Source organism: Globicephala melas, chromosome 18 (assembly GCF_963455315.2).
Source record: "Globicephala melas chromosome 18, mGloMel1.2, whole genome shotgun sequence".
Taxonomy (NCBI): Eukaryota; Metazoa; Chordata; class Mammalia; order Artiodactyla; family Delphinidae; genus Globicephala; species Globicephala melas.
In genome coordinates, this window is record NC_083331.1 from 7,970,127 (window position 1) to 8,092,022 (window position 121,896).

Consider the following 121,896-nt stretch of genomic DNA (forward strand, 5'->3'; position numbering starts at 1 on the left):
TACTGATACTTACTAAGCGCTAGTGAAACATCCAGATTCCCTGGAAATTCAGGTAATTTTCATCGTTCAAAGTTTCAGAAACACTCTTTCAGCCAACCAGCTATCAGGAAAACAAGAAGCTTCAGTGCAAGGGGAATAGGATTAGAGGTCATGAGAGACTCAGTGCATATCCTGAACCATTTCATCTGGGTCTCAATGAAAGGTGAAAACATCAGTCACCTGGCAAGACAGTCTTCTCCTGTTATTGCAATAGCCCCCACCTTTGTTGATTTTTAAACAGAACACTGGGTGATTTCATTTCCCTTTTCATCTGTATATGTTGGTGTTCTAGAGACATGACCTAAAGTCATACAGAGCTATTACGCTTCTAGCACTTCTAGTGCTTCTAGCGCTGTACTATGTACCCCTTAGAGGCTGTATTAATGTCCAAGGGCTGCCAGAACAAAGTGCCATAAACTGGGTGGCCTATGAAAACAGCTTCCGGCGTTGCCAGCAATCCTCAGCCTTCTTGGCCTGTGGATGCAGCACTCCAGTCTCGGCCTCTGTCTTCCCCCGGCCTTCTCCCCTGTGTGTCCCAGTATCCCTCTTCTTCTAAGGACACCTCATCTTAACTTGATTACATCTGCAAAGGCTCTATTTCCAATTAAGGTCACATTCACAGATTCTGGGTGGACATGAATTTGGGAGGTGGGAGACACTATGCAACCCAGCACAGGAGTTAAGAAATACTGATTGAGAAAAGGAAGAAAATGTCAAAGTCTTATGCCGTGGTCTGTGCTGAGAAGGAAATGCAAGAATCTCTATGTGGAATGATCCCTTCCTCTGTCTGAGTTACAAGCTGACATTATTTCACTCCAATCAGAGAATATAAGCATCTCTCCCCATGAAATTCTTTTTGTGTTTTTCCTTCACAGTGTTATCACATTTTCTAATCAACTATTTCTCTGACCAAGGTAACTAGATGCACACTTGCAGTTTTAACAATTTTCCCTACTCCACCCTTCATATTTCTGCATCCTCTTGGAAGTGATGCATTTTTCCAGATAGACAGGCTTTCAAGAAATCCAGTAAGACTTCTCAATTGCCAAGGATTCGTACTGAGTACTATTTCTGGGGAACCCCTAACCAGGTCTATTGCTATAAGAATTCAACTTACAGGATGAGCTCCCTTCCATAACTTCCTCCATCAGAGACATGACTTACATGAAATCTGTTTCAAATGAGCTCTTAGGCACTGTCACAGGGAGGAAAAGACACAAAATTGTCTGAAGGGGGGCGTGTGTGTGTGTGTTTATATGTATATAAAACTAGTGTGAGGCCAGGTCATGTCCGCTCCTGAGATTTGGGCATCCTGAGATTTGTCTAGGCTTACCTGGCAGGACAGGTGAGGAGGCCCCGGCAAATGCCTTTGTCAGAGTGACTGAGGATCCTCCTGAGAAAGGAAGCCAAGCCCAGACAGACTGGCTTTAGTTTTGGAGACAAAGGTGATTCAGAGTGCAAGATCTACCCACTGCCACTGGGCTGGGCTCTTCTCTGAATCATGTGATGGAGGTGGAGGGTGGTAAGAGAATAGATATAAAAACATAAATGTTTCCCTAAAGCCCCTGCGTCATCCTTAAACAAGTGCTAACTAATGGGTGCAATTCAAAATACAGGCCGCAAACTAGCGCCAGCCTGTGAACTGTTACAAGTCTGTGATAAAGTGAACACACAAACCGAGAGTGTTTAGGTGCTTTGATTCCAAGTTGACAGTGCTTCAACATCAAAGCACAAGATCCATGGATCTGTCTCACTCAACAGGGGGAAGGCTACAAGCATTAATATCATTCACCACTCATATTATTAGAAGCACTGATATAAACCACAGGGCATAATTGGAGGCAGGTGGACCCAGCGTTCACTTTGTGGTCTAGAGCTCTTTCTAGCCTTCTCTTCTCTTACCTGCATGTTCCAGCTTTGTGTCCTTCTGCTTACCTCCTTAAGAGTCACAAAATGATTTCTGCAGCTTGAGACATCACATCCTTACACCAAAATCCCCATGAAGGAAGGAAGGGACACACAAAGGCTTCTACTTCCTAAGGCCCTCTCTTCTTATTTAGGAAGAAAATCCTCCCTGGAAGCCCCCTGAAAAACTTTTCCCTGCGTTGCTCAGCTAAAGAGGAGACTGGGGTACCAGGTTTCTAGTAAAGAGTAATGGGAATATCATGACTGTCTTAGGCTGATTATAATATAGCCCCCGAAGCTGACACAGGGTCTGCCCTCCCAAGAGATCAGAGGATTTCCTCTTGCTACCCAAACTAATTACGGTTCTGTTAGAGAGAAGGAGGAAATGATAGACAGTAAACAATTCTGGGGACCCTCTGTTAAGATATGGGCTCCATGCGGGTAAACACGGCTAATCCTCAATGGTCAGCATATTCCTGGTATATACTGAGCTCTCATGACAACCAAATGCAATGACGAAACTAATGTATTCAGCCCACCATCTAAATGCTCAGTCTTTACGACATCAAGCGTCCAGGTATTTAGGAGCATTCCCCACCCCATCGCCCTCTTTCTCCCACCTCCTTGTCCCAGGTCTTAGCTAATGGAGGCATCACATTCCGTTTCAGTCAAGGTTTTGGATGGAACGATGTAGACTCTGACTCATGGCTCAGAAAGTGCTTCCACTTCACCTCATTAAAAAAAAATAGAGACACAGGTGTAGAGAACAAATGTATGGACACCAAGGTGGGAAAGGGGGTGGGGGCAGGTGGTGGTGGGATGAACTGGGAGATTGGATTGACATATATGCACTAATATGTATAAAATAGATAATAAGAACCTACTGTGTTAAAAAAACAAAAACAGTTCTCCCCAAATTCTAAAACCCTAAAAACGACTTTGTTTCATTAACACTCACTAAAAATCATAGACCTCAAAATTTGCAGTTTCAGCTTTGACATGTAAAGAGTCTGCAAGGTGTCACCCCTGTCCTTATAACAAGAAAAGGCTGGACAGACTGAAAAACTAAAGTCTCTTCTTGGACCACAGGGCAAACGGCCACCCTGAAATCTGGAGAGCCAGAGAAATCCAGACAGTCACAGCCAAGAACTGCTTACCTGGAGCAGAAGCTTCTGGAGTCACACTGGTGGGAACATGTAAATGAAAATTTGGATGAACTGCTGGAGGCTGAGTGTGCACCAGCTTGAGAGTGAGAACTTCCTTGGGACTGTGATGGGGGAGGGGCAGCGGCACACATTCCATTGGCTTTATCTCCATGAATCCCAATCCCACCAGCTTCACAGGATGATGAACAGCTGATATAGATACCCTCCCAGCTCTGGCATGGGAGATGAGGAGGAATGCTTGTGAAATTGGCCCAGACCTTTTCTATAACTATAGTCTTCTCTCCAGGGGGAAAGACTTTACCAGAGACTTGTCCTACAACTGTGTGTGGGGGGAGGTCATTCCTCTGATTCCTGCCCCCATTTAGCCTTCTTGTCTTACCTAAGGAGCATGGGGAGGGCAACTATACAAGAAACACTCGTGGTCATAGGCTACAGACACAGGTCCAATGAAACAGACTTGGAAGATTCTAGAATGCGCCTTCTCCCAAGTAGACCACCACATCAACAGAGCCCCAGCATAATAAGAGTGAGTTATAGCTGAAAGGGCTGCGGGAACATGGACTCCCTCCGGGTAGAACTTAGAGAATCCCAAAGTCAAGAAGGGACACGTAATCAAGGACAATAAAAGAATTTGAAGCACCTGGCACCTACAGCAAACATCAATCACTGCCCAGACCCCAGCCAGATGAGCATAAAACCTCACACTCAAGGCCTCCTGACCTCAGTTTCTATTACCCAACACACTGTGCCCAGATTTCAACAAAAAAATTACTCCAAAAGGCAAGAAAAAAACAGTCTGAAGAGCCAAAGCAAATAACAGAACCAACCTCAGAAATGACAGATATTTGAATTGTCCAGTCATTAAAAATAAGTCTAATATTTTAAGGTCTATAATGGAAAAGGTAAACAACATGCAAGAAGAGATGCGTCTCAGACAGAAACTCTAAGAAAGAACCAAAAGAAAATCCCAGAATCGAAAACACTGGAATATAAATGAAGATTACCTTGGACGAGCTCAACCGTAGACTGGTCACAGCTGAGTCAGTGAGCTTGAATACAGGTCAAAAGTTCCCAAACTGGAAATCAAAATAAAATATTAACAAAAATAACAATGAACAGAACAAGTACAAAAGGCACAACTATGCATAATGGAAATACCAGGTGAATAATAAAGAGAAACAAGAGCAAAAATAAATTTTAATTTAAAAAAACCTATTTATTTTAAAAAATAAAATTTAAAAATAAATTTTAAGAATTAAAAGTTCAAAATGTATGACAGCCACTAAACCCCAGATCCAGGAAGCTCAGAGGAACCACAAAACAAGCAAATAAACAAACTCACAGCCCCAAAAAACCCCAAACCCAGAAAAAGCCCATACCTAGATATACCATATTCAAACTGTAGAAAGCCACAGGCAAACAGAAAACCTTGAAAGAGTCCAGGAGGTGGCGGGAGGTGGGCGGCCTTACCTGCAGAGAACCGATGGTAACAACTCTCCGACATCCAGCCCACTTCTCCCAGAAAGCAGCAAAAGCATTTATTTATTCCTTTTCCCCGGGGTTGCAAGCAGGCCCCGGATGGGCCTTGGCCTGGGCGCGCGGAGCGGGGTTCCCCAGGAGGGCAAACAGGGCACGGCTGGAGCTTTGGGGGGTGCTATGTGGCCTCAGGTGCGTGGGGAGTCGCCGGGAGAGGATGAGCTGGGGTTCTGCAAGCACCGCTGGCAGGTCACGGAACCGTGAACTCAGGCCTGAGGCCCTGCCGCTGCACCCTCTCTTCCCAGAGGAAGCCTGATCTCGCGGGATCTCGCGGGATCTCGCGGATCTCAGGGTTCTACGATGCTCAGGTGGGGAGTCCTGGGATGAGAGACACCTGGGTGCTCTGGGTGCTGGAGGGCGCTGGTCCCGGACTTCATTCTCAAGGATTTCGCCCCACGCCACCCATCAAGCAGACCCCAGTCCTCGCCAACGCCTCATCCACCCCTCCCCACGGCCCTCACCTCAGGGTGAACACCTCTGGCCCAAAGCCTGTGCAGGGGCAGGACTGCCGTGGAACAGAGAGGCGAACTGGGCATGTGCAGGCAGCAAATCCAGAAGCCTTCCACAGGACCGTTTGGTGGGAAAACTAGTCCAACCCGTCAAGGTCCAAGGATGCAGCAACCCTAACGTGTGGACAGTGAGACCAGTTGTCCCTCCAGCACCTGCGAGGTGGCGTCGGTTCGTCCTGGGAGGCCTGTATCCAGTGAATTATCCTTGAGAAGTGAAAGGGAAATGAAGACTTTCTCACCTGGTAAGGAATTCATTACCAGTAGAGCTTCCCTGAGAGGAATGTAACAGAATTGAAGGAAGAAATATAGATAGCTCTCTAGTAATACTTGGAGACTTTAATACCCAATCTAAATAATGGATAGGACAACCAGACAGAAGGTGAGGAAGGAAATAGAGGGCTTGGACAACACAATAAACCAACCAAAACTAACACACATATACAGAACACTAATCAAAAACAGTACAATAACCATTCTTTTCAAGAGAAATGAAACTGGAACATTCACAAGTGTGTGGAATTAAACAACACACTCTTAACCAATGGATTAAAGAAGAAATCACAAGGGAAAGTAGAAAATACTTAGAGATAAATGAAAATGAGAACACAAGATACCAAAAGTTATAGGATGCAGCAAAAGCAATGCTAAAGGGAAAATCTGTAGTTATATGTGTTACAGTTAAAAGGTTAAACAACAGGGTCTTAAAAACCTACATAATGTATGATTCTAATTAGATGACATTCTGGAAATGGCAAAACTATAGAGATGGTAATCAGGTCAGTGGTTGCCAGGAAATTGGAGGAGGGGTGGAAAGTTGACTAGGTGAAGCATAGGAAATTTCACAGGGAGTGAAACTATTCTGTATGATACTTTAACGGTGAATATAAGACATTAAGCATTTGTCAAAACCCAGAGAACTTTATAGCACAAAGAGTAAACCTTAATGTATACAACTTTTTAAAAAGTCATTTGAGAGATAAGGGATCCCAGGATGGAATGCAGAATGTGACCAAAGAATCTAAATACATTATGAATGTATGAAACGATTTCACTGAAGAAAGTGAAAGAATAAGATGCTGACCTAAATAACTTTGGAAAGGAATGGTTCTTAAGACTAAAGGCAAAAGGAATTATACATAAGCACTGTACTCTAGCTGATAAAGTTTTCCCCGTGGGGACATGGGTTAACCGTTCTAAAACCAGTATACTGGAATTGAACAATTAAGTAAACGGATGCGGAATAGTGAGAGCCAGGTTTCTCACTTTTGGAGTGGGAAGTGGCAGGTGAACAAGAGCAGGAGGCTACAAGGACTGTGGTAATGGACTAGAGATGGAGACATCAGTATGAACTCATGTTTAACTTAATTCAGATACAGCTGATTATGTATAGAATAATTATAGATGTGTGTACATACACAGGTTGGTATGTACATATGGATCTCCATGCCCTGTCAGCTGAGAGGGCCTAGAAGTAATGGCAAACACTCCAGTGGCAACAAACGTACCTACCACCCAGATCTTGGTTTCGAATACAATTATCCAATAAAAGGAACCAGAGCTCCTTGTAGAAATGATTGATTCTGGGACTGGGCCAGAAGACATGCAAAATGAGCCTAGAGCATATTGTAGTTAATGCCAAAAATTAAGAAAGTTTCAAAATTTTTTAAAAAATGCAATGATAGGAGTATATTAAAAGGACATAGAATCCAACCAAAAGAGCTTCCAATAACCAAAGCTGGAACAGTTTGAGCAACAAGATAAATATAGTAGTGTAAAATAAATATACATGACTCTACAATAATAAAATTGCTTAAGTGAATAAATAAGGGAGAATAGACAAATCTCCCAAGCAGAAGAATTCTAAATAATTCATGTGCATATTCTGCCCTCAGGAAGATCGAACATAACTCACTACCCTTAAGCGTCAGCTTCACATAGTGACTTTTTTCCAAAGAGTACAGTATGGAAAGGAAAAAATAATAATTAATTATAGTGGAGAAACCTGACAGACGCTACCTCAGTCAGGTGATCAAGGTCAACATCAAGAATAGGTTATACTGATGGTATGTACCCTTGACACAACTTGATGAGGTGGCACTTTACTTCTCTGGTTTTCCTCCCAAAACTCATTTTCAGTCACGAGAAGAACATCAGAAGAATCCCAACTGAGGGACCATCTACAAAATACATGACTGGTAATTCTTAAAACTGTCAAGGTCAGCCAGAACAAGAAAGGACGAGAAACTGTCACAAGCCAGAGGAGACATGATAGATAATCTAATGTGAAATCCTGAATGGGCTCCTACAACAGAAAATGACATGAGGGAGAAACTGAGTAGATCTGAATAAACTATGGACTTTAGCTGTAATAATGTTTTAATATCGGTTCATTAGTTGTGACAGATGTACCCCACTAATGTAAGATGTTAGTAATAAGGGAAACTGGGTGTGAGGTGTATGGGAACTCTCTGTATTATGTTTGCAATCATTCTGTAAATCTAAAACTGGCTTCATTAAAAAAATTCTTCCTGGGCTTCCCTGGTGGCGCAGTGGTTGAAAGTCCGCCTGCCGATGCAGGGGACACGGGTTAGTGCCCCGGTCCGGGAAGATCCCACGTGCCGCGGAGCAGCTAGGCCCGTGAGCCATGGCCGCTGAGCCTGCGCGTCCGGAGCCTGTGCTCCGCAATGGGAGAGGCCACAACAGCGTACCGCAAAAAAAAAAAAAAAAAAAAAAATTCTTCCTCATATCTGAATGAGTTGCAAAATAATGGATAACCAAAGATCACTTTAGTAATAAAGGTTACTTATATATGTAACACACATTAAGCATTTTAGTACAGGTTTCACATGTGCTTTAAATAACATTTTATTTCATTAAAAAAAAGACCTGTATCAGATAACATTTAATTATATATCCATTGACTCACATTGAGGAAAATAAGTGATTGCATGAAACCAGAACTGTTGAAGAAAATTTAGAGCAACATAGAGATGACCACAAGGTCAGCAGTTGCACGTGCCCGTCAGGAATGCCAGCAGACAGCCTGCCCGGTCTTCCAGTGACGTGGTTCTTCAGGGCTGTGCCATCCTGTAGCTGTGCCCCACATATCCCAAAAGGAAACTTCCCCGTGGGGACCACCGTTAGAATATTCCATAGCATGCCTGTCCTCCCCTCACAGAGTGTTTCTGGAGGCTTGAATATTGACTGAATTTAACTTTGTGATTCTTTAACTCTTAACTCCTTATGAAACGTCTAGATTCTCTTAATGAACGATAAACAGCTTGGGTATTGGATGTTAGATATTTTTCTCCTTTTCCTTTTTAAAAAAATTTAGTCGGGAATTCCCTGGCAGTCCAGTGGTTAGGACTCCGTGCTTCCACTGCACGGGGCATAGGTTCAATCCCTGGTCGGGGAAATATTAGATCGTACCTGCCACAAGGCACGGCCAAAAAAACAAAACAAAACAAAACAAAAAATAACAAATTTAGTCAATAAAGAACTATCTCTGATCTCTTACTTCCTAATAGCAAAATTACAATTCAACCAGCTTTCAAATACAAAGGTATTGCTATATATTTCTGCATTTCTTCCCTCTGCCTCCCATTTTCAGATATTTGGGACAAAAAGGATGCCTACTTAGAGGATGACAATAGAATGGATTCACTTGAAAAGCACACATGTTAAATGATATATAAATTCTCATTCCAATATTTGAACAACCTTCAACACATCCAATTTAAGCAAGTTTAGGCAACAAAAGTGGTTTTTTTCACACCTATAGCCCTATCTACACAGCATCAAGCGATGGGGGCTTCTGGATTGTGTAAATCACTCAGAGATAACAGTCACTAGTTCTCAACGTAGAGATCACCATAAATGTAGTTTCATGCCATGGTTACATCTTCTTCTAAAATGACACCAACAAGTGGTCTATTTTGTTTATTCGATTATTGAAACTTCCCAGGTCTCCACTTTATATTCCCTGGCAGTGCCTGAGGTTGCAATATTTTTAATCCTTCCCAGATCAAAACCATACACCTAGTTAGCCCTTTCAGAGATAATTTAACAAACCTATCTATGATCTTCAAACAAACATATCTATGACATTTTCATTTTAATGGCATTTTCATTTTGATGACAGCTCTTGGAAATTTTATTCCAGAGGTTATCTTCCCTTTTCTCAGATTTCATTGCCTTTAACTGAAGAAAGATGAAAATGTGAATTCTTGTGATTACAAAGCCAAGGACAAATGGTCTGGATCAACACTATCCAGTATAAATGTAACAGAAGCTGTTATGAAGTTTCAAATTTTCTAGAAGTCACATCAAAAAACATAAGAGGTAAAATTAATAACATACTTTAACCCAACACATCAAAATATGATGTCAACATATAATAAATACTTTAAAATTCTCATCAAGATATTTTAATTCGGGGCTTCCCTGGTGGCGCAGTGGTTGAGAGTCCGCCTGCCGATGCAGGGGACACGGGTTCGTGCCCCGGTCCGGGAAGATCCCACGTGCCGCGGAGCGGCTGGGCCCGTGAGCCATGGCCGCTGAGCCTGCGCGTCCGGAGCCTGTGCTCCGCAACGGGAGAGGCCACAGCAGTGAGAGGCCTGCGTACCGCAAAAAAAAAAAAAAAAAAAAAAAGATATTTAAATTCTTTTTCATACTGTCTGAAATCTTACGTGTTTTACATCTTTATTTGGACTAGCCACATTTCAAGGGCTTAATAACAATGTGTACCTAGTGGCTCCCATCTTGGATTGGGCACTTATAGACACAGTGGTAATTAAGAGGAGGGGGCTGAGCTTGGATGGTTTAAGAGTTGAAGCCAACATGACATAATGGGGAAAATGTGGGGTTTAGTTACCAGCATTCAGATTCCACCTTCCACAATTAATTAAGAACCTTCAGAAAAATTTCCTTGAATGTTTGCACGTTTGTCAAGTAGACAGCGTGTTACTTCATCGGGTTATAGATAAGATTAAATGAGAAAATGTGCATAAATCTTTGGTTACACTGTAGATATTCATTAAATCTTATCTTGAATCCTTAAGAGGGAATATATCCTGTGAATTTATTAATTCTGCAGCATATATTTATTAAGCAACTACTCAACTGTTACACATCAGTGAACAAAACAATTATACCTAGAAAGTAGAGGAAGACAGACAATAAAGAAATAAAATATGTTGTAGTATGTTGGAAGGTAATAAGTGCTAAAGGAAAAACAAAACAAAGTAAGGGGAATCAGGTATGAAGAAAATGTGGCATCGTTTTAAATAAAGTGGTCAGGCTTATTGAGGGGGAGACATTTGGGCAAAGACTAAAAGGAAGTGAAGGAGTTGACTATGTAGATTTCTGAAGGACAAGCATGCCAGGAGGGGGTCGGCTGGAGCAAAGGCCCTGTTTCCTGGCGTGTTTGAGGAACAACAGGGAGAGCAAAGGGTGGAGTGCAGGGAGTGAGGGGGAAAGAGGTAGGAAAGAAAGTCAGAAAGGTCCTGATCATCTGGGGCTTGGGAGCCATTGTAAGAATTCAGGCTTTCACTCCAAGTGAGGTGGGAGCTACTGTAAGTTGTTAAGTGGGGACTGACATGCTCTGACTTGTAATTGAGATGCATCGCTCTTACAGCTGGGTTGAGAACGGGCTGTGGGTGGTGAGGGCAGGGGGCAAGCAGTGCTGGGAGTAAGGGAAGAAGCATAGAGACTGGGGAGGAGCTATGGCAGTCATCGAGGAGAAACTATGGTGGCTTGGACCAGAATGGCAGCAGAGTAGTAATGGAAGGGCTGAGAAGTGGTGAGTCTCTAGATCTATACTGAAGGTACAACCAACAGTATTTCTCAGTCGTTGCGTTGTGGAGTATGGGAGAGAAAGAAGCATTAAGAACAACACCAGCATTTTTAAATGATACAAGTGAACTTATTTACAAAACAGAAACAGACACACAGACATAGAAAACAAACTTATGGTTACCAAAGGGGAAAGGGTGGGGAGAGAGAAATTAGGAGTTTGGGGATTAACAGATATATACTACTATAAATAAAATAGGTAAATAACGAGAACCTACTATATAGCACAGGGAACTATATTCAATATCTTGTAATAAACTGTAATGGAAAAGAACCTGAAAAAGTATATATATATATACATATATATATAACTGATCACTTGCTGTACACCTGAAACATTGTAAATCAACTATATTTCAATAAAATAAATAAATAAATTTTTAAGAAATAGAATGACACCAGCATTTTAGAATAAGAGACTATATATTTGTCACTAACAAGTGAGAAGACTGAAGGAAGAGCACTTTTGTGGGGGAAGAGCAAGAATTCAATTTAGGATGTACTAGGTCTGAGATGTGCTTGTATTTCCCAGAACAACAGCCACAGGTGAGAGTTTAGAAGAGTCCCTCTCTGGGGAAACCAATAAGCCACGGAGAGGAAGACACCTAGGGGTCCAAGAGTGGGAAATCTCTCATCAAAATATCCCATCAGATCACTTTGCTGAGAAGCTCATCAGTAGATAGGCGTTCGTCAATTCTGAAGCTCATTTTTCCATTTTAAGAACTTTAACACTTTTTAAGATGCATTTTAGAATAGTAAACGTTGTACAATCATCCTTGGCCACGGGACAGTCATGAGGTAGACAGTGTGAAGCTAGTTTTTATTCCTGATAACGAGACTAACTCAACACCGGCAACCCTTCATTGAATATTGATGTAACTAAAAAATATGACCTAAAGATATATGTGGGACCTGAATCCTCTGTTCTGTTAAAGTTGGAAGTCAATACATAATGTTCTACACCAAAAGAATAAAAATAAAAAAGCAATAGAAGCTATTTTTCATTATAAACCGTGTGGCATCACATTCTTGTACAGCATTGCTAAAAATAAAAAATAAATGATAACAAATAGGACAGGATATAATGATGCAACATTTTTATGCTTTGAGTCCTTTCAGAGATCTGTCCTTCCGAAAGCCACCTTCCACACCATTACTACAAGAATATTCTAAAACTTGCTTACATTTTGACTATTTCCAGAGATCCGTTTGGAAAATTCTGTCACGAAGTTTTCACATCTTTATACAAACCAGAAAAGCAGTGTTCAAAGCTGTCATGGGGGTGGAGCCTTGAAGGAAAAGAGAAATTCCAGGAATCCTGGAGACCCAACAGGAAGTGAATCAATCTGCCGCTAGATTCCCTCGGGTGGGGGGGCGGTCAGCTCGGACAGATGCTGCTGTAATCGTCACTGACTTGAAGAAAGGTACTCTTGAGTCTAGCAGCTGAGGATTCCTTGCCAACTCCACAGCCCACTGACAGCTGCTGATAGACCCACATGTGGCCCACGTGGAATCCTCTGGGGCTGGTGGAGTGAAGCATCAATCTTAAGTAACTGGAACTGTGTTCGTTGTTCACAGCTCAGCTGGAGCTGGGTCCTGGACAGGGATTCACACTTTTTGTTGTTCTACTGATCTATAAATCAGAAACCTATGATTGATCAATATGGCAAACCAAGCAATACAATCTTTTCTAAAGGAGAAATTGGAGGGAAAAAATAGCCTAGGAATGCCAAGTTGATCTGATGCTAAATAAAGGGAAGGATGTACATTTACAGTGAAAGTAAAATTTGAGTTTCAATGATGAAAATAAGAAATTCAATCTGCTGAAGTTGTTGAGGCAAACTAAAAACAAAAAAAACAAAGGAAACAAACAAAAACCAACAGCAAAAAAAGAGAAACGTATGTTTGTTTCATCAAGTATCCAGAAAGATTAGATAATCTGAAAAACAACCTTAAATAGATGTAATCAGTTGTACATCCCTCAAGGTGGAATGCACAGAAATGTTTGTTTCCAGCTACACGATGTCTTTTCCATAAGAAGAACAATGCAACCACAAATCTTTAGAGTATGCATAAATGAATAAATAAAGTAGGTAAACACAGAACTATTCAAGAGAGCAGAACAAGAAGTTAGAAAAATGAGAAAAAGAGGAAAACCATTAAGTACATAGGGCATGGATATAATAATGGGAGAAAACACAAATCCCCTGCTATCAGAAAACTATATTTCAGAGGATCAGGAAAAAACAAACCCCAGTGCAGCAAACCCAAAGCCCAAAGCCCAAGGACAGTGTTAACAGCATAAACAATTCCTTTTTGGTGGCGGGGGGGGGGGGGGGGGTGGGGGGGGTGGGGGGGGGTGGGGGGTGGGGGGGGTGGGGGTGGAATGAGGATTATCACTGCTGGTATCACTCTGGTCAAGAAAACCTCCTAAACGAACATCTTTTTTTTTTTTTTTAACGTCTTTATTGGAGTATAATTGCTTTACAATGGTGTGTTAGTTTCTGCTTTATAACAAAGTGAATCAGTTATACATATACATATGTTCCCATATCTCTTCCCTCTTGTGTCTCCCTCCCTCCCACCCTCCCTATCCCACCCCTTAGGTGGTCACAAAGCACCGAGCTGATCTCCCTGTCCTATGCGGCTGCTTCCCACAGAACCAATTAATTTGGAGGTAGCTGTATTCTAAGAGTATGACAAAGAAATTCATCCATTAAATAGCAAACTCTTCTAGTGACTTTTCTTTTTTGAACCCAGCTATCCCACCTAGTGGGAAATGACTGCACTGGGGGAAACGGTCGACAAGCAAGTGGCTTTTCTAAAACCTGGCAGGGGGGATATAAAGCTGCATTCCTTTTCCAGCCTGAGAAAATACCTGAATGCAATGACTATGTTCCACAGTGTCACCTAGTGGTCTTGAGGGACAGGATCCAGAACTGAGGCAAATACTGGTACTGTACGGTTGGTTTCAGAAGCCTGTCATTTCAGACAGCAGCCTTCTCCTTTGATTGGGGGAGGGAGGGGAGCAGAATTAATAGCTGACCTCAGGGCTCTGTGGTGAGGCGAAAACTCTCAAGGCTTACCTACACTGTGTTTCACAGCACTGACCTCAATTGCTTTTACAAGCCTAAAGCCACAGCTTTGAAATTGGGTTTCCACTTACCTGATGTGAAACATCTCCAATGGGTGTTTTTGACATTTCTATCTGAGAACCAGATAGCGAAAATATCAGATAAATAGACGCATGATTTTATGCAAGTGTCATTTCTGAGTTGTGTGGAAATGAGTTGTACACAAATAGCGTCATCTCAGGTTCCAGTCTCACTGTGTCTCCAGGCTGGTTTGTCATTTCATTACAAGATAGTGGGCCTCTCTGACACGGAAATGTTTAGTTCAGGACAGTCTCCTTTGTTTCCAGAATCATCGCAACTGACTTGCCTGCCTGCAGCCTGGGCCCCACAGCATTGATCACCCACAGCGCTTCCAGTCCACTTTCTAAAACATAAACGTGATTGTGTCGCTCCTGGCCTTAGATCCTTTATGCTTTCTCTTTGCCCTCCGCAGAAAGTTCAGATTCCTTCAGGGACATGCAAGGCCCCAGACCTCACCCTGTTTACCTCCCAGGTAGAACCAGCCACTTCCATTCACACTCCACGCCTGGCCAGACTGAGCCCTCCCAGCGCACACCTGGGACCTGGCCTCTGGTGCCCCACTGCTACAACACTCTTCCCCATCCTCCTTTACCTGTGTTATTCCTGCTCATCCTTTGTCCTTCTCCAACCTCAAGCCTGGGTTATTGGCCTCTCCACAGTCCCCTAGAGAATTCCACACGTGCTACATCCATAATGTGATACATAATACTCTGTATGATAAGTACTCCTCCATCAAACTACTGACTCCTGCAGTGCCTTACAGCTCCATAGCTCTAGCGCCTGGAACAGTGAAAGGGACATAGTCACTCTTGATAAATACTGGAATAAAAGAAGGCACAAATGATTGAGTCAATACCCTGCTCCTCTGTCCCCTAGCATATCCAGCCAATCAACTTAGTTCCAAATATAAATGTGACCTGATGCCTAGTGGGACTGGCCTGTGACTATTAAACCACAGAGTCATAGACAAGAAAGTGTGACACATCCTAAAGAGAGCCCACAACAAGAAAAGCCAGATGTCCATCCCCCACCCCAGGCCCTACTACAACTAACCACCACCTACATTCAGCATCCCCCAAGTCTCCTCTGAGAAGAGGTCCTGGGAGAGGGAGGAAAGTGGCCATCATTAGCCTTATGGGGATGGTGGTATTCCTGTGGGGTTTATCCCTCTGCCTCCAATATCAAGGGAAGGAGGAGAGTCCTAGGCACCCACGTGCATCCATGAGGAGTGCCAGCAAGAAAGGACGCCCAGTTCTTGTTCCCCAACTCGGTGCTGGCTGAGCATGGTGAGAGAGCTCCTGGGAAAGTCTGGGGTGTCCTCAGGAATAAGGATGTAAAAATATGGAAACTGGGGTTTGCTTCTCAGGTGGATATTCCAAAGGCAGGAGGCTTGACGGTGGGGCCCACATCAAGGAAACGGTTTAGTAAGGAAAAAGGGGCCTCATTATAGTAGCCTAGTGTGCCTGGAAAGAAAAGGACAGGCGTGGACACCGTCACGCTAATTCCTCATGTCCTTTGGTCCCATGAAGGAGCTTGGAGTAGAGGACCAGACACAGGAGGTATGGAGTGGCCAAGATGGACACCAGGCCAGGAGGGAGTCCCCCGCTGGGCAGTGTAAGTAAATGTCCTGCCTGAAGGGATCCTCAGCAACAGAGAGAGCCAGAGAGACACTCAACACCACGTATCCATCTACAGCGACCACTGTGTCAGCAGAGGACACCCAGGAGCAGGTGTAACCTGAATAAGGCCAGCAACACTCCCTGCCACCAGCATCAGCCAGTGGATATAAGACATTCCTTATCTTCTCTGTGATTCCTTTCTTCCTCCTTCCAAGTTAGGAGGGACTGGTCCTAACTGAGAGAAGCGTTATTGCAGAGGCAGACCATGCACCCCACCACCTCCTTCAATTCCAAGCAGATGGGTTTACAGGTCAAGCCTGTGCTGGGATGTAGGAGCCAGAATAGGCTAGGTGCAGAATAGGCTGCAGCATCTCAGAAAAGTCCCATGTCTCAAAGGCTCAACATAGCAGGTTACTTCTCACTCATGCTGTTTCCGAAGCACATTGGCAGGGGGCTGTACTCACAGTGGTCACTCACAGACCTGGGCTGAAGGAGCCTTCGCCTGGACACGTACTTCCCTCACCAGCATAGGAAGGAAGGGGATGCAGCAAACCATGCACTAGCTCTTAAAACTTCTGCCCAGATGTGATCCATGTCATTTCTGCTCGTATTTCATTGGCCAAACCCAAGTCACATGGCCACCCTAAGTTCAAAGGCTGTGGAGTTCTTTCCTGCCATGTCCTCAGAAGGAGGACGAGAAGATTCTTAAACAGTTCTAATGATGACCACATTGGGGGGTAGGGGAGAAGAGCTTCAGAATGCAATCCAAATCTCGTTTAAGCTTGAGATGTTGAACCAGAGTGGATTATAATATCTGAAAGTGAACAGAAAGATCTAGAATCTGTGGAAGGGACATTAAGGGACCACGAAGCATGATGCCAAAGAACACAGTTGGTGGTAATGCTTAGAGAAGAGAAAACTGCTCATGTGTAGACTTACTCAGTAGATGTTTCTTTCAATTCTTCACACAGAGTCCCGTCCTCTACAGCTATGGGAACCAAACTCCAAGGAGGCACTGAATAAATCCTCACTCCTCAGCACATTGTTTGACAGCCTCTTTCCCCTGTCTAATGTCTATTCCAACTCATATCTACCCATGCTTGTTTGAGCTAAGGAATATGTGCCCGTGTGTGGGGGGAGGGTATGCAATTCTGAAATTTCTTGAGAAGCAAAGTATTTTCCAGTAAAAATGTTACATTGGCATGCAGAGGAATTACTTAGAAATTAACCCTAACATCCTGGATCCGTGCATGAAAATTCTCAAATATCTAAGGGAATTATTTCACTTTAGAAAATTCCTATTTGAATTATTTTCACTATATTATAAACACAAAATTCATTCTGATTCCTTTACGTTTACCTAAGTTGAGTAGAACCCTAATTCAAATATGAACTCCTTCTAAATTGCCTTTATGAAGAAACTGGTGGCTTAGATTTTTCACTTTGCCAAGTGGAAAATACCATCAGATGCTTAGAAAGGCTCCCAACAACTTGACAGACAGTGATTATTTCCATTTGTTGAAATGTTTCCAATTTGTTGAAACTGGTTTTTCTTGATTTATTCCCTATCAAATAGTGGTACGAAAAGAATTTTTAGTGTCAAGGATGATCTAAGGAAATTAACAATTTAATATATTTGGTGTTGAATAAATGAGAAATTTTTATATTCTTTTCACTTGTATCAAAGTAAAGGAGGAAAGCCATGTAATAAAATGTGATATAAAGTTTTATTTCAGATCTTATAGAAAAATTTTGGAGGCAATAAATTTTTACATTATGTGTCAAGTATTTTTGTTGAACTAGTAACAACTCTATTAGCAGATGAAAATTTTCTCTCATTGGATGTATCAAGCCTGCCAATCTCCTCCCCAAAGAAATTTATACAGAGTAGTTTTTATACTTATATGAAATAGAGACTTAGTGGGCTTTGTAAATATCTTGAGTGGCCTCTGTAAATATCTTCATAGAAGATAAACTCTGGTTCATACAGAAATGGTCCTTTTGCCATTAATGTTGGAATTTCCTTTCTTGTCCCATTCTAAAGCTATTTTATGATATCTGAAAAGGCCTCTCATACGTTGTACAACTCTCAAGATAACTAACTTCAGAAAGATCTAGAGGGTGGAGTGAAAGTATCCTTTCCATTATATCTGCTGAAATGTTGAGCACTAATTACTCACATATATTTGATTTATGAAAGTATATTCCTCATGCTCAAATTTTTGTTGGAACCAAACTGAAGTATGGAATTGGAAGTCTTGTATTCTAGCTCTCTCTTGCTCACTAGCTGTGTGATTATGAATAGAATCTCTTTTTCTGGGCCTCAGGTTCACATTTGTGAAATTAGTTGAACTAGATGATTTCCAAGATCTCTTAATTTTCATAGAGGCTGAAAGTGATTAAATGTATTAGCATGTAAAAATTGTACTTCACATCAATAGAATATTTTCTTCTCTTGAACTGCCAAACGATTTTACACTTCAATGATGCAGAATTTGCATGGAGTGCTCTCTGCAATGTTTTTGAGCCTGTGCAAACTCATAAAAATACCTTCATTGAATCTGTTGGTAAGAAGTATTAATCATATTTTTCTTTGAGATTAGAACCTGAGGAAGTGTCTGTTAGATTAGCACTTGATTATAGTTTCAGTTATACATCCTCTAGCCAACATTTCCCAAAATGTATTTCCAAATTGCCTTTATGAAGAAGTTGATGGCTTAGAAATTATCTCACTTTTCACAGTGAAAACCACCAGCTGATACTTAGAAAGGCTTCAGATGCCAAGCTTGATTGCCAGTGGTAACTTCCATTTGTTGAAATTGGTTTCTTTTACTCTACTTCTAGCTCTACAGTGAGTTAACAGATATTCTGCTTTTTAAAAAGGAGTCTTGTTGGCAACTAATTTGGAGAAACGATGGGCTGACAGAGTTAAACCAGTCTCCTTACCATGTTCAGACTATTAAACTTGCTAATATGATTTTCATTCTCCTTTACAGGAGTGGAGTGCGCTGTAAAGGGAGGGGCCTGCTGCCAGACCAGTAGGTAACCCCCTGCACACCCCACTCCACCCCCCAACACAGCTCTCACGGTGAGTAAGAAGACAATGTGAGTTTTGGCCGGAGCAAGTCTTTCTGCACCAGGTATATAGATACTTAGCCAAAGCAGTTTTGTTATGAGAAGTAGGGCAGATCTTGAACCAGTCCAAACATGTTCGATTCATAGTTCAATTTAAGCCATTTACAGTTCTATCTAAAGAAGGACTCTTTACAAAGCAGAGCTAAGTAAAAATGGAAAGGACTCTTTCTGGAGGCAGTGGGTTTCGGTCCTGGGACATGTCCACGCAGAGGCAATCTGGAATTACAGGAAACAGGTACTCTGAGCATTTCCTGTGGGAAAGGTAGGATGTGATGTTTAGTTCAGGAACTGATATTTGCTTCAGCTACCTTGTGAAGGGCAGGAGCTTACTCAGTGACAGGCTTCATGGCAGGGCCCTGCCATCCAGTCATTTTGCTGGGGGTGTGGGTTGATACCCATGTGGTAGGGGACAGAGCTTATCTGTATGGCCTCTGGTCTAGGCTAAATAAAGGCCAGGGAAAGGAGTAGCATTCTTCCCTGAGGTCTAGTCCTAATTCAGCAGTGCCCACCTCTAGCACCATGGACACCTTGCCCAGCCTGGCCCCATGTACTGTCCACAGGACAAAGTTTAATAAACAGGCAGCAGTATTTAGGGGCTAAGAGCATGGCCTCTGAAGTCAGACTCCCTGGGTTGGACCCTTGAACAGGTGTGTACTTTCTGTATCTTAGTTTCCCCATCATAAAATGGACATGACCTTAAGAGCTGACCCAGAGTGTCGTTTTGAGAGACAAATGAGTTAGTCCATGTAAAACAATTCACAAATGTCATCATAATATGTAATACTTAGCATTACTACAGAAGATTTAATTTTTGAAGTAGTATTTCCAAACCTATTATCTCACTTGAATCTCATATAACAACCCTTTAAATTAGGTAGGGCAGATGTGGAGTATTATGCTTTTTTTCCCCCAAGATATGGATATCGAGATACAAAGCAACTGAGTGACTTAGGTCATTAAGAGCTTTAGAATCAGGGAGAACTCCTTTTGAATCTGAGTCTACCAAATCACTAGCTCTGTGACCTTTAGCAAGTAACTTAACCTGTCTGTGCCTTTATTTCCTCATCTCTGAAATGGGCATAATAATAATATTTACCTCACAATGTTGTGGTGAGAAACCAAAGCGTTAGTACATGTAAAAGCACTTATAACAATGCCTGGCAAGTAAGAACTAGTCATTTTAATTGTTGCGTTTACTATTTCTCCCCTCTGATTAGTTATATTATTTTCCTACTGCCCCAATTCTTGGTAGAGTACTTGATACATAAAAGGTGATCAATATTTTTTTTGAATGAAAATGCTATAGGATGTCAGAAGAGATCATGAGACCTAGGGAATTCTAGAAGGTTTTATGAAGGAGATGGGGCTTGGGTTGGTTTCATTTGTGACAGAAAACACTTCAGTATTTTTGAAGGTGACAGAAGAGAGATTATATATTATACATATACTCCTGGATTACATATTTTACATTTTCTCTTGGATTTAATGAATTCTACATTATTTAATTTCCTCCATTTCTAGTTAATTAATGGCAAAACCTGTACAAACTGCATTATAAAACCTAGCTTTATCTTACACATACCTTTTGTGTGTTTGTTGTAATTTCCAGTTAACATAATCAGAAATCAAACTGAATTTATCATCATTATAAGATATGAAAAAAAATCATACCAAACAGCCTTAAGGATATTGTTCAGCTGCATTACAAAAAATGACCCACGATAATTTCACAGAGAACTTTCATTTTATCTAAATTTTACTTTTGTTAGATGAGTCCAATTATAGCTCTGTTTCTCTTAGTAGCTTGGGATTTTTTTTTTTTTTTTAATAGTCTCCAGGCAAAACCTCTATATTTAATCTGCCTGGAGTGAAACTCCTTCTTGCAATGTCAGAAACAGTTGAGTTATTAGTATGCTTTTCACCTACCATTTGCTACCAGCCCTAGAGCATCTTGATTTCTTTGTTCAGATGTCTGCCACTGCCCGTGGGGGTACATTAAGCGTATTGTAATGTGATTAACACTGAGCGTTCTTCAGAAAGCAGAGGTTTTCTTCCTCTTTTTAACTCTGTATTTGTAGCCCTTCCCACACTGTGCCACAATATCCAAACAAAAATGAAACAGCACAGGCAACCAGCTGCACATCTGACCGCTCTGATGTTGGTGTCCAGATCATGTGATCATTTGTAACTCTGCAGATGACCAACGCCTCATCACCTGAAATCCACGCCATCACGCTTGACCTCTTGCTGCTCCTCTTGTTGCTGTCTGTAAACCCCTCCCCACTCCCTCTCATCCTTTGATGATTTCACCAACTGTGCTCTTTCTCGCTCCTGTCATCAATCTTAACAACTTCAACATCCACATAGACAACTGATTCAGTATCCTGGTCTCTCAAATCCTTGGGCTGTTTGCTTCCAGCGATGTGTTCATTCTTCCCACCTCAGCAGCTCTTCTGGAATCTTTAAAAAGCCCTCTGCCTGATAACCACATCTTTTCCTTCCAGGTTTCCTACCCTGAGTGTCCACTCCAGAAATTCTCAGACCTACCAGAGCATCGACCTGATCCTTTCCTACTACCACGCCCTTGGGCTTGTGCCCCTTCTTACTCAGCATAGCTTCCATAGATCATTATTAGAAACATAATCCTCTCACGCCTCCCTCCCTAACTTCACTGGCCTTGCAAAGCTGAAACCCTACTTAAGCCCCACTATGCATCTGCTTCCCACCTGCACCCAAGCAGCTCAACAATGCTACGTCAAATATACAATCAAGCAGCGTTGTTTCTCTTTGAGTATATAGTGGCAACTCAGATGAGCACGCTTTCTATTATGTGTGCTTGTTCACTCTCCAAAAAGATAATTTCCTGTCTTCTCCTTTCTGCTCAGCTCTACTCATCACACACACACACACACACACACACACACACACACCTGTTCTCTCCTCTCTGCAATCTTTGCTTTCACCAGTGAGCCTGCTTCGTGTGCTACTAAAAGAAATACACAATCAGATACGCACAGTATTGATTGACTTTACCTGGACAAACCTAAATTAAGCTTTGCTCTTAGGTACAATGACAAATCAAGATAGAGAACATGTTTAATAAAAGTATAATTACATTGTTTTGTTTATCTGACTTTGTGAATTGACAACATTATATCTTCAGTAAAAGCGGGATATCTGACAGTCTTTTAAACCTTCATTAAAGAATATTTTTTAAATATTGCTACAAGATAGTATAATTAGCTGTGTTCCTATCTGGTTGAATAAAAAGAAATCCAGCATTATCTGAAGGATCAGTGGCAACTAAAGATGATCTGTAGGGCCATAAAGCTATGTTCTTGGATCGATCTCTTTGATATCTTATGGGTAAAGGTACACAGATACTAAAAAGTTGGAGAAAAAACTAATATGCTGGATGAAAAAAAATGTTGAAAAGATTTGATGTGCTAAAAAAATAGGCTGAAACAAATAAGATAAAATTTAATAAGGATAAATATAAAATCCTTCATTTACCTTTAAAAACAAATTTGTGATATAGTGCAGGACGGACAACACTGAATTAACAGAAATAAATGCACAGAGTAGTCTTTCATTAACAAAGAAATAGGTTCATCGCCAAAAAAAAATTTATGTTCATCACAAAGAAAGCAATAGACCAACCGTCCTATGCACAGGCCAGACCTCAGCTGAAAGAGGAGATTTAATTCTGGGGACTTTATTTCGAAAGAGTTGTAACATCTACAGCACATCAAATGAAGGGGAGACAGGGCAGTGAAGAATGGAGACCTTGTATGAAACACCACTCCGAGAGGCTATGGGTGGATCCTGCAGTGACTGAAGGACAAATCCAAGGCTGTCTGGCATAACTGAGTCAGGCGCCCTTCATAAGAAAAGTTCGGGGCTTCCCTGGTGGCGCAGTGGTTGAGAATCTGCCTGCCAATGCAGGGGACACGGGTTCGAGCCCTGGTCTGGGAAGATCCCACATGCCGCGGAGCAACTAGGCCCGCGAGCCACAACTACCGATCCTGCGCGTCTGGAGCCTGTGCTCCACAACAAGAAAGGCCGCGACAGTGAGAGGCCCGCGCACCGCAATGAAGAGTGGCCCTCGCTTGCCACAACTAGAGAAAGCCCTCGCACAGAAACGAAGACCCAACACAGCAAAAATAAATTAATTAATTAATAAACTCCTACCCCCAACATCTTCTTTAAAAAAAAAAAAAAGAAAAGTTCATATTCCAGCTCTGCCAGTGATGCACCTTGTGAACTTGGGGAAGTTAGTCCCATCTCCAAGCTTCAGTAGCTTCATTTACAAAAAAATTATGAGATAATCTTATTAACAACTGTGTCATGAGAAATGGTATGTAAACTGAAGGAGATAATCCATTAGAAGCACTCTGCCCATTCCTAGAACATAATAAATGTTAAATAAAATTTGTTCTTGGGCAAGGGCAGAGCTGGTAGGAAAAGAACACATTGTCACCCAGGAGCCCAAAGTTGGTATTTTCAAAGTTCAGTACTTTTTTATGTTCAGAAAATATTGCTCTATTTTATCAGTTAATTTGGGAGGATTTTTTTTGTTACTGCTGTTTTTCCAACCCAGATGATTTTAGTCCTGGTTAGGGGGAAAGTCGAAAAGAACGATATGTTTTTTCCACATGTGAGCCTGAGGGCAGAGGGACAGAAGTGTCTGAACGCATCAGGTGTCATGGTGATGAGAACCACGAAGGGGTGACATACACAGGGGCACATTGTCAGAAACTACTTGGTTTCTGTCCCCCAGAGTCTCTTTTTGAAACCTTTGCTTCTGTCTTGAGGATATGTTTTGTCTTTACGAGGGGGGCGTTTCCTTACCTGCTGCATCAAGAGGACTGGATCCTGAGCTTAGGGACAGAAAGTGACATCCTGTGGGAGAAAGTCAAAATGGCCATTTGACTAGAGCTCCCGCCACTGTGCAGCGCAGCCCAGGCCGAGCTGGGAGCCTTCCTATCACCGTTCAGGAATTAGGCTTCGGGGCCTTACCTCTGCAACAAATACAGCGCTTTTGTCATCGACCCTTTCCAGTTGGGTCCTAACAAGGGTCCTCCTGCCCTGTGTCGCCGGCACCAATGAAACGAGTTCAGAATTTGGTTCAGAAGCAGAGGAAACCTTTCCTCTTTGATCAGAGAACGGAGAGACGAGCGCTGCCACGCTATAGCAGACGTTTTCCGGACAAACAGCGGGTGGGGCTGCTTTATACGGAAATCGGAAATCGACTGCAGGGAGAAGAGGAGGAGGAGTCTTTGTGAGTGGGCGCAGGCGCAGCTGTGCTGCTCTCGCTCCAGCTCCAGTGCCCGGCACCGCCTCTCTGCACGCCCCGCTGCCGCCATCTTGGATTGAGTGTCGTGTGCGGACGCTGGGCTGGGGTGTTAGCACAGCCGTTTGTTACCGGGAGCTCTGGTGTAGAGTGCCAGCTGTGACGCCTCGGAATGCAGCACCCTGTGAGCCAGTGAAACTAGACTAAGCACAAAGGAAAAGAAAAGGTTAGACTTTATTTTGTTACCCAGATTCTATTTTTATTTCCCGGGAATTGTGAATGGGCTTTGCCGGTGACGCTTTGACCTGCATCCCTCTCGTCGGTGTTAATCATGCTCTTCCTAGACTTGGCCCATCAGAGAAAGAGAAGTGCTAGTCGCTCCTCCTTCAGGAAGAGCACAGCTGCAAAGCTTGCCGGAAGCCTGTTTCTTGGTCCCCGGACCTCCTCTGATGGGCCCTGCAAGGCTGCTAAGCGTGTTTCCACTCTCCCCTGTATCTTCAGCTTCCCAGTCTGTCTTTTGAAAAAGTGCTTTTCTTGCCTTCTTCCCGCTCTGGCTTACATCACTCACTTTATTCTGTCCTTTAGAATCAAACTTCTTGAAAAAGCGGTCCTCAGGGCCCGGTAGATGCAATAGCATTGGCTTGCTCTGCTCTTCAGGCAGGTGGTGGTGTTCATTTCATCACTATGTTCCATGACTTACATGCATGTTACATAATGTTGTTTTTTTTTTTTTTCTGCGGTACGCGGGCCTCTCACTGCTGTGGCCTCTCCCGTTGCGGAGCACAGGCTCCGGACACGCAGGCTCAGCGGCCATGGCTCACGGGCCCAGCCGCTCCGCGGCATGTGGGATTTTCCGAGACCGGGGCTCGAACCCGTGTTCCCTGCATCGGCAGGCGGACTCTCAACCACTGCGCCACCAGGGAAGCCCCATAATGTGCTTTGAACATATCAAATAAGGCAAAAGAAAAAAAGAGCAGCCCCATGAGTTCCTGTTGCCTCATTGCCTGGTCCTTCCTGACCCCCCTGGAACCTGGAGCCCTCCCCCAGCACTCCACTGAAACTGCTCTGCTAATGTGACCCATGGCCTTATGTGTCTGTGCCCATTTCACAGGAATTCTCTGAGGTGTTTGATGGAATTAGGACTCCATGTCTCTTGGCACCCTTTCTTGTTTTCTGGACAACCCCTCTCCTTCCTAGTTGGCCTCTTAATCTTTTCCCCCAGAGTCTCTTTTTTTCTACTTAACCACCTGTAGTTGACCTTACTAGCACCCACTGCAGAGTGTGATCTGTAAATTCTGCTCTTCAGCACATTGCTTGTTGAAGAGGCAAAATGTTGGGGAAAGGTGAGCTGGGCTTGGGAAGGGGACTGGCTGGAGCGGGGCTGGGAATTCTTCTGGAGGCTGTGGCTCCCTCTGTGAGGGCAGGAAGGTGGAAGCAGGGAGTGGATGTACAGTTGACCTTTAAAGAGTGCGGGGGTTAGGGGCACTGACCCCTCTGGACAATGGAAAACTCAAGTATAACTTTACAGTCATCCCTCTGTATCCACAGTTCTGCATCCATGGCTTCCACCAGCCCTGATCATGTAGCACTGTAGTATTGGGCTGGCCAAAAAGTTAATGTGGGTTTTTCCATAAGATGTTATGGAAAAACCTGAACAAACTTTTTGGCCAACCCAGTACATATTTGTTGGGGGGAAAAAAAACCTGTCTAAACTGACTATACTGCTGAACTGAATGAATAAGCATTTTCAGAACTCTAATGGAAAACTGATGAATTCATAAAAGTGGTAACAAAAGATCAAGATAAAAAATATTAATTACATGGGACTGAATGAACTGATGAGGAAGATTATAATTTTTGTGACTTTCTGTTTGAATAAAAAAAAATCCCACAAGGACTCAGAGGCAAAAAATATACAAATCAATTTTCACTACAAAGTAAAGGAGCTGTTACAGTGGAGGATTACTGGACTGAATGTCAATATTATGACATAGTATGAGTGTGTTTCATGTTTGGTAATTGCAGTCATTGTTGCTTTTGTTGCGGTCATCCATTTACAGTGCTTGGTGTCAGTCTATTTATTTCTTGTAAAAATAAAATACAGTGTGTGTGTGTGAAAAACAAAACAAAACAAAACAACCTGTCTTTATGGGCCCTTGCAGTTCAAATCCATGTTGTTCAAGGGTCAACTGTATACAAAATTCACAGTCTATGTGGCAACATTCCCAGCAGAAGGACGTTTTACTCAACTGTGTGAGCGTCAACCTCCATTTGACTGTAGGTCTGAGGCAAGTGGGTGATTTAGACCTGGTTTAGTCTTAAAAGTGTTTTCATGAGGCCTTTTGTTTTTGTTTTTTGTGGTACGCAGGCCTCTCACTGTTGTGGCCTCTCCCGTTGCGGAGCACAGGCTCTGGACGCACAGGCTCAGCGGCCATGGCTCACGGGCCCAGCCACTCCGTGGCATGTGGGATCTTCCCGGACCGGGGCACGAACCCGTGTCCCCCGCATCGGCAGGCGGACTCTGAACCACTGCGCCACCAGGGAAGCCCTCATGAGGCTTTTTGATAACTGGATAAAATCTGAGACTTCCAGATCTCAGAAGGTGTAGTCAGAAAGGCAGAGAAGGGGAAGAAGCTTTACAAATATAAACATGTGAACCTGGCTTGAGGGAGGCCTCGGCCACAATAGAGTTCTTATCCCCAAAAGGAGGCCAGAGTCAGCCCTCTCTGCTCCATGACAAAATGCTCAGGTCTTAGCTTATTAAAAAGTCAACTGGGTGCCTGTATGGGGGACCCTCACTATTCTCTCCAGGCAACCGACACAATGTAGAATGGAAGCAGAAGATTGCCTTTCTCTTTCCTCCTGTTACCACCTTAAGCTCAGAGCAAGCAATCAGTTTTCAGTTTTTCTCTCCTGTCGGGTACTACCCAACCCCTCAGATCTCCAGATTGAAATCAGTGGGAGATCATCCAGGCCCCAGGTCAGTCAGCAAGGAGAGAAGCAGGGGGGAGAGAACACTTGGGAAAATGCTTCCTTTAACTTAAAATGTTGATCTAGTCTCTAGCTTTCCTACCAGAGGTCTCTACTCCTGTCTTGTGAGGTCTGAAAAGGACTGAAGACTGAGGGGCAGAGTAGGAGGATAAAGGAATCTAAGTTTGCATGTTTCTAGAAATCCATCCTGAAGGTCAATCAGTGGCCTATCTCCAGGGCCTGCTTCGCTCTCCTCTTTTCACCAAGTCGTCCTACCCCCTCCACAGGCTGCCCCAGGCTGTGCTGTGCTGCTCTGCCCAAGTCCATGGGACTCAGGCACACAGCTGAGACCCAAACTAACACTTGATGGTACTTCACAGAAGACTTGGGGGAATAACACAACTTCAGATGGAAACAAGGTGAATGTCTTAGCCTGCTCAGCTGCTCTAACAGAACACCACAGACTGAGTGGCTTAGAATTTCTCACAGTTCTGGAGGCTGGCAAGTCCAAAATCAGGGTCTCTGGTGAGAGCCCACTGCCTGGTTTGCAGATGGCCATTAGAGGCGCACAAACATACATTCTGTAGCTAGGAGCCTTTTCTCAGAGTCTGCATGCCCCAAACCCTCCAAATAGGCCCTCGTGGTTCCACCTTTTCTCTGACCCTGGTATGATGCTAAATCTTGCTCCTCACATGGGCAGTGGGCCTCTCCTTGACAAATGTCCCTCCTGCATAGTGTCTAGTTGCCAATATGAAGAAAATGACAAACTCTCCCAATAGATGTAACAGTTGGATAAATGGAGAGATCCACTGAGTTCTCAGGTGGGAATACTGAATCTTTTAAAGATAACGGCCCTATTATCTTAGAGGATTAATATGATTACAATTTAAAAGTCCCAAAAGAGTTCTGGAAATTTGCAAACTGATTGAAAATTACTGAAAAAATAATCAGGCAAAAATTGCTTTAAAAACATGAAGTGAACTACTGGGTTTCAAAGTCCATCTTAAAGAAAGCTAATGACAGTGATGATGATGATAAACTATCATTTCTTGAGCACTTGTGAGGTGCTGGGCATTATGCTAACCACTTTCTGCACATTATCTTTTCTAATCTTCACAATAATGCTGTGAAACAGGCGCTATTATTATCCATATTTTACAGAAGAAGTGATGGAATTAAAGTGGTTGTTCAAGATCACTAACTTCTTCAAGATCAAACAGCTAATCAGCTGTGAAGCCAGGGTCTGCCTAATTCCTGGGCATGTCTCTTCACCCCTCTACACTGACATGGAACCCACATGCTACTGATGAAAGAATAGGCAGATGGAGCAATAGAATAGAACAGAATGCCCAGGGTAATTTTCTTAGTTAAAAGTGATGAAATAAGACACCAGGAAAACGTCTGTGAAAGTAACCATGCAGAAATTTAAGCCTATATTGTTACAAACACATAACACCCAATACACATACAAATGAAAGCTAAAACAACCAAAATGACAGCAAATATAACAGAGTTGGAATGGGGTTAAGGTCAGAATTGCAGTCTGCAGCTGGGAGAGGAGAACAAGTGCAAGCAGAAGCGAGTTGAGGATGAAAGAAAACCTGGAAACACTTGGAGTAAATCTCTAGCTCAGTATCAGCTGCCCTTTGGCTTATTTGGCTGAAAGCATCAAGGATAAAGCAGACAATGTGTGAGAAGCCAAATTAAAACAATAAGCTACTCACTCTTAGCCACCAAATGATCTCCCCTCCTAGGGATCCACAGCCCCAACCCGGGGCAAATGAGTGACCCAGATGGCAGACTGCCATCTTCATGCTGGGGCACAATTGTTACTGGATCAGGGGTGGGTGAGAGCCACCCCCCCACAACCAGCTGCCCACTGAACATGCTGTGGAAGCGCCAGCAGGAGTGACCAGGTGCCCAACCCTGACCTTCCTTATGTTCGAGTCCAGGAAATGCCCCCACCGGGTTGACGCCCAGGTGGAGGGTAGCAGTGGTTGCAGGGACAGAGAGGGCCCGGGGCTTCATGGGGTGGAGAGCATATAGCAGAGAACCCATCGTGGGGAGGCGGGGGTCCACGGGAGCCAAGCTCCAAGCCCTCAGCATGTGCTCCATCGTCCCGATGGACGTCACTTATAAAACACAAATTCAAAGATGAAATTATTAAGAATTTGGAGGCTGCAATCACAGAGCATTAAACCCCAAGCACAGGGTTCTTCTGAGCATGGGCCCCTGTGGGACTGCGCTGGTCTCAGGCCTTGGGAAGAGCTGGGTAGTTGAGAGAGACCTTACAACCCCTAAAATAGCTATAGAAATATTTTAGGAAAACGTTCACAGACCCCCTGGTCTAGAGGATTCTAATAGGTTATTGGATTTGGGGGGGATCTGAGCTTTTCATTGGCTTGACAATTTTGCAACTCTATAGAGATAGAAGTTAATTCTTAGAGGGCCAACAGTCATGCTAACCACGCCTTTCACGAGGTGAAGATGTGATTGGCTGCTCTGTGCAAGAGGCTAGTTTTGCGTCTAATCACAAGTGCACCTCTGCGTTCCTGATTGTTTATGTCTGTGTCTACTCTTTGGATTTGTCCTTGCCCCTCCCACCTTTTTTACAACTTACTGGAAAATGAACTAAATGAAACCTTTGACACATGTTCGTTCTATATTTGTAGGGCCAACATGATTCACTTTTCTGAAAAAAGTTATCCTTTAACAGAATATTGTTATTTATCCTTTAACAAAGTATTGTTATTCTTCCTTTGACAGAATATTGTTATTTATCTGTTGATTTTCCTTTGTTCAACTTGAGAAAATGTGTGTTCAGTATCAGGAGTTGAAGCAGCTTTTTTTCTTTTGCTTTGTTTTGTGTTTAAGATTGTGTGTTAAACCTTTCAGCGGTTGCCAAATAGTGAAAGAGGAAAATTTACATTTTCTAAAGTTTTATTTTACCACAGTGTGGTCCCCATGGGCTGTGAGGTGTGAGGGTAGAATGATCAGAAGCCTGACCTGTCAGCTGAGTGATTGTTCTGGGCAGCGAGGTAGGTGCACAGGCACGGCTTGGGGGTGGAGACTTCCTGCTCTGCGGGGTCTTCCTCCAGGAGGACAGGTCTGACTTGCCCTAATCTCCTGCTGGCGGTGGGGTGAGGCGTAGGGGGTGAGGAGTGGGGGAGAGAAGAGGCTGCCGTGGGCGGAACCATCCCTGCTGCTGTTCCCTGTGTGGGTAATGCAGCGCGACCACTGTCGTCATGAGCCCACTGCCGACCTGTGTCAGTGAAGACTGGGGCAAAAGTGGGGGAAACTGGTGCCGTTAAGCACCAGTTGATTAAGCACCTGGTGCCGTTAAGCACCAGGACTGATTGATGGCCGGCCTTCTCTTCCGGTGTCTGAGGTTTCCCAGGGCTCGTTGGGGTCCCTTTGGGGGGTCCTGTGCACTCATTTCCTAGGTGAGGTCTCTCCTTTGCTCATGTGGAAATGCGAGCAGTCTTCTCTGGTTCCTGCTATATAGTCTAAAAATGATTCGTTATTTTCCCCTTGTTTATAGTAATGTCCCTAATTTTTCAGAGCTGATACGGGATTTCCTCTTAAAAATTTCCTCTTAATTCTTTGCCAATTTCAGTGGAATTAAGGAGAAAAACAAGGCAAATCAGTGGACTCAAACAGTTATCAATCTACATTTCTACTTTTTAGCTTCTGTAAATAGCGACGATGTCATCTTCATATTTGGATGATTTTCTCAGGATCTAGTCTCACAGTGAGATTACTGATCTATGCATATTGACATATTTATGTCTCTTGATATATAATTACTAAATTGCTTTTCTAAAAGGTCAGCTCCTTTTCCAGTGACTTCAGCGATATATGAAGGTACGAAACGGCAAGACTGTAGCTCATTGTGAATGTTTTCCTCCCTGTTTTGATAGCTAAAATAGTGTCTGGCGCTTATTTTAATTTGTCCACCTTTTATTCTTTTGAGGAAGAATCTGTTACCTTCACATAAGCTGCAGGGATGTTAGCAAGCTCTCCTGCTTGCTGGTTTCACCTTGTTCCATTATATATATATTTTTTAATTATTATTTTTTGATTTATTTTTGGCTGCGTTGGGTCGTCTTTGCTGCGTGCGGGCTTTCTCTAGTTGCAGCGAGCAGGGGCTACTCTTCGTTGCGGTGTGTGGGCTTCTCATTGCGGTGGCTTCTCTTGTTGTGGAGCACAGGCTCCAGGCACACGGGCTTCAGTAGTTGCAGCATGTGGGCTCAGTAGTTGTGGCTTTTGGGCTCTAGAGCGCAGGCTCAGTAGTTGTGATGCATGGGCTTAGTTGCTCTGTGGCATGTGGGATCTTCCCCGACCAGGGCTGGAACCCGTGTCCCCTGCATTGGCAGACAGATTCTTAACCACTGTCCCACCAGGGAAGTCCCTCCGTTATATTTAAATTAAAATATTCAGTAGCTTCAGTTCCCTTGGATGATGAAAACCTAGTGCCCACTGTGACAGATCTGGAGACTTGATATTTTTCGTCTAGTCAATTCTTATTACAATTTTTTGAATCAATGGAATTCCCAGTCTCTCCCATTTCTTACCTCATGTGACTCTCATCACTCTGTCCCCTTTTCTTCATTCCCCTCGAACACTCTTCATACGAGGGGCAGCAAAAGGAGGGATGGAACTCGCAAGTAAACAAAACCTCTTAGGACGGCAAACAACCTAAAAGTTAAACATGAGACATTTCTATCATAAAAGGGCACAGCTGGGATCTCCCTGAGGGTCCAGTTGTTAAGACTCCACGCTTCCACTGCATGGGGTACAGGTTTGAGCCCTGGTTGTGGAACTAAGATCCCACATGCCACGTGGGCAAAAAAAAATTTTTTTAATTAAAAAAACACTTATCTCATTTACTTTAATTTACTTATAAAAAATAAAATAAATAAAAGGGCCCAGCCATTCCTGCTCCTCGGAAATTCTCATTGATCCCTTTCCTTCTTCGATCCTGGTTCCCTGCATCTGGCTGGCCTGCCTCTTCCTGGCCGCACCTTGTCAAGCTCCCCTCTCTCCCCTGAGTCCTGCGCTCCTTGCCCTGTGCTTCTCAGAGGCCTGTAGTCCCCCTCTCATTTCCACCTGGCCATGTCCTAGGGCTATCGTTTCACAATCTGAAATGGCCCATTTAGTGTTTTGCTAAACAAACGCAGTTTTCTCCCTGAGTAATTATGCCAATCACTTTTAACCATTATTTTTTCCTCCCTTTTTCTCCAGCCATATTTCCTCTTTTGTCTGTTTTCTGCTCAGGCTCTTTGCTCATTTATCTACTGATGTCTTAATGTTTCTCTTATTGGTTAATGCCCTCTTTTTGTTCACTTAAAGATTCCTGAATTAAGAAAAAAATCATAATTAACAGATGTTCTCTTTACAATAAACAGAAGGTCCTATTTCTTAGTTTCTGAAGAAAATTACTTTCTCCTGGAAGAATCAATAAATCTTTCAAAAGATTCCATATATGGCTTCAAGCTAAAAAGCAGAAACTCAGATCCCATTTTATATATATATATATAATCAGAAGAAATTTCCCATAATTGTTTTTATTTATCTCTGGTTTATCTTGGTAATCAGTATCACATTGTTACCCATAAAAAATACAATAGTCAATATCTGAACTTTACTAGACAAAACAAACATCTTTGCTTTGAATATTAGACATGTGTTCTTTTATTTTGAATCTTATACTTAATAGTTTGAAAATCATCTAGTTCTAGAAAGTTACTCTATCAAACTCAAATCTTTGGCCGTGTCTTTGCAGAAGTTACCTTATCTTGCTGTTTATTATATCTCAGATGAAAAGCGGTAGATTTTTAGAAAATGCAATTCATAGTTGTGCACGTTATATTTTCTTTTAAAATCTGAGCAGCTACATGGCCAGTGCAAATTAATAAAAATGCCCAGACCTTTACCAGCGTTTCTCAAGTCTTCCGCAGTATACATGCAGTGACCCTTTGAGGAAAGGGGAAGTGCTCTTTACAAAAAAAAAAAAGAGTCAAGAATGATGTACAAAGGCAGACTATAAAGAATCAATGGAGAATCAAAATAGATAGAATATAAATGAAATAAATATAAATATTCAAATGTATTTTATAAATTTAAAAATCACATCAAAATAAAGGGGTTTGCCAAGGCTTCTCTGGTAGCGCAGTGGTTAAGAATCTGCCTGCCAATGCAGGGGACACTGGTTTGAGCCCTGGTCCGGGAAGATCCCACATGCCACAGAGCAACTAAGCCTGTGCGCCACAACTACTGAGCCTGGGCTCTAGAGCCCGCGAGCCACAACTACTGAGCCCACGTGCCACAACTACTGAAGCCCACATGCCTGGAGCCTGTGCTCTGCAACAAGAGAAGCCACCACGATGAGAAGCCCGTGCACCGCAACGAAGAGTAGCCCCCACTCACCACAACTAGAGAAAGCCCGCGCGCAGCAACAAAGATACAACACAGCCAAAAATAAAAACAAATAAATTAATTAATTAAAAAAATAAATTAAATAAAGGGGTTGCCATGTCAAGAGCTTGAAGGTGAAAGTAATTCTCTGCCACCAAATCTGTGTGACTAGCTTTGGGCTTCTGTCAAAGGGTTGATGTGCATCTCCTGAGCAATTAGCAGGCTGCAGAAAAACAATGAGACTTCACGTGCCTTAGATCGCAGGTGGAGCCTTAACCCCATCTCCGAATGGTGGTTAATGAATTCCAGCCTTTTCTGGAGAGGTCCCTCACATCATCCTAGGCACAAGGTTCACCACCTGACTTTGTTCTTTATGAGCTGCTATCCAGCAGAGAGCCTGCCAAAATACAGCAAACCTCTTATCGACACTTCAGCTCCTTGCATCTGCCCATACATAAGGGAATTATTCATAGAAACTGAACAGACCTGCAAAATATCTCCAGTAACTTTCAAGTGCTGGGAAGGAAACTATAGGTCTTAAGAACACAGACAGTATTTTCAGGTTTTCTTTAACTTTGGAGGCCAGGTCATTGAAAGTGAAGAGAAGATTGATAGGATAGAAGTGAAAACTTGCTTTCATGGATGCTGTCAGGGAATGGGATTTGCAGAACACGCTTTCTACCACTGAGCTACACCCCTGTTGTGTAGGAGTTTGCCTTTCTAGATTATGGCCCAAAGTTCCCAAACAATGGGTCTTTAATAAGGGACAGTATGATTATCCTGAAGTCCAGGAAAAAAACCATTTTTTCCCTTTCATTCCAATTTACAAAGGCTAATTATCTGAATAAGAATTCTCTTTCATCAATTTGGGTGTAAATTTTTAAAAATGCTCGGTAACCCTTGATATCTGAGGCCATACTAGCTTGTGGGAAGATAAATAGAAGTGTGATTAGTATTCTTGTCGTCAATGAATATATTCTTTGGTTCTGAGCCTAAAACAAAGGACGTTGAGAGCCCAGCACCCGCTGCATCATCTCCCACATCCTAGCCTTTGCCAGGTAGATGGGTGGCTTTTCCTCTCTTGTTGTGTATGTGATGTTGGTGGGGGGTGTCAGGTGTGGAGGTGTGCTGTGCAGAGAGAACAGAATAGGTTTGTCTCCTGCTGTCTGGAGCATCTAGCGCAGTTCCTGGAGCATACTTCCTACGGGTATGGTGAGGATGCGTGGAGTAATAGGAAGAATTGTAGCATTGTACAAAAAACCCTGTTTCAGGAGTCAGATGATATGGTTTCAAATTCTTTCACTTCCTGACAGCATAACTCGGCAAATCACTTAACCTCTCTAAATCTCCAATTCTTCAGCTGAAAAATAAGGATAATAATAGTCTCTTGTTTTGAAATGTTGACTCCTTACCAAAAATAGGATAAGTCCAAATTCCTTATCAGTACATATAAGCTTCATATTTTAGCTTTGAACTAACCATTGCTGTCTCTTATCTCTTCCTAATGCACCTTATTCTCCAATCCGACCAAGCATCTGACCTTTTCCTAGTAGGACAGTAGGACACAGAAGGATCCCTTAATAATTGGTGTCTCTTAGACAAGGTAACTATTTTTCTGCCTTGTAAACTCCTTCTCACTCTGTTTCTTTCAGAAATCTCCTGCCCTTTCTGATTTCTCTAATTCGTGGGAAGGAGTTAGATCCTCTCCTCTGAGTGCACAATGAACTCTGAGTTTTGTGCTCTCTACCAAATATCTGTTTTACACTCTTTATGCTATAACTTCTGAGCATCTTGAGAGCAAAATACGTTTAATTTATCTTTGTCTACCATCTCTAGCACAGTAATGGTACACAACGGACTATCAATTAGTGTTGAATGAATTAAGTTCTTCCTTATGTGTTTTTTAACATGGTTTTTTAAAAACTAAACTTAATTTGACAAATAGTCTTATATAAGAGTTCACCCAGTAGCTCAATTTGATCAATGAGTGAGATAAATGAATCTTCTTACTATTGAACATATTCACTGATGTTCAATTGTGTACCTCGAGGCTGGTTGATTCTAACTTAGCTCATAGAAGAAGAAAAACAAATAGCCAGTAAACATATGAAGAAAAAGGTTCAACTGAACTAATAAACAAAGAAGTTAAAGTATAACAGCAAGATATGAAAAACAAAACAAAAACAAACCCAATGGAAAAAGCAAAAAAAAAAAAAATTAAAGGTACACAATTCTGGTTAGGGTGCTGTGAAACAAACTCTAATACATTGCAGGTGGGAGTAGTGATCTAATACTTTCGTAAAGCAACTTGATAATATGTATAAAGAGTCTTAAAAATCTTCATGTCTGTTTTGAGTAGTCAACTTCTAACAATTTCTCCCAAGGAAATAAACAGAAATGCAGACAAAGCTGTGTGCACATAGATCCTCTGCACACCATAGTTTATGATAAAAATTGGAAACAATCCAACTGGGAAGAGTTAAACAAATTAGTATATCCATGCAAGAAATATTATGTAGTCACTGAAAATAGTGAGTATCAAGAGTCAGTAATAGTGTTGAGAAACATTGAGGTTTGAAAGCGCATCATCAACTTCAGCACAAAGATGATGGTACATAAGCAGTCCATAATGGCAACGGCACTTTCATTGGGTACCTTTTATTTATTTATTTTACTACATTTTTCCTGTCTATTTTCAGTTTTCTGTAATGAACATATATTTTATAAAAAATTAAAGCATTAATTCAAAATTAACACACTGAACTTATCAGAGAGCTACAATCGTGGCCTCAAGTGATTTCTTCCATAAATGGATCCTCTAGCCATCTTTCCTTTAAGAGCACTCCTCAGGCAAGGGCTCACTATTTAAGCTGAACTTTGAAGAATCAGAAGGGGTTTGTCAGGCAAGAAAGGGGAATAAATGGCCTTGGCACAGGACATGGGATATCTTGACAATCAGTCTTTAGTAATTGCAGAGTGGGATATGAGAGATGGGTCTGAAACAGACCACAGGTTCATGGAATGTAGGGCGCTGGGGTCTGTGCTATGGAGTTTGGACTTAAACCTGCTGCTTGTGAGGAGCCTGTGGCTGAGCAGTTCTGCTCCTAGGTATTGATATATACCCAACTAAGTACACACATACGCTCACCAGAAGACACATACACAGATGTTCATGGAACCACTGTTTGCAGTGGCCACAGACTGGAGCAGTACAGAAGTTCATCTGTGAAGGGTAGTGGATGGATCTACATACAGTCTTTGGTGGAAAACAGTGAGAATGGATGGAGGTTTAGTTGCAAAATTTAGTTGAGTTTTGCAGCTGTGGTGCTGAGTGAGGAAGGCTACTCACACAGCGGAATGTGTGCGTGATTCCACTTGTGTGGCGTAAAAGAACAGGCCAAAAACCATATGCTTTTGAAAGTCACGGTGGTGGTTGCCCAGTGGCAGTGGGCATCGATAGGAGGGAGACGTAGGAGGGGCGGTCTTTGGTGCAATGCAGTTTCATAATCTGTGTCTGCAGATCACATGAGTACATTCACTATGTGAAGATATATTCAGCTGTACGGTTAAGATTTGCACACTTTTTTGCATGTTATACTTCAAAACTATTTACAAAAATAAAATATGTTAAAATAAAACCAACTCTGGAAAAACTTTTCTTTCCTGCTTCTCCACTGCAACATACATAGTTGGAAGTCCCAGCTTCCTGACTACAAAGGTCTGGAGGAGTTGAACAGCTGTCTTCTGCCTTCCTAGCTCCCAATCCATCAAAGATCCCCAGCCACTCAGGGCTCCAAATTATTGTACCTGGCTTTTACTTAATCAATAGAGTAGCAAGGGGAGAAAAGCTGTAAAGGTTACCTTAGACCTGAGATAATGGCTGGTCTAATCCAGGAAAATCTGCAGCTGCTTCTCTGTTTTTAAAATTCCTCCTTTGTAAACAGATTCCATTCTGCCCCTAAGGAGTGATAACGTGATGAATCATACCCCTGAGGCAATCCAAATTACAGTGCCTGGCTTTCCTCATCAGGCTGGACTTCTATATTGCCAAGTAATCCAGATGTTTTTCCCTATTTTGGTTTAAAAGTTGTTACTATTTGCTAAATACTTACTCATAAAGGATTTCATTTCAAGCAAAAATTATGGACCAGCCCCTGCAAGGTGGTTGGAGAATCTCTTACCCAGAAAGAAGCTACATTAAAGTCATAAAATCCCTTTGGGGCAGCAAAATCATCTCAGCTCTGTTTTCTGGACTTAGTTCTACTTTCCAGAGTCCTTTCTTCAAATCTTTTCTTTAGATAAGGTGACCTTAGCAGACCCTGATGGTTCTTCCTCCAGGTAATATGTTCTCAACACAGAGGAGCCTTGTGGTTTATTGAGAGCACATGTTCCCTACTGTCATCACTCGGTGTGTTTGGCCGTTCCATGCACCAAAGCCACGAGCAATGACAAAGCTGCTAAGCTAGAGAAATTGCTCCCAAATATCAGCATGCCAGCTCTTCTCTCTTAGCACTCACTATACAGAGGTTTTCATTCACTCCTGAGTTCACTCACTCAGTCCCTCCACATATAATTTATTGAGCATCAGCTATAGCCAAGCATGTTGGAGGTACTTGGGATAGATAATGAAGAAAACAGTCCCAGACTTTGGCCTTGAGGAACTTACATTCTAAAGACAGGAGACTGACAACAAATATATAAATATATAAAATGATTGTGGGTGGAGAGAGGGCTAAGAGGGAAAGCAGAGTGACGGGAGGTAGCGGGATGGCGTTGGATATTTTGGATAACCTAGTCAGCAGGGCCTCTCTGAGCCTGGACCTGAGTGAAGTGAGAGCTTTAACTCCACCAGGATCTGGGGAAAGTGCATTCTGTGAAGAGGAACAGCCTGTGGAAAAGTCTGAGGGAAAAGCGAGTTTGCTGGGTTCAGATTTGCGGATCAGTGTCCAGCAGGTTGGCCACCTCGATCGGTTCCAAGGTTTACTCTCTGAACTAATATCTACTTAAATGCCCTTCAGCTTCTTCTTGGCAGTTTGCTCCCCAAAATGGATTTTTCTTCTGACCATTTCCAGAAGCGTGTCGTCTGGGAAGTACTGTCGGGAATGTCCGCCAAGATCCCATCATCGGTGCCTTCTGGGCCTTCCTTTGATGGCAGGCTAGAACACTTAGCACGGGGGCTGTATAAATCCATCCTTTGAAGAGCCACCAATGATAACAAGCTCCTTCTAGATTGTAGCATTGGGTGCCTAATGGCCATGCTGCAAGAGCCGGGAATGTGTTCAAGGATTCAACACAGTTCCAGGACTGACTTTGGATGCTGGCTCTACCTACCTCAAGCAACTTGACCTCTCTGTGCTTCAGTTTCTTTATCTATAAAATGGGGGCACTTTAAGTAATATAAATGTTTAATATCATGCCTGGTACATAACAAGGGCTTCATAAATATTAGTTTTTGTTGGAACCATCATTCCCCTGTCCTAACCATCTTCCACACTGCTGACAGACATATCTTTCTTATTTAATAACTTTATTTTATTTTACTTTATTTTTTCTTCTTCTTTCTTTCTTTCTTTTTTTCCTCCCTTTTATTCTGAGCCATGTGGATGACAGGCTCTTGGTGCTCCAGCCAGGCATCAGGGCTGTGCCTCTGAGGTGGCAGAGCCAAGTTCAGGACACTGGTCCACAAGAGACCTCCCAGCTACACGTAATATCAAATGGCGAAAATCTCCCAGAGATCTCCATCTCAACGCTAAGACCCAGCTTCTCTCAACGACCGGCAAGCTACAGGGCTGGACAGCCTATGCCAAACAACTAGCGAGACAGGAACACAACCCCATCGATTAGCAGAGAGGCTGCCTAAAACAATAATAAGGCCACAGACACCCCAAAACACACCACCAGATGTGGACCTGCACACCAGAAAGACAGATCCAGCCTCATCCACCAGAACACAGGCACTAGTCCCCTCCACCAGGAAGCCTACACACCCACTGAACCAACCTTAGCCACTGGGGACAGACACCAGAAACATGGGAACTACGAACCTGCAGCCTGCGAAAAGGAGACTCCAAACAATAAGTTAAGCAAAATGAGAAGACAGAGAAACACACAGCAGGTGAAGGAGCAAGGCAAAAACCCACCAGACCTAACAAATGAAGAGGAAATAGGCAGTCTACCTGAAAAAGAATTCAGAATAATGATAGTAAAGATGATCCAAAATCTTGGAAATAGAATGGAGAAAATACAAGAAACGTTTAACAAGGACTTAGAAGAACTAAAGAGCAAACAAACAGTGAGGAACAGCACAATAAATGAAATTAAAAATTCTCTGGAAGGGATCAATAGAATAACTGAGGCAGAAGAATGGATAAGTGACCTGGAAGATAAAATAGTGGAAATAACTACTGCAGAGCAGAATAAAGAAAAAAGAATGAAAAGAACTGAGGACAGTCTCAGAGACCTCTGGGACAACATTAAACGCACCAACATTCGAATTATAGGGGTCCCAGAAGAAGAGAAAAAGAAAGGGACTGAGAAAATATTTGAAGAGATTATAGTTGAAAACTTCCCTAATATGGGAAAGGAAATAGTTAATCAAGTCCAGGAAGCACAGAGAGTCCCATACAGGAAAAATCCAAGGAGAAACACGCCAAGACACATATTAATCAAACTATCAAAAATTAAATACAAAGAAAAAATATTAAAAGCAGCAAGGGAAAAACAACAAATAACACACAAGGGAATCCCCATAAGGTTAACAGCTGATCTTTCAGCAGAAACTCTGCAAGCCAGAAGGGACTGGCAGGACATATTTAAAGTGATGAAGGAGAAAAACCTACAACCAACATTACTCTACCCAGCAAGGATCTCATTCAGATTTGATGGAGAAATTAAAACCTTTACAGACAAGCAAAAGCTGAGAGTGTTCAGCACCACCAAACCAACTTTACAACAAATGCTAAAGGAACTTCTCTAGGCCAGAAACACAAGAGAAGGAAAAGACCTACAATACCAAACCCCAAACAATTAAGAAAATGGTAATAGGAACATACATATCGATAATTAACTTAAATGTAAATGGATTAAATGCTCCCACCAAAAGACATAGACTGGCTGAATGGATACAAAAACAAGACCCGTATATATGCTGTCTACAAGAGACCCACTTCAGACCTAGGGACACATACAGACTGAAAGTGAGGGGATGGAAAAAGATATTCCATGCAAATGGACATCAAAAGAAACGTGGAGGAGCAATTCTCATATCATATAAAATAGACTTTAAAACAAAGACAATTACAAGAGACAAAGAAGGACACTACGTAATGATCAAGGGATCAATCCAAGAAGAAGATATAACAATTGTAAATATTTATGCACCCAACATAGGAGCACCTCAATACATAAGGCAAATACTAACAGCCATAAAAGGGGAAATCAACAGTAACACAATCATAGTAGGGGACTTTAACACAGTACTTTCACCAATGGACAGATCATCCAAAATGAAAATAAATAAGGAAACACAAGCTTTAAATGACACATTAAACAAGGTGGACTTAATTGATATTTATAGGACATTCCATCCAAAAACAACAGAATACATATTCTTCTCAAGTGCTCATGGAACATTCTCCAGGATAGATCATATCTTGGGTCACAAATCAAGCCTTGGTAAATTTAAGAAAATTGAAATCATACCAAGTATCTTTTCCAACCACAACGCTATGAGACTAGATATCAATTACAGGAAAAAAATCTGTAAAATATACAAACACATGGAGGCTAAACAATACACTACTTAATAACCAAGGGATCACTGAAGAAATGAAAGAGGAAATGAAAAAATACCTAGAAACAAATGACAATGGAAACACGATGATCCGAAACCTATGGGATGCAGCAAAAGCAGTTCTAAGAGGGAAGTTTACAGCAATACAATCCTACCTCAAGAAACAAGAAACATCTCAAACAACCTAACCTTACACCAAAAGGAATTAGGGAAAGAACAAAAAAACCCAAAGTTAGCAGAAGGAAAGAAATCATAAAGATCAGATCAGAAATAAATGAAAAGGAAATGAAGGAAACAGTAGCAAAGATCAATAAAACTAAAAGCTGGTTCTTTGAGAAGCTAAACAAAATTGATAAACCATTAGCCAGACTCATTAAGAAAAAAGGGGAGAAGACTCAACAGAATTAGAAATGAAAAAGGAGATGTAACAACTGACACTGCAGAAATACAAAGGATCATGAGAGATTACTGCAAGCAACTCTATGCCAATAAAATGGGCAACCTGGAAGAAATGGACAAATTCTTAGAAATGCACAGCCTTCTGAGACTGAACCAGGAAGAAATAGAAAATATGAACAGACCAATCACAAGCACTGAAATTGAAACTGTGATTAAAAATCTTCCAACAAACAAAAGCCCAGGACCAGATGGCTTCACAGGCGAATTCTATCAAACATTTAGAGAAGAGCTGACACCTATCCTTCTCAAACTCTTCCAAACTATAGCAGAGGGAGGAACACTCCCAAATTCATTCTACGAGGCCACCATCACCCTGATACCAAAATCAGACAAAGATGTTACAAAGAAAGAAAACTGCAGACCAATATCCCTGAGGATCACAGATGCAAAAAATCTTCAACAAAATACTAGCAAACAGAATCCAACAGCACATTAAAAGGATCATACACCATGATCAAGTGGCTTTTATCCCAGGAATGCAAGGATTCTTCAATATATGCAAATCAATCAATGTGATACACCATATTAACAAATTAAAGGAAAAAAACCATATGATCATCTCAATAGATGCAGAGAAAGTTTTCGACAAAATTCAACACCCATTTATGATAAAAACCCTCCAGAAAGTAGGCATAGAGGGAACTTTCCTCAAAATAATAAAGGCCATATATGACAAACCCACAGCCAACATCGTCCCCAATGGTGAAAAACTTAAACCATTTCCACTAAGATCAGGAACAAGACAAGGTTGCCCACTCTCACCACTGTTATTCAACATAATTTTGGAAGTTTTAGCCACAGCAATCAGAGAAGAAAAAGAAATAAAAGGAATCCAAATTGGAAAAGAAGAAGTAAAGCTGACACTGTTTGCAGGTGACATGATACTATATAGAGAGAATCCTAAAGATGCTACCAGAAAACTACTAGAGCTAATCAATGAATTTGGTAAAGTAGCAGGATACAAAATTAATGCACAGAAATCTCTAGCATTCCTATACACTAATGATGAAAAATCTGAAAGTGAAATTAAGGAAACACTCCCATTTAGCATTGCAACAAAAAGAATTAAATATCTAGGAATAAACCTACCTAAGGAGACTGAAGACCTGTATGCAGAAAATTATAAGACACTGATGAAAGCAATTAAAGATGATACAAATAGATGGAGAGATATACCATGTTCTTGGATTGGAAGAGTCAACATTTGCATATTTGCAAATCCTATATCTGATAAGGGGCTAATATCCAAAATATATAAAGAACTCCTTCAACTCAATAGGAAAAAAAATTCGATTAGAAAATGGGCAGAGGGTCTGTATAGACATTTTTCCAAAGAGGACATTCAAATGACCAACATGTATGTAAAAAGATGCTCAACATCACTAATCTTCAAGGAAATGCAAATCAAAAACCACAATGAAATATCGTCTCACACCTATTAAAATGACTACTATAAAAAAGACAAGAAATGACAAGTGTTAGGGAGAATGTGAAGAAAAAGGAACTCTTGTGCACTGTTGGTGGGAATGTAAATTGGTGCAACCACTGTGGAAAACAGCATGGAGTTTCCTCAAAAAATTAAAAATAGAACTACCATGTAATCTAGCAATTCACATCGGGGCATTTATTCAAAGAAAACAATAATTCAAAAAGTTATATGCACCCCCATGTCCATTGCAGTTTTACTTACAATAGCCAAGACATGGAAAGAACCTAAGTGACCACCAGTGGATGAATGAATAAAGAAAATGTGGTATATATGTATATATAAAATGGAATATATTCATCCAAAAAAAAGAATGAAATCTTGCCAAGTTTTACAACATGTTTGGACCTTGAAGGTATGCTAAATGAAGTAAGTCAGACAGAGGCAAATACCATATAATCTCACTAATATGTGAAGTTTAAAACAAAAACAAAGAAACCAAGCTCATAGATACAGAAAACAGATTGGTAGTTGCCAGAGACAGGGAGGGAGTAAGGGTTGAAATGGGTAAAGGTGTCAAAAGGTACAAATCTCCAATTATAAAATAAATAAGTCATGGACATGTACACCATGATGACTATGGTTAATAATACTGTGTTGTATATTTGCAAGCTGCTGAGACAGTAAACCTTTAAAGTTTTTATCACAGGAAAACCAAATTTTGTAACTATACATGGTGAGGGATAAGTAGACTTATTGTGGTGATCGTTTCACAATATATACAAATATCAAATTGTTATGTTGTACACCTGAAAGTAATACAATGTTATACGTCAATTATACCTCAATTTTAAAATATGTGTGAAAAAGAAAGATACTCTCAATGGAGACCAATTACCTGTGAGAATATTTGGGCTAAAATATTACTGTTTTAATTTTTCAATATTAAGAATAAGCTAGAATCAAATATATCCTTAATTTAGCAAAATTTTCTCTGAGCTTGACACTTAGCATGTTTCCTGGGTCCTTGCCATCCCCATTCCTACCCCCAGGTGGTTTGTAAACAAGTCAGCCAATTTTGAAGCCTGAAACCAAGCTTGCGATCTTGCTTCTAAATGAGCTGTTTGATTTCTGAGAAAGGGGCACAAAGGTGTCTATGAAAAGCACACAGTTTTCCTCAGTTCTCACGTTCATAATACGCCAGGGGTGGGGCTTTGTTCCCACACCCACTGATTCTCCCACACCAGCTGGGTGTCCTACAATTCCATTCATTTCTAACACTAAACAGAGTTATCACAGAGTTATCAGTGCCCCCTCCTGATATCACAGAGTTATCACAGAGTTATCAGTTTAGTGTTATATCTAACACTAAGCAGAGTTATCACCGCCCCCTCCTTCAGATGCCCATCACGAGGGTTGAGTCATCAGGTTGCCCACCATTTATGTCCTTCTTGGCTAAAATTAGAGGTTCCCATGACCCTCTCCTTGGGTTCAGTAATATGCGTAAGCAGCTCACAGAACTCAGGGAAACAGTTTACTTACTACTGCTGATTTATTACAAAGGATATTTCAGTGGATACAGATGAACAACAGGAGAGAAGTGTTACATCGGGCGAGGTCTGGAAGGGTCCTGAGCACAGGAGCTTCTGTCCCTGTAGAGTTGGAGTGCGTCTTCCCCCAGCTTGTAGATGTGTTCACCAACCTAGAAGTTTCTCTGAACCCTGCACTCTTAGGGATTCTTTTATGAAGGTTTGATCATTTATTTACTCAGTTGCCAGCCGCTCTCGCTTCTCCCGAGAATGGGAGGTGGGCCTGAAAGTTCCAAGCTTCTGATCATGGCTTGGTCTTTCTGGTGACCAGCCCCAATCCAGGAATCCATCAAAAGTCACCTCATTAGAACAAAAGACATTCCTATCACGAGGAGATTACAAGGGATTTAGGAGCTTTGTGTCAGGAACCAGCATCGAGGAACAAACGTTATCAGGAACCAGGGGCAGAAGCCAATAGATATTTATTTCCTATTATTTCACAAAAGGTTTGTCCCGATCTCAATTTCAGCAGTGCCTGTCTTACCCATTCATCCTCTTTTTCAAAGATCTCCTTTTTTGTTTTCACAATTATTTTACAACTAGTCACAAGGGAAAGTGAAGACTTTGGGGAAGAACAATAATTAATTACAAGTAACTCCATAATACATTTAAGGTTCCCTGCCCTTGTGTGTCCCTTCCCCAGAAGGGGGAAGGTCTTAAGGAAGACCTGTTGGATGGTCTTAAGGAAGATCTGTAGGACTTCTCCCCTCAGGGAGCCTGCCAGCAACCCCATTTCCTGCTATAGAATGAGAAGGGGGATAATCATATCTGTTCTGCTTCACACTGAAGGATGATGGGGGGATCAACTGACAATAGGTATTTAAAAGTGCTTTGGTAACTATAAAAATCTCTATTCAGATAGAATGGATTGGTATTTGGTTTCCAAAATAGGCTTCACTACTAGGAGGGAGAATGTGTTGATATTCCCTGTCAACATCCTGGCAATCATTTTCCTCATGAAAAATGGCTAAGTTGGCGTTCTGCTTCAACTTGAACTGCTATGGGTTTGGACAGCATCGCCCTATTTCCCAGAGTTTTATTGCTCTAGGTTAACTCAGCCACAAAAGAAGCTTGAGATTTCAATTCTGTCAAGCTGACAGAGCAAACGGAAGTCATGCGTCTTTTCTCACCACCATTGGGAAATAATCCTAAACGAGAATCTTTAAAGTGGGGCAAGTGCATTAGACAAGGAGCTGAGATACATGGGCAGTGCTGAAGTGACCTTGAGGAAGCCATTTGAAGTCTGTCAGCCTGAATTTGTCACCTGATAAAAAAATGGGGTGAAAAATATTAATCCTGCCTATTTCAGAGTTGTTACGAAGATTCAACGAGGTCTGTAAAGACTCTTTGCAAAGTATAAAGTGGCCTATGGAAGGGAAATATTATCAGTTATTGTATTTATTGTTATATAACTGAATTACTAATTAGAAAAGGGATCACGTTAAAACCGAATTGAAAAGTCAGGCGTTTCTCATAAAAGCCAGTATTTGAGGAGGTCATAAAATAACAAGGCTAATAAACCATGGTTGAAATGTATTATCTCATTTACTGCTCATAAGAACAAAGCTCCCAAGAGTAGGGGAAAGTCTCCCACTTTGATTCTTCAAACTTGAGATCAGACATACCTTTTATATTACAGTGAGCAGATAATTACGGAGGAATTACTATAACCGACTCACTTTAATGCACCATGGACATCAAGATCTCTGCCACTGAAGAGCTTAGAACTTAGAAGACGAATGAGAACATCTACCCAAAAGAGCAAATAATGTCACCACACTATATAGGCAGCAATAAATTATATATTGTGAACAAAAACTGCCTCAGAAATTGAGAAGAGGGAGAAATCTCTGTGAGCTGGGAAATTTGGAAGAGTTTTGATGAGAAGGCAGTGGGACTTTTATCAGGTCTTGAAGGACACATTATATGTATTTGGACAAACATAGACTCCTAGGCAACCACTGCAGGCAGGGAGAACAGTATGTGAGCAGAGGTTGTAGGTGAAAAATCATGGATGCATTTGAAAAGCATTAAGGTAGACTGAGTGGCTGGAGTCAAGGAAGCATGAAGTGGCCAAAGGAAAACAGGGTTGCAGGTTTCCCAGCTTTGCTTTGTCTCCATCAGTAATTCAACTCCAGGGATCCTCCATTCCCAACATCAGCCCCAGCCCCGTCATCACTCCTACCCCATTTGCAGTGACCTCCCAAGGGAGTCCCAGTCCACTGTGTGGCACACATATACCATCTCAAGTTAGGAAATGAACTATAGGGAAGACACCTCAAAGGAGGAATATTCTAAGATAATACTTGTGTCAAAGCATTTTTTCTAATTGTAATTAAGTATCTTTTCGTTAGGACATACCTGTTCTTGATTTATGTAACGTGGTTAAGCTTAAAAACAATGATCCTGAGTGTTTAAAGTAAACCTTTTAGAGCCTAGTAACTTGGGAAAAGAAGCAAAGCAAGTTTTGCTTACTTCAATGCTGCTCTCTTAAAATCATTTTTGGTGCTTTTCTAATAATGATGTTTAGTTAGTTCATCAAGTAGTTAAGAGCAATAAAATAATTTTTTTCTCTCAACTTATAATGTCAAAGAGAGAAATCAACCAAGATTTAAAAATAATCTCTTTTTCTTTTCTGAGAACTATAAAACAGTTAATTTATCACTTTACTCATGGAGTACATAAATCCTAAAATTCTTTTCAGCAAATAAATTCTTTTATGGAACTAAAACCATTGGAATCTAAATGTATTTGAGCTCCATGTTGTATTAATTTAAATGAAGGAAACAGTGAAAAAGAAAATGAAAAAGAAGGCGATGAGAGGTGGTGAGAAACAGAGATTAAAGAGAAAGATTGATGAAGGAAATATTCCCCCCTTTACACAATCAGCAAACGTTTACTGAGAGTCTACTCTGCACCTGGACCAACGCTAAAAAGGAAGAGGGGGAGGAAGAAGGAAGGAATAATAAACAACAGCAGCAAAGGAGAAGCCCTGTGGTTTCTGGACCAGAGGGAGTCCAGGGTGAACTGCTGTTCTCTAAAGCTGTGCTGTCTAAGGTGCTGTTACCTGGAAGCTGAACCTTCTGTCCTTCAACATTTTGTTGAGTTAAAATCTGCAGTTCATTGGTCTCCCAAAGCATCATTAAACCTTCACAGACTCTTCTCAAATTTGAATAATCCCAGCAATAAAATTGCCCTGAGGGCTGCAGAAGCCGCTGTGAGGCCCACACTCACACGGGGGATACTTGTCAAGATTCAGACGAACTAGAGTTGAAGCCAGATTTGGCCCATGGGCTGGAGATTTGCCAAATCCAAAGTAATCCAACATGTTTCTCCAACAAATATTATACAATATGTGATCATGTTCTGAGTTCAGAGTTTCATGATCCTAATCAAAAGTTACGTATTTATGGAATGCCAACCTGTTTATATTCCTAAGACACGTTAACTGAAAAGTGTTCAATTATTCAATATAATTGAATATATAATTATTCAAATACATAATTGGTGCCTGTTATAAAATCCAACAGATTCAATTTGCTAAACTTAGTACTTAGACAGTTTTTAAGCTACAGAACTACTTCAACATATGCTAAAGACAGACTCCGCCGACTTATCAGAGTCTCAGTGCTTATTTCAGCAAATGAGGTTTTCTGGTTTATTCAATGGCCAGACTTTCTGGATTGTTAACACTATTTTGCTCTTCCAGTTTTTTCAGACTCAGACTCGGAGGATTCTCTCTCCCCTCCCCCTCCCTTTCACTCTCCTCCTCTCTCTCTCTCTCTCTCTCTCTCTCTCTCTCTCATACATACACACATACTACATACACATATCCTCCTCTATTTCTGTAGTGTTCTGTTAGCAGTGGCTCCTGAAAGGGACAGAAAACATGTCTGAGAATGCAAACCAAGGAAAGATGAAATATATTCTGCTTTAAAATATTGGAGAAAGAGTTTTACAAAGCTGCAACTTTCTAATTTAGCAAAAGTGTAAACTTCATATTATTTACCATTTAGAGCTTTAAGCAAAACAAGAAAAAGAATTGTGTAGATTTAAAATATATATATTATTAGAGTTTATTTGCATTTATTTATTTATTTTACTGGAACTGCAAAATCTTTCTTTATATAAATTAAAGGATATGCTGTATCATGAAACATGGTTTTCCTGATATTTTAGGGCCAAATGTTTTCTAGAGAAATGTATTTTTGGTTTTATAATGAAAATCAATGGGTCTTATTGACTCAATGGAAAGACATGTATTTTACAGATACTATTGTTGGGAATGCAGCTATTTCAAGATTCTGTTATACATTAAGAATCTGAAGTTTTGGCAAGATTTTTTTTTTTTTGACAAGACAGTTCCCATGGAAATTCTATAATGTGGGATCTCTGTAATAAAATAGAACCCAGCTAGTGGCCCCTGATTTGCCTCCTACCAACCTGTCTTTAAAATAGTCATGAAAACAAGAACAAGGTATAAAACTGATGCACCAGTAGAAGCTAGAAACATGGGTCACCATTTATGGGAAGAATTCACCTGTCCAAAGTGCAGACGGGGCCCTCGGGTAGAAGAGCGGGAGTGAGCGAGAACAATATGGCACGCCACATGTCTCTCTGTGAGGTCCCCACTTCACGGCTAATGGGGACTTTACTGGGCAAGCATGGACCATCAGCCGTTTAGATCACAGAGTCTCTTCTTCAGGTAAATGAGCTCTTTAACAAATATAGTAAACCCTTCCCTCCTTAGAAAAGCTCTTTCTATTTAATTTAGGGACTATAATTTCCAATGACACGATAAAGCCTTGGGTAGAAGTGGCAGGAGTTGTTCAAGCAATATAATTCAACATTATACATATGTATATGACAAGGACTGTGATAAGAACTCAGGATAAAATGATGATGAAGTAATAGTCTTTGCTATTGAATATAGTGGTAAAGTGAACAGACATGAATTACTATATAAAAAGCCTCCTAACACTGTGGTAATCTAAATGGGAGGGAAGTCCAGAAGGGAGGAGATATCTGTATGTGTATGGCTGATTCATTTTGTTGTGCAGTGGAGGCTAACACAACATTGTAAAGCAACCATACTCCAATAAAAATTAATTTTTTTTTTAAAAAAAAAGCGTCCTAAAAGAGGTTTCCTAAGACCTGCAAGCTAAGGAAGGGTGCTTTAGAGATTTCAAGTTGACCATTGCAACATCCCTCTCTCCTTCCTTCCTAGTAACTTAGCCCTGCTTTTTCGTTTGCACGTTTCCACCTGGAATGAAAGACTACATCTCCTATTCTCGGTGTGGCATGAACCCTTGTTGACATAGCGAATCTACCAAGCCAGCCTGGACAACCAACTTTCCAGAATTATTTTATGTGAGAGATGGTTAAATTTTTCTTTTACACCATTATGTAGGGGTCTAACAGGTGAACCCCTAAATATGATACAAGGGCTAGTCAGAGGCGGAGAAAAGGAAGAAAGTGCTACTTGGAAGAAAAAAGCAAACGATGGAAGACCTCTGAGAGCAGAGCACTCTGCTATTGTAGTTTTTCGTACCCTACTTCTAGTAAAGGAAGACCTAAAATCACAGAGCAGCTGCTTCTCATTCTAATAGAGCCACAGTAGATAAATGAAACCCTGGCCCAATACATTTAACAGAAAGACCAGCACATCACCCAGCATTCTAGTAGGCAATGAGCTAACACAACAGTGAGGGTTCCCATGAGAAAGCACCAGTAGTAAGCATATATATATATATTTTTTCTTTTATTACCTTTGCATTTTGATTCATAGTTAGAAAGTCTTTCCTTATACCTTAAAGAAGAATTCATGTTGTCTTCTAGTGCTTGTGTGCTTTCATCTTTAACCTTTTGAGCTCTAATCCATTTGGAGTTAATTCTGATGTTGAATATGAGATACAGATCTAATTTTATCTTTTTTCCAAATTGCTCTCCTATTTTCTGGTCTCTCCCTCTTAACCCTGTTCCATCGTTCACACCACTGCTTGACCTGTCTCCCCAAAACATAACTTCCCACACACGCTTCTCCTGCTCAGTGGCCACAAACAGCTTCTTGTCACCTGCTGCATCAAGCCCAAAGCCTTCATGCCAAAAAAATTAAAGCCCTCTATAATATTTACCATCCAGCATATTCAGTGCATCTCCATAATCCTAGACTGTAACAATTTTCTGGTCTTTTAAACTTAAATGTAAGAGTTAAAATTTATATAAATACATACACAAAATTGGTATATAGGCTATATTTTTTAAAATTTTTATTGTATATAATCTACAACTCAGTAAAGTTAAAATATATAAATATATACCTGTTATTGTACACAACATTTTGGTTTACATTGCGTATAATAGAAGAATGAGTTAGAAGTGATTTTCCCCTGGGAAGATAGTGTTTTACAGAGTGCTCTGTTCAGACCATGAGCTCATTTAGGACCCAGAGGTCTGTCCTGGGAAAGTCTTAGAAATCAAATATCTCCATTTTATAAGAAACACAGTTGCATATTCTGTTTTAATTTTTTAGGGATTTCCTGTATGTATCTGTTATATCCACTGGCGACTTCATTGCTACATTTGGTAATAGTTACAGAATTATAATTTGAGTTTCAGATTTTTTTCTGAAAAACTTCAACAGCAAAAAACTGAAGGTAAAAATTGAACAACATAAAGATAAGGAAATGACGAACTCTGCTATAAGAAAGTCAAAATTCTTTGGAAAAATTTATAGGAGTTTTTTGGGGAAATTTTATAGGAGAGCTAAATATTTCTTGAGCACCAGTTCATGTAAATGTCATAGTAGTCTGTGATGATGTAAGCTTTGGCCTTCTTCAAAAATCAGCATCCAGGCCACTGCTGGGAAAACTGCTGTTTATTGCTGAGCCTTGGATTGTTGTTCTGTTAGCAGTTGTCTGTATATGATCCTGCCTGGTATGGTTGTGTGACTTCCAGAATAACTGGTTATTAACTGTCTCGAATAGAAAAATAACACTACCAGATGTGAGATGAACAAAAACTGTAATTATTATTAACATATTTTTGGGAGCTTTTTCACTCTCTGAGCTTTCCGGAGCAGAAAGGAAAAAAATGTATATAAGTATACGATTCTGGATTTTCCCTTTTCTTCCATGGGCTTACTCTTAAGTATGGCTATGACATTTGGAAACATCCCTTTATTTTAGCCTATTCTTCTTCATTGTTCTCCAGTGTACATGTTCAGTTCATAAGTTCTTGTTATCAATTGTTCTACTACTTCCTTCCTCTTGGCCTGTTTGCTTTTCAAATACTGTACTCTGATGAAGCATCCCCTCCCTCTACCATCTTCCTATGTCATATGTGTGTCTGTGTGTGTACACACACACACATATATATGTTAAATATGACTAAAAGAATGGGAGATGTCTTAAGCCTACAGAGGCATGTGGACAGGAAGAAAGTATTGATTCTAGGCAGCCTGCTATGCTGCCTGACTCACATAAGAACTTTAGGCCACTGTTGGCACTAGCCAGTGAAATCATTTCTCTTTCTCTCTCTCTCACCTCAGCTCCTATCCAGGCTGCCTTCCAGAGTCTCTTTGCGCTCCCTTGGTTCTTATCGGAGCTCAGGGGACTCCTAAAATACCTAGAGAAGTCATCCTTACATGCATCTGCCTCAGGGACAGCTCTGTGATTTAATAGAGGATTTTAACCTTTATCTAGCCCTGTGCTTGGCCCTACTTATTTGGATTCATCAACTTGATTCTGAAGTTAGCTGCTGTATCAGATCCCACAACATAAAACTTTTCGATATTTTCACGAAGTTTAGTGTTTACTCCTATTCGTCAGTTTTATGTGCCTTAAGTGTGCATTCTAAAATCCAGCACCATTGTATTGACAGGATCTAACTATTTTCTGCATATGTGCTTGGAATATCCATGTGTACATATAATTACGTCACCTACTCCCTGTGATATTGTCATTTTTTTTTCCGTAGATCTTTTACTTTGGTTTACCCAAATGGAAACCAGGTATACTAGTCCTATAATGAATGTTCATTAGATGGTAATCTGAAATTAGCTGTGTGTAGCTCTAGTGCCTTAGAATTTTAATGACTTTTAAGTAAAGCTTCTAATGAATATCTTCTTATATATATGTATAGCAACTATATGATTAAAAATTTTAATTGTAGCTTTTCAATCTCTTTGTTTTAAAGTATTTTAGGTAGTTATTCTATGAACGAGACTCCTTGTTTCCCACACCTTACCTCTTTCCTGAATTCTAACTTCTGTTTCCAACTGTTGGCTAGACATTGCTATCTGGATGTGCCTCAGGACCCTCAGGTTCAGCACATGGAAATATTCAGTCAACATTGTCTCTGATAAAACACTCCTCCTCCTGGGTCTGTTACCCAGTGGCTCAGTTTAGAGATGTGAGAATCACCTGAGGCATCTTTCTCTCCCTTCCTTCCATTGCTAACCATATCCCTTCAATTTTACCTCCTAAGTATATCTTAGATTTGTTCCCTCTTCTCTGTTCCTTCTGTCTTGGTCCGTGCCTTCCTGGGCTACTGCAGTGGATCTAATGGGCCCTCCTGCTTCCAGACTGTGTCCTCTCCAGCATACCCTCCACACAGTGGCCAGCCCGCTCCCCCTTCTATTTGGTTAAAGCTTCTCAACAACTCTCCCTTTCCTGCCACATAAAGTCTACGTTTCTTCCCATGGCTTAAAAAGCACTTCCTAAGCTTGTCCCTGTTCCACGAAAGCATTGGGCATCCTCCCACAGCCCCGTTCAGTCCACCCTCTGTAAGGCCACACCCCTCCCACTCTTCAGCTCCAACATAAGTAAACTCAGTAAAGGTTTGTTGAATGAATAAGTCCACAAATGAAATGAAAATATCCATCATGAGTTAACAAAGAGGTGCTCAAAGGTGAACAGTGTTAACTCTGCTATCCAGAAATTAACCGGTTTATTACTTATTTAGGGTCTTCTGCTCACTCTCCCATCTGAGGCCAACAATTGGGGCACTTATCTGGATACTGCATCCAGCTGTCAGAATGTAAAATTATAGAATGAAGAAGCAGTGCACAGATCAGTGTTCATACTCAAGCAAAAGGCAAAATAAGAGAACAGGATGAGAATAATGGCCGTCACGAACATTCGGGCTGATTTGAGGGCATTGGTAGGCTCTGCCAGGTTTGTGTTTCTATGATCCTATAAAACGAAGGGCTGGCATAATGAATGCGAGAAGAATTTAGATAAAAATGATATGTGGCTTTTCACTTTACATCCAAGATCATTACTCAGCAATATACATGATTGTATTTTATAAATAAAGTTACGTTCATTCAGGGTAAACTCAGTACACAGACCTGAAAATTAAAACATTCACCAAATAGTGTTCTAATTTATTTGGTTACCTGAAGCTTTAAAATGAAGGCAATTAGAGACCACGGTACAGATGCACTAGAAAATAGCACCTATTTGTTTATTTAAGCTCAGTCATATTATACAGAATTTCAGAAAAACAAAAGAACTTAGTAACTTTAGGAATGATTTTGTGAATAATGAAGGGAATGTCACCTCTGCAAGTAATACCTGAATAATTTAAGAAATTTGGGAATAATATATAATGTAAAAGACATTCCAAAAGAAGAAAATTTCTTCAAATAAAAATGGAATTTGTACACTAATTTATTCCATATATGTAGCACATGCTGCTAACCCAATATCAGTTTTTGTCCTGAAAAACTAAGATCAGGACCAATGACTTCCAGATCCATCTGTCTGAGTTAGGGTTTGTTGTGGCAACCAAAACAGCAGCAATAAGATAGAAGTCTCAGTGGCTTACAACAGTAAACATGTATGCCTTGGTCACGGGCCTGCGGGTCATGTGTGGCTCTTCTGGGCTTGGCTGGACTCAGGTTCAAGCGTGCTGCACGTGACTCTCGTTCTGGCCAGGGAGTGCGGGGGGGAACCCAGCCGCACCACACAAGCAGATTTAAAACCTCTGCTGGAACGTGGCACATGCTACATCTAGTCACATTTCATTGGTCAAAATCAGTCTCACGACAAAGGCAAAAGGCAATGCAGCAGAGAAATATACACTACCTATAAGAGGTACTGCCAAGTCACGTGGCAAAAAGTGGGAGCGCATAATCCTTTTACAGAAAGTGGAATAATCGGGAATGCTAATCTAATGTACCACGATATCTCTCATATGCTTTTTGAGTAACTGTCCTCTTTTTGGTCTGGCCCTGTATGTGTGGGCTGTTTGTGTGGGCTGTTTGTATTCTCTCAGTCTCACTCAGGTACAAGAATCTGCTTTACTTCCTTCTGCCATCAGCCTGACTTGAGAGTATCTTAATACCTCTGTAGAATAGCTGACATGACTTCTTAATCTCTCAATCCGTTATATTCAAGATGTGCAGAGCACAGGTTTCATCTAATGGTCTTTGCATCTCAAACAGATTGTTCCCTTCTCTGAAAGGCCATTTAACTTCTTATCTGTATCCTTCATTTGAGTTCTTACTTAACTTTTTAATATATCTTTTGCTCCCTTTAAAATATAGTTTTCCTAGGAACATGGTTTTTAGCTGCCAGTCATTTTCTCTCAGAATTTAAATGCTATTGCACCTATGCTGGCTTCCCTCATTGTTGCTGAGAAGTCTGCTAGTATTCTAATTTTCCCTTTGTAGCTCACCTGTTTTTTCTCTCTGCTTTCCTTTAAAGCCTTCTCTGTGTATTTGATATTGCCCAATTTCAACTCCAAATGTCCAGATGTGGATTTATTTTTATTTGCACTGCCTACTAGAAATTGTTCTTCCTATATCTGTAAATTTTATATTTTATCATTTCTAGAAAATTCTTAGTCATGATCTCCCCCAAATATTCTCACAATTCACTCCTTCTGGGACTCTAATTAGCTGTATGTTGAAACTTTTCACTCTTTCCTCCTAACTCTTAACTTCTTTAATTTTGTTCATTCCCTGTTTATCTGTACTACATTCTGGATAATTTCTTTACCTCTTTATTCCAATCTACAACTTTTTTTCTCAACTATGTCTTAATGACTACTTTTACCCATCCATTGAGTTCTTAAGTTCCACAAATATGTTGTTTGTGTCTGAAAATTCTCTTTGGTTCTTTTGAATGATTTCTTACTCATTTTTGTGATTCCATGTATTTCTTCCTGTAAACATTTTATATTCCATAACTGATAATGTCAATATTTGAAGTTCTTGGGGTTCTAAATCCATTGCTTTTATTTCTGCTAAGTGTCACCCAAGTGTGCTTGGTTGATCTTTGATAATGAGCCTATATTTGGTTGATGTTAATCTGGGTAAACCCTAAGGAACTAAATTAAGGATGTTTTCTGCAGCGTTTATGTTTCTATTTCACGGTGTTACAGGGTGCCTCTTTGACATTGCTCAGCTTAATCCTCTGGGGAGGCAGAGGCTGAGCCCTGAGACCTTGCCACTGACACAGGCTTTGTCTGAAAGTTGGTCTAAAAGTTGATATCCGCATTTGTTTGCAGGCACGTCTTGCCTTTTATGTTTGTTTACTGTTTACTTGTTTACTGTTCTGCATTGCCGTTTCAGCATTTTGTTTTTGTTTTGTCTTGCGCTTTTCCTTTAGACTTAATTCTTCTCATTTTTAACACTCCAGAAATGCAGTGAAAATTGTTTTATGCAGGAGATATTATTTTCAAGCAAGAAGGCTTTTTCAGAGCATCTAATCTACCATCCTGCCAGGAGTGGATGTCTTGGTGATATTTTTTACTCTGGGTTTGTAGCTATGCTCCTAATCACTGAGCTTGCCAAGAGTTGAAATTCCCAGATAAATGGAGCATGACTTAAATTATTTTAAATGTAAAATATCAGAGTTAGAACACCTAACTGACACTTCCTCTCTCAAAATGGACCCTATATCAGGACTGGTTTGCTTAATTCACTGACCCTCTATGCTAATGAGATTATGTGATTCAGTTAGGTTTGCTCTGTCTACAGAGTGCAAATAAGTCTGCTACCATTGCTGAAAAGGTTACTCAAAATATCAGTCTTACTGAATGACGAGTTAATGATATAATCTCATGAAGAAAGGTTAACATAATCACAAATACTTAGCTAGTATAGCTGAATATCTAAGGTTTTACTATAGCTTCATATATGGAGGCTATTCAAGTGAACATTGCCATTGTTGGCCTAATATCATGAGCGTGGGATTCTTATATTTATTATTCTATAATTTATCTTTTTGGAGAAAATCTTATCTATTAATATAATTCCTTCATTGACTATCGTCTGTCCTTTCCCTCAAAACAGAAAGTGATACTAAACAGCTAATGCATAGGTTTTGTGAATGAAAGACTAGAGACTGTGGAAATAAGAGGCATTTAACAAGCCTATACAGTGTGAGTGTTCACCAAATATCTTGATTGAAAATATTGATTTAGCGAGATAGTAACTTATAGCTTATATGAAAAACAATCACACACTTCTGAAAGTGAGTTAATATCAGGGTTTTCTGACCATATTTAAATTATGTTCTGGATTTCAGAACTTTATATGTAACAATGGCTTCTAAGATGTGAATAAAAGTTACAGTAGAGGCTAAGAAAATGCCCCTACCTCTCTGCCAACCCCGCCCCCCCACTATTAAACTAGGTAATTAGTCATTTCAGTAAATAAATTCCCTTGAATTAGCGAGAATTCTATTGAATTATGCTATTTATTAAATACTATATTAATATGAGCTTTTATACTGTTATTGCCAAAAATATGAGTGCTACCCACAGGAGATTGGAATGAAGGAATAAACTGATTCAGGCAAGGATCAATAAAATACACTTGTGCAAATTTGAAGTTAATATCCAGGGATGAATCAGTTTGTACAAGTCTTCCTCTCAGCTCTGCATGAAGCCCTCTCTGGAGCTTCCTTACCAACTGTGTCTCCAAGGAAAGAGTAAATCCATTCACCCTTATTTAAACACATATATTATATCCTTGTGTACCTTTTAACCATTTGGGCTTCAGTTCAAATGCTGGACACTCATACTAAGTAAATCAAAGTTAAAACGTATTAAATGAAACACGTTTCAGTACTTGCACTCTCCGTCTTTAGAAACCAGTAATGAATGAGCCTAACATGTTCTTAACTATTATTTATAATTATGGAGTTCTGAATTTTTTATGTTAATATTTCAAAGATTAACTTTGAAAAGCTTAACACAAAGGGATGGTGATTCAACTTTTTAACAATTTAAATCTATTTCTAAGGCTTAATATTCACGAAGAAATCGAAATTAAGTTCTTTGAAATCTTGACATTTCTTCTTTCTCCAAAAATTGTGTTTTCATGGAGTATATATTTAAACTTCAAATAAACTTGTGATGGGCAATTCGTGGTATTTAATTGCACTTAAAAATTCATGCTTAAAGTTTCAGTACCAGAAACTAGCACCCATCATCTTGTTAGTAGAACACAAAATGTAAGAAAAACTGATCACTCTGAATTTTTTTTACATGAACTAAGGCAAATTTTATCCAAAAAGACCTCGAGGTTAATGAAGAAAAAAAGGTGCTTGAAATATAAGAAAAAACCTTGAAATACTTCTTTTCATTGTTTTTCCTTTATTTTCTTTGTTGCTTTCTCTTTTGGTTTGAAAAATAAGATGAGAACACATCTAAATGTATCTGGAAAAAGTCTTAGGGAATTTAGCTCACTTCTTAAAAGAGAAAAGAACTAACTACATTATGTGATAAATAAAATATTTTCTATTTGAAATTCCCTTTGAATCTTTATTCTATCAAAGGCTGGAATGAAAGAAAGAGCAATGAAAACCCCATCTCTTATGATTTGTGATGACAATAGCCATTTGTCACAGGATAGTTTTTCAGTGCTGTTTCAGTGTTGCTATGATTAATAACAACATATAAGAGAACCTGTATCATTCCCTTACAAAATCCTATGTCCAAATCAGAACTACAAAATGTTTCATATGTCTACATAGACATTTCTCAGAATTTCATAGACAACAAAATTCTACAATGTCCTTTTGTAGACTCTTTATCATTACACTAGGATCAACTGAATCCTACAACCAAAGTCCCTTTCTATACTTTAACTTGCACTAACTATGCTGTTTTAAAAGCTGCTTTCAGGATGTAAGAACTGAATTATAATTAATATTTTCTAATAGGTATGCAACATGGGATTGAAAGCAAGAATAAAATTATCCATTTTAAAAAAAGAATATGATTATAGAGGAAGTAAATGAAGTTTAAAATATTGTGTGAGGGCTTCCCTGGTGGCGCAGTGGTTGAGAGTCCACCTGCCGATGCAGGGGACATGGGTTCGTGCCCCGGTCCAGGAAGATCCCACATGCCGCTGAGCAGCTGGGCCCATGAGCCATGGCCGCTGAGCCTGCGCGTCCGGAGCCTGTGCTCCGCAACGGGAGAGGCCACAACAGTGAGAGGCTTGCGTACCACAAAAAAAAAAAAAAAAAAATTGTGTGAATGTCTTACAATAAGTAACTATTAAACACAGGGCCGTATATTTTAGTTATTACTTTCTGTATGTCATTTGAAAGCATTTAAGTGCATTTGAATGGAAGTAGGAGTTCTTCACGTATTTGCCAGTGAGTAGTTTTTTTGTCACTTTTTTATTGCATGAAAAATACGCTTGCAAAAAGTTTCGTCACCTTTTCAGTGTAAATCTATATCCCTTTCTATTTGAGAATTTCTGTATATGTTTGGATTTAAATTAAGAGCAAATTGTACTACATGCTCTAAGGGGAACATATTTTTAGAGTGATTTTAAAAAATGTTTCTTATCTAATAATACCAGAGTCTTATATATGTCTCTCTGTGCATACTATAATAAATTAATGACCCAGAATACAACTGTAGATTTAAAATAAAATGGAACCAAAAAAGAAAGAATGAAAAAGATAGGCTGCATAGTGACAAAGACCGTCTCCTCTCGTGCCAGTAAAGTTCTAGCTGTTGAGCATGCTCAGACACAGGGGAGGCACTGAAGTTACTATATCAGAACTCCTTCTGAGGTTAAGGAGCATACATCTAACAACTCAATTGCTGTGAACTCGTTGTTATTTTTCTGGTATTAAGCGTCTCTTCAGCCGCAGATTGATTGCAATGTTCCTTCTACTTCATTTCATCATTCTGATGGATGTCAAAGGTAAGGCTACTGCTTTCTTGCTTGAATGAGTGCAATTCCAAAAGAACAGAATACTTCTACTTGGTTCTATCATATTTTTAATACACTCATTGCAGTGTTTGATAAACAGACATCCAGTTTGCATTGTCATTATCACTAGTTGCCTATAGTCCCATCCTAGCAATTTCTAGATGCAACAAATTTTTCATGGAAACTTGCCTTTAAATGTTGTTAAAATTGTAATAAGATAGCTTTAAAAAACAATGTTGAAGAAATCAGTTATAATGGAGAAATTTTTTTTAGTATTTGAAAAAATGTATGACAATTAATAACTTAAAATTTTGCCTTATGAAATTTCAACCTGTTGAAATCTGTTCATAAATTTTATATAATTGTTAGTTGCTATGTTTCGTTGTTAACATAGTTAAACTGGGACCTGCAAAGCCGAAGGCAAATCTAAAAATCAGTATCTCTCCCTAAGAGCAAACCTATGTAAAATAAAATAATTAAAAATGGACAAAAGTTACCTATTCAGATAATTCTATTTTCTGTTTTTTATTTTTAAACTTTTCATTTTAGCCAAAATGCTCATTTTCAAGTTGGCAGTATTTTTATTGTAAAGCTGAAAAAATAAAATAAAATTTAATCTTCCCCTGGTTTTAAAGAAAAATATAGACTTGTTTTGTTATGAGCATGTCCACTTGTAAATAATCTATTCATCATACCCAAGGCATGTTGGGTTTATTATTATTATTTTAAAATGTATTTAAGTTCATAGTCTTGCTTAAAGACTTTTGATAAACCTCTGAGACTAAAGTTAGAATTCAAAATTATTTTTCTTTTCTGAGAAATTCGTTTTAGGTTTTTAAAATGTTTAATTTTATTAAATGAAGTCAACTGAATATTTTAAATATTGAAATAAAATGCAGTATTTATGAGCAGTGATTTAAGAACTTCTAACAGATAAAAGATTTTTTAATATTTAAATTTGTTTGAATTTGAAATACTAAAACTTTGTTGCAAATTATTTTAAAATATTTTAATACATGTAACATGATTTTTGTCTTATATTTTAATCTTTCTTACATGAAAACTTAAGTGTTATCTAAGGAGAAACAATCTATGAACTCATTTTGCAGGTAATACAGTTGTAGGAAGCAGTCTACTCTTGATACAAGGTCTTCTTCCCTCAGAAGTTAATGCCCTATGCACATTTATAATATTCACTTCTTTATGATGTTTAAGGATAGACAGTTACAAAATAGGTTCTTGGATTCAACACATTTCATAGAGGTTATCTATGCCCTTAAAAAATTCTTTAATGTACAAGACTGTAACTATAGTTAACCAGTTTTAACTACTTTTGCTTATGGTAATGCATCTAATTGATTTGCCTTAGAAAAACAAAATCTTTATGAGAAGAAAAATATCTATTACTAAAATAATGTTTCAAGATTTACCACAAAGTAATGGTGTTCTTTAAAAAAAAAGAAGAAAAGAGGGTTTCCCTGGTGGCGCAGTGGTTGAGAGTCCGCCTGCCGATGCAGGGGACACGGGTTCCTGCCTCGGTCTGGGAAGATCCCACATGCCGCGGAGCGGCTGGGCCCGTGAGCCATGGCTGAGCCATGGCCGCTGAGCCTGCGTGTCCGGAGCCTGTGCGCCGCAACGGGAGAGGCCACAAGAGTGAGAGACCTGCGTACGGCAAAAAAAAAAAAGAAGGAAAGAAATTTTAAACATGATTTTTTTTATTTCTAAGTAAATGTCATATTTAAAATCCATAGTATCAATCTGATATTTGATTGTAATTCCCTGGAAATTTTTACTTTCTAATTTTATATTATTTTCAATTGATAATTTATATTTAAAATCATTTATTTTCAAAGTTAGATATGTTAACCAATGCTTTGGTATCTTATTCCTACTTATAAAAATAATAATTTGCTATATATATATTAACAAAATTTTTTTCTTTTTCACAATAAAATTAGAGTTAAATTAGTTAAAGCAGTTAAAATTATACAGTTAAAGCAGTAAGGCTCTTTATCGTAAACAAAGAAAAGTCATTTAGAATTATGTAAGAGTAAAAATTGCTTTTTAAATTTAAATGAATATTTGTGATAGATTCTTAGGCCAGATCTAAACAAAGGGAAAAGTTAACAATTATATGATTGTCTTTTCTCTTCTGGCCATGATCACCCTTGCATGCCTAATGAATAAATGTTACAACCATCTTAAGCTACAGATATTAATTGATAAGTAAAGATAACATGTCTTATTATCACTTTTTTCATGTATTTTATCATCCATTTATTCACTGGGTATCCTTGTTAACCAGCTTCAAACTCCCTCCAAAAGAAAGTTTTTTATGGACTAATTATGAACAGTATTGCAAACCAAAAAACATGGGCTTATATGGGAAACTGAAAGCATGAAGTATTGAGAATGCTACTGGATAACTACCAGTTGCTACTTATTCAAATAATTTGCTAACCTTGAAAAAGGTAGTCATCAAAAGCAGGGCTGGAGCAGCATTTGGACGTGAACAGTATTTGACTGCCCCCTAATGGACTAGTTCAAATCTCGTCTTGGTCCTTTCTCAGTAATGTCCGTTCGACTTGGATGCTGTGACTTAAGAAAACGTTTTTGAACTAAATTTTAATTTCACACAATTATATCCATGCTGCCGATAGCTGTGAAAATCAATTATATTGCAGGACAGTCATACTGAGAGGCCAAAGCAGCACCACTAATGAAAAAGAAACTCACCTGCTTCAGGGCTGAATGGAGCCTGCTGTGAGGGCAGAGGAAAAATATCAGAAACCCAGAAGTTAAGGCCATTTGAGATAAGTTATCTCTAAAGGCACTAACTAAATACATCTCACAACAGATGTTTATTCATTTGTTCATCTTACTGTGAATGAATGTGACCAGGTGCAATAAAAGATTTTTAAGGACTCTCACTTGAAGTGACAAAATTGGCTGTCACCTGAATTTTAAAGACGAAAATGGGTATGTTGCTCCAAATAAGCTGACGTTGAAAAATGGCACATTCGTCCTAAGAAGTTGTGGCTTGAATAAAATTCAATCAACTAAGAATAGTTTTTGTGTACATAGTTATATGATGATAAGTGCACAGACTTTTTAGGAGTATATGTATGTTTGAGAACCAAAACAGCTTGGTTTCCTCGTTTGGTAAAAATGTCACTTACCATTCATCTGGCAAAATGAATGTGCTTGGTTTATATAAGAAATCATAGTGGAGGGCGTCCCTGGTGGCGCAGTGGTTGAGAGTCCGCCTGCCAGTGCGGAGGACACGGGTGCGAGCCCTGTTCGGGGAAGAGCCCACATGCCACGGAGCAACTAAGCCCGTGCGGCACAAGTCCTGAGCCTACGCTCTAGAGCCCGTGTGCCACAAGTACTGAGCCCACGCACCACAACTAATGAAGCCTGTGCACCTAGAGCCCATGCTCCGCAACAGGAGAAGCCACTGCAATAAGAAGCCCGTGCACTGCAACGAGGGGTGGCCCCTCCTCGCCACAACTAGAAAAAGCACATGCACAGCAATGAAGATCCAACGCAGCCAAAAATTAATTAATTAATTAAAAAGAAATCATAGTGGAATTAGAGGAAACATTTTTAAGTGCTTTGTTCACATGCATCAATTCTTCATCCCTATAATTCTAGATGTGTGTGTATAGAAAAAAACTAAGGTTGCAATAAATATTGTTCTCATCAGTGGTATATCACTTTTTTTTTGCCCAGGGAAGTTCTGTGTTAATAGAATATGTTTGATAAGGGGAAGATAATGTTATCTCCCAGTTCCCCAGGTATGAATTCTTTCTATTTTGGAGGCCTGGACGTTTTCATGAAGTTGGAGGGGTTTTTCTCCTGCACATGTCTCCCTATGAGTGGTCTCAGAATTGCCTCAACAGAGTCCACTGGAGTGTTCAGTTCTGAGCCATAGTTTATGAGTATCTCAGGGATTTTACCTTGTGGGTGATCCAGTTCCAAATCTCATGCTCAGTTTGCAGAGGTACCACCACTGCTTTCCCTACTGGCCATGGGCAAGGGGCAATATTCAAATCACAACCTCAGGTGGTCAGCAGAGGCATTTCATCCCCCATGCATTGTTAGGGGCTCTGTCCCAGCAGGTAGCTTCATGTAGGTCCCAGCCTCTGCTGGTCAGGCTGCATTCAGCCACTTTCTCAAACAGGCATGGGAGCCAGATCTAACTGCTCATCCAGTCTAGGCTCCTGTCAACCAAGTGGGCTTAGCTCCTCTCACAACAGCAGCTTTTTCTCTGTTCACGTTCTGTGGAGATTCTCTCTTCAATAAACTGAATATTTCAGTGAAAAAACATAGTAACAGTCTTCTCTATCTTTGGAAAAGTAAATGTTGTGGGAAGCATATTTAGGATTTGCTCACAGTAGATCATCTTTGACCCAAAGCTCAGAAAAGAAGGTAGTTTTTAATTCTTCAGATTTTGCTTAATCAGAGACTGGACATGAAAGGGCATACACACCAGAGATTTGAAATCATGAAGGGGTTAGGATAGGAGAGGCAGCAGAGTGGCAAGGATGCTAGATTTAGGGGTGAGCCAACCTGTGTTCAAGTCACAGCCCTGATCCTCTGAAGCCTTTGACCTTCAGCATACCAGAGAACCTCTCAGCCATAGCCAAACATAGGTGCAATTACTGAATTGCTAAGAATCACTTGTGATGATGGTAAAGGAATAGATTCTAGGACTCTAGCCCCCCCATAGATCTGACAAGTCTGGGGTGCGGTGTGGGACTCTGTACATTTAAGAAGCATTCTAGGTGGTCTGATGAATCTGCCCCATAGGTCACACCTCTGGAAACACTGTTAATTGCACTTAGCACATCAAAATATGAGTAGGCTTTTCTTTCTGTAAGGGATGCTAATTCCTTGTTATACTCTTTGTGCATACCAGGATTGTTAATTGGATTCACTTGGATTATTCGACATGTTAATACTACCTGAGAAGTCTTATTTTCTCACTTTTGGGGGTTATAAGGACAAATTAAGTATTCAGCAAGGGAATAGCTGATCTAATGATCAATATACTGACTAAGTAGACAGTAAAATTCAAAAAAGTATAATTAATACACAAGTTTAGGTATAAAGTAGTCTTGTTGCTAATTAACGCTCCCTCCTTAAGAAATAAGAAATTAGTAAACCAACGACACAGTGGTTTTGCTGAGTACACAAGAAATTAAAGATGTTACAAACAGATGGAGAGATATAGCATGTTCTTGGATTGGAAGAATCAACATTGTGAAAATGACTACTACCCAAAGCAATCTACAGATTCAATGCAATCCCTATCAAACTACCACTGGCATTTTTCACAGAACTAGAACAAAAAATTTCACAATTTGTATGGAAACACAAAAGACCCTGAATAGCCAAAGCAATCTTGAGAAAGAAAAACAGAGCTGGAGGAATCAGACTCCCAGACTTCAGACTATATTACAAAGCTACCATAATCAAGACAGTATGGTACTGGCACAAAAACAGAAATATAAATCAATGGAACAGGATAGAAAGCCCAGAGATAAACCCACGCACATATGGTCACCTTGTTTTTGACAAAGGAGGCAAGAATATACAATGGAGAAAAGACAGCCTCTTCAGTAAGTGGTGCTGGGAAAACTGGACAGCTACATGTAAAAGAATGAAATTAGAACAGTACCTAACACCATACACAAAAATAAACTCAAAATGGATTAAAGACCTAAATGTAAGGCCAGACACTATAAAACTCTTAGAGGAAAACATAGGTAGAACCCTCTATGACATAAATCACAACAAGATCCTTTCTGACCCACCTCCTAGAGGAATGGAAGTAAAAACAAAAATAGACAAATGGGACCTAATGAAACTTCAAAGCTTTTGCACAGCAAAAGAAAACAAATGACAAAAATACAGCCCTCAGAATGGGAGAAAATATTTGCAAATGAAGCAACTGACAAAGGATTAATCTCCAAAATTTACAAGCAGCTCATGCAGCTCAATATCAAAAAAACAAACAACCCAATCCCAAAATGGGCAGAAGACCTAAATAGACATTCCTCCAAAGAAGATATACAGATTGCCAACAAACACATGAAAGGATGCTCAACATCACTAATCATTAGAGAAATGCAAATCTAAACTACAATGAGGTATCACCTCACACCAGTCAGAATGGCCGTCATTAAAAAATCTACAAAGAATAAATGCTGGAGAAGGTGTGGAGAAAAGGGAACCCTCTTGCACTGTTGGTGGGAATGTAATTTGATACAGCCACTATGGAGAACAGGATGGAGGTTCCTTACAAAACTAAAACTAGAACTACCATACGACCCAGCAATCCCACTACTGGGTATATATGCTGAGAAGACCATAATTCAAAAAGAGTCATGTACCACAATGTTCATTGCAGCTCTATTTACAATAGCCAGGACACGGAAGCAACCTAAGTGTCCATCGACAGATGAATGGATAAAGAAGATGTGGCACATATATACAGTGGAATATTACTCAGCCATAAAAAGAAATGAAATTGAGTCATTTGTAGTGAGGTGGATGGACCTAGAGTCTGTCATATAGAGTGAAGTAAGTCAGAAAGAGAAAAACAAATACCGTATGCTAACACATATATATGGAATCTTAAAAAAAAAAAAAAGGTTCTGATGAACCTAGGGGCAGGACAGGAGTAAAGACGCAGATGTAGAGAATGGACTTGAGGACACAGGGAGTGGGAAGGGTATACTGGGACGAAGTGAGAGAGTGGCATGGACATATATACATTACCAAATGTAAAATAGATAGCTAGTGGGAAGCAGCCACATAGCACAGGGAGATCAGCTCGGTGCTTTGTGTCCACGTAGAGGAGTGAGGTAGGGAGGGTGGGAGGGAGACTCAAGAGGGAGGAGATATGGGGATATATGTATATGTATAGCTGATTCACTTTGTCATAAAGCAGAAACTAACACACCATTGTAAAGCAATTATACTCCAATAAAGATGTTAAAAAAAAAAGAAGTAAAGGAGAACTGCTCACTGGCTATGCTTGGTCTGAAATCACTTTGAATGACTTTTCATTTTCAATATTATATAGTATACCATTGATAAATATACCACAATTTTTATCCACCTTATTTTTTTCAAGGACGTTTGTATTGTTTCCAGTTTGGGGCTCTTATAAGTAATGTTTCTGTGAATATTGCTGTCTGTCTGAGTCTCTTGGTGTACATGTGCATGCATTTCTTTTTTTTTTGCGGTACACGGGCCTCTCACGGTTGTGGCCTCTCCCATTGCGGAGCACAGGCTCCGGACGCGCAGGCTCAGCGGCCATGGCTCACGGGCCCAGCTGCTCCGCGGCATGTGGGATCCTCCCAGACCCGGGCATGAACCCGTGTCCCCTGCATCGGCAGGCGGACTCTCAACCACTGTGCCACCAGGGAAGCCCAGCCTCTACATATTCTTAATGGTGACTTTGTTTTATTTTTATTTTTGGGTTAACAGAAGTTCTGAATTTTAATATAGTCTAATTTAGCTATCTTTTATGATTAATGCTTTCATATTTTGTTTATTTCCCTTAAAATCCTACCCTAAAGTGATAAGTTTTTTCTCCTATATTATCTTCCAGAAACTCTATTGTTTCACCTTTAATCTTTAGATCCGTAATCTACTTAGAGGTGACTAACTCCCACTACTGCTCTGCAGTGCCACTTGGTCCTAAAGCAAATGTCCGTGTGTATCTGTATTTTTCTGAACTTTCTGAATTATTGTATCATTATCATAAGTCCTGACATACAGGTAAACAGTTCTCTCACCTTGTGTTCCTTCCTGTCCTTTATCGTCACCATATGCCTTGGAGAAACAGCTTATCCGTTTCTACGCACACGTACATATATATACACGTACACTCCTGGATTCTCATTGGAATTGCTGTGAACCCATAGATCAATTTGAGAAAAGAATTAACTCCATTTATTTAGGTCTTTTTCTTTTTAATGTCAGCTTTTCAATTATATATACATAAGGCTGTTTTTTAAAAAAAATATTTATTTATTTTTATTTATTTATTTCCTTTATTTTTTTGGCCGTGTCGGGTCTTAGTTGCGGCCCATGGGATCTTCGTTGTGGCGCTTGGGCTTCTCTCTAGTTGTGGCATGCAGATGTTCTCTCTAGTCGTGGCACGTGGACTCCAGGGCACATAGGCTCTGTAGTTTGCGGCACACAGCTGTCTCATTGAGGCACGCGAGCTCAGTAGTTGTGGCACGCGGGCTTAGTTGCCCCGGTGGCATGTGGGATCTTAGTTCCCCGACCAGGGATCGAACCCGCATCCCCTGCATTGGAAGGCGGATTCTTTACCATTGGACCCCCAGGGAATTCCCCAGTTTGAGAGAATTAACTCCATTTATTTAGGTCTTTAATGTCTATCAGTAATTTTATATACTTTACATAAATGTCTTGCAGGCTTTTGTTCGATGTATTCCTAAATATGACACAGTTGATGCTATAGTAAAAGTATTTTTTAAACATTTCACTTTCTAATTGTTTGTAGATGATATATAGAAATTAAATTGATTTTACAGAAACCTTGATAAACTCTCTAGCACTAAGAATTTATTATTTTGGATTTTTTATGTTCACACTCATATCATTCATGAATAATGACAGTTTTATTTCTCGCAACTTGTATATGATTGATTTGCTTGCCTTGCCTACATTTGCTAAGTCCTCCACGACAGCCTTGAAAAGATGTAGTAATGAGGGACATCCATGCCCTGATCCCAACCTCAAACTAAATGTCTTCAGAAAGTTACCATTAAGTATATTATATGCTATGGGGTTTTATTATAGAATATTTAAATATTTTATATAGAATATTCTAAAAATAGAATGTTTTCTGTTTTTAGTTTGCATAGTTATTTTAAAGTCAGGATCAGATCGTTTCCTCTCTGGAGCTTCTGTTGTAAGCAAAGTTAAAGACAAGTGACAAACTGGGAGAAAATATTTGTGAGTTACAGAACAGAGGGCTAACTGCCCTGAAGAATTCTGGTCAACATTGCCAGATTTGGTTTTCTCACACATAGTTCCAGACACTGTGTTCCAGGCCACTACTGTCAGGAATGAAAGTTTCACCAGTCCGTGAGCAAAAATAAGTTCGTTTTTTTGTAAAGCTAAATGTATTCCTTTCAAAGGATTGTCTTTTCTTCTGTGCATATATTCTCTCAAATTTTTAGCAATAAAATACCGTTTTTCTTATAATCATTATTATAATGGTGGTAATTTAGGTTTTTTTAATGTTCTTGTTTGACAAACTAAAATACTAGAAACTCTTCGCAGGTCCCTCTAAATTCTCTAATTGATTTGATTCTGACCCAATGCATATCAGTGACATTCAGGATATTGACAAAGAAAAAAAGAGCCAATGCATTAAGGAGATGGGTGGGAATAGAGACAGGGCCATTAGAGAGTGTGGAGAAGAAGGAAGTAAACCAGGGCAGTGAGACATCACAAAGCCAAGGGAGAAAAGGTTTCATCCGGGTGAGTGTGGTTGGCCGTGTCAAATGCTGCAGAGAACTATGTAAAATGAAGACTATAAAATATGTCTGGTGTTAGTAACAAAGAGGACATTAGTGATTCCAGTGGGAAGGATTTCAGTGGAGCAGCACTGAATGCTGTGAACTGAAGAAAGGGTGGTGAGGAAGTGGAAACAGTGGCTAGTATGATCTTTCTGAGAAATTTAACTTTGAAGAGAGAAGGGTGTCTCAGTTCCAGTGTGACTAGAATAGGATTTGGGTTGGTTAGTTGCTTGGTTAGTTGCTTGCTTGCTTGACTGGTTAGTTGGTTGATTGATTTGTTTGTTTTGAAGATGGGAGATGATTGAATAAGATTAGTGTGAACAGAAAAACCAGTGGAAAGACAGGAATATTGGAAATACAGGAGAGAAAGGAGATAATGGAGAGAGATTCTGAGAAGAGGAGATGAAGTGGAATATAGAACACAGATGCGAGGCTTTCCCATGGGCAGGAAGGGAGCCCATCAACCTTTGTGCATCATAAAAGAAGCGTCCAGGGCCTCAGCCTTGTACTGTGTGGCTTCTACACAGCTCAACACTAGCAGCTGTGTGAACAGTGCCCCGTACTTGTGCGAGGTACATCCTGCCCAGTCATATGCAGCAGCCTAGGATACAGGTAATGTGTAAGTTGATTTGACTAGAATTTGAGAGAATTACCACCAAGAAGAACAGCCAGTGAAAGTCCCTAGAGACAGCAGTCAACCACTCAGAGAGGAATTGGAAGAGAGAGCCATGAAGGGAAAAAGCTATCATCTTCTCTCCTCTGCACTTTTCCCTTGCCCAGTTTCTGTCAGGTGTCACCCTGTCTCTTTCATAATCACCCTTTCCATGTTCTTCTTCCCTTCGTCCACCACAGTGTTCATTCTGAGTTCATTGTACACAGGCAGATTTTAGGAAGAAGCCAGTCTCTCAAACTCACGCAGAACAAGATAGGAATTTAAATACTAAAAGACAAGATATGAACCTAAAAGAATGCATCCCTTAAAATGAAGCTTAAGCAGTTTACTGGTCAGTAGAAGAGATGTTTTGGGAAGAGAAATCTTTCTTGTGCCTGCGTATACCTTAGACCCCACCAAGAACCATGGTGTTCAGTTTGTGACCCACACATAAAAGCACCCAGCCAAGGGGGATATAGGATGGAAGTCCATCCCTGGTGAGGATGATGTTGGCAATTTGAAATTCTGGTTTTCTCCTATTTAAATCAACACATATTGAACCTATACTCTGTCCCACATAGTTAAGCATCATTTCCCCAAATCTGTCCAAACATTGGGCAATAGTCTGAAGAGGGAGATGGGGCGATGGTTTCTGCAGAAACTCTGTGCATAGGATCCTGAAGGACATTCACCAGTCAAAGAAGAACACTACAGAAAATAGGGACTTAGAAAAACTCAGTTAAGGTAGGAATCCTTGAAATGGGAAGAAGTTGGGGTAAATGGGTGCATGCAGCTGGATCTGAATCCTACACATACTGACGGATACGGCCGCACAATATTGTCAGAGCTGGGAGGACTGAACAGTCGCATAAAGGGACAAGATTTCTAACTTCAAAAAACAACCACCAAGAGGGTAATTTCTCTCCACTCACCTTAACATAACCACTTTTTAAGGCAGACTTTACTAGTTTCCTTCAAACAAATAATGAATTGGGTGCCCTAGAAAGGTGAGGTTTTAGTGGTGCTCAGACTCTTCCCAGAAGGAGGGGGGCGTCCAGTAGGTGGACTCAGCGAATGAACTGGTTCACCTTTGCTTCACTGAGTAGCGCTGCTGCTCCTCTTGGAAATCCTGCCACCTGAGCTCCAGGTGAGAATGGACATTGTCTGCCTTGTTGAGGTAGCACGTAGTACGCACTCAGCTAAAATTTCCTAGATGTTAAATGAATGTTTCTTCCTGTACTACAGTAACTGGCTCTTTAGAGTAAATGGCAGAGGCTCCCCTGCATCCGAACTGGATTAAACTCCACTAGGAGCAGTGCACGCTGGGAAATGGCCTCACTGGCCAGGTTCCTCTGGGCTCCCTGTGGGTGGTGGGACCTTCATCCCTGGCAGGGCTATGGAGAGAGTCTCAGCCAGAAAACCAGGCTGAGATGATAATGACTTTCTTCAGCTTCATACAGGACAAGCACTGGCAGAGAATCAGAGAAAGCAGAGAGGGTCTTGATCACCTCCGTCGATTCTCAAACTGAGCACCTGTAAGATCATTCTCACCGGTAGTTTCCCAACAAGGAAGGGGTTTGTGGGCAGCAAAGTATGTCCTTAGGCAGCAGTCAGTTGGTTTCCAAAAGCTGTCAAGGAGTCATTTTAGAATCCCTTTGCACAGATATGTCCAGAACATTGACCAGAGGAGAGACGAGAAAGACCATTATGGAGAAATGTTCTTTCATATGTTCAAACCTCCTCTCAGCTGTGTGTTTGACACAGGTCCCATAGAAACTGCTGCAGAAACTACTGACACAGCTTGTATGTAGGCATCCTCCGTTTTTATAATCCCCGAGTTTCAGTAAAACTATCTCCACTTCCACAGATGGCAGGAGGAATAGACAGCATAATATGCTGTCTACAGATGGGTATTGATTCTTTTTCAGTATGCGCCAAATACAGCAAGGATTCTTTTTTTTTTTTGCGGTACACGGGCCTCTCACTGTTGTGGCCTCTCCCATTGCGGAGCACAGGCTCCGGACGCGCAGGCCCAGCGGCCATGGCTCACGGGCCCAGCTGCTCCGCGGCACGTGGGATCCTCCCAGACCAGGGCACGAACCCATGTCCCCTGCATCGGCAGGCGGACTCCCAACCATTGTGCCACCAGGGAAGCCCAGCGGGGATTCTTAACCATTTTCTAAATTGTATAATAACCGAACGATAAATACCTTGAAGACTAAAAAAATACTTTCTCATCAAAATAAAAATATTACCCTGCACCTATGGGAATTCTACATTTTTAAAGGGGCTATTCCTTCAACTCTTCTTTTATTCCTAAATCACCCATTAATTCATTTGTTCATTAAAAAAATTTTATTGAGCACCAAGTAAGTATGAGGCACTAGGTTAGGATTTAGGATACAGAAGGCAAGGGGTAGGTAGGGAATAGATTCTATTTATTTATTTTCCTTCCACACAAAATTTATACCTTGAGTCGTTTTCAGGCATGTTCCATTCTGGGGTGAAAATGTAGAATTTTGAGAAATACAGTTGGTAGGTGCCGTTTGTACATGGTCAGTCTTTCTCCTCCCCTTTCTTCACCCATACTTGCTAGGTGAAGCCCATTTTTTCCCCAGGGAAAAGGAAATAATCTTGATCCTTCTTGTCTGTGACACTTGACTGTTTGTCTCCCTCGGAATGAGTCTGCATCTGTGAGGATGCACATTCAGTTGAGTCCAACCCTCAGAGAACTCAAGGATATCTTCATGATAAAACCCTATAACGGAAGACGATATTCCACCTTCAAAATATCTTACACAGCCTCAGTTTTCTGTTTCAAAATTGTCTTTAATCAAATGCTTAATCACCTCTTCTAGATCGATAAAAAATATTATTAGGAAGTTGTAAGGACTTTTTTGTTGCTTAATCATTTACAAACCCCCTTCAGCTTTCAAAAGAGATTTGAGGCTCCTTAAAATAGAAAGCATATATGTCACATGGCTTTTAAAATAGAATAACATGAAGAAGTTGGAGAAACTTTACTATAGTCCTATTACTTCTTTCATAGAAGTCATATAAAAAGATCGTGCAATTCTAAGGCACAGCAACCTTCCATTAAAGTCCTAATTTTCACTTTGCATTGAAATTGCCTGTATGCTAACATTAACCAAGGGTCTACCGGGGGCCAAGCACTCTTCAGCACTTCACAAGCACTAACTTGTCTGGTTCCTGGGATATTATCATTACCCCTATTTTAAATATGAGAAAACTAAAGTTTAAAGAGGTTAAGCAGCTTGCTCGGAGTCACACAGCTTGGGAGTGGCAGAGAGAGTTATAATCTGGGTCTGATGGTCTCCAGAGGACTTCATTACTAATGAATATTTTAAAATAGTGGGTCCCATGCCATTAGTGGCCCGTGAGATCAACCTAGTGAGTTGTGATGCCTTTTCAACTGAATAAGATAGAATAGCAATGATCAGAGTTCATCCACTGTAGTAAAAGGTAAGTAATATTTCAAGAAATTTTGCTTTCTGTGTGTGTGTATGTGTGTGTGAGTTTGTCTGCCAGACTGTGATGTGATACCAAACATTTCTAACTGCGAGTTACTATTTTAAACAATTCTAAAGCTGCTACACTAAGAAATATTGACCCTTATTCATGTTCCAAACACAGGAGGACATCTAGTTTTTATAAATCTGCCCTCTGTAGAAATCGTTATAAGAAAGAAGTTAAGAGATTTTAAAATCTATGACTCAGCATCCCTCTCCCTGTGTGAATAGGCTTAACAAGCCAAACCCTAGAGCCACACAGCAGAGAGTTTTCCTAAAATAGTCAGACCTGACTGGTCTTATGCCCAGTTGCTCATACTAAATCATTCGTCGACCACTGCAGCAGAAGCAGAGAAAATGGTTCTTGCTTTTGTAAAAACAAATCCAGTGGGTAGAAAAGAATCTGAGGGCCACACTCGCCACTCAGGGCAGGCCTAGTGGATGCAGCAGCAGCAGCTCCCATGGGAGGATGGACACTGCTTCATCCGCCTGTGCCCAGGAAAGGGCCAGATGCTGCTCTTTTATGTGTTTGCTGGGTCTTGAGGGTCACCACGACTAAAGGACTAAAGCTCAAAAAATCAAATAATCTACTCATCCTCTCTAACAATATCACTAAAAGCTTGACAATGCACCGTAACTCAGACATAGCTTCAGTGCCTGTAGCAAACCCCTGCCTTCTTACAAACGGCACGATTCGTCAAACAAGGAAGGCCAGCAGCCTTCACCGACTTTAGGAGAGCCTGGTGATCCGTCTCGTGGGAGAACACCTCCGTGCAAGGCAGCATTTGCTTGGAGCGCCCAGACCTCGCCAGGGTGTTTTCCCAAGAACCAGAGTAGAAGTGCCTTCATATTCTCAGCCTTCATTCCTCATCTTTACGTGGAGATGATAATACCAGCAACACAGAGTTGCCGTTGGGATTAAGTGAAATAATTAGGAAACGCCCGGCACACAGTAGAAGATGCTCCACGAAGGTTGGTTCTCTAGTTCTCTGCAGTATCAAAAAGCCCCGTGCCCCCAGCCCAAGAAAATTCCTGGACATGACGCCAACCTTCAGTGGTGCGGTTAGGAAAACTTTGCCAACAGCCCTTGTTCCCTTCAATTAGTCATGATGAGTAGACTACTACACTACTCTCTGCCTGAGTCTGCATTCTCCTTAAATCTGTTTCTGTGAAGTTTCATCTTGCGCTCCTTCCCCCCCCCCCACTCACATTTTATACCCTTGACTCATTTATTTTGCAGCTGGGAGTTTGTACCTCTTAATCTCCCTCGCCTATTTCTGTCCAACCCATACTCCCTTAAAAAAAAAAAATAATAACATGACTTGCAAATTTTTACTAAAGTATTTACAAAAAAACCACATCTCTTTATTTTCTGGAAAGTACTCTTTCAAAATTAAAAGTGTCTCTTGCATCTAAAATTCTGGAATTTCTTTGGTCATCCTATCCACAGTTATAGTAACTTTGTAAATGTTAATTATATTTCCTTCCTGTGCTTTCTCATTCAACCCAGCAGTTGTTCAACTCTCATTCATTTTCTCGTACATTCCCAGCACAAGAAGACTATTTTTAATTCACCCTCGTAGAAGACTTATGCTCCTTGAAGTGCAGGTTCCTGATTACCCCTAGCAAGACGGTTAAAAATGGGCCTCTGGGGTCAGAGGGTTGATCAAATCTACCTGTGTGATTTTGCATTCAACTTCCCTAACCCTGAAATAGGAAGGATACTATCACCCACACATAGACTTGTTGAAGGAATAACTGAGATTAACCACTGTGCAAACTACCTGGCACACAATAAGCCCAATGAGTGTTAGATGTTATTACTCAGTATTATCTCTCCTTGTTCCAATGCGGTTCTGGATTTCACTGTCATGCACACTTAAACTCTCCTTTTGCATGTGTATTTTCATTATGTCACCTCAAATCTTCCTTATAAAGGATTAATAAGTAAATAAATCCACCTATTTGGTCCTGTTAGCTCATAGTTTTACCTTTTGGTTTCCAGGAGTGGAAACCAAAATTAAACAGGTCTTTAATTTCATACAAAAGTAGGACAATGGCTTTGGTTTTGTTTACCGTTGCCTTCCTGAAGCAAATTCAAAATGAGCCTTGATTCTACTCTTGGTATAGCTGGTGTTTGGTATGATTGTGATTATTTTAAATGTTAAAATTATAACATTATATTTTTTTCAGAGAAACTGTACACTAAGAATAACACCAGACAAACTCAACTCATAGCATTTTGTGAAAATTAAATGGAATAACACAAAAAGAGTTTGGCCATGTTAACAAGCTCTTCTCATTACGTAAGACTTTTGTCCCCTCTTTCTCATAGATTTTGCACTGACCGAAGGAAGTACAATCACTCCTTTGTGCCCAAAAGGGTACTTTCCCTGTGGGAACCTGACCCAGTGCTTACCCCGTGCTTTCCACTGTGACGGCGTGGACGACTGCGGGAACGGAGCTGACGAGGAGAACTGTGGTGAGTCCTGGGCTCAACTCCATACGGACGCCACCCCTTGTGAACCGCCCAAAACTGTGGGTGGATCAGATGCTAATGGTGATGAAAAAGGGGAAAAGGGGATTTGGTACTCTATAGGGAATCCTATTGTGACACAACTAATTGCTTCCCAATGGATTTGTGATAATTACCAGAATTTTCATATATTGAAGTTGCTTAAGTCAGAAGTGTACGTATTACAAAAAGTTGTATTTGATGAAAAAATAAAATTATTTAAAGTTCTACTTGGATACCCATATGTTAATTTTAAATGGCTTACTATGACCACTTCCCTATGGCTTGGTAATTTGATTCAGCTTCAGGAATATCCTTAAAGGGCAAATGGGCCTGCCTAGAGAATTAAGTTATTCAGTAGACCTATATCCAGTGCCCCTTGTGAGCTCTCCAAGTCACCAGGGCTCAGCAGACTCAAGGGAGCCTCAAAAGCCTGCCCTCATGCAGTTCACAGGGACCGTGTGAAGAAGCAGGACAGTAAACTTGTACGTAAACAAATTAAATAATTTCAGAGAGCGATAAGTGCCATGAAGTATACAGAACAGGATAACGGGATAGAAAGTGAGTTTGGGGAAAGGCTACTTTAAAGATATAGCCAGAAAAACCCTCTCTGAGATGATGACATTTGAATTGAGAATGAAATGAAAAGAAGAAAGAAACCGTGAAATATTCTGGCTAAGTTCCAGGCAAAGGAGACAGCAAATGCAAAGGCCCTGAGGCTGAATGAAACAAGACAATGTGTTTGTGGGAAGGAAAAGCCCGATTGGCTTGGGCGGAGTGAACAAGGATAAAGAAGAAGTAACAGGGATCAGATCACGAAAGGTCTTATAGGCCATTTTAGGTCTGTATATCAGGACTGTACATGTCATCTAATCTAACCCGTGTATTTTTCTCTCGAAGAAACTGAAGCCAAGAGAGGTTGACATGTCTAGTTAGTCACAGAGTATACGCTAGAACCCAGGTCTCCTGAATCTGAATGAATCCTGTGTGATTTATACCACACAGAACTGCCACGCCTTGGCACTGCCCAGCTAGCAGTCAGAGGCGACGGCAAAGTCCAGGAATGCCAGTGTGCAATGCCAGTAGAATCTGCTCTCCTGCCCCAGCACCGCTGCCTTCACCACCTGTGAATCACTCCTACTCAGCCTGTAGGGTGCAGTTTAGGTGTCCCCTCCTGCCCTGAGAAGCTTGGCTTTCCCAGCCATGCCTCCCCACCCTGAAGCTCCACCCCAGGTCTAGGACAAGCACCCTTTCTCTCTGGGTATACCCGGACGACTGTACTAAGGACTGCCTTGTCTTCACACTGTACTTCTCTCACTAGACATAAACCCCTTGAGGAGAGTTCTCATTTGTTTTGGTGTCACCAGATCCTAGAACAGTAGAGTACGATCAGTGCTCGTGGTGGGGCAGCTCTCTCTGGACGCCAACGGCAAGTCACTCAAATTCTTGGCCTTTCCTCTTTAGTGGAAATCTTAGACCGTGCATGTTAGCTGCCTCATGAGGGTGTTAGGAACGCAAATTAAATAATTCATGTAAAGACATCAAATAGAATAATTTTAAAAACCACTGAGGTTATCAGCAAGAAATAAACTAAAATTTTCAGAGATCAAAGGGACCTGCAGGCAGTTATTTAAATTTACTTTTCTATTTGTATGAACTTCAGTATCATACATCATACTGTGTTTTATCACTTTAAGAGCTTATGCCAAAGTAGTGATGCTTCAAAAATCAAGCCTTCTTTTTTAAAAGAATACAATTTTATTGCAGAAAACAGAAAACTTGGCAAATAAGCAGATTATATGATCTGACAAGTTGAGAAAATGTTTTTCTCATTAGGACTAGACAGACTTTATTAAAAGGAACTTGGTTTTTTCCTTATTAAAAAGGTCAGGTGCCATAAACTTTGTCAGAACTCATTACATATGTCAAGTATGTATCTGCATACACGTATGCATATGACAAAATAAAATTCAGATTATATTTTCTTCTGAGGACCTCAAAATTAAGATCAAACATTTAAAATGTCAGCATTAGAAACAGGTGATATTTTTCAGGATGGATACACGTATGGAAAATAATCATCTATTTTCATTATATATTTTATGATACACACATTTAAATTATTTGTAATTGCAGAAAAAGACTCCAGACGTTTGCCTACCTTTCCCTCCCTTGTTATCTTTCTATTACTTAAACAAATTTTTAAAATTGATTTCATGATCAAATTTTTATACTTTTGTTTTGTAATTTGATATTTTACTTCTAGAATAACTGACGCATGTTCATCGCCGTGTGTTTCACAGGAGACACTAGTGGATGGGCGACTCTGTTTGGCACAGTCCATGGAGATGCTAATAATGTGGCATTAACACAGGAGTGCTGTAAGTGGTATTGGTTTGAAGACTCAACCTCAGCTTTGCGAGCAACATTATTTATGGGGCGTGGATTTATATGGGTAGTGTGATAAATTCCCTTTAGAATTTCAATTTCAGTTCAGTGTATTTCAGTGGTCTGTTATCTGCAATTGGGACTGAAAGGATAGAAAGAAGAAAACAACATGCTCCATTCATGCTCATTCTGTGTATTAGCCTGAGTACAAGAATACATAGGTACTGAATACTTGTGACAAATAATAAAGATCTTACTCCCTTTGCTTACTTTCTTTAATAAAGATATTAAGCACCAACTACTTTCCAGGACCTATGTTAGGCACTGAGAGTGCAAGGATGACTAAGGTCCTCAAATACCTCACACTGTTGCAGGAAAGACAGACCCTTATAGAAGCAGGAATGGTACAATATTTGTGCGAAACTGAAGGAAGGATGTTTGCACAAGGGAATGTGGAAGCCCTTTGGGAGAAATGATGGCTGTGCCAGGGATGGGGAGAAATCCACAGACAAGGTGACATTGAGATGGGCTTGGAAGTCCTTGGATGGAGGGAAGGGGAAGAGGTGACAGGATGAGCAGGGTAGTACGATCTGCACAACAGTGGGGTCAGTCAGAGCCTGCTTCATATTCATTCTAGTACATGCGTTGGAAGGGTGGAGCCAGGCCACAAAGGGTTTGGGGTGCACTCTTTGGAGTTCAGCCTCTATCCCAGAGATAGAATTATATCTCTCTATATACACAGATTATATTATATGTTAATGTATTATTATATTACATATAATATGTATATACATAGATATAATTATGTAGGTATATGTACAATTACAAGCATACATTAGTATGTATACATAATATATGTATATGAAGTCCATATATTAAATACCACACTATAGTATATTATGCACTTTATAATACCTGGTTATAATTACCACTTATTATGTACTTTATTATACACAAATATATCATACATAAAATTAGAAATTGAAAAGAGTAAACTAAAAAGCTTAAAAATAAATATAACTGAAAATTCTAACATTTTCTTCCGGAACCGCAATGGGTCATCTTGCACACATGCCATTGTGGAGATCACTGCTGTATACAGGGTGTAACCACCAAAGTTGTGAGCTTATTTCCACTTAGTGAAGAGGAAGATGAAGTGATAAGAAGTGTATGTGAAAATGATTCTTCTACCAGAATTTTAAAGAATGGATTAGAACAGTGTTCTCACCCTGAGACAATTCTGCCCCTGGAGAACGTTTGGCAATGTCTGGAGACATTCTGGGTTGTCACAGCTGGAGAGGGGTGGGTGACTGCTGGCATCTAGCGGATGCAGGCCAGAGGTGCTGCTGAACCTTCTACAGTGCACAGGACAGCTCCTCACGACAGAGAATGATCCTGATCTGACCCCAGTGTCAACTTTGCCGAGGTTGAGGAGAAAGCTTGGTGAAAGAGACACTGAACATTATGTTTCTTGCAATGCTCCAGACTAATACTAAGAACCTGAGCCCAGAAAATACCTCTGGGAAGAGTGAGGTAGAGAGAGCTTCAAGAGGCACTTCAGAAGAAGAATCCAGAGGTTGGGGTTTGACTGACCTACAGGTGAGGGAGTTACACTCACATTTCTGGTTTAGTCAACTGGCTCAGCTCGGAATACGCGAAATTCTCTTATTGGTAAATAAGAGCTTCCAGTCCTAGGCTTTCAATCTAATAATGTAACCGCTATTTTCAGTGTCAATTAAACATTGAAGCAAACGATCAGGAGTTATCTTTAGGAAGCTGAGATGATTAGCATAAGCCTGCGAACTCCACAGAATATTTTCTAAACACTTACACACTAGAATGCATCTTCTGGATTAGGGAGGCGCTCAATAAAAGTGTGTTGGATTTACTAAAATTTGGTGAAATTGATTTTAAAGATAAAGTTTGAATAAAAGTGATCTAAAAGAAGCAGAGCAATTAGAACTTATAATCAGATTTAAATAAATAATAAATGTAAACATTTGAAAAGAACTCTCACTTCTTTTAGCTCCTTCAAGAAAAATACCCACAGGATCAGAGGCAACATCAAATGCTCCATTAATATCATCCCCCAACTCTCCCTCTCTCTCTCTCTCTCTCTCTCTCTCTCTCTCTCTCTCACACACACACACTCTCACACACTCTCTCACACACACACACACGAGTCATTGTTCTGTGGACCAACTTGGCCTGGTTTCTCCATAGATTTCTCATATGCCATTATTTTAACAATTAACATAATTAATAACTACATAATATATAAATAAAAGAATTATGTGATAGTGTTTATATATTATTAATATATTATGATAAATCTTACTGATTATGGTAATATGCCATTGCATTAATAATTACGTGAGTTCCTTCAAGGTAAACCCTAAAGTGTTTTCCTTCCTTCTGAATGCTTCAGATAGATGGATCTTTGGTCCTTTTCTGCTTTACAGTTTCTCTACAACTTTTACCTACCACGTTAACTTCATAGTAATGAAAACCTAAGAGCCAGAATGATAGGGTGTCTGGGTTGGCTGATTTCACTAAGGCACAGTGATGGCCACTGCCCAGCCTGCATCTCACTCTTGTCGCAGCTGTAAGAGAAGTTTGAAAGGGGGAAAATAATTGAGTTTGATTTTAACCAACAAGCATTTACTGAGCAACCTCTTTGTGCCATTCAATTAAATGGAATTGACTCAGTTACACCCATTAAAGATTTACTCAATCATACTCATGTTTTTCATTGAGAAGAACTTAATCTTGTTCACCATATGCTTTTATGCTATTTAAACATCCCTGTGGTTTCTTTCTAATCCCTTGTTAAATGCCTCTGAAATGACCACTGGAAGCTAGAACTGAGATGAATACCACATGAGTCTATATTTGTTTTTGGTTTTGTTTTTCATACTTTATTTATTTATTTATTTTTGGCTGCATTGGGTCTTCACTGCTGTGCACGGGCTTTCTCTAGTTGTGGCGAGCAGGGGCTACTCTGTTGCAGTGCACGGGCTTCTCATTGCGGTGGCTTCTCTTGTTGCGGAGCACGGGCTCTAGGCACGCGGGCTTCAGTAGGTGCAGCACGCAGGCTCACTAGTTGTGGCTTCTGGGCTCACGCGCAGGCTCAGTAGTTGTGGTGCACGGGCTTAGTTGCTCTGCAGCATGTGGGATCTTCCCAGACCAGGGCTCGAACCTGTGTCCCCTGCATTGGCAGGCGGATTCTTAACCACTGCGCCACCAGGGAAGTCCCAAGTCTATATTTGACTAGGAGAAAATTCTTGTTTGCTTTTATTATGGACCAGAATAAGTTCATTTAACAAGATGTGAATGTTATACATTCAATGGAAAAAGAACAATGCCAGTTACTAGAAATAAAGTCATAATTAAAGAGGGGTTTTTTTTCCTATTGAATCGTTACTCTTTTTGCCCCCTAGTTTTAAATCAGTACCCACAACGCTGTGACTGCAAAGGAACTGAGTTGGAATGTATAAATGCTGGCTTGAAGTCTGTGCCAACCGTTTCCAGCAATGTGACATTACTGTGAGTAAAATTCAAATCTTGATATTTGCTCTTGAAGTCACATGAAAACCGTGTAGTCTAATCTAACCTCTGTTTGTTCTGTTTTATGCTACTTATATATTAGCAAAATCATAGAAAGTCCCTTTAAAACCACCAGCCATCAGAGAACTCTGCACACTCTTCTCCAGGGAAAAAATGTTTTAAACATTGTATGTGTTTAAAACAGGGTATCGTTTAGCTCACAAACGTCTGTGGCCTGGAGTTATTTTCAATTTCCACTTCATGTATTATTACTAATATGCCAGTACTATACAAGTAAAAATAAAAATTTGAAAAAAAAGAAAGGTACTCACTGATTCTATCTCATTTTAAATAGTGGTAATTTGTCCAGGACTTTAAGGTATAAAAGATCCACGAAGTTAGCTGTGACGTAATTGTGCAGGTTTTTCTGAACTCTGCATAGAAGTTTTGAGAGCCTCAGGAATTTGCCTGCGGACATATCATAATTTGGGCATGCATGAATTGGTTAGGATTTTTGTTGTGTTTTGTTAAATTATCTAGAGAAGAAAAAGTTAAATCACCATAGATGTTCCAATCTATTATGTTGCACTAACTGGCTAACCTTGTCAGATATTTGCAAACTGTTTTCATTTTGCTTTATGGACTTTCCCTTCTCACGTGAAGGTTCTTATGTATTATGGGCATTTTCAAACGTGTGTGAAGTAGTAATGGAGCATCATCAAGTATTCTCAAGCATGCAGCTTCTAGGGAAGAGTTTGGTTGGTCATAAAATCCATAATAACGTTTTCTTTCCATGTTATTTTAGGTCTCTTAAGAAAAACAGTATTCACAGTCTTTCAGATAAAGTTTTCATCAAATACACAGAACTTAAAAAGATGTAAGTAGCTATTAATAGTGTTTTTATGGGAAAATCTATGGGATGTTTTGTTTAAGATGTTTTTAATCTAAGAGTAAAATGAAGTATAAGGTTGATTACCTTTATCATTAAAGTTATTTTTCTAAATGTAATTAAGATTAGACAATAAAGCATTGGAAAGTATGCTTTCTTTCCATTTCATGATTTAAAATAACAACTGGTTTTACTTAAACCTTCTGTAGAGAGTTAAACTGGATTGAGCGTCTCAGTAAGAAAATACATAGTTCCACGGTTTTACTCCAGATCATTTGGAAAATGACATTGCCGATTCAGAGGCACTAGATGCACTTTTTAACCTGGAAGAGTGTTAGCATAGACTAGAACCATCGTTTAAAACATACAATGATAGGATATGGACTGTCTCCCAGGACAAAAAGAGCAAAAACTCGATCTTGGTGAAATCGGTGATATTAGCATATCTGAGGAAAGAAAATAGCAAATAGGACAAGGTCAGCCATGAGAAACAAAGTGTCAGGATGCTTCCAGCATCATCAAAAAAAGAAAACCAGGATCTGAGAGATACAATCCCTAGAGATAGTCTCTGTTGGGGGGCAGGGACGGATTGTGCATCTCCACCATAACTCCCATGAACTTTACTGTGACACTGTTCATATCAAGATGGAGAATCTCTTTGCTTTGATTCCCTGCTCATCAATCAACCTTATGATGACTAATTAACTTCCTAAATTATTCATACTAAAGTATCTGGGAGGTTACCTTGGATGGGGAATAATAACATTCTTAGTTATTAGTGGAATGGAATACATCCTATTTAAATAAAGCAATTAGGGAATTCCCAGGCAGTCCACTGGTTAGGGTTTCACACTTCCACTGCAGGGGGCATGGGTTCGATCCCTGGTCGGGGAACTGAAATCCCACATGCTGCACGGCGTGGCCAATAAATAAATAGATAGGTAGATAGATAGATAGATAAATAAATAAAGCAATTAAATATTCAACCTCTTGAGAGTTTGTTTACTCCGTGTCAGTCCCTCTGAGCCTGAGTCACTCTGGGATAATGGAGAGGTCAACTTTTTGCGCTTGCCAAGGTGATCATTAGACTAGATTAGAAAATTAGCAAGACAATGGTGTAAGGCCCCTAAGTAGGACCATCATCTTACAATTTTGCCCTTTAACATTCAGAATAGAAGGGAAAGTTTCTAGAAATGTGATATATATTAAAATCCAGGATAAAAAATAATCTGATCCTTTGCTGATACTGGACAAACACATTTGGTTTGAAATGCCATCAACAGTTCTGTGCTGCTCATGAGTTTAGGTACAGACTCCCTGATACAAGAAAGGAAGTCCCTGAAGGAAGTCCATTAGCGAGGAAGAATCTTGTGTGAACATAGAGAATCATGCCTGTGTTTGATTGTAGCCTCCGTGATTCAGTGAGCTCCTTCTTCTCCATCCTGGAGAATGTGGTCCTGTTGTTATTGTCCCCTGGAGTAGCTATGCATTGGCTCTGGGGTTCCAGATTCCTCTAGAGAAGAAATCTTAACTATACTGCTTCTGGTCTTACTGGAAATGCTTAGAATCACAGCCTGTTCATTTCTACAAATCAGTATTGTCCTTGCACTCCCTGAATAATGCTGAAGGGAAGAAACCTAAAATAGCCTAGCAGAAAGGAAGGAAAAATATTCATGTTTTAGAGTAGCTGTTTAAAACTATTATCTAGAGTCATAGAAGTCTTATGAATTCCTAATTAAGTCTTCTCATTATTTACAAGGTAACTAAAGTCTGCAACAGTTAAATGACTTACCTAAGATCTACAACTAACTAGTAGAAGAGCTAGAATTTACAGCCCATATCTTCTGATGCCCAGTGCAGTGTTTATTCTACAATAACCAGAAACCTAGAGATGGAAAGAAATTGCTCTAGCATCTAACTGAATCTTCTACCAACACATACTCTTCTTTCCCACGTAGGACTCCCTTCTATATCTTTTGCCCCCGAATTTGGGGGAAGCTGACTTCTGGGGAGGCAGAGGTATCACTAGAAGGTTAAGCAAGGAGATTTAAAATTAGACTTCACAGGCCAAGTCCTTCCCTGGACCACTGATTCAAGTATTGACACTACCGAGAGAGTGTCAATACTTCTCTCTTGGTATCTGGTAGCCCACTGAAGGGAAGAACGTGGAAGCGCTAGTGATAATACAGGCCCCAATTTTCCCTAGTGAAAAAAGGCAGAGATTTTTTTCCCACCAGATTGCCCAGATTAGCTGGCAGTTTCTCCAGTTAAATGTTGAATTTCTCCTAAGCCTGAGAAAACTTAGGTACCACATCATAACCTGAGTATCACTCAGCAGGGGTTCTCTTAATGCAAGCTGTTATTTGATGCTTTCGAGGCAATTTGATTCTCCCAGAGACTCAGAGAGAAAAAAATTATAAGACTCTTATCAATAAACATTCACCAAGTGTCTCTTAATGCAAGGCACATCAAGGGGGATTAAACGCAATTTCTTACATCCATCTATCACTTTTTAAAGTTGACAAAGACTTCCAACATTTGGAATTCTCATTTGGACTTTGACCTTCAAGGTCTGTGAGGTAGGGCAGACAGCGTCAGGTTCCTTTCAGGAATGAGGAAACTATCCTTGGAGGAGAAAGGTTGTTTGAACAAAGTCAGCCAGCTGACAAGTATTAGAACTTGGCTTCAAAGCCAGACCTCTGACTGTAGTCCTCTGGAAGTCCACCCACATGGGCCAATCTCAGAATATTGTTACCATTGATGAAAGTGTCCAGAAAACAAACTTTGGTTTCAAAATAACCGAAGTTCTTTATAAACATTCTTCAAATATCCTAAAGCAGTTCATAAGCCCAGCAACTCTTCTTTAAATCTCCTTCCCCTCCCCCATCCCCTTTTCATACCACTCAGCTCCTCCCATCACTCTCCGGAACCCGCAGAAAAATCTCCCCATAGTCAGGCAAGCCCTTGTCCTGTCCTGTCCCTTTTCTTCCTGATCCCGCATTACAACAGTCCAAACAACCAACGTAGCAAAACACAAACCGTCCTCAGGAAGAGGTGTCAGGGGAAGGAGGAAACGAGATGGACAACCCCAGAACTCTTGGTAGAGACAGCAGGAGGGTAAAAGCTGGCCAAGCCCACATGTTCGTTCATTCTTTCAACAAATATTTATTGATACCTATGAGGTGTCAAGGGTATAGCGGTAAACAACACATATGAAAAGCCCTCTCCTCAAGGAGCCGAACTTCCAATGGAGAAAGATAAAAACGCGTAGTGTGTTAGATAGCGATTATGGGGGAAAAAATAAACCAGGAGGGAATTAGGAGGTGCTGAGGGAAAGGAATTTCAAACGATATGCAAATAAACTGTCCTGTCACATAACGCTACTACTGCCCAAAACATCTGAAAAGCTCCCCGTGATTCTGAGGTTTACCCCAGGAGATCAGAACACACCCAATAAGTCTTCTATGTAACTCCTCTGATATTCAAAGACGGCCATTATCACCATGCACCCCACCCCAGGTTTCTCCCCATGCAGCCTCGAATCCTTACCTTCTTCCCCAAAGGGCCTGGTTTCAAATCTGTTTGTCACTCTGTATATGGTCACCTACATATTCCTTACGTGTAGTATCTAGAATAAATGTAATATTATCACTTGTATGACACATACAAGGGCAGAACAGGGGGAAGCTAGCAACCCTTCCTTTCTAAACTCCTTATGCCCTAAGGTTACATTTGTTCTTTTTGTGGCTACTTCATACTCTTAACTCCTAGTGACTGTGTCTCTGAAATCCCTCATCCTGTACCACATGCATAACTGACAAGTGACGGCTTCTCCATCCTGTACGTGTGCGCTTCTCCATCCTGTACGTGTGCGCTTAGCACCTGAGAGCTAGTCGTGGCACTTCAGATTTATCCCTGTTCAGTTTCACCCTGTTACACTCAGCCTTTCTTACCAGACGGGGAAGATCTTTTAGGCTCATCCAACAGATTCACTCTTCATCCCAGCACTGTGTTATCTGAAAATAAGATGAGCCGTCTTTACCTAAGTCGTGGAGCAGAATATTGAGCAGGACAGTGCCAATATTCTTTATTTTGTCTATGAAAGCATCATAAAACCACTTAATCAATGCCTGGCAGACATATAAGCAAAGTCGACCACACATTTTTATCTGATCAGTCTTTGAATGCAGAAAACCAAGTTGGTCTGACGTGCCCTGTTTTTTGTGAACTGCCCTGTTCCTGTTCTCTCTGAGGTGCTCACGAAGCAGCATCACAATATCCTGTCCTACGACCTCGCCCAGAACCAACTTCAAGCTCATCCAACTATAGCTTGTGAAATCGACTTACCTTTTGGAAAATCAAAACGGCATTTGCCACCTTTAATTTTCCAGCCGCTCTTCCTTTTTCCAGATTCCACTGATCACGACTGAGTGTACGCATTTTCAGTGTTTCTCAGTTTCTAGGAGAAATTGTCCAAACCAGAGGCTTTAACTCATTTTGATTAACTTATTCTACCATTTTGGGCTTTCACTGCCACAATGCTCTATCCTATTTATTCACTTCAGTCCTGAGATCACCTTCGTTGACCAAGAAGACAAGAACAGTGTAGGAGTTGAGAATTTATATTATTTTATTATTTCATGATAATATAAAACATGTCCCACACAGCAGGCTTGGGCTTTTCCTTAGCATTTTCTTGTTTCCAAAATATAACTAGAAATTCATTTCTACTGCCCATTGTATTCTTCACTGTCTGAGTTTTGAACATGTCTTAGGTCATTCTTTCAATTATGATTCCATTTTGTGAACACCTCACCTTCATCCTTGGACTTTGAAGAAACCCCTTATTACCATCCTATCCTCTTCCTGAACTGGATGGTCCTCTGGCCCTCTCCTAGCACCATGTACCGCCACTGCCAGCACCCCTCATTGTCACATACGCTGAAACATATATGAGGATCAGTGTGCATTTGTTAAAGGAATGATGTGTAGGACTAACACACAGGGCTAAAGAGAAGGTGGGGCGCATCTTCAGCAAGGAGGACCAAAAAAGCATAAGCAGAAACACTCAAAGGATGTTAGGAAGAGAGTGACCAGGGAAGTTTGTCTAAAGGAAAAGAGTTCCCACAGGAATGATGGAGTGTATGCTGGAGAGGTCATTGAATCATGATTGTAGGGCCTTTGAACGCTAGGCTAGAGCATCTGGGCTTTATTCTGTTTGACCAAGGAAAAGACATGCATGAATATGTGTTTTAGATTGTATTGAGCTTATAAAGTTGATATGCATCTTTAAGTTGTATTGGGATATATCCTAAGGGATCACCCAATTTAACGTCAAGTGCGTCTCCGGTCTCGCATGCTCTAAATGTTCACAGTGAAATTAAGGTCATTTAGGCATCCAGAAAAAGAAATTCCTAAGTCAAAACAAAATGTTCATTGCTAGATGAACAAATGTCACTTACCTGAATGCTTTCACTAGCGATCAGTTTATTCTTTTTAATATTCTTTTAAACTTCCTAACATTAGGGGGTAAGAAGCAATTTAAGATGATCTTTGAGAGAAAGAAATAAAATACAGTTTATGAACTTGACCATAGTACTTCATCACTGCTACCACGGAAACCAGCAGCAGTTCCTCTCCTCACTGTGACATAAATTTTATTTAAATTAGGAATTCCTTCTTAAACTGGGTTCCTGTTCAACGCAATCATTGGCAACAAAATGTAATTCAAGGAGTCTGCCTGGCTCATGAATACAAAATGTTGCATTAAAAAAATAGCCTATAAACATGCATGCTATTAAAGCATTTATTTGCTTTAGTTTCAGGTACATAAATTCCTGGCGTTTCTGCTTGAAAAGTCCTGACAGCTGAAACAGCAGGAATTCATGAACCAGTAAGTTATTCTTAGAAAAACCATTCAGTGTAAAGTATATCAAACGGGCTCATATCTCAGCTGTGAAGAAAAAGAGGACACCACTTGCCAAATTGTCATGTTTCCAAATTTCCCCTCATATTCACCAAGCTACTATTCTGTAAAGAAGAAAGCAGATACTGAAAGATCAAGTTAAAAAATTCAGCAGCCTAAGTCTGAGATGAGAGACCTGGGACTCTAGTTCTCCGTGGGGTGCCGGCAAACTGGCTAAATAGAAGACTAGAGCTTCTTTATTATTTAAGAAGTTGGAGTCTTAACTGGTGTCAGTGAAGGCAGATAGACTGAACGTATCGGGTGAGTCGTGCAGATCAAAGGCACAAGGTCAAATTCACAGTTTACAGCTGCCCCCATCTCTTCAAGATTGACAGGTGTAGGTAAAACGCGCAGTGCACTTTTGACTTAATGATCTTAAATGAAATGTAAATAACACTAGTTAGGTAGTAAATTTTATATTTAAGAGGAACTTCAAATATGTAGAGTATTGTATTCTTTTTCTATTTTCATTTGCTATTGTAATATAATTCCCCATATTAACTTTCATTACGTCACTGTAAGGGCTCTGAAAATGCTAAGACAGATATCGATATGTATGGGTTCATTCTATTCATAGCAGAACTTTAAAGCAAAAGCAGAATTTATGCTACAATGTGAAGCATCTCCTTACAGACATGTTGCAGCAGGGAGAGGGGGATGGAATGGTACGAGTTCTTACAGGGTTTCAAGTTTACTTTGTAGGATTGAAATTGTTGCTTTGTGTGTCACTATACTTGTAATGCATGTGCTCTGTAGTACACAGCTTTTCCACATGGTGGTACACAGAGAAAATGACAATATTTGGGATAAAAGATGGGTTTGTTAATAATTGGAAGCTAATCTTGGCTTTACTTTGCCACCTTGTGGGCTGAGGACATCGATATCCCAGCACAGCTACAACGCAGTCATGACTCAAAGGCTGGGAAGCTTCGCTGGGAATAATTGTGGTGTAACAAAATTCAGACTACAGCCAGCTGCTGAACAAGCAAAAGATCTACCAGTAGTTTTGCAGTGAAGTATCACAACAATGAGAAAGTGTAAAATATTTTAGGAAGCAGTGGCGGTCCAGTGGTTAGGACTCTGCACTTCCACTGCAGGGGGCATGGGTTCAGTCCTTGGTTGGGGAAACTAAGATCCCACAAGCCACGTGGCCAGAAACAAAACAAATCAAAACAAAACTTTAGGACCCAAATCAAATCAAAATAAGAGACAGGGAAGCCACTCAGAAGATTACGTAGACATTAGTTACTATTGATAGCGTATTTCCTGCCTAAAGTTGTTTAGAAAATATGAAATCAAGGCTAACCTCCCATTGTATTAATATACTGAGCACAGGAAATGGAAGTCGTTTGCTTAGATACTCCTGAAAGTGCTATTATTGAATCCATACGCTCTGCTAGATTGCTTCAGCGGTTAAGTAGCTCATGGCCCTGTGGGCTGAAGTTGGTACACTGGCCCCAGTTCAGCCACTGATGCCATTTGCGACCTTGAGCCCCTCTCTAACTAGCCGCACCCTTCTCACCCTGCATCTTGAAACAGAGCGAGACTTGCCCTCTCCTCGTTTCATGGGAATAGAATGAAGAAAAATGAGGAGTTGAAGGTGGAACTCTGTACTGAAAGAGTGAGAAAGCTTAGCAGTGAGAGCCTGGCTCGTCTCACGTGGTGGGCAGCTCCTGCGTGTCACAGAAGGACGGCCACCAGAATACCAGTTTGCAGAAATAAGACTAGTTCTGTCCCCACACACAGCGTACTGGACCTCAGTGGTTCAAGTCAGAGATGTCGGGGTCTCATCGCACGGGCGCTGTCAGGACAGCAGGCACAGCTAGGCTCATAGCCTTCTCTCATTGCTTCTACCTCCCAACATGAGAATAAGACAGGACTTTGTGAGCCAGGTGCACAAATTGTCTTCAGGTGAAGAAACAACCTAACAAATACGTGAACCATAATCACATGGCTCTTCTATCTTATTCCTACCAGATTCCTTCAGCATAATTGTATTAGACATATATCCAGGAAAGCATTCTTTGGATTACATAATCTGCAAATACTGTGAGTAACTTCTTTATAATTATGAGTACAATGTTAAGTAACAATTAAAAGGGTAGAATGAGTGGTACTTTTTTAAAGGCTCGACTTTGGATATAGAGACATGGGAGAAATAAGTTTTCACAAAGTACAGTGTAATTAGTTATTACACTGAAAGAACTGCTAAAAAATTCCAAGTTTTACCAGAAGACAGGTATAAAGGCTCTCTTTAATCTTGTCTCCTCAAGTTTGGGTCATTTCCACAAATAGAAAATATATAACTTACCTATACACTTTCTTAAAATGTTAGTCTACTAAGGATGTGACCAAAAGGACAAAAGCGAAAATCACCTCACATATTTATTCTGCCGTTACACTCTAACATAATGTAATGTCCCAATACATTGTCTTTGGCGACTTTCCTGGTCCTGGCCCTGGTGCTCGTCTCACTGGGCCTTGGGTTATCTGTATCTCCTGCCTGTTCTTTGATCTTCTGGCCTCTGCTCATCCAGTAGAGTGCTTTCAGAAACAGATGTCCAGTAATTGTATGTGACTAAAGTGGGGTATTAAGTTTGCCTCATTTACTCACGCGTGCTGTTTGTAGATATCTCAACCACAACTGCATTACAACTCTCAGACCTGGAGTATTCAAAGACTTACATCACCTAACTTGGCTGTAAGTATTCTAGCTTTTCCTTCCCTCGGATCACAGTCCTAATGATAGTCATCAAGGCTCATAGTTTCCATCTGTTTATGTATCTTGTTTATTATACTTATTTTTCTGCTTGTCACATAACCTGGAGCATGTTACCCGAGCAGTTCAGATAATGGCTTGCCAAATGGTGGTTGTGTGAAGAGAAGTCAGTGCTACGTTTTTTCAGGTGGCCTCTGCGCCCAGAAGTCGGCTTGCTAAGTCATCCGTCCACCTGGTGTTTACCTATAGCAGGGTGTCTCAGCCCAGCTCTACTGGCATTTTGGCCCAGATAATTCTTTGATTGTGGGGAGGGGGGCAGTGCATTTTAGGATGTTTAGTGCCATCTGTGGCCTCTACCCCACTAGATGCCAACAGTACTCGTTCCCAGAGTTGTGACAATCAAAAATGTCTCCAGACAGTCCCAAATATCCCTTGGGGGAAAGAGCGCCCTCTGTTGAAAACCACAGACCTAGACAGTAAGCAAGATAAGGCCTTTCTTGATTTCCAGAGAATTCATAGAAAAGACTGAAAATATGTGAGCTTGTCGTGTTTCATCACTTATCAAGCTGAGCCACCAGCTCCATCCTCAGCTCCATCCTAAGGAGTCTCACATCAGAGGTCTGTGTTTCCATCAGGAAAAATGAACAAAGGGCAGTTAGAAGGCTGTGTCAGTTTTCCCATTTTCTGTAGGCCAGCCTGGTCTAGGGGAAAAAGCTAGGACCTCAGCTGTATCCAGATCCTTGTGTATGCCGTGGCCCCATGCTGAATGTTGCGGACAATTTTCTTGATCTTCCTAGGCCTCTCTTTCCTCCTCTTTATAATCATAATTCCTTTTTTCTAAGAGGGATGTTGTGAGAATTAAATCATGTAACATATATAAAGTGTCACATGCAGAATGCCTGGCATATAGTAGGTGCTCAGAAGGCCCCTTCTCCAAATCCTACCCTCAGGTACCTCTGAAAGTAAGAGGAAATGGTACCTGGCTTCAAAGGCAACGAGAGAAAAGAAGGCATATTTCCTCTTATCTATTTTTTTTCTAGGAAAATACCATATAGAATTAAAAACAGTGATTTGAATTTATAAGTCTTTTCACTCTTTCACCCTCAAAGCTTCTAATAAGTTTGTTGGCATAGGCCCCACTAATTACATCATTTAAACGCCGTGAGACCAAGGAACCATTTGTGATTTCCTAAGAATTTTTTTTCATTCGTTTTTCATTCGGTCAATCAGTAGGTCAAAGCATTTATGGAGCCCATAATCAGCCAATAGCTAAGTGCAGCTTGTCTGGACCCAGGAACCCAGAGGTGAAGGTTCTTAAGTCCAAAGGGAGACGGATACAGGGAGCAAAGGCCATCGGGATGGACTTGATAAATCCTGGGATGGGGATTATGGGGGTTTGGAGGAAAGTGCTGCCCCAGCCACGGGGTGAAGGAAAAGCTCTCTGGGAAGAGCCCTGAGCCAAGTGTGGACAGACAGGAAGGAGGAGAGCAGGTGTTGGGGGGAGACAGGATTGCACGGCCTTTTATTTCTTCCTGGTTTAATTTCGCAAAATGTATGTAACATTGGAAATGTTTGTGATATGTTTTATCAGAATTCTAGATGATAATCCCATAACCAGAATTTCACAGCGGTTGTTTACTGGATTAAATTCCTTGTTTTTCCTGTAAGTATTCATCTACCTTTTAATCCACCTGTCTATAAATTGCAATGACATCTAGAACTAGCTTACAAAAAGAGCTTTAAGAAAATCAAGCCCCCTAAAATTTATACTAGTCAAAACCTTTCCTGTATTTCAAGCCACAATTACTGTTGCTACTTCCTGTCCATGGCTCATGGTATATTTTAAGCCGACTAGTTCAATTCCTTTTGATCTCCTTTAATTTCCTTTAGTCCTAAGGCATGTTCTGTTTTGTTTTTTTAAGGCATGTTTTTATTTGCAGTGGTTCATTTTTATCTCCTTACTACATTTAAATTTGTTAGAGTCTTTCAGGAGTTCAGCTCCAACTACATTTTTAACAAAGGAAAATGTGTCTTTGTCCAGCAAGAGTAACTGAAAATTCCAAAATCTTTGTCTTAGCAACTAAGCTTTTCTCATAATTACATTTTCAGTGTTTATTAATATACTGGGATGATTTATCAGCAGGGGATTATTATGTTCCTTTACAGTTGATCATACAGCATCATTAATTTTCCATTTGTGAAAAGGGACCACAGTATCATAAATTAGTCATGCAGCTTAACATGCTCATGAGTTGTTTTCTTCCCCAAATGCCTCCCACTATCACTTCTTAGATTTAATGCAGTTTCCAATGTGGCCTTTTAATATTGTAAATGATTAACATTTCTCTTAAAATGAAACTTTGGATGTATGATGCTGGAAATGATTGCAAATTTGAAGTTCACAAGGAAAATTACCATGAACTTCAAAATTATTACCCAGTGTATACTTTTGTTTCATCTCATAAAGTCAAACTGTTTCATATTTATTCCTAGGTTATGTATCACACTTATGCATTCATAGTTTCTCTGACATCTGCTCCCTTATCCATGCCACACACATATCTAGAGACCATTTTGAAGAGGTAGCTATGTCTATATTCTTCATCCTAATATATTGATTTTAGCATACAAGTTCCCAAACTGTGGAAATAGTAAAAATACTGTTCTTAAAGTGGCATATCATTTCGTTTCTAATTAATGTCTTCTTTGTGTAAAGGTCTATGGTGAATAACTACTTAGAAGCCCTTCCCAAGCAGATGTGTGCCCAAATGCCTCAACTCAACTGGATGTGAGTATGCACTTAGCAGCTAATTTGTTATTCGCCCAGATTCAGGAAACTAGCCCTGAAGTTAATTCACAATTACACAAAAAGCTCATCTCTGCTTTTCTTTCTAAAACTAAAATCTGATCGTGTCACTTCCTGGTTGAAACATCTTCTGGGAATCCCCACGGGTGTGAGGGTAAAGTTCAAGCCTCCCAGTTTAGCACCAGAGACCCGTTGTCCTCTATCCCTTACTCCACCTGGTCTCTTTGCCAGCCCCTTCTCTTGTGCCTTCCTTTCAGATACACCAAACTACTGCTCCTTCAGTCAGTTCCCTGAACACATGTTGTTCCTTCAACTTGAAAGGTCTTGCTTCTTTATTCTCTGACATTTCCTTCAAAAGTCAATTTAAGCGTCACCTTCAGGAAGCCGTCTCTGACACACCCACCAGTTCAGTGGCTGCCTCTGTGCCCTGATTATGACAGGAGAGCCTCCACCACGCCTCCCCTCCTCCCACTGCACCGCTGTCTCAGGGCACTGTCATCATAGAACCATCTGTTTACCTGTTTATCCCCTACTGTTCAGTAAATTCTGTGATTTTATACCCAGCACAAGGATCAGCACATAATAGTGCTCAAAAAAAACTCTGTAAATGAACGTGCTAAACCATTTCCACTCCTTGGTAGCTTTCAACCAATACACGTTTAAGCCATTCATTTGGTTTCACCACCACTACCACCATTCCACCATGTTCATATTCACGGTCTCCTGAGACAGGCAGGATTGGCACAGGAGCGACTTCCTGTCCTGGGAAAATGCCGGTTGTACTGTCCCCCCAGAACTCTCCCCATTGTCAAATCAGGGGACTCAATACCCATAATATGATAAAATTTTTGTACCTCAGCTTTGGATCCTCTCTGAACTAGCCTCACTTGTTACAGCGCTATCAGATGACCTTGTGTTTATTTACTGACTTAAAAAAATTATTTACATACCTGTTATCAAAAGGCTTTTAAGGCAATGGGGGTCTCACGTAAGTGTGCTAAATGTTAAAAATGGGAGTGATGGGACTTCCCTGGCAGTCCAGTGGTTTAGACTCCATGCTCCCAATGCAGGGGGCACAGGTTTGATCCCTGGTCAGGGAACTAAGATCCCACATGCCGTGCAGAGCTGCCTTAAAAAAACAAAGGTGGGGGAGGGGGAATTGATGATCTGAAAACCATGAGAATAAAACTCATGAAGAATAGGTGGAAAATACTTAGAAACTAAGCAAGTACATCCACACAATGGGAAAGCAACAGGAAGGAGTAAAGTTAACAGAAAAATATCAGGCCTCCAGCCTGTACCCATCCCGTCCCCAAAATGGGCATCAGCAACGAGGAGGAGACCAGGAAGCAGCATCCAAGCCCTGGGTTCTGGGGACACTCATCTTCACTCTAGGCTCCCACAGACACGAGGGAAAAAAGAGACACTAAGTGAAAAGATGTCGTTAGCAAGACTGGCTGACCGCAAATGAGAGCTGAGAGGTCAGACCCAAATCGCCCCAGTTCAAAGGCAGAAAAAACCCCGCCTTGGCCATGCTTCTCCTCCCTCACTTGCTATCAGCTAGGACTGTTGCTCACAACTGCGAAGTGTTATGAGATGTAAAAACATTTTCCCTATTCTACTGAACAATATTTGGACTTTCAAGGGACTATACTGTTTATTATTTGCAACTGCTGTATTTTAAGAGTGAGAAAAATAGTTGAGTTCCTGCAAGACCTCCAAGATGGCTTTAAAATAGGATTTTAAAGGCAATGACAAAGGAACTGGTGATATTAACGTGAACATGAGAAAGGTTCAGAGGCAGCAAAACAGCTATTGTCGTGTACGGGAAGCCTGTAGGAAGCCAACGGTAAATGGAATGAGGAGAGTTGGCAGAAGAGCCGATCCTCTCCTTCCTTGGCGCTGCTGGAAGCGGCCATGTCAGAGTGTTCCTGAGGTTGTTCCCTGATGATGTGGGTGCTGCTGTCATAAGGTTCACCTTGGCAGAACGTAGTCTCTCCACCAGCGCTTCTCCAACGTCAGCATACAGCGCAAGCAACGCAAAGACTTAGGACAGACCGCTGGGCCTCAGTCCTAGGGTTTCTGATTCAGTGGGTCTGGGGTGGAGCCTGGAAATCTGCATTTTGACAAGTTCCCAGTTGATGCTGGGACCCGGGACCCTCAGAGCAGCACTGCACTCAGCATCCGCATCACGGAGGGAGGTAGAAAGAGCCGGCACTTTCCTTCACACAGCTTGGGACTCCCCATCCTGACTCTGGCATCCAGTATTTGGTAGACAGTTTGGCCTGAGTTTCTCCTGCAGCAAAATAGAGACGCAAATATCTACCTGACCCTGGGGGAGGCGAGGGGAGAATATAGCGATCTACGATGCCACGACTAAGCGTCTAGGCATTAGATTCAGATGGATCTGAGTTAGAAGGTCAGTTCTACCCCTCAATAGCTGTGTGACCAGAAGAAAAGTAAATTTCCAAGATCCTCGGATTCCTCCTATGTTAAATGGGAGGTAATAATGCCAACTTCGTAGGAGTGTGTATTATGCACTCAGAACAGTACCTGACACTATAAAAGCCCAATTAATGGGAGTTACTATTATTATAGTACAAATTTTATGCTAATTAATAGCGTGGTATCTGGCACAGAGACACATTCACAAAATGGCGGGCTGCCCTTTTGCTCAATTTTATTAAGTTCTAACACTAATTAGAAGGGGAAAAAGATGCAGAGTATTAATTATACTGACCCTGCAATAAGTAGGAGGAAAGCCGAAAACTTGGAATGAAGTAAAAATAAAGTTCAGAGCTGTTATATCACCAAAAACTGCCTTTAGACATATGATTTGTGCAAAAACATTAAAAATATGTTTCCTCCATGCCTTTTAGGGATTTGGAAGGCAATGGAATAAAATACCTTACGAATTCCACCTTTCTGTCGTGCAATTCACTCACAGTGCTGTAAGTATACAATGTAATTCAGTAAATGAGGGGAAACCCAGTAGCTTTGGAAATCGAAAGAAAATATTGGCAAGGAATTTTAAAGTATGTTTTGTTTACAGCCTTGGTCTGAAACTGAAGTACTAGAAAATGTACACATGGATCTATTGACTTGGATGGTAGGGCCAAGCCTTATGTTTAGCTGCCAACCATTTAAGCCTCCTTCTTTCTGAGGGCAATCATCGTTTCTGTGCACTCTCTCTGCTGAACTGGTACCTAACCCCATGGTCAACAAGGAAATGAGATAATGTATGTGAACGTGGTTACTGCTAATGACACTTATCACTTGATGTCTCTCTCTTTAAAGAAAACAAAATTTTATGCTAAAAAGAAGAGCCTCTAATGTATTCTGATTGGCCAAAGGTTCTGCCTGGTGATTCTGATTGCTGACTGTGTTTTTTATGGGGGCAGGAAGGCAGATGGATCGGTTAATTGGCACATTTGCACTGGTAAGCTTAAAAACACAAGAATGTGGTTTTGTTTTCATCATAGTTCCCCATATATAGTAAGTACTTAGTAATGTTTGTTGCTTGGATGGGTGGTTGGAAAAGAAAAATCAGAGCACATCCATTTGTAGTAATCGAACCACTTTTCTCCAACAGACTAAGAGATAAGGCTGTTGCCAGGTTGCATAGTTATCAATCAGATTGAAGATTAGCATATTTAGTAAGAAAAGAGGCTGTCCCACATAGGAGATGCAAAGAGTTTATTCTTTGTCTCATGGATAATGAGAGAGAACACTGGAAGATAAATACCATCCACGCCTCCTATTTGCCATACGCGGGCCTCTCACTGTTGTGGCCTCTCCCGTTGTGGAGCACAGCCTCCAGACGTGCAGGCTCAGTGGCCATGGCTCACGGGCCCAGCCGCTCCGCGGCATGTGGGATCCTCCCGGACCAGGGCACAAACCTGCGTCCCCTGCATCGGCAGGCGGACTCTCAACCACTGCGCCACCAGGGAAGCCCCACGCCTCCTATTTTATAACACCATGTAGCTTTTGAATCACCTTCATGCTCATTATCTCATTTGTTTACACCCCTGTAAGGTAGTTAGCTGACGACCCCCTCTTTTTTGCCGTTTGTCCTGGAGGATTCCATTTCTAGACAGAGAAAATGTAAAATCGCTGTTCCCCACCAAATTTAAAATTTGTTTGTGGCCCAGATGGTGTTGGTTCAAGCTTTGCTCTTTTTCTGGATGACTTCTTATAAGGAATGTGCCTTACCCAAAGATCCTCTCAAAGCCTTCACAGAACTATTAACAGGGTCCACATTTGACATTGCATATGTGTACGTTGGGAAAGAAACACCTTCTAAAGTAATCAGAATCCAAAGGAAGCGCAGCTCCGTAAACCACACTCAGCGCCTCAGTTTCCTTACGGGAGCATGTCCTGGAGAGAGCCTATGCTTACATCCTCTGTAAGAAACTCCTGCCTGTGTTCCACACCAGAACATGCCTTGCTTTGAGACTTCAAAGGTGGCTTATTAAATTACACACGGATCAGTGGCATCTCCCAATGAGAACTGATTACTACAGCAGACACAAATCAACAGTGCTGACTCTTACCATGTCTTACAGGTTTCTGCCTAGAAATCAAATTGATTTTGTTCCAGAGAAGACATTTTCTTCATTAAAAAATTTAGGAGAACTGTAAGTAGCGTTGTCTACTAGGAAAATATGATTTTGCTTCTTCAGGATTACAAATCTAAATGACTAGTGAGACTGCCTTTCATTGGTAGCAATCAAAATCCTGTAGACTACTGGATATTCAAAATCAATTAAGAAAACCAACATTATCCTAAAAGCAAATTAAAAATCAGACAGTGGGCTTAATATGGATTTAGCCTACTCTAATTTCTCTGCCCATTTTCTTTGACTGATTTCATACATATGTGTGTTTGGGAGTAAATGAGTTTTCCATGGCTCCTTAAGCTCAGGGATTCTCCTCTCTAATGTCTGGAGTACAATTAATTCTCAATATATGCTTGCTGAATGAATAAATGACTGAAATAATACTAATCAATTATAACTAAACAAAAGAATGAACATGCTTATTATCCCTTAAGATATAACTTCCAGAGCAGATGATGCAAATAGAAATGTCTAGAAAGAGGCTCATTGCAAAATATTCAGAGAGCTCATGTACATTTTTCTGTTCAAATATATGTTGTGTAAATCTAAACCTTTTGAGAATCATCTGTCTTGCTATTAATTCATCGCTACCCGCATAATGGTGTATCATTGGCATTTAAAACTGTCTGTTACATTACAAATAGTGGTGATTAGGGTAGAGAGCTCCTCTTCCTGATCTGAAGTCTAAAAAATGGAAATTAATTTCTTAATCACCTTCTCCCCCATTCTTTATACCTTGCTTTGAAATCCAGAAAGGACTGTGAAAAGTAGTTCAATAAGAGGAATTTGAAAACAATTCACAAATAATTAAGATAATTTAATCTAATGAATGAGTATCATAAACCAAATCCACAAATATTTAAGTGCCTATAATGTGCAAAGCACCGCATTAGAACTAAAATATTATCATTCTATGGCAAAAAATTAAAGACAGCTCACTCAGAAGACCGCTCACTGCTTTCTCACAGGGGCATTCCTGATCAGACCTTGGAGGATGGATACAGATTTGGGTTACGGGGGTGGAATGGAGGAGCAGCCCAGGACAAACAGGAGTGTGTTTTTATACAAACTAAAGGAGACAGTGGTATGGAGTCCACATTCTGAACATTTTCCTAATCCTCTTCTTATACTATACTTAGGCAAAGCCAACCCCCTGCCCCCGCCAAAAGAAAGAGCCTAAATAAGAGACACTGCCTTTCTTCTTTTAGGACCACCAATAATTCATTCCAATCCAGATAGCACCAGTGTGATAGAAGAAATTCAGAACCCAGTAGAATTAACTTGAACAAGGCATTTACGTTTCTTAAGTTTACAAAAATGTTAGATAATTTTACTGTGCCTTTTTGACCACAAACCCCTTCTGGAGAGGAATAAGCACTTAGATGAGGCCACTCAGATCCTTTTCGCACAGAAGACTGTACTTTATTTTTCAGGGTAACACTTTGCAGGACGTTCTCCAGGTGTACAAGGTCATCGTCATCTTGTTTTGTTGTCACTCTCCCTCTGATCTGTGCACACCCGTGGCTTTCTTCTGTGCCGTGACCCACTTGTGCTCCTTGCATCCGGAGCACCAGATCAGAACACCAGCTGGCAGGCTGTCTACACTTGGATGTTATGACAGTCCCTCAAAATCTATTTGTTTAAGTTAATTTGCAGATGACCCTTACCCCACAGCCAGCTTCTTCCCCTAGGCTTGCCTGTCTTGGTGGAATCTGCATTCTTGCTGGCAGCCTGGCTAGAAGACTGTTCCCTTTCCTTCTAACTCTATTTACACTTGATGTCCTATCAGACCGTAAACCCTGCCAGTGCCTCCTTCAACCCGTATCAGCTCTCACCCGGTCCAGGGTCACAGCCTCCTGCCAGGTCTCCCTCCTCTGAATCTCTGGCATTTCATTCTTCGAACAGAATTATCATCCCATAACCCAGGGCATATTTTCCCACTGTCCTGTTTAACATTCTCCTTCCTTGTTGCCTTCCATAAAGCAGAGTCCTTGACATAATTCTCAAATGTTAACGTTCAGAAGAATCACAAGGAATGCTGGCTTTAAATGCATGTTACCAGGCTCCCTTCCAGAGATTCGGGTGTGATAGTTCTGGAGTGGCACCAGGAAAGTGCTCTTATTATAAGCATCTTCCTTGTTTCCGATGCCTGAACTGTACTCTGGGAAATACTGCCTTGGAATGCATTCATGGCCTTCCCATTTTGTCTCCAGGCTCTTTTCCAGGCTCACCTCCTCTACATCTCCCCATCCTTTCTATCCTCCACCCACATTGGACGACTTGCTGACTCCTGGAAATGCATCTGTTTCTCTGGTCCTGCGTAATCCTCACTTGAAAATCTGCTCTTCTTTGACTCCACCTATAAAAATCATCAAACTTTGCTCAAACGCTTCCTAATTTCCCAGGCCAAGTTTGATGATTCCTTCCTCTGTTTTTCCTCTGTACTTGTGTAATCACACTTGTTTCATTCTTTTGTTTCATAATCTAGTTGTTTACTCTAACTGTAAGCTTTTTTAGAGAAAGAACTAAGTCATAGTTATTTGTCGCTCCCATATATCCATCAGGAGCACCAAAAAATCAAAAATAGATAAGATCTTTTGTTTGACTCCTAGGCGATTTCACATCTGTTTCACTTTTAACATCTTTTCTGGCTCAGAGGATATTTTGGACCCTTCAAGATTCCTGATTCCTTCTTATCCTGACAAATCTCTTTTTCCCATTCTGTAGGGACACTGCCCTGCAATTCTTTCTGGATTGGACAGCCCTATTATATTTAGATCTCAATTCTCAATTTCTTCTAAAAAAGAAGTACCATATAAAAGTAGACTAAAAATATGTGAACTTATCCATTCAAGATCATCTGGGCAGATGTCATGTGGTCAAAACTCTCTTAGTTGGAATGCACAATGAGTGGAGACATAGGTCTTGATCTCAGAAAGCTTCTAACGTAGTTGGACAAACAAGATATCACATACATGAACCGAATATGAATCACAGAAACAATGAATGGTTGAAGGTACAAAGAGTACCTAAAACAGAGGGAATTAATCAAAGTAGACATTGAAGCCATGTTGGGAGTGTGTTGGGGAGGGGCTGAGAGGAAACTCCAGATGGGAACTGGATGAGCAAAATGTCACCTGTCTGAAAGCGATGGAAAACATATCCATTTGGCCGACTCACATGACTTTGTTGGGTAACAAGCTATCAGGTTGGTTAAATTGGATTGTATCTTCTGTTACATCAGATGGGATGATGACAGTTGTGAGAAGTGATAACCATGGCATTTATTTCCAATGTAATGGCTTTGGGTTTTCACTGTCACCAACAGGGACCTGTCTAGCAATATGATAATGGAACTACCACCCTACATTTTCAAAGACCTGAAGCTTCTTCAGAAACTGTAAGTCCTTCTTCCCACTGTCATCAGATTTAAATGGCAACATCTTGAGTTTCCAAAATAATAATATCCTCATGCTTGTTTCCTCCTCCCTTCTAATGGTACAAAAGGAATCTGTCGTCCAATCCTCTTTTGTATCTCCACAAGAACCAGTTTGAAAGCCTTAAACAGCTTCAGTCTCTGTAAGTCAAGTGTAACCATATGTTGATTATAATTTTCGTGTGTGTGCTTTACCTAGGACCACATTTATTTTTAAACAGGTATTTGACACACAGGAGGGCTTTTAATTTGAGCATGCATCCTCAGACAGTTGTTAATATCATGATTACCATCAAGTATGTACCGAATGACAACAAAATCTCATTTTTTACCATTCAGTGTGTGTCAACACCATTTCTGTGTTTGAAGCTACATATAGCTCCTTCCTGAAAACAGAATTCATATGGAAAAATCTCTTACAGTTTTCACAAAGAATTAAATTTGCAATAGTTTTGTTACTAAGCAGTCGGTAAAAAAAAATAGCAAATTATATAAGACTTCTCTATTTTTTCACTTTTTCCCTTTCTTCTTTCCTACAACAGTCTACTTATAGCAATCCTCAGAGCATGCTTTTTACTTTTCAATCAGTAAAGAAAATATTATCCCATAAATATGAACATTCAGACAATTAATATTGTTTAGTATTTTAAAATTTCAAACATACTAGATTTTAAATGGTGCCAAGAACTCTGCCAGTTGTTCTTTGAACCGCGTCAGTTCCTCTCCCATGAATAGCCATTGCTGGTTAAAGTTTGGTTTTTTTTTCCCCACAGAGTGCATATTACTTTACCTCATCCCAGCCCAAAGCCTTTCTTCATTTAATTCCAAAGACCAATCCTTAATATCGCTTTTTATTCTTGCTAAATAGTTTTCTGTTGGAAATTAATACAAGATTTAGATTCTCAATAGATATTAGTGAACATCCAATGATGAAAAAGACTTGGTTCCTGCTCTCAAGAAGCCAGAAGATGTGGACAAAACGATCTTCCCTTCACTCACTACGTACTGAATTCCGAAAGGCAAAGTATCAAGTTACACATCGCGCCTTTCTGAAAAGTCAAAGTAGTAACTATTTACCCCATACTTCCCTTTCTTCATTTCTTTTCTTTCTTTAATGTCTCATTTTCTTTTTTCTAAAGATTCATTTATACATTTATTTTACAAACATTTATTAGCCACCAACTTAATCATAGCACTGTCTTGGGTACTCAGTATATAGTAGCCTCTGCTCTTTTGAAAACCACAGACTATTCATCAAATAATCACATATCCATGTAATGGTAAAATTGTGATAAGTTCAGGAGAAGCTAGAGAGCAAAAGAAAGAAGGGGGGGGGGCGCGGAATCCTTTAAAAAGGACTCCAGAGTTTCCTGCAGGAGGGGCCCTGTGATGATTCAGTGGTAGAATTGTTTCCTAAGTCTCATTTCTGACCACCAAGGTCCTCTATGAAGGACTCAGTATGCAAAGGAAAACTCAGAACCTTGTCCAGAAATCCTTATTCAGATTTGCCCAAAAGAAGCTGAGTGAGAATCAAACATCTTTCAAAATAAGCCTTTAAAAAGCAAAAGGTTTCTATCTTTTTAGATTATCGTCTTTCCGTCTATGTTTCCAGAGAACGTGGCAGGCTCCCTTAATTCATGCCATCCTGAAGTGTCTTCTAAGAATCCATATTTGAAGAAGCTTCTGCATAAATGAAGAGTGCTAGGGGTTATCATTGGAGCCCTGTGTGGACATTTTATGGGGTTGGAGGAATTACAGGAATTGTGCTTCCCACTGTTGTCTTAGAAAATGATTGTCCTGAATCGGAGTTCCTTTGATTATTGCTTCCATGGTTTTCTACCTTGAAGATACATAGGCCAGGAAGAAATTACTGTATTTAAATCCAGATTCTGACAAAACTCAGGCTGAAAATATCAAGTCCTGCCTGAAACCCTCTAACTCATATTTCGTGCTTTATAAAATCAAACTACAGAGCCAGTTTCACAATCATACAAATCACAACTGTCATTTTTAAATCAAAGAAATGAATGAACGTGTTTTATTAGAAGGTTGTTCTGCATATGAAAGTGATAAATCAGCTCCAAGTTACCGGAGGCATAAATAGAAATGGCAGTTTTCTAAGACAGTTTATTGTAAAATTTTCATCCTAATTTGAATTTATAACAAGATTTTAAAGCATGGTTTTTAAGATTGACAAAGAATACAATGATTTAAAAGTTAAATCCTAAAAACATGAAGCCTATTGTGCATATTTTCCAGAGACCTGGAAAGGATAGAGATTCCAAGTATAAACACACAAATGTTTCAGCCCATGAAGAATCTTTCTCACATGTATGTATGTATGAAAGAATGGGGAAAAAAGTATGGTGAAATGTTGCCGATGTTCTCTTTTAAACTGTCTGATGTATCACTGCAATGTGGGGTTTTTTAAGTTAATTTATTTATTTATTTTGGGCTGCATTGGGTCTTTATCGCTGCACGTGGGCTTTCTCTAGTTGTGGCGAGTGGGAGCTACTCATTGTTGCGGTGGCTTCTCGTTGCGGAGCACGGACTCTAGGCGTGTAGGCATCAGTAGTTATAGCACGCGGGCTCAGTAGTTGTGGTGCACGGGCTTAGTTGCTCTGCGGCATGTGGGATCTTCCCGGACCAGGGCTCGAACCTGTGTCCCCTGCCTTGGCAGGTGGATTCTTAACCACTGCGCCACCAGGGAAGCCCCTGCAATGTGTTTTTATGCAAGAAAAGTCTTTTTATTGAGAACTTTTTAATTTTGTCACCTTTGGTCCCTGTTCAAATAGAGCTCAATATTATGATGGGCTGATACGAATGATACTTCTCTCTGGAAACATGCTGTTTATCCAGTTGAGGCCCAATAAGAGATTAGGGTACCAGAATGCCACATATGACACAAGATGAGGTCACTGGCTAATGATACTCAGGAGACCTGGAAACATTAATTCACCTCGCATGAGTGAGCAGTCAGCCACTCTAAGTTTTGAGCCCTTAAGAGGAAAGGTGCTATATAAATTCCAGGTGTTGTTTCTGTTACTGAGTGCACTGCAGAACGGAGGTAATTAATCTTTATAGTAGTTCTGATAAGTCACATTAATATATTTGGCTAAAGTGCACTGTGTAAGTTGTCTTAATATAGGAGTTTATGACATGATCATTTCTTTATCAACTGTGTAATCTAATGTGTTCATGACTTCAAAAATCAACCACTGTTATCCACAACAATAGGGAGGATTCGATGTAAGATATCAAGTTGGGATCAGCAAGGGGCTGAAATGGTTGGTGTGAAGGTGACCTTTTGGGAGACTATTTTGTTTATGTCTATGCAGTGGGTGTGATTACCCAAAGACAAGTATCTGATGTATATCCACATGGTTTTCATAACTTCTCTTTCTGTGGCTCTAGTCGATAAATATTTCATGAGGCTCTCATTTCCTTGCTGCAGGCAGAATGTGAAGTCTCCTTAGAACAGAGAAATTCAACCTTTGTAGAACTTGATGGAGAAGCTGCTGCTTTAAATATGAACCGCAGGTTGAGGTCAAGAAGGACCCAACAATTAACAGAAAATGTGTGAACTTAGTTACTTCCCTACTAAGTGACCTAGCGATTCTTCTTTCATCTTCCTTGCCCATCATTTATTGAAACACGTCCACCTGCCAACCAGTGCCCTGGTCCCAGTGGGAGGAGAGGTTGGACCACCGTAAGCTACTTGAGGGCAGGGATAGCCTTCAATATCTCTGTGTGACATACCCAGCTCTAAACCATGCATCATTCATTTGCCATCTAACAAGTATTTGTTGAGTACTTCCCTCATGCCAGGGAGAACACAGGGATGAATGGGAGAGAGAAGTGTCTGCCTCACAGAGCTTCCATTTAGCTTTGGGAACCAGAAAGTAAACTAGTTAACAAATTAATCATTAAGAAATGCTGGGAAGGAAAGGATAGCAAGATAAAGGGAAGGAAGGAGGATGTAGGTAGTTCACCTACGAGTCAGAGATGTGACAGTCAGGCAGCCCTGAGTGGAAGGAGACAATTCTTCCTGGAAGATTCTTCCAGCAAGAGAGAAAAGCAAAAGCACTGCAGTGAGAAGGGGGTGAGCCTGGCTTGTTTCGAGAATTAGAAGGGAGCTGACGTGTCTGGGTGGAGTGAGCACGGACGGGAAGCGCTGAGGCGGATCAGGGTAGCCAGGGGTCCAATCATGGGAGGCCTGGAAGCCGGGGCAAAGTAAAGCTTTCTTTTTTTTTTTTTTTCCCTGCCTCTTTTTTTTTCAAATTTTCTTCTACTTTATTTTTATTTTCACTTTTTTTACTGAGATATAATTGACATACAACATTATAGTTTCCTGTGTACAACATAATGATTCAATATTCGTATATATTGCAAAATGATCACCACAGTGAGTCTAGTTAACATCCGTCACCACACATTGTTACAAATTTTTTCTTGTGATGAGAACTTTTAATATCTACTCTCTTAGCTACTTTCAAATATACAAGACAGTATTATTAACTATAATCACCATGCTGTACCTTATCTTTCAAATGTTTTTAAATTGTTGTATTATATTGAACATCAGAAGTTTTTAAAAAGTGCAGAGGATATAGTATTCATATGTTGAGAACATTGGCTTTTTAAAATAAAACAGTTAATTGCTCTTTTAATTGTATCCAATGGAATTTTTTTTACCAAAGCAATTTTATCTACATATATAAATGTAAAAAATATATAAACAAACTTTCTTTAACTTGCTAGTTTAGCAATTGACTGGGCAGATGACAAAAAGTATTAGATGAAGAGAAAAGAACTAAAAGAGGTGGTGAACGAATATAAAAATAAAATGAGTTTTATGGGAGAAAATCCTAAACATAACAGGTTTGGAGAATGGCAGTAAACCAAATGATCTCCCCAATTCCAGCCCTTCAAGATTCCACACACTTAGACCATAAACACATTGATCACAGACAGGCCTGTATTTTTCTCTGGAAATGGAAATGGTCTAAGTCCTTCCAGGCCCTATTAAGGAATCTGTGTTTAAGGCAGCTGCTTCTCCTCACTTCAATGAGACTGAATTCTAGTCTCAGGGACCTTCCCTTCCTGCCTGTATCAGGGAAAAGAAGGCTAGTTTAAGTGAATATACTTAAAACTAAGTACAAGACAGGAATGTTTTTTGTTTGTTTGTTTGTTTTTTGCGGTACACGGGCCTCTCACTGTTGTGGCCTCTCCCGTTGCGGAGCACAGGCTCCGGACGCGCAGGCTCAGCGGCCGTGGCTCACGGGCCCAGCCGCTCCGCTGCACGTGGGATTTTCCCGGACCGGGGCACGAACCCGTGTCCCCTGCATCGGCAGGCGGACTCTCAACCACTGCGCCACCAGGGAAGCCCAACAGGATTGTTTTAAGTGAGCTACTCCGTGGGTCCCTTATATCCCAAACTGAAGCCCCTGAATGTTTGCTAAAGATCAATTTAACAATGACAATCTACTTTTTTGTAATACCCTAGACAATCATCCAATGTGATGGGGAAAAGTAGAGTCCTGGAGATTTCCCATGCTCATGTCCTCCCCTGACTCACCTCAGACGAGCCACAGCAGATACCTATGTTCTTTAGGTTCTTCACCTTTGAAGGAAGAACACTGCCTAGAGTAATGTAATATTTAATGAAGAACTCTGTAATTACATAATCACTACTAAACAAAAATAACCAAGCCTAGGGGCTTCCCTGGTGGCGCAGTGGTTGAGAGTCCGCCTGCCGATGCAGGGGACACGGGTTCGTGCCCCGGTCCGGGAAGATCCCACATGCCGCGGAGCGGCTGGGCCCGTGAGCCATGGCCGCTGAGCCTGCGCGTCCGGAGCCTGTGCTCCGCAACGGGAGGGGCCCCAACAGTGAGAGGCCCGCGTACCGCAAATAAAATAAAATAAAATAACCAAGCCTAGTGAAGCCACATACCTAACACAGCTGCAGCCCCAATAGGACTGCAACTGTCGTTTCTGTGTCATTGCTGTAAAGTGACTCTTTTTTCCCTTTGACTTTAGTTATTTCAAAAACTTTCGATACTGCTCCTATGCTTCCCATGTCCGAATATGTATGCCCTTGACTGACGGCATTTCTTCATTTGAGGACCTCTTGGCTAACAATATCCTCAGAATATTTGTCTGGGTTATAGCTTTCATAACCTGCTTTGGAAATCTTTTTGTCATTGGCATGAGATCTTTCATTAAAGCTGAAAACATGACCCATGCTACGTCCATCAAAATCCTTTGTTGTAAGTATGTTTCCTATATAAATGAATTAAGGATGTCTTCGGAGAGCTGTGCTCTAGATTATATTGGCATTCAGCAAATGGCGTTTAATATGAATTATATATGCTGGGCAGTTTTTTTAAAGTATGAAGGTACTATTGTTCTCTTTGGCTACTCTTTTCTGGATTGCATGAATCTGCAGTGAGTTATGTCTTCAAAATGGGGTAACAGGGAGCCGATGAGTTAAGGGATGGATTATAGAGGACAGGTTGTGGGTTGCAGAACTATGTTTTGTTTAACCTTCAATTGCAATAGCATCCATGCTCCTCAAGCCCAGAAAATTATTCCTTTTATTAACTGTGTTAGTAATATCTTCTACTGTTTAAAACCTAGACCCCCCCATTCCCCTGCAAATTATCTCCCCACCACCATTTTTTTCAAAATTATAAAACAAAGATGCAGTGTAGTACCTTAGAAATAGTACACCTTTTGAAGCCCATTGGCTTCTAGGCACTATTGTAGGTTTTCCGTTAGTTCATTTAATACAGGAAGAAGGAAGCAGACCTAAATCAGAAAACTAAGACGGAGATGCTGGAACTACCAACATACATTCTATGACTCTTCAATAGGTGCGGACTGCCTGATGGGTGTTTATTTGTTCTTCGTTGGCTTCTTTGATCTAAAATACCGCGGGCAGTATCAGAAGTATGCGTTGCTGTGGATGGAGAGCTTACAGTGCCGCCTCCTGGGCTTCCTGGCCGTGCTGTCCACCGAGGTCTCCGTCCTCTTGCTGACGTACTTGACTTTGGAGAAGTTCCTGGCCGTCGTCTTTCCCTTCAGTAACATCCGTCCTGGAAAACGGCAGACCTCGGTCATCCTCATTGGCATCTGGATTGTGGGATTTTTAATAGCTGTGATTCCATTTTGGAAGGAGGATTATTTTGGAAACTTTTATGGAAAAAATGGAGTATGTTTCCCACTTTATTATGACCAAGCAGAAGATATTGGAAGCAAAGGGTATTCTCTTGGAATTTTCCTAGGTAAATTATATTTTTCATTTCCTGGACAAACATTATTTTTGTAGCAATACCATGGATTTCAGTAAAGCCATAGTTCTCCGTTTCAGAAAGTAAATAAATATAGTCAAGACTGTTTCCTTTTTTAAAGAAAAGTCCTTGCTGTGTATTTATAGGAGGTTTTATTAAATTTTTTATTATAGAGATTTAGTGTGGAAAGCAAACACATACTGTCAGGATCTCTGAATGATCTTTTTATTATCTGTAAGACCCTTTGATTTCATGTTCATACAAAGTGACAATGAGCTGGAGGAATTCTAGTTCACTGCCTTGTCCTGTGACGCTACCAAGTTATTTGAGCTCATTTTTTTACAGTATAGATATGAGCTAAATAAATAATAATAAAATTCTTGAAACTGACTAGCAGGAGATTATCTGAATGGAAATACCAGGAAGGTTTATTACCTTTTGTAAATGCAGTTCCAAAGTCCGCAACGGAAGGGTGCTTAATAAAACTCTTCGCTTTTTAGTTTTCTTAATTCTCCCTAATTAAGGAGGGAGAATGAAGGGTTTTAGAAAAGAAAACGCTACCTTTTCTATTATAAATGAATGAGAAGTTTAGCCCTTAAAGATTAAAAAGACATTTAAAATTGTCTAGTAGGTATCTCTCTTGCTTAAAACTAAGGCCATTCCCATGTCCCCTCTTTAACTAGGGCAGTATTATCATTTTGATTCTCCCTTCTCATCTTGTCCCCTCAACTAAGAAGTCAATAAGCTCCATCATCCTTTCGTTTTTTTTAATATTTGTTACCTGTTTTTTTAATTAATTAATTTATTTTTGGCTGCTTTGGGTGTTCGTTGCTGTGCGCGGGCTTTTTCTCGTTGTGGTGAGCGGGGGCTACTCTTTGTTGCGGTGCGCAGGCTTCTCATTGCGGTGGCTTCTCTTGTCGTGGAGCACAGGCTCTAGGCGCGTGGGCTCAATAGTTGTGGCTCACGGGCTCTGGAGTACAGGCTCAGTAGTTGTGGTGCATGGGCTTAGTTGCTCTGTGGCATGTGGGATCTTCCCGGATCAGGGATTGAAGCTGTATCCCCTGCATTGGCAGGCAGGTTCTTAACCAGAGCGCCACCAGAGAAGTCCTCATCCTTTCTTTTTCATCAAATACTTTTCCCTCGAAATACACCTTTGCCTTCTCTTTCTTCCAGTCTCTACCTACTGCTGTCACCTTTGCTTAAAGCCTTATGACCTCTGCCCTGAATTATTACATTAGCCCTCACTGGTCTTTTGGCTTCTGGGGTCTTCTCTTTCCTTCTTATCTGTTCACTACATGAGTACCAAAAGGACTGAGTATCTTCTGCTCAGAGACTTTCAGGAACTCCCTACAACCAAGGACAAGTTTAAATTAGTCACTTAAAGCCCATCACAAAATGGTCCTAACCACCCCTCCCAGCTATTCTCCATCTATTCCTTCTCTTCTTCCTTTGAAAAAGAAAACACTTTATTTGCACCATTTTAATAATACTCCTCAATAAACCCTAGTTGACAGCCATTTTTTCGCGGCTATGGCACACCTACAATGTTGTAAGCCATTCCTGGCATAGGTGCACTTCGTGGAAACCCTCTCTCCCTCACACACACATATGCACACACACTACTGTACGTTCATTGGTTCAGACAGGATTTATTAAGCACCTCCTATAGGCCAGGCACTATTTTGGGAACTGGAGAAAAAACAGATTGGCCCCACAGATCTGCAGCCAGAAAGAAGGATGAAGACAAGGAAACACGTCCTCATGTCACAGGCTGACAGATGCCACGAAGGAGGAGTACAGGATGTTCTGGGAGCCCCAGATCTGAGGATCAGGGAAGACATCCCAGTAGAAATGAATCCAAACGGAGGCCCAGAGGATGAGGACACATTAGCCAAGTGAAGGCAGAGGTCGTGTTCCAGGAGCTAGAGACCCACAGCCAGGGAAAAGACCCGGATAAAGGGCAAAAGAACTATCATCTATTGATATGATCATATGGTGTTTCTCCTTCAATTTGTTAATATGGTGTATCACATTGATTGATTTGCGTATACTGAAGAATCCTTGCATTCCTGGGTTAAACCCCACTTGATCATGCTGTACAATCCTTTTAATGTGCTGTTGGATTCTGTTTGCTAGTATTTTGTTGGGGATTTTTGCATCTATGTTCATCAGTGATATTAGCCTGTAGTTTTCTTTCTTTGTGACATCTTTGTCTGGTTTTGGTATCGGGGTGATGGTGGCCTCGTAGAATGAGTTTGGGAGTGTACCTCCCTCTGCTATAGTTTGGAAGAGTTTGAGAAGGATAGGTGACAATTCTTCTCTAAATGTTTGATAGAATTCGCCTGTGAAGCCATCCGGTCCTGGGCTTTTGTTTTTTAGAAGATTTTTAATCACAGTTTCAATTTCAGTGCTTGTGATTGGTCTGTTCATATTTTCTATATTCCTGGTTCAGTCTTGGAAGGTTGTGCATTTCTAAGAATTTGTCCATTTCTTCCAGGTTGCCCATTTTATTGGCATAGAGTTGCTTGTAGTAATTATCATGATCCTTTGTATTTCTGCAGTGTCAGTTGTTACTTCTCCTTTTCTATTTCTAATTCTATTGATTTGAGTCTTCTCCCTTTTTTTGTTGATGTCTGGCTAATCGTTTATCAATTTTGTTTATCTTCTCAAAGAAGCAGCTTTTAGTTTTACTGATCCTTGCTATCGTTTCCTTCATTTCTTTTTCATTTATTTCTGATCTGATCTTTATGATTTCTTTCCTTCTGCTAACGTTGGTTTTTTTTTGTTCTTCTTTCTCTAATTGCTTTAGGTGTAAGGTTAGGTTTTTTATTTGAGATGTTTCTTGTTTCTTAAGGTAGGATTGTATTGCTATAAACTTCCCTCTTAGAACTGCTTCTGCTGCATCCCAAAGGTTTTGGGTGGTCCTGTTTTCATTGTAATTTGTTTCTAGGTATTTTTTGACTTCCTCTTTGATTTCTTCAGTGATATCTTGGTTATTTAGTAGTGTATTGTTTAGCCTCCATATGTTTGTATTTTTTACAGATTTTTTCCTGTAATTGATATCTAGTCTCATAGTGTTGTGGTCAGAAAAGATACTTGGTATGATTTCAATTTTCTTAAATTTACCAAGGCTTGATTTGTGACACAAGATATGATCTCTCCTGGAGAACGTTCCATGAGCACTTGAGAAGAAGGTGTATTCTGTTGTTTTTGGATGGAATGTCCTATAAATATCAATTAAGTCCATCTTGTTTAATGTATCATTTAAAGCTTGTGTCTCCTTATTTATTTTCATTTTGGATGATGTGTCCATTGGTGTAAGTGGGGTGTTAAAGTCCCCTACTATGAATATGTTACTGTCGATTTCCCCTTTTATGGCTGTTAGTATTTGCCTTATGTATTGAGGTGCTCCTATGTTAGGTGCATAAATATTTACAATTGTTATATCTTCTTCTTGGATCGATCCCTTGATCATTATGTAGTGTCCTTCTTTGTCTCTTGTAATACTCTTTATTTTAAAGTCTATTTTGTCTGATATGAGAATTGCTACTCCAGCTTTCTTTCGATTTGCATGGAATATCTTTTTCCATCCCCTCACTTTCAGTCTGTATGTGTCCCTAGGTCTGAAGTGGGTCTCTTGTAGACAGCATATATACAGGTCTTGTTTTTGTATCCATTCAGCTAGTCTGTGTCTTTTCATGGGAGCATTTAATCCATTTACATTTAAGGTAATTATCAATATGTATGTTCCTATTACCATTTTCTTAATTGTTTTGGGTTTGTTATTGTAGGTCGTTTCCTTCTCCTATGGTTCCTGCCTAGAGAAGTTCCTTTAGCACTTGTTGTAAAGCTGGTTTGGTGGTGCTGAATTCTCTGAGCTTTTGCTTGTCTGTAAAGGTTTTAATTTCTCTGTCAAATCTGAATGAGATCCTTGCTGGGTAGAGTAATGTTGGTTGTAGGTTTTTCTCCTTCATCACTTTAAATATGTCCTGCCAGTCCCTTCTGACTTGCAGAGTTTCTGCTGACAGATCAGCTGTTAACCTTATGGGGATTCCCTTGTGTGTTATTTGTTGTTTTTCCCTTGCTGCTTTTAATATTTTTTCTTTGTATTTAATTTTTGATAGTTTGATTAATATGTGTCTTGGCGTTTCTCCTTGGATTTATCCTGTATGGGACTCTCTGTGCTTCCTGGACTTGATTAACTATTTCCTTTCCCATATTAGGGAAGTTTTCAACTATAACCCCTTCAAATATTTTCTCAGTCCCTTTTTTTTCTCTCTTCTTTTGGGACCCCTATAATTCGAATGTTGGTGCATTTAATGTTGTCCCAGAGGGCTCTGAGACTGTCCTCATTTCTTTTCATTCTTTTTTCTTTATTCTGCTCTGCAGTAGTTATTTCCACTATTTTATCTTCCAGGTCCATTATCCATTCTTCTGCCTCAGTTATTCTGCTATTGATCCCTTCTAGAGAATTTTAAATTTCATTTATTGTGTTGTTCATCATTGTCTGTTTGTTCTTTAGTTCTTCTAGGTCCTTGTTAAATGTTTCTTGTATTTTCTCTATTCTATTTCCAAGGTTTTGGATCATCTTTACTATCATTACTCTGAATTCTTTTTCAGGTAGACTGCCTATTTCCTCTTCATTTGTTAGGTCTGGTGGGTTTTTATCTTGCTCCTTCACCTGCTGTGTGTTTTTCTGTCTTCTCATTTTACTTAACTTACTGTGTTTGGGATCTCCTTTTCACAGGCTGCAGGTTCGTAGTTCCCATTGTTTTTGGTGTCTGTCCCCAGTGGCTAAGGTTGGTTCAGTGGGTTGTGTAGGCTTTCTGGTGGAGGGGACTCGTGCCTGTGTTCTGGTGGATGAGGCTGGATCTTGTCTTTCTGGTGGGCAGGTCCATGTCTGGTGGTGTGTTTTGGGGTGTCTGTGGCCTTATTATGATTTTAGGCAGCCTCTCTGCTAATGGGTGGGGTTGTGTTCCTGTCTTGCTAGTTGTTTGGCATAGGGTGTCCAGCACTGTAGCTTGCTGGTCGTTGAGTGGAGCTGGGTCTTGGCATTGAGATGGAGATCTCTGGGAGATTTTCGCCATTTGATATTACATGGGGCTGGGAGGTCTCTTGTGGACCAGTGTCCTGAACTTGGCTCTGCCACCTCAGAGACACAGCCCTGACGCCTGGCTGGAGCACCAAGAGCCTGTCCTCCACACGGCTCAGAATAAAAGGGAGAAAAAATAGAAAGCAATTGAGAAAGAAGATAAAATAAAGTAAAATAATATAAAATAAAGTTATTAAAAGAAAAAATAATTATTAAGAAAAAAAATTTTTTAAGTAATAAAAAGAAAACACACACACACAAAACGGACAGACAGAACCCTAGGACAAATGGTAAAAGCAAAGCTATAAAGACAAAATCACACACAGAAGCATACACATACACACTCACAAAAAGAGAAAAAGGAAAAATAATATATATATATCTTTGCTCCCAAAGTCCACCTCCTCAATTTGGGATGACTCGTTGTCTATTCAGGTATTCCACAGATGCAGGTAACATCAAGTTGACTGTGGAGATTTAATCCGCTGCTCCTGAGGCTGCTGGGAGAGATTTCCCTTTTTCTTCTTTGTTCTCACAGCTCCCAGGGGCTCAGGTTTGGATTTGGCCCCGCCCCTGCCTGTAGGTCACTTGAGGGCATCTGTTCCCCGCTCAGACGGGACGGGGTTAAAGGAGCAGCTGATTCGGGGGCTCTGGCTCACTCAGGCCGGGGGGAGGGAGGGGTATGGATGCGGGGCGAGCCTGCGGCGGCAGAGGCCGGCGAGACGTTGCACCAGCCTAAGGCACGCCGTGCGTTCTCCCGGGGAAGTTGTTCCTGGGTCATGGGACCCTGGCAGTGGCGGGCTGCACAGGCTCACAGGAGAGGAGTTGTGGCAAGTGACCTGTGCTCGCACACATGATTCTTGGTGGCTGCAGCAGCAGCCTTAGTGTCTCATGCCCGTCTCTGGGGTCTGCGCTGAAGCCGCGGCTCACTCCCGTCTCTGGAGCTCGTTTAGGCGATGCTCTGAATCCTGTCTCCTCGCGCACCCCGACACAATGGCCTCTTGCCTCTTCGGCAGGTCCAGGCTTTGTCCCAGACTCCCTCCCAGCTAGCCGTGGTGCACTAGCCCCCTTCAGGCTGTGTTCACGCCGCCAACCCCAGTCCTCTCCCTGCGATCTGACCTCCAAAGCCCGAGCCTCAGCTCTCAGCCCCGCCCGCGCCGGCGGGTGAGCAGACAAGCCTCTCGGGCTGGTGAGTGCTGGTCGGCCCCGATCCTCTGTGCGGGAATGTCTCCACTTTGCCCTCTGCACCCCTCTTGCTGTGCTCTCCTCCGCGGCTCCGAAGCTTCCCTCCTCTGCCTCCCGCAGTCTCCGCCCCCGAACGGGCTTCCTAGTGTGTGGAAACCTTTCCTCCTTCACGGCTCCCTCCCACTGGTGCAGGTCCCATCCCTATTCTTTTGTCTCTGTTTTTTCCTTTTTCTTTTGCCCTACCCAGGTACGTGGGGGAGTTTCTTGCCTTTTGGGAGGTCTGAGGTCTTCTGCCAGCGTTCAGTAGGTGTTCTGTAGGAGTTGTTCCACGTGTAGATGTATTTCTGGTGTATCTGTGGGGAGGAAGGTGATCTCCGCATCTTACTCTTCAGCCATCTTGAAGCTCCTCCCTTATTTTATTCTTAACTAAACTTTTTGACAATAGGCCTGAGATAAATTAATTTTGTGAAATTCTATTTATATGAATATATAATGAGATTCCATGGAATATGAAATCTTTTGGATAAAAACAATGGAACACCTTGAATTTGTAGAATTTTTCCCTAGACTTCACCAGTCTTACATACAGTCTAATCAGATGAACATTTTTTAAATAACTTTGAAATTATATGGGAATTTTATGTTCACTATAAGGAATAAGATGATCAGTTTTAGGATTTTTATGATAGCAAGAATATAACAGAGCAACAAAGAAGTCAGCATTATACGATAATGATAAGTGAGAATCTTCTGAACATATTTGACCCTAAAAGAGTAATTTATATAGTTGAATTTTTAATTTTTCTGTTATTCCTTGTTTTTCTAAAACAAGTCTCAAAGGTTCTGAATTTTAGTTTAGATTACTGTGGGCAATCTGAAGAAAAAATAAAAATGTATTTTAGTCCTATGTATTATTTTTTGAAAACCAAAAATCATAAAAAATAATGTTTCTGAGGCTGTTGTCTTCTTGATATTCCAAGGATATCTTTTTCATATTTATAAGTTAAAGGGATAGGGGCGAATTGATTTCTTGAGCTGTGCATGTGATTACAGTAATCCCTTAAGGTTTGAATTTGCAGAGAACTAAAAATGAAATAGCTGTTTTCCTGCTTTAAAAAAGCTAAAATTTACCTCATGATATATGTAGATCTGAATTTCAAAGTCTACAATTCTTGGAAAAGTGTTTACGTATTTAAAATAGCTTTTTGATCTGGCAACCCAGATCAAAAAACCCAGTTTTTTTAACTTGTTCCAGTTTACAGCCTTGGATTCAGGGTTTTAGCTGATTTACCACTGGGTTTATAACAAGAATGCTTCCTGGAAGTACAGGGGAGGGGAAGAGGCACCATATTGAACATCTAAGTAACACAGTATTTCTACTGTTGATTTATACACCTGAGATGTTAAGAGGTGTGCTTTTCCCAACAGGTGTGAATTTGCTGGCTTTTCTCATCATTGTGTTTTCCTATACTATTATGTTCTGTTCCATTCAAAAAACTGCCTTGCAGACTTCAGAAGTGAGGAATAACACTGGAAGAGAGGCGGCCGTCGCAAACCGTTTCTTTTTTATAGTGTTCTCTGATGCCATCTGCTGGATTCCTGTATTTGTAATTAAAATCCTTTCCCTCTTCCGGGTGGAAATACCAGGTCAGTCCCTTCTGTTATTCCCAAGTACGTTGTGCTTTCTTATGCCCTTTGTTTGACGAGGCGAGAATACAGTCTGTCACATATAGTAAGTTCTGCATAAATACCTACAACTTGAATACAAAGGTTTAGGATTTCCTAAGTGTTTTATAATCAGTATTCTAAGATAGGAGCCGAGTAATGGTGCAACCCAGACAAGAATAAAAAAAAAAAAGGGGACAGAGGAAAACTAAGTCTTAGTGTCTTGCTTCCACTTGGGCTACATAGTGATGCTTCACCAAGAGTACCTAAAACAACACAAAATATACGTGTCCAGGTTCCACCCTGGGCCTCTGAATTTAGTCTATAGGGGCCAAGGCCTCTACATGGGTGCTTTGTGATTCTAAGGTGCACACCCCTGATTAAGAACCACCGGTCTATTTCATGGCCCTAGCCACGTGGTTGTCACACTGTGCCCTGTGGAGGTCTAATGTTCCATGCAAGTGCCTATCTAAAAGGCCACACCCCTACTTCAGCCAGAGAAAATCACCTTTCATTAGTTAGGATTTTGCTTGAAGGCCTTTCTGGGACCGAGAAATTGTAGCCATCCTAGGGTCCCCCCAGGGCTTTTGCCCAGCCCTCAGGGAAACAAACTTCGGGATCATCTTCAACTCACTTCTTCAGCCTATTGCAAACCTATTTGGAGTGTTCCTCCAGGGCAGGCACTGTCTTCTTCATCTTGGTAGAAGATGTTTTCAGGACTTGTACCAGAGGAACATCTTTAACAGTCATCTTATTTTATTCTTAACTAAACTTTCTGACAATAGGCCTAAGATAAATCGATTTTGTGAAATTCTATTTGTATGACTTTATCATGAGATTCCATGGAATATGAAATCTTTTGGATAAAAACAAAAGAAGTGTCGAGCATGGGGTTGACACATCAGAAGCCCTTATAAAAGAGTGATGAATGTACAAGTAACAAACACCTGCAACTATTTATGTCCCTCTGCCTTGCCAAATGCCTCACTGCAAAATGACATACAACATTTGCAGCATCCCCTTAACCTCTGAGCTTAGTCCCACAACAAGGTTTTCTGATAGCAGGGGTGGTAATCATTATTCTTGGAGAGAGTCTAAGACATTTTAGATCATGGTATGGAACTAGAACAGGAAAAAAAATCATGAAAATGTTGTTGGGCCACACATTGGTCTTTCTCTACATTTTATAGTTCAGTCCTTTGAGGTTCGTCTTGAATACCTCAGTGCACCTAGGAGAGAAGTCTACCACACTTGACTAAGCCCCTGCTCGCTTGCCCAACTCCCCATGGTGTCGTAGAAATTGCTACATTCATGGACCTAAATGGCCGCTGTCCCCACCCTCCAAGAACTCTGGGGTCTGCTCCATCATGGTAGGTCACTGAGAGTACATGGGGTCAGCCCCAAAGATAAGCTGGCTTCAGCCCTCCCATCTCAGGACTTACCTGCTAACCTTACATCAGTGAGTCATCCTGAGACAAACAGGAAGTCTCATTCCTGATCACAACCTCCTTTCGGGACACAACAGACAAAAAACAGCTGACTGTTTTTCTTCAGTCACAAACTGTTCATATCTAATTTTTTTTAAAATTAAAGACAGATAATATAGTAATATAAAACTTCATTTAATAAATCTAAGGTATGCTAAATACAAACGTATTTCTTCCGTATTCTTTCCAGTTAAAAAGAAATAAGGAAAAGAAAGAGAAGACGGGGTGGAAAAGAGGAAAGGCAAACATAGAAAAAGGAGAAGGGAGAGATCAAAGGGAAGGAGGAAAGGGCAGATAAAGTCAGAGAAGAAGTGGAAAAGTAAACGGGAGGAAGAACAGACGGGATGTAGGGAACAGAGCAGGGCTAAGAGAAGAACAAGCAACAGTGTCTGAAGGATAAGAAATTTACAGGATGGGGAGGGAAGGAGGGGGTCACAAAGGAGAGGGGGAGAGGAAGGATGCTAGGCTTATGTCCAGCTCTCACCTGAGATGGCAGGTCTCAGACTTTTGAAGATGGGGGAGGAGACAGCAGAGTGTGGTGGGACTGGAGAACCCCAGGTTGTGAAAATGGTTGTCCACAGAGCCGGCCCAGCTCACTGACTTCAGTCATGTAAGTTATCGTCAGCCCCTTTCACAGATAAGGCAGTTGAGGTCTGGGGAGCTTAGGGGATTTGCCCACAGTCACACAGCTAAGAAGTGTGTAACCCTGGGAGCAGGCTCTGTTTAAGGGAGAAAATAGATTTCATCCTAACCAAGCAACTGATGTACCGTCGGCCCTCCGTAGCCCTGCGTTCCAAATCCATGCATTTCAACCAACTGCAGACGGAAAATATTGGAAACAAATTTCCAGAGAGTTCCAAAAAGCAAAACTTTAATTTGCCTTGTGCTGGCAAATAGCATTTACATTGTATTTACAACTCTTTACATGGCTGTACCTTGTATTAGGTGAAGTAATCTAGGGATGATGTAAAGTATACGGGGGGATGTGCATAGGTTATATGCAAATACTATGCCATTTTATTTAACGGACTTGAGAACCTGTGGATTTCGGTGTCTGTGGAGCTCCTGGAACCACTTCCATGGTGGATACTGAGGGACAACTGAATTCAGAAAGGACACTGCCATCCAAAATTTCTCCTCACTTTTTCTGGCATATTTCCCTTAATATTCTATTAGCCTTTGTAAGCCTTCACACAGAAGGAATTCGTTGAGTTTGGAGATATATTCTTTTTTGCTCTTCAAATCTTCTGACTGCACTCTGAATATAGCAGCGGGGATATGAGGGCGGGGCAGGAAGACCTTCAGGACTGAAATTCAGACCAAAGTCAGAGCTGACTCTGGACCAGAACCTTCTAGTTCTGGACACTGTCCTATTGATTATGAATTATTTCCTCATTTTCTTATTTTTCTATAAGAAAGGGCAATGAAAACAAGAAGAATACATTATGTATCAATTTATAGTGTATGAAGTGTTTTCACATATCTCCTCCCACGTTGTTTCATAACAACGTGCGAAGTCGTTTCTGAAACTCAGAAAAGTCGGTGGTAGGACCTTGAATTCGTAGCTCCCGTGCTCTTCCAGCAGAGAGCTTTTCCATGAGGTGAGAGAGGACATAAACAAGCCACATAGCCGTCTCAAAAGTAGCTTTGACGATAAAATGTTATGTGTCTTGTGTCTATGAAAACCTCAGCTTTCTTTCACACTTCGTTTCCTTCTCAGAAACAATCACTTCCTGGGTCGTCATTTTTTTCCTCCCAGTAAACAGTGCCTTGAACCCAATCCTCTACACTCTCACAACCAGCTTTTTCAAAGACAAGTTGAAACAGCTGCTGCACAAACATCAGAGGAAATCGATTTTCAGAACTAAAAAAAAAAGTTTGTCTACATCCATCGTGTGGGCCGATGACTCGTCTTCAGTGAAACTTGGGGTTTTGAACAAAATAAACCTCGAGGAGAATATAGTGAAACCAGCTTCCTAGTACTGGTTTTGGAGCACTGGACTTTCAATGGACTACCTAAAAAAGCACAGCATTTGGAAGATGACATCTGCAGTCCTTTTCATCTTTACCAACGGCGACCCTTTCTGCACAGACAGCACGGCAGGATGATGTCAGGCACTGCATTCCGGTGGCAGCTGTACTGTTTATCAGCTGGGCTGAGAACTGTACCTGAGAGTTCTCCTCACCGACATGCCTGAAATGCACAAGTGAAGCCATAAATAGTAGGCTGATAAGCAGTTGTTCTCTAGCTCGTCAACGCGGCCAACCTACCAGCGGATGCCCACACGTTGGCGCTGCGTGGTCTGTTTTTAAACTGAATTGTGCTGTCCATAAAATAAAAACAGTCACGACATCTAACACTAGCGTGACGGGAATAGCATAAGCCTAACATCTCTCTCCTTGCTTTTCCAACGTCAAGTGAAATCATCAGCATCCTGCTGAACTGATAGCGAAGGATTTCCGAGATGTCCACCCACCTCAAGTCCTGCCC

The 121,896-nt window shown here is 40.6% G+C and overlaps 1 protein-coding gene across 1 annotated transcript; it reads left to right on the top strand.

Annotated features, from left to right (window-relative positions):
* Nucleotides 1-59,904: 59,904 nt before the first annotated feature.
* Nucleotides 59,905-121,502, top strand: RXFP2 (relaxin family peptide receptor 2). Its single transcript, XM_030882121.2, has 18 exons — nucleotides 59,905-60,041; nucleotides 76,137-76,283; nucleotides 78,620-78,697; nucleotides 82,145-82,250; nucleotides 83,056-83,127; nucleotides 91,082-91,153; nucleotides 91,734-91,805; nucleotides 93,415-93,486; nucleotides 94,540-94,611; nucleotides 97,509-97,580; nucleotides 99,195-99,266; nucleotides 102,577-102,648; nucleotides 102,756-102,827; nucleotides 104,944-105,015; nucleotides 108,724-108,953; nucleotides 109,560-109,970; nucleotides 117,682-117,900; nucleotides 121,126-121,502. The coding sequence occupies exons 1-18, from the start codon at nucleotides 59,999-60,001 to the stop codon at nucleotides 121,383-121,385; spliced, it is 2,214 nt and encodes a 737-aa protein (XP_030737981.2). The 5' UTR covers nucleotides 59,905-59,998; the 3' UTR covers nucleotides 121,386-121,502.
* The last annotated feature ends 394 nt before the right edge of the window (nucleotides 121,503-121,896 follow it).

Bases quoted from the DNA above. Each gene is read 5' to 3' on its own strand.
- RXFP2 (XM_030882121.2), top strand. From the start codon at position 59,999: ATGTTCCTTCTACTTCATTTCATCATTCTGATGGATGTCAAAG. The intron at 60,042-76,136 runs GTAAGGCTACTG...TCTTTCTCATAG, and splicing joins CATTCTGATGGATGTCAAAG to ATTTTGCACTGACCGAAGGA. The intron at 99,267-102,576 runs GTAAGTAGCGTT...TGTCACCAACAG, and splicing joins TTAAAAAATTTAGGAGAACT to GGACCTGTCTAGCAATATGA.